Below are 142,309 nucleotides of genomic sequence, written 5' to 3'. Positions count from 1 at the left end.
CTGGAACATGGAAACTCAAAAGCATTTTCATGAATCCCTGCCTCGTACCGTGAGCGAACATCTAGATTGTGAGAATAGAAACAGGCCAGGAGACTATTGCCTTTTTTCTTCTTCTTATTTGCGGGAAGTGGGCTTTCTGCTTCGTCCTGTCCATGTCTCGTTTTTTTATCCTCCTGCATCGACAGAAACCATACCACTTACCAGGAAAGGAGGCAGCAGCGTAGGAATGTTGGTGGTAGCTTCGGAGATGACAAGAAAAAGGCAAATACTAGTCTTTGCATTGCAAATATTGCATAGTTGGTGGGCGCTCGCCGGCGTTTAGCTACAATCGCTTTCTTCTGCAGAGGCCCACGGACTTAGAATTGTGATTTCCTCACCAACGTGCTTGGTTGCTTTCTTGCGGGTCAAATTGTCACACGAATCTTCATATGCTCCCTGCTAAAAACAAAATTTATTCTGATACATGCTCAAGGTTTTCGCCTATGCCCGTATGGTTGCTTAGTCAAGCAAATGTGGGGCATGGGCGCATGGATGACCCTAGTGCCTGGTGATTTTTCTCCACAAAACAGATACAATTTGATCTATATAAAAAAAAAATTAGGTTTCTCCAAGAAAATATTGACTAAGGTGTTCGAAGTAACCACATTGGAGCTTACATTATTTGGAACCACCACTTATTTTGTTTTCTTCAGAAACACCACCTTTAGGGCATGCGTTTGCGCATAGCCCGAGTGGTCAGTTCAACGGCTCTAGTTAGTCGCAAAACTGACATGCCTGGCCTACTTGACAGCAAGTGTCTACCGTCAGCTCCCATTAGACGCGTACTTATTCAAAACCACCACAGATGGAGACGTCTTGTTATTCAGAACGACTAATTTACTACGTAAAACATTTTGCAAAGAACCACCGTTTTTGACACAGGGCGTTGCACGAAACCTAAATAACGAGCTTAGGTGTGTTAACAAAAGAAGTGGACAACTAATATGTCCAAAATGTACTGACTTTTTTTATCACTTGGCTCTAATGAATAAAAATGTTTTACTAACGACATTTTCGGCAGGAAACCAAGCTTCGTCTCTGGGCGTGTACAATGGAGTGACGTGAGACTTTTCTTAGCGATGCCACCACATAGGATAAAATTTGACGTGAAAGAGAGAGTAATGAAGAAAAATCACAAGCCTTCTCTTAATTAAGAGATGATCTCTTCACGATAATGATAAGGCGAATTTCGCGTTGTACTAGATTTCGCCTTTTCTTAGCATTTATTTAGTTAATTTTATTCAGCTAAGCATTAATTCTAAGATATAACACTAAAACATACTCCATTGTACAACATGTTTTGTTGTCTTTTCTAACTGACATGGCACAGCTAAGATAAGACAGTTTTATCAATCTTTGTACAAGCCCTAATGTGCGGTAACAGAAAATTATGAAAAAATGAAACAAATTACGAAAATATATACAATGAAAGTGGGCCATAACTGCTAAAAGGAGTCGCCTTGGGTAGGTCTGGTGCCTTACGGAAGGCCCATCTTTTTCTCTCTCAGATTGTAGCCACCTAAGGCCTTGTTTGGTGTTATTGTATTTTTTAGTCACTAGTGTTTTGGTGTTTGAGAGGTTTGGGTGTTCACTCAAAACCCTCAAAACGTAAAACACTAGTGGTTTTTAAAAAAACACTAGTGCGAGAAGTGTTTTAATTTGGTACAAAAATGGACTGTCTTGTGGCTGAAAACTAGGGTCCCCTCTAAACTCTTCCTACCAGGACAACCATTTGGGTTTTCTATTATTTTTCAATTTGAAGTGAATAATGCCTGGAAAACACCCAAAACTTTAGTACCAAACAAGGGCCAAGTGTGTGAGGCCCTCATGGCAAGGGACTTCTAGCCATGTTCAGTAGGCCAGGTTTGTCAGATTTGCAATCAAAGCTGTTGAATCGATCATTTGGGTTTTATGCAATGCATCGTTTAGAAGTGGTGGTTTCTTTGTAAAATGTAAAATGTTAAAGTTTTGAATAACAACGTCGCCTGACAGGACAAACGGCAAGTGCAAGCGGGTGGACCAAGCATGTTGGTTTTGCGGTTTGATTGAGTCGCTGAATCAACCATTTGTGCTATGTACAACAGTCCGGCCAAGTGCTGCATAATTTCTTGCAAAAATATAAGAAAATGGTGGGGTTCCGACTAAAGTAAGCCCGCTTTAAGCAATTTACTAAAAAATATTCAAACCTCCACATGTTTTGGCAGAAATATTTGCGGGAAAGAAAATGACAATGTTCTTGAATGGATATATAACAGCTAGTAGAACATGAATCCTTTATTGTTTTTGTGCCAAAGTAGATTTTTTGAAAAAAATGTTCTTATGAAGAAAATTAGGGGTCACCAAAAATTTTCCCGCTTTTCTGTTTGCTATGCAAAATCGCTTTAAAATAAAATTGTAATAATCTTGTTTGTCCAAGAGGTTTTTATGTTTGATTTTTTTTTGGTTAACATTTTTTTTCTGTTTCTCTTGTCACAACAGGTTATGAAATTAGTTTGACCCCACATGGTTCAACAGTTCAGAACTAAGCTTAAGAAGTAAGAACCAAACAAGTTGGTTTACTTATGTAAAAAGCCAAGCTGGTTTTACTTTCTGCGGTATAAATTGTCAACCACAAGTTCAATTCTTTTTTCTCTTCTTACAATCTCGCTTTCAAGATAGTACTAATAAATAGGCAAATACTCATCTCGTTGAGGTGAGTTTTAAGGTGGGAAACATCGTCGAAAAGAGAAGGTTTGGTTGAACTAGCACTAGTTGCTAAAAAAGCGCCATTGATTTGTTAATCGGACACACATTATACACAAGCAACGTTGTTTTTTACACATCTAAAAAAAAAGCAGGAACCATTCATACGAACAAATACATAATAATTAAATACGAAAACAAGAATTCGCACTTGACCTCTAAGTACTTTATTCGGTCTGCTAATCCAATAATTTTGGTATAGCACAGCTGCATCCTCGTGGAAACGGCTGCGTTTAGCCGCAGGCTAGAGGAAACCAAGCGAAGGAGCGTCCCAAACACGAAATAAGAACGCTAGCGTCACTTGCTTTGGAAAAAACATATATTCTTGAAAGCGATGGAAATGAAAAATACTAATCGGGTAGTTCTAGTTGATGATCGACCATGTAATGCTCATTTTTTGGTAATCGTGAGAAGAGAAGCAGAGACGAAATGGTTTACTATCACTCTGAATATAGAAACTCTACTTTTTTTTTCCTTCGCCGTTTGATATATGCCCCTAATTGTTTTAATATCGCTTCATTTGCACGCTATCAAATTAGCCAAGAGTTTAATGCCTGAACTAATTTCTCATAGATAGATGGAAGTGAATCAGTGTAGATGCCGCCTTCAACCGGAGACACGGGTACACATTGCTCCAGTATTAGGGATTGTAGATGCCGTGAATAAAATGTTACTCTCTCCGTTTCATAATTCTTGTTGAAATATTACATGTATCTAGACGCTTTTTAGAAATAAATATATTCATTTTTTGACAAATTTGAGACAAGAATTATGAAACGTAGAGAGTACTGGAGTTGAGTGTCCAAAGTAAACCACATCAACATATAGGTGAGGGGGAACTAGGTCGGTCTTTTCTGAAAACATAAGTTGACAAATTTTGAGGTTGATCATATAGGACAATACCTAGAGGCTAGTGATAGTTAAGTATGATCTGATACTAATAAAAGCATGAAATTTGCCTCGCCAGAAAACATATAATTGTCCGGATCCGTTCAACACTAGTCCCTCCATCTTGTTCCTAGTACGATACGGAGTACTTCGTAAAACTATGTATGGCATATTGGCATAGCCACCTCCAACAACCTTTGGCGTCCTTTTGTTTTCTTCTTGTTGGTTGTCTACAAAAACTATATGCACTTGCCCAATGGTATCATGGAAAAAAGATTATTGTGTAAGATGGTAATGTCCCTTTCTAATTACATTGGATTCTCTTATGTCCAAGGAGTAAAGGTGTGTGATCGTGTCTAGTGTGTGTGCTGTTCTGGATTTATTGGTTTACCTACCAAAGTGTGAAGGTGGCTTGTCCTACTTCTATATGTGTATTTCAGATAGTTTATGTGTTACTTCTTCCGTCCCATACTAAGTGACTCAACAAATTTGCCTGAATATGGATCTATCTATACCCAAAAAACATCTAGCCATAAGCTAAAATTCGAGGTTGGGATATACATGTGTTGACGAGAGTTGTAGTTTGGCTCTAAACATTTCTATTAGTTATAGGGAAAACGGCATGTGGTACTCGCTTTTCTTCCAATGGAAGTAGCTTATTTGACCGGGAATTTGGTCTCGTACTCGAAACGGCCACACGACACTGATCTGGGCATCTGGCTTTGCCTCTGGGCCTTCCGGTGAACCAATTTCCGCCCCACTGGCGGCATCTCCACTCGAGCGGCGACGCCAAGTCGCCAACCTTTCCCGCCTCTTGTGTAGGCTGCTCCTGTGTGTCCACGTTGCTCTCCAGACTCCAGTCAAATAAGACTTTCCTTCGCCGTTTTATGACATCTCGTAAGAGAATTTCTGACGTCCAGCACGCAGTATGCAATTATCACGTGATAGTGCCATTGGTGCGCAGGATTACTTTTTTAAAAGAGAACGCATGCATATACTACAGTCATTTCTGAATATAAAATTAAAGTGTGATCAAATTTATAAAAGTTGTCCGGTAGCAACTATTACCGCCTTTCTTTATCTAAAAACTAGTAACTCTGTTCCTAAATATTTTTATATTAGAAAGTCATATAATTTATGTTAGAAAATTATAGTACTAAAAAATATCATGATGAATTTAATAAAACTAACTCAAAGTCGTAGATATTGGTTGGTCAAAGTTTAGTATAAAATTGGACAAAACTAGAACCTCTTACATTTAGAAATGAGGGAGTAATTGCTAACCACACAAGAAGAAGCATTCACATAAAGACGAAACTTTGGTAATTGGACCAGTAATAGACTTGGAAACCGTGTTTTATAATTTCCCCACCTTGTTGGTTAGATCCCACACAAAATGCTACCCTTTATTTGTATTAGTTTACCAAAGATCGTACGAGAGATGTTGATTTCTGTCTTTAGCTTGAGGAAGTAGTGAAACACCTTAACGATGCAATTTAGCAATTTTTTTGTCAAGTGATTAGTAAATTTGAATCGTTATTCACTTCATAATATGCCATAATTAGCATACATACATCAAAACACATAACAAGGAACTACATTTTTAATTGCATGTTTTACGTCAAAACTTCACAACGAAAAATATGTTCTCATTTCTTATACAATAGAAATATGCACATCATGTTGTATTACGAGTACACGTGTTAATTAATAGACAAACGCATAATTCATACACTCATTCTTTTTCAGGTGTTGAGTCCCCTCATGTATTTATATAGAGCTATTCTACAGTACCCTGAAGTTATTTTGGACCGTTTATTTTCTTTGATCTAATGGTACAGATCAGTTAGTACTCCTTGATACTCCAAATTAGACGCATGGAGTATCAGCTCCACAGAAGATGGAGTATTGAAAATCAGGGGTAAAGACGTAAGGAAAAAAGACGTCGGCAGTTTGCTCATCCCCTTCTCCGAAGTACTGGGAGGATGGCGGCGGAGGCATGGACACGGGATGAGAAGGCAGCAGCCGCAGCGCGCTGCACGACGGCAGCGGCACGGGCTGGCGGCCGCCGCGGGCTAGGAAAGCGACGCAATCTGCGAGTCTGCGACAAATTCAAAGGCTTCGATATGGAATTTTTCGAGGTCCACCTAGGATAGTAGCTCCTGTGGGCTTCCGACTCAGGCACGATGGATCTAGGACCCGGGGTCGCCATCGGCGTGAAGAACTCCTCTGGCTTGACGGCTTGACCAAGGGACGAACTTGGTGAAAGTGATAATTGCCACCTGCATGAACAACCGAGTCTTTTGAATTCAAGCATATAGAAATGAATCAGAACCAAGCATGAACTATAAAATTATCGGTTAGCCGGATTCAATGGCATCATGTTTAGTTCGTAGCTGCATTAATCGGCAAAATTCTTCAGAAGCAAAATGATGCATGGTCTTCAGAACATCGGCAGCGCGGGCCGAGAGGACGGCGGTGGTGGCGGACAGCGGCGGCGCGTGCGGGTAATACGGCAGTCTCGGCGCGCTAGGAGGGCGGCACCGACGGCGGCGGCGGCTGGAATCGGGGAACAAGGAGAGAGACGAACGAACTCTGATTTTTTTTTAATAATGTGGAAATTGTGAAAAGTCAAAAATGCCCTCAGCTAATACTCCGTTCTGTCTCTATGGAGTTTTGGGTACCGAAGAATCTGCCTTATATTACTAATTACCTTTTGCAACATAAATTATTTGGAAGGAAGTTGTACACACTATATATGATTGCTCGCATAATCTAAATAAGTACTCCATCGGATAATGTGAGAAGGCATATTTATTGTGAAAAACTTATGATAATATGAGAAGGCATATTTATTGTGAAAAAATTATGATAATATGAGAAGGCATATCTACTTTTTAATTATCATAAGTTTTTTAAATATATTTGGGACTTTTTATACAAGTTTTTGCACAAATATAAATGGTACTAAGGACATGCTCTGGTTTTCACGGGCATCCAATTTTCTCAGCCTATCAGCAATGTGAGTCATCCATTTACTTGTTGTGACATGCTCTGGTTTTCACTGGCAGCTACTCCCCAAGAAAAACCAGAGGTCTCTGGTTGGTTGAATGACCGAGTTGGCCCTAGAGTGTTTTAAAAGCTACTACTTTCATTTCTAAATATTTTCTCCGTCCCAAATTAAGTAACGTGAACTTGTATAAGACGGAGGGAATATAACAAGTTCTAGCTTTGTCATAAGTCAAACTTCTTCAACTTTGACCAATTTAGAAAAATGTAAAAATCATTTATGACTCTAAATTAGTTTTATCAAATCAGTTGTGATATATATTTTCGTAATATATTTATTTGACATTCCGAATATTGATATTTTTTACAAATCTTGATCAAACTTAATTTTTTTTTTACTTAGAACGAACTTCTTACGTTTAGGCACTTGAGCGAAAACCTGCTGTCCAATTGGACGGGGAACAACAACGGGGGAAGGAAAGAAACCGAAGCTGAGAACCCGAGGGCCAACCGGCCAAGAACCAACGTCAACTCGGAAACCGATACCGAGAAGAGAACAACGAGTTCGCCGATTTGTCCCGCACACGCGAATCGCCCACAGGCCACAGCAATCACCACCTCTATAAATTGCCTGCATCAACTCTAACCCTGAGAAGAAGAGCGAGTCGAGAATTTACGCTCCTTGATCTCTTCTTCTCGGGGAATTCCCCACCCCAGCCGTACTAATGGAGGCCGCCCAGACCGTCGTCCTTGCCTCGGTTCCGGCCAGCACCGCCGGCGTGCCGCAGCATAAAATCCTCGACCTGAAGGTGATGTCGGCCGATCCGGCTGTTCAGGCGCCGGCGAGGAAGACCAAGAAGAAGCTGTCCGCCGGCGGCGGCGGGTACGTCCTCGAGGACGTGCCGCACCTCAAGGACTACCTCCCTCACCTCCCCAGCTACCCCAATCCCCTGCAGAACCACCCCGCCTACTCCGTCGTCAAGTAAGAATTTCTGTCTCGATTAATCGATTTCGCTTCTAATTCTGATTTTTTTTAATCTGCGGTTCTGATCGTGTGATGGCTGATCAGGCAGTACTTCGTGAATCCGGGGGACACGGTGTCGAAGAAGATCGTGGTGCACGAGAGCAGCGCGCGGGGCACGCACTTCCGGCGCGCCGGGCCGCGGCAGCGCGTCTACTTCCAGCCGGGCGAGGTGGTCGCGGCCATCGTGACCTGCGGCGGGCTCTGCCCGGGGCTCAACACCGTCATCCGCGAGCTCGTCTGCGGCCTCCACGACATGTACGGCGTGGGCAGCGTCGTGGGCATCGAGGGCGGCTACAAGGGCTTCTACGCCCGCAACACGGTGGAGCTCACGCCGCGGTCCGTGAACGGCATCCACAAGCGCGGCGGCACCGTGCTGCGCGCCTCGCGGGGCGGCCAGGACACGGCGAAAGTCGTGGACAGCATCCAGGACCGCGGCATCAACCAGGTGTACATCATCGGCGGCGACGGCACCCAGAAGGGCGCCGCGCAAGTCCACGAGGAGGTCCAGCGCCGCGGCCTCAAGTGCGCCGTGGTCGGCGTGCCCAAGACCATCGACAACGACATCGCCGTCATCGACAAGTCCTTCGGCTTCGACACCGCCGTGGAGGAAGCGCAGCGCGCCATCGATGCCGCTCACGTCGAGGCCGAGAGCGCCGAGAACGGCATCGGCGTCGTCAAGCTCATGGGCCGCAACAGCGGCTTCATCGCAATGCACGCCACGCTCGCCAGCCGTGACGTCGACTGCTGCCTCATCCCGGAGTCCCCCTTCTACCTCGAAGGCAAGGACGGACTCCTTGAGTTCTGCGAGAAGCGGCTGCGGGAGAACGGCCACATGGTCATCGTCGTCGCCGAGGGCGCCGGCCAGGACCTCATCGCCAAGGGCATGCACCGTGCCGACACCCACGACGCGTCCGGCAACAGGCACCTCCTGGACGTCGGCCTCTGGCTCTCGCAGAAGATCAAGGAGCACTTCAAGAAGAAGACCAACTTACCCATCACCCTCAAGTACATCGACCCGACCTACATGATCCGCGCCGTGCCGTCAAACGCCTCCGACAACGTCTACTGCACGCTGCTCGCGCACAGCGCCGTCCACGGAGCCATGGCCGGCTACACCGGCTTCATCGTCGCGCCAGTCAACGGCAGGCATGCCTATATCCCCTTCTATGTAAGTTGAACACACTGAAATTTCAACACGTAATTTTGTATGGATGAGACGAAATGCTCCTTTTATTTTGCTGATCACGATCTTTGAAATTGCAGAGGATCACCGAGAAGCAGAACAAGGTGGTGATCACCGACCGGATGTGGGCGAGGGTGCTCTGCTCGACCAATCAGCCATGCTTCCTGTCTCACGAGGATGTTGAGAAGGCGAGGCAGGACGAGGAGGAGCCGCACGTCCCGCTCATCGAGGGCGAGAACTCGCTAGTCAGGACCTCGCCCATGTCAATGTGCAACGGCCATGGCCACTTCTGAGATGGCACAGGCTGAGGTGGAAGAGGGTTCACATAGTTCTGATGTAATTGAAGATGTTCTGTAGAATTTTTTTGGCTCATTCTTTCTCTGAATAGCTACAATATGGAGAAGTTTCTCAAATAGGAGAAAATACATGTATGTTCTTGTGTGCTTCAAAATAAGCTTTCCCTAGTTTGCATATCTTTCCTTGTAATTATAGAGCAAACATAGATGTTCTTGTAATGTAGTAATTGTTTTTTAGGAAATTTTGATGGAATTTCCACCTTAAGAAGCTAGCAAAGCATGCTGGAGGAACAATTAGGCTATTAGAAATATCTCAAATCTTTATATCTCATTTTTCTAAAAATGATGTTTAAAATTTTGCTTCCTTTCATTTTAGCACAACACATTACATACATAGTTATAGAGGCCTTCACTTCTTTTCCATCGAGGAAATCAAAGGTCGGAGAGCACAAGCAGAAGCAGCCCAGAACGTCCGGACAAGAATAATAGTAATCTGGGCACATTGCTTAGGTTATGGCAATTGTTGGATACTGGTAGATAGATAGAGAACTATTGATTAAACAAGGGCAGTGGCGCTCTTCATTTTCTTTTTTGTGTGTAAATTCAGCATATTGAACTAATCAAGGGTGCTGGAGTAGGTTGTCAAGGTGATCACTACATTTTTTTTACAAACATCTCAGAGGACATATCAAATTCAGTTATGCTATTTCAACATGTAGAACATTTCAAAACCAGCCCCAGTAGGAATTTATACCATCTTCGTGCAAAATTCTTGAAAGAAAAAGGTCCGAACAGGACTTGACCCTGTCCACTATTGGAATCATTGGAGCACTGGGCAGAGCGTTACAACTTACAACCCTTAAATACTCCTTCCGATCCATATTAATTGTCTCAAATTTGTCCAAATATGAATGTATCTATGTCTAAAAAGTATCTAGATACGTATAATATTTCGATAATTAATATGGATCGGAGGAAGTATGAAATTATGTCCTTGGCGCAGAAGATTATTGTTTGTTTACTTCAGTAAACTCAAGGGTTTAAGCTAGGTCCTCCGAAAGATGAAATCGTATCGAAGAAAAGACAAGGTCAATTTTTTTTAAGGAAAAACAGTAGGTTAAAAACCTGCTGCAAATTTTATTACTCTGTATCTATATAGACGTTTTTTAGGAATATATACATTAATGTTTGGACAAATTTGATTCACTTATTATGGGACGGAGGAAGTATCTGTAATAGTCCTCCCTAGTTTGCAAAATTTTCCTTGTAATCATCTGTTTTACATAGTAGATCAAATGTCGCTGTTGTTGTATCTATTTTGAAATTTTTGATGAAACGCTCGAGATACTACGGGAAAGCAGAGGAGGAGAAGGCGTTGTCCTCTGATGGCGTTTGTGAGTTTGTGCCCCTCGAGGCCTCGACACAGAACAAGAATCGGGGAATTTGGGCTTTGTTTTTATGATTTGGTCTGAAGCCCAAACGATGATTCTGAAGGAGAAAAGATTTGGGGCCAAATCAGACATGGGCCTGTACTGGATTCTTGCTCTGTGAGTGCCCAACAGCTAAAGGCCAGGCTCGTGGCCGAAAACGTGGCCTATGTGAATCCGTCTCCCATACTCCCGTTACCTTCTCGTATGCCCTCTCCTTCCGGGTCATCTCTCCAACTCTTGGGCGAGCGCGCGGTGCGCCAATGGAGACTTGGACTAGGGCTTCGCTTTCCCTCTCCTCCCCATCTCCGCGGCATGCTCAATTCGGCTTGAAAGGTTCTCTTGTCTTCCTCGCTGAATCTGTTATACTCCTATTTAGTTAATTTGATACCTAGCGTGCTTGTCGGTGCGGAGAATAAGGGTTTGTTCTTCGTCCACGGGGAATGGATCGAGCCGATTACGACGGTGGCACCACACCACGTTGCAGTGGTTAAATGCGTGGAGAAATGTTGGATTAGTTAGCATTTGGCACCAACAACTTCAGTGGCGCGGGACTTATTTTCATAGCATCAGCGTGCACTTTTATTACAGGATTGCTGGCCACGTTAGACTCTGGTGCTATTTTTTTTAAGTCTATATGCTTTGTTTGTGTGTGGGCTTCAATCATGTCTCTTTTGGTCACTTTACCATCATAATTGATGTGACCGTAAGCAGGATTTTCCATGTTAGCATCCATGTATGTTTAGCTGAAACTTGAAATTAACTCTGAACCTGGGTCAAAAAATTTAGCTCTGAATTCGTGAAAACAACCATGAGCACACCATTTTTCAAGTCTATTTTTCATTAGAAGAAACAACTCTGAAGGGTTTATTCTCTGTCCCTTGAAACTTACCGAGCCGATTGCAACCATCCAACAACACCACATTGCATAGCTAAAATCAGTGGAGAAATGCTGGCTTATTTGGCATTTGCACAAACAAGTTCAGTGCTATGGTGACTTTCGATCAATATTTGGGGAAGGTTGCAAATTGTTCAAAATTGCTTTTGCTGCGTTAGCGTTTTGACCACTTTTTGCTATGGGGCTTTTTCACGGTCCATCATTGTCGCAGCTTCATCCCCTAGGGCTTTGACTATGTACGCTCCTCCCCAATATCAAGACAGGCATGATAAACACTTTTCACAACGCCATCCATATTACATTGCTTTTCCTAATTATCAACAGTGTGACCTTGCTGTTGAGACCGACCCGATTCCTTTGGTTCTATACATAGAAATCGTGTCTAATACTCCCACCAAAAGACCGCACGATTCTGTCCACTTACGAGTTATCATGAACAAACCTACAATAAGCCTTTTCTAATAGGTTAAGCGAAACAAGGACATTTGTTCCAGCTGAAAACTTGTCCACCAGTTTACCTTCTTCCTAATCTGGGCGCAACCGCTTGGAGATGGTAGCACAGGGGTTCTTCAGCCTATTTGGGTGGCGCACCGATCTTCTACTTGAGGGCGTGTGATGTTCTCTTGTTGTTGTTTTTGTTTTTATGATCATTTATGACTTGTACGTTGAATGATTGTTACTTTAAAAAAACTGATCTTCTACCCTGCGACCTGCGTACCTGCCATTTGGTTCACGGCAACCTGACAGTCCTTTTCCAGCACCACATGCTGGAATCCTCTTTCATTTGCTAGCAGTAAACCATCCCTTCCGGTCAGAGTCTCGGCCATTGCTGGATCATAGATGCCTTCATACTTCCTACAGCAGGTCCCAACAGAAACACCTTCAGCATTCCTAGCTACTTTGATGCAAAGGATCGATGCAGTTGGTCAATCCATGGGATTGTGGTTAATTAGGGATGAACTTGCAAGCAAGCATGCATGATGTGCATGCTAACACTGACAAGCATGCAAGCAATGTTAATTATCCAGACAAAAACTCGATTTGTCTTTTATTCCAAAGTTTCAACAACTAGTAAGGGTGGGTGTCACACATGACGATGCATCATGCATTACACTTTATTTGTCTCAGCTGCTACATCGATTGATCCATCGACTGAACCAACGGTGATCCATCTATCTAATACAAGAGCCCTCATATCTTATCAGTTGCTGCCGGTACCGAATGGCTCAGCGGCGGTGGTGGTGCAGTACGGTGGGAGGTACACATTGCACATCGCCGGTAGGGTCTGAGCTATCTGCTGGGGCAGGAAGTAACCCTGTCCACACTTCTGTTCCTCCTGAGGCCGGAATCCGAACCGGCGCGAAGTGATCTGCCCCTTCTGTTGTTGGTGCTGCTGCTGCTGCTGCTGCCTGATGATAGCATCCACGACCTCCCAGATGGCCTGGCACCGAGACTGCACGTTGATTTGGGCAGCTGCTGGCAGCACTGTTGATGCATCACCTGGCAGCTGCTCTGCTGCAACATATGCGACGATCGTAGGAACGGTGCCATCTCTGCCGGGCTGCACTGCTGCAGGAAGAATTCCCTGCACGATTCCAGTTGCTGCTGTGGGAACGGGTACTGCTGTGTCGGCTGCTGACATGGTTGTTCTTGTGGCTCCTTCAAAATTATCTGCGCAGTGGTGGTGGTCGCCACGGCGGCGAGGAGGGCGAGGATGAGAAAGGTCTTCATGGTGGATTGGTGTTTGGGTACTGCTTGGCACGGTAGCTTTGATGTTGTGTTTGTGTTTTGTGAATGATGATTGATGGAAGAGGATATTCATGGTGCAGCCCTATTTATAGCCGCCATGGCATCATCTTTTCGATAGATATACTTGCATTTTCTTTCTTCAAAAGTAAAGTGCTTGGATGTTTATCAAACTGATCACATTTGGTATGTTGTGCTAGGTAGAACTAAATACAAGTTTAATTGATCATCAAAGTGGATGCTTATCAAACTGATCATGCTTGGTATGTTGTGTTAGGTAGCACTAGATACAAGTTTAATCTTGGATTGATCATCAAAGTTGCTTTGAAGTCTGTAGATATCTCTATAGACTGTCAAGGGAAGAAGCTTGGTGCTTACTTGATCCCTATGACTCATCTTTTATTCACTTTACATGTCAAACACTGATCAAAGATTGCATCCTTTTCGTGGAACTAAATTTGTAGTGTTGCAAGTTGTTAAGCATGAACCAACAGATTAGCATAGACTAGAAGGAGCTAAGTTTGCAATCTTGTGTGAGCTGCTAAGGTATATCAGATTAGGAAAGATTATTATGTGAAGGATTTTTCTGGAGTCTCAACTTCATTTTCTTTTTCTGAACTAACTTTGTATTCCTTTAATAATAACAATAACAAGATGATGAGCATGAATTAGTACGTCAATGAAATGACTCATCAAATTCCCTTTACGCGTCAAAAGATTGTAATATCGCACAAGTTCTTAACGCCTATCAGATTGATAATGCCAAAAGATTGTAATATCGTACAAGTTCATAACACATATCAGATTGGTAAAGCCAAAAGATTGTAATATCGTACAAGTTATTAACCCATATCAGATTGGTAAGGCTTTTACACAACTAAACTAATTTGTTCTACGTCTGAAGGTTTCTTCTGGGTCCCATGATCTATCTGTATTGTGATGCAAGTTAATCAGATAGATCTCCTGATTTCTTAAACTGCTCCATTAGGATGGAAAGAGTAGGTGGAGCTAGCTGACTGAGTGGTTGTAGTAGCCATTGGAGATGGACCAGCGTGGACCCTGCCCCTAGCACAAGTTAGGAACAGAGTTACTACTGTTCAAGTGTAGTAGCGCATAGTACCCAGCACAATAGATCCTGATCTGATTTAATCAATGAGATAAGGATCTTAATTAGGAAGTTAAAGATAGACGTACAAACAGTTAGGAAGATAAAGTTAGAGGGAAGAGTAGTTACTCCCTCCGTCGCATAATTCTTGTCGAAATATTACATGTATCTAGATGCTTTTTAGGAATAGATACATCCATTTTTGGGCAAATTTGAGACAAGAATTATGGAACAGAGGGAGTACCTTCCAATTAAAGATTGTTAGATTAGTTTCTTAGGCATCGTGCCCAGTCTTTTGTATGATAGAGATACCATGTGCTGAATTATAATTAAGCAATGATGAAACCTCTCTTATGATGCTACATATTAGGCCTTGCCGAGGGATAGACGAGGGCAAGTGCCCTATCCGCGGTCTTCAAACCTTCAAGTGTTCTTATTCACAATATATTTCCTGCCGTGAAAAGAAAATCGGTTGCTAACTTTGTCACTACTATTGGTCTGTACAAGGTTGGTCGATCACCATCAAATCATGGCTTGCTTATACTAATATTTGTTCCATGATCTTCCTTGATTCCTGGTGCACCAGATGTCACGACAGATGAACCGATGATGCCTGGTGGCGGGGGCGGTGCCGACTGAAAGCAGCGTGGCACGGAGGTAGTAACTCTGAACCTGGGTCAACTTTCTTAGATCTGAATTACTGAAGTCATATATATTATCTAGACACAGCGTGACATTTTAATTAGAAGAAACAAACATGAGGACGCCATGGCTGTTCTTGTATATGTTTAGCATATATTAAAAGTTGAAATTATCGAGCCGATTGCAACCATCCCACCACACCACATTGCATAGATAATCAGTGGAGAAATGCTAGCTTAACTAGCATTTGCACAAACAAGTTCTGTGCTATGGTTACTTCCGATCCAATATTTGGGGAAGTGCAGAAATTGTTCAAAACTGCATTTGCCCCATTAGCGTTTTCATGAATGCTGTCGAAGCTTGACTCTGGTTTTCCGGTCAAAAAAGCTTGACTCTGGTGTTAGAAAATTTCGATGTCTATTTGCTTCATTGCTTGTGGGATTCAAGCACGATTTTCCATGTTAATATTAATGAATATTGAGTTGAAACTTAAAAAATAATTCTTAACCTTGTTAAAGAAAATCAACATTGAAGTAATGAAGTCATATACTCATATCTATTATCTACACACAGAATCCACATTTTTCTCTATAGAATCATTAGAAAACTCAACAAATACTAGCATACATGGCATTTTTAACTAGAAGAAAGAAGCATGATCACACCCCATGGAGGCCAGGCCTCGAACGCAAGGGGTTGGCTGCATGTGCACTTGCGCCTCTAGCCAACTGGGTGACATTCTACAATCAAATATATGGCCTATAAACCAGCTTCGTATACTTTCATGAAAATCATTTCAGAGCTCATCTTATGGTGATAAGATTTACGTATGACAGAAGTAGATTAGAAATGTGAACACAACCATTCAGTGGCGGAGCCACCGCCTGGCCACCCTGGGCCATTGCCCAGGCTCAGTACGCTAGCATACAATAACAAATATGTTGATCCGTGAGTGATTCAAAACTGTTTTGGGGGCAAATTTCAGCCGGGGTGGGCGCATGAAGAACTTGCCCAGGCTCTTTAAGCTGGCCGGCTCCCCCAATTCGACCAGTGTTTTGGTATCACATTTAAAAGGTGACAAAAGAGGTTTTAACAACAGTAGATTTCAATTTCATTGTTAGTTAAACCATCGTTTGATTCATTTTAAATGGTACCATATTCAGACTTCACAGGACATCAGCTTGCAGGGCATTGCAGATTACTAAAAGTAGCCAATATTTGGAATAGCATAATCAAATGCCTTGTCTTCAGTTTCCAAATATAAGTTACTAAAATCTCATGTTTTTTTGTGCTCACATGGTGATCTCTTTGACAATTCATGCAGGTTCTGATTTGTGTGTCAGCATACAGTGAAATAGTTCTTGATTGAGGTCCCAAAATAGGGTTGACAAATCTGGCACTCCCTCCTTCCAAATATATAAGGCCAACACACAATTTTATGCTCCCTCCATCCCATATTAAGTGACTCAAATTTGTCTAAATATGAATGTATCTATATACTAAAATACGTCTAGGTACATGTAATATTTTGGCACTTAATATGGGACGGAGGGAGTACCAAACTTTGACCAATTGTTAGATAAAGTTATACCATTAAAAATATTTTTCAATGTGAATCCAATGGTATCACTTTTGCATTGCACTAACCTCATACTACTAGTCTAATAGCTAATCATTGTTGGCATAGAATTCCACGTCGGCCTTATATATTTGAAGGAGAGAGTAAACAACTAACTAGTTTGGAAGTGTGGTGTGGTCTAGTCAGTGGTTTGCAGCCAAATCAGGCAATCACCTTCAACTGAAAGGTTAGTAAAGTACTCCCTCATTCCCAAATTAAATGTAGTTTTAGGATTTTTTATCTTTCCCAGAAAAAATGTTGTATTAGGCAGTCGAGGCCAACCAGCCCTTAACGCTAATTAAGACTACAAAGAAAAAGGCCTTCCGACTGCATGCAGTGGCTCAGAGTCCTGCATGCAGGAGCGTTCACACCTCTGCATGCCAACCGAGGCGACCTTTTGCCTTCCACCTACCGATATTTCTCCTTGGTAAACGTCCAGCAGCCACCGAATAAATCTCCTTGGTATTAGAGATAGAACTAAGACGACGTTTAAATTGAAACGGAGGGAGTACTGAAATCATGCGGTCAAAGATAAGGAGGCATCTAAATAATAGGAGAATATTATTGATAAAGATGTCATAATCAGCTCAGTCTTGCTGAACTACAAGGAATGTAAATAAAACAGCATAGATAATATGCGCACAATTTGCTATTTTCAGGCCCGAGTTAAGTTCTGCATCCCAGTTACCACTTACCAGGTAGAAATAAGCTGTTGCAGTCACATGAAAATGTCAATCTTATTCAGCAGCACAAGTATCGATCATGTTGCCCTATCCTTGAATAGAATAGACATAAACAAGCAAACAAACCTTTCACGAGCTTGACGTATTATCCTTTTAATAGGGAAATTAACGCCAATTATTAGTCAAATCTGACGAACAGTCATACCGTTTATACTATAGGAGGCAGAAAGCTACTTCAGGGTAAACCAAGAGTGATCTACATTGAACTCCCATATCATGCTGATCTGATGGTATTGTACAAATAGTTACATTAACAGTAAAATGGCTAAAGGTGATACAAGTGTAGGGGACATATTGTTTGGAGAGGTTTTTGCGTCGGAAGTACTGCAATGAGGATAATGACAAGCAATATGATCATATTGTTGTTCATGTTTGTCTTTACGTGCCTGTTATGGCTTGCCTGAGCATCAAGGGATTTTGACCTGATCGATTAATTGTGATTTTCGAACTACATGGGTCCTGTTCCTTGATTTGCAAACCCAAATTGCTATCGTTGCCTCTCTTTTTTTCTGCAGATTGTTGCTACAGTTTTGTTTGATTGGCATGCCTTGACATATGTGTACAGCTTTATGGTTGAGATCAATTAATAAAGTGAATATGAACTGTCACAAAATTTGTGTCCTATGTCATGGACGTGGACCCTGCCCCTAGGGCAAGAACGGAGTTACAACTGTTCAAGTGTACTATAGCGCATGGTACTCAGCACAATACATCCTGATCTGATTTAATCAAATCAAGAGATAAGGATCTTATTTAGGAAGTTAAAGATAGAGGTAGAAACAGTTAGAGGGAAGAGTAGTTTCCTTCCAATTAAAGATTGTTATGGATTAGTTCTTAGGCTTCATGCCCAGTCTTTTGTATACTCCCTTATTCCTTAATATAAGGCATATTAAGTTTCATTAAGATAAGGCTTTGATCACAAATTACTATGTTACGATATGGTTTATATGACATGAAATTAGTATCGCTAGATTCGTTATCAAAAGTACTTCATAATTGTTGTGGATTCATATCTGATTAATTCTTGGTCAAACCTAACAAAACTTAATATGACTTATATTAAGGAATGGAGGGAGTAATGGAGACACCATGTACTGATTTATAAGTTATAACTAAGCAATGACGAAACCTCTCTTACCATGCTACATATTAAGCCTTGCCGGCGGGCAGACGAGGGCAAGTGCCCTATCCATAATTTGTCCGATTCTTTGCAGGAACTACCTGTAATAAGGAACATGCAAAATGGATCTGCTTATCATAAAGAGATTCGTTGTTCCTCACCCTGCTTCACCTTAATTGTTATTTGAACAAAAAGATCACAATAAACTTTTGGTAAAAATTCTGTCTTGGTCGCAGTGGGGATTGCGGTCTTCAGACCTTCTTCAAGTGTTCTTCACAATATATTTCCTGCCGTGAAACGAAAACCGGTTGCTAACTCTGTTACTACTATTGGTCGGGTACAAGGTTTGCTGATCAACCTTCAAATCATGGTTTGCTTATACTAATATTGCTTTCATGATCAATTCCTTGATTCCTGGTGCACTATATGTCATGACTTATAAACACATGATGTGTGGTGGCGGTGGCGATGCTGACTGAAAACAGCGTGGCACGGTGCGATGTTGACATCCCGTGGAAATTCTTTCTTTGCAAGGCAGGCATGCTACTGCACCATGTTCCCTCACCCTTTGCAGCATATCATGCATGCCGTACCGTCCTTGATCTCTTCTCTTAAATGTGCTTAATTAGTAACCCTGCTATGTATTAGATACCTAGAAAACTTAAGAATGAAGATAGCTTTCCATCGGAGATTACTGCAGAGAACAGGTCTGGGGCTTAAGATCTGTCTGGAAAAAACTAGATGTAAATATGGAGAGATGATGTGAGGCCTGATTTGTTTCTTTGCGTTTATGATTTGATGAATCAGCGATGGCTACACCTGACCTGGAAGAGAAAGGGACTAGCCTGGAGCCATCGGGAGAGAGCACTTCAGTCTCACCGGGAGCATGTTAGTCCTCTAGCTCTGCCACACATGGACGGACTGGGCTCGCCGACGCATGACACGGCGGTTTACTCTTTAATTTCCTATACATAATTCAGAGTGATTTGCTCCTTGATAGCGACGGCCATGGACTCTCTTCCGGAGCTCCCAACGGCTGCAAAACCTTGTGAGCTTGTCGGGTGACAACTACATCTGCCGGTGCAGTTTCAGTAGTACTACACCTCACAAGATCTACAGTTGGAGTGGTGGATTCTTGTGGCTTTAATTTCCTGTTTCTTTGGACTCTTATGCTTGAGACTCGATTTGCTGGTTGTTGCTTTCTTGTGGAGGTCACCGATGGGCACTAAAATGGCTAGTCAGGAATGAGGATACAGTTTCTGGTAGCTAAAGAAAACCGGTTTTTGTGTGACAGCTCCTTTAACCTGCCCAGAGTGTCAGAGTAGACATTTGAGATTGCTTGATTGTGTTTAGCTGAACTTGCCTTATAATTTGCTTTGAGAAAACGGGCACAAAAACAGGAGATATCTGGGATTATCATAATCCACTGCAATAACAAATGCAGTTTTAAGTACGGTGAAATTCCATTATGAGATTTCTTTGTGAAAGGCTAGGTTAAATTCCATTATGGGATTTCTTTGGGAAAGAATAGCCATCGAGTAGTTTGTCATGATATTTAATTGCTTAGAGTTCATATGTTGTTTGTTTAGAATATCTGTGCTTATATTTTGCTAGTATTTTTTTATATTCCAATCCAGAAAAAATAAAGCGGGAAGAAACACCAGTGGTACTCCCTCTATTCGGGATTAGAAAACCTTTATCCATAATTTAGAAGTTCAAGATTAGAAGGTCCCTCTCCAAATGTCCCTTTTAGCTCTGTCCACTATTTATTTATTTTTACTCCAAAATGGATTTCCTTGAATTCGATAATTTTGCCTCACAGGTGTTTTGCTTTGGTACCTGAGTTTTATCTTGGTACCTGTTTTTTCAACATTAAATACATTCATCTTTTTTTACCACTACATGCTTTGGTGGCCATTTTTCAAAAGTGATCCTGTAAATCTGAGTGGGTTGAGTTAACACGACTGTTATTCTAATGTTTTCCTACTATCTGCCTGATGTTGCCATTTCCTTATTCTGTCCGGCTTTTCGTGTGTCTGTATCCTCTGCCACGCTGTATTTCTTTACGGAGAGATCAGCCATCAGCGTTGTCTTTCGCACTTTTTTTTAACACAAAAACCAGATATATTATGAAGCACGTCTTACGATGTGATGGCGCGATGCTATAGATCGATGTTGATTGTGCATGGTCTTTACACCTACTGACCTGGGTTGTGAATTAAGTAGGTTTCTGAGCACAAGACCTAACTGAATTGATGGTTAACGTCATGGGTGTGTACTACAAGTCTACAACCATGATTTTTGCTTATAGTGCCATTTGAGCTATACTTTTTGCACATGATGGATCTACGACTTAGGCATAGAGGTAGTAGTTAATTGTGTGCGTAGAAACGTTACTACTACCTAAAAATTCAGCTAGACAAAGTGGTTATAGCACGGTCTCGGATGTTGTGTTTGAAATGTGGAGGTCGTATTCGAGACAGTTTAACCATTTTGAACAAACAATATGGGCTATATTTTATTTTAAATGCCTGAAAAGGAAATCTTGTCATGTATGAGTTTTGATGAATGATGACAACTTGGTTGAGGTATTAATGAACTACATGAAATGTTTCAGGTTTTAGTTTCTCGGAACAATTGGTTTAACCAGCGGTAGTGACCCCTCAAAATTGAAGAGTAGATATGGGTTTTAAGCACGTAGGATAATGAAGATTAAGGATGCTTCCTAAACTTACCGAAGCTTTGTCTTCATTTGATTATATGACAAGTCGAACTATTAAGGGGGATTTGAAGTGTGAAGCTGGTCAGGGCGAAACCATGTTTTTCATGTTCATCGTAGGTGAAAAGCAATTTTTATGTGTGTTAAGAATGAAGCATTTCATGTTTCTTAAGGTCTTTAAAAACCAAGTCTTCAACCAGAGTTCAACTGTGTTTGAAAATTTATTTGCCGCGTTGTGACTTGACCACGTGGACTATCCGTTTTGACTCAGTTGAAAAACCTGAGACAAAGGAGTCTCAAAGGTTGCTTTTTCAACGGCTAGCCCCACGAGGTCTCGACTACATAAGTCGACCCAGCCCCGATGTGATCCGGTGGTGATTACCTGGAAAACGTTTTGAAGAAAACCTTAGAGCTGAACTGATCGTGAAGAATTATAGAATTCCTATCCTAGTCGAGCACTTGAAGCTTGTTGTTCTTAGTGATTGGTATCACCTTCTTATCTAATCACCCAGGACGCAATCCTGGGCATGAGGAGTAAAAATTCACTTTTTTTTCATTTTTTCTTACAAATTGGATTTGTTTCTTACATTTATCTATGAGAAAAATCGTGGGTTCAGAATTCCTACCAATTTGAATGTCCTAAATGATACGAGGTAGCGTAAAGAGAGGGATTCGAACCATCGCTACAAAAAAAAAATGTACAACGGACCGCGACTTTAGTTCACTCAGCCATCTCTCTCCGTTCCAAATTCTTGGTGATTGGCATCACCTAGACGGTTAGAAATCAGTGTTGAAGAGCAATCGAAACTTGTGATTTGTCAACAACCAGTCTGTGAAGGTTCGGAGATCACCTCAAGATCTAGCATGAGTAACTGGGCGAGATTTTGGTCTTAACATAGGAGGATTGGGTGAACTTGTGTGTACGTGAGTCTTGCGTGACTCGGCCCCCTCAACGGAGACCTATGATCGTGCCAACGATCTGAACTTCGGGAGACAAATTGCCGTGTCTTCGTCTCTCCAGTGAACTCGTTCCTCTGCATAGCTTGTCCCAAAACTCTTCTGCTAATTGCTTCCGAACTTGTCTATTTTACTTCTTTACTTTCCTGTGTTTTGTGTTCTTCATTCCGCCGCTATTCTGAACATATGTTAAAACTTGCGAAGAACTTAACTTGTTAAGAGAAGACTTCGGACTGGAAAGCTTCGGTCTTCAGTCTTCATAATTTTGAAGAATCTTAAAACTGGGCATCGACAACACTAGGGAGAGGTGTGATGAGGACATCCCTACTTCTTTATCATCAACTCCAATTGATGATGTTGCTGCACAAGACAAGGCCAATGAAGTTAGACTTGGGCCAATAACAAGAGCACGTGCGACGCTACTTGAACAACAGGTGAACTCACTCTTAATTGAATCTGATGTTTTAATTGATGAGAGCTTTATACTACCTAAGTCTATGCATTTATGTATGATCAGATTTGAAGATGTTTCAAGCCTTGCACGTGGAGGAGGAGAGTTGCAGCAAGATCCATTCCCGTTGATTTCCAATATAAAGAAGAGCGCGAGGGAGGAGAGGGAGGCCGGCGCACCACATGAAGAGGAGGAAATAAAACAGCAATAGAAGTTGTCGTGGCTGATGCTAGGACAAGTCCTACGACACGTCAAACATGTCTAAGGCATCAGCGCACGTCGAGGAGCATGTGACACACATAGGGCTGCCTACGACATGGTTTATTTGCCTAAGTGTGAGTTGGGCCTGCGTGCTCATAGTTTGGGCTGAACCCAACATTTTGGGTCAGTTTGTATCAAGTTTGGGTTGAACCAAGTTCGAGTCCGAGTCCAATTAGGTTGCTGGACGTCCACCCTCCTATATAAGTTGAGGGGCGCCCACGATTAGGGTTAGACCACGTTTAGATTATTCAGAACCTTTTGTTGAAGTGCTACAAGCATTCATCTAAAATTATATTCCTCTTTGATTCGATCAGGAATTTATCTTCACCACTTTGTTGCGATCTGGTGTTTTGCTACTGAAGATTCGAGTGTTATCTATTGTTCCATTGGGAATTGGTAGATTGCAGAACCGCTTCGTGGTCGACGGCTACGTGCGCAAGCGTGTGGTGTTGCGAATATCAAATAGGGTTGAGAATTGTTGCATTGGCAGCAATGGACCAGCCAGAGATTCGTTAGCGTCTCGCGAGTTATCATCCATCCACAATGAGCTCAACGAGAAGATCGGGCCACCCTTTATCATCTTGGTATCAGATTTCCAGCGTTTACTCAGTGAGCGAATTCCATCCCATAGATTAGTTTTGTTTTTTGTCCTATACAGAAAAAGCCAAAAAAATATTAGGTTTAGATTTTTGCCAGAGCCTAGATGCATTGGTTCATCTAGTTCTTGTGCTGGTCGTAGTCCTTTCTTTGCGTAACTTTACCTTCCTATCGTTGGACGGTTAGGTTTGTTTCCGGGGAGTTCTTGTTCTAGTCGGTGTCGGCGAGATCTTTTTTTTGTTTCGGCCGCGTCAAGTTTCAGTTTGAGTCCTTTTCTATCATATAAGAGTAGGAACGATATACCCTGGTTTGTCGTGTGATAATCTCTCCCTTGGTATTCGCTTCATTACATTCGTGCACGTTCTGCCCCTACAAGTTGGTACGCTATACTAATTCACTTTGGAACGGTAAGATACATTGTTTCTTTCAGTTTTGAGTGAGTTGAGAGTTTTCCACATATATTTTTCCTTTTTGTGCTCTAATCATGTCGACCGAGGATGGTGCAAGTGATGTTTTGCAGAAGAAGGCTGCTACTGAGGTGGTGCATTGGCACGAATATGAAGCCCTCCGTGATCACTTGAAGTTCAAGATAAATCAGGCGGTTGAACCCATATCCTCAGATTTGCAGCAAGTGGAGATGAAGGTTGATGAGGCCATTAACACGGCTCAAACGACACAAGGTCACGTGACCACCATGCAGCGCTCTCTCGCTGATTTGACGCAAGCGGTGACTGATTTGCGCATGCTCGTTGAGCGCCAACAACAGCAAGATCAGCACCATGATGATGAAGATGCTAGCGTTAATGATGGTGGTGCAGGTCATAATGTGCGTGGCCCGCAGCAAAATCAGGATCGGCGTCACAATGCGCCGATGGGCTTTGGCCATGGAGGTGGCCGTGGTGATGGAGGTCGTGGGCATGGCCATGGTGATGGAGGTCGTGGGAATGGCCGTGTTGGTGCCTTCCCTATGGGTCATGCACGCCGTGAGTTTGATCATGATGATGGACAGCACGCTCATCGTGATGATGATAGGCTGGGCAAACCGAAGTTTTCTATTCCCAAGTTTGAGGGCTCTACTAATGTTGAAGAATATCTTATTTGGGAGCTGAAGATTGAGAAATTATGGCATTTGCATGAGTACATCGAGGACAGAAAAATCATATTAGCTTCTTCGAAGTTTGATGGATATGCTTTGCGTTGGTGGGATAACATTGTGCGTACTAGGCAGGAAGAAGGTGATCCCCCAATCATCACGTGGAGAACTATGAAGGAAGTGATGCGGGAACGTTTTATTCCTCGCAACTATATGCGTTCTCTCTATGATAAGTTGCAGAATTTGAGGCAAGGCACTATGTCTGTGGATGATTATTTTCAGGAGATGGAGTTGATTATGCAGCGTGCTAGAGTTCGTGAGCAACCAGAACAGACCATGCAGCAGTTTCTTTCTGGTTTGACATACAATATCAAGTGTATCGTTCGGCATCACCAATATTATGACATGACCGAGTTGCTGCATCATGCACGGGAGGCTGAACTTCAGTTAACCGAAGAGGCGAAGTTTGCTGCTCGTTCCACTTCGGCTCGTGGTCGTTTCACGCCACGCCAATCGGGTGGGCCGCCTACACCAAGTCCTTCTTCGGGTGTTCGTGGTACTTCTTCAAGCAAGCCCGAATCTGCTGTTATCAACGCCAAGAAACCAGCACAACCTTCTGCTAGTGCTGCCGGTTCCACCATGTCTACAGCAAGGAACAGATATATGAATTGTCATACATGTGGTGGCAAGGGTCACTTCAAGCGCGACTGTCCCAATAAGAAGGTTATGTTGGTGAATGAGGATCTGGAGTATGAGACCGGTGATGATGCTGATCCTGAATCTGAACCTTTGGAGGATGAAGATGCTTATGATGAAGTTGTTGTTGATGCCTACGCGACACACTTTCCTACTATTGTGTGTTCGCAAAGGGTGCTGAATGTCACGCCTAGTCCTGAGAATCAGCGCTGCAATTTGTTCCAAACGAAGACTATCGTTGGTCCTAGCAAGGCATGCAAGGTGATCATCGATGGTGGTAGTTGTCGGAACTTGGCTAATAAGGAGCTATGTGCAAAACTGAAATTGAAATATTTGCCGCACCCCAATCCATATTATATCCAATGGTTGAGTGATAGTGGGGAGATGAAGATCAGCCATATGGTGCGTGTGGACTTTCAGATTGGACCATACAAAGACACCGTTGAGTGTGATGTGGTTCCCATGACCGTGTGTCACTTGTTGCTGGGTCGTCCATGGCAATTTGATAGGAACGTTCATCACGAGGGAAGAGCCAACACATATCATTTGCATTGGCGTGGCAAGGATGTTACTTTGAGACCCATGACACCGCAGCAAATTGTAAATGAATCACGGCAGAAAGTTGAAGTAAATTTTGAGAATGAGCGTGAGAGATTAGATAGGCAAGCGACTCCACTTTCGGTGAGCGAGAGGCACAAGCCAAATTTGAGTGGTAAACAGAACGGTGAGGAAGAGAATTCCTTAGTAATGCTAGCCACCAAATCTGATTTGAGAGAGTTCAGTGAGGATCCTACTTTGACGCCTTTTGTGCTTATGTGCAAAGGTGTTTTGCTTTCTACTAACGACATGATCCTGCTGCCTACTGGTGTTTCTCATGTTTTACAAGATTTCGACGATGTGTTCCCGGATGAGGTACCCGCTGGTTTGCCACCCTTGCGTGGTATAGAACATCAATCGATTTGATATCCAGTGCGTCGCTGCCCAATCGAGCCCCCTACCGCACCAACCCTGAGAAAACGAAAGAAATTCAAAAACAAGTACAAGGGCTTCTCGACAAAGGTTATATTTGCGTAAGTTTAAGTCCATGTGATGTTCCTATTATTTTAGTTCTTAAGAAAGATGGTACATGGCGCATGTGCGTAGATTGTAGAGCTATAAATAACATCACTATTCGATATCTTCATCCCATTCCACGTTTGGAAGATATGCTAGATGAATTGAGTGGTGCTGTTGTTTTCTCTAAAATTGATTTGCGTAGTGGTTATCATCAAATTAGAATGAAAGAAGGGGATGAATGGAAGACAGCCTTTAAAACAAAATTCGGGTTATATGAGTGGTTAGTCATGTCTTTTGGGTTAACTAATGCACGTAGTACTTTCATGCACTTGATGAACCATGTTTTAAGGCACTTCATAGTAAAATTTGTGGTTGTGTACTTTGATGATATATTAATTTACAGCCGCAATGAATCTGAACATTGTGATCATATTCGACAAGTTTTGCAAGTGTTGCGTCATGCTAAGCTTTATGGTAATCTTGATAAGTGCACATTTTGCAAAGATAAGGTCATATTTCTGGGATATGTTGTTTCTAAACATGGAGTTGAGGTAGATGATTCTAAAATTGAAGCTATTAAAAATTGGCCTACTCCAATGAATGTTAGTCAAGTACGAAGTTTTCACGGTCTTGCTGGTTTTTATAGGCGTTTTGTGAAAGATTTCAGTACTATTGCTGCACCTTTAAATGAGTTAACTAAAAAAGGTGTTGAGTTTGTTTGGGGCCCAGCCCAAGATAATGCTTTTGCTGAACTAAAACGTCGTTTGACTGCTGCGCCTTTGCTTGTACTTCCTGATTTCACTAAACAATTTGAGATTGCGTGTGATGCTAGTGAAATTGGTATTGGAGGTGTGTTGATGCAAGAGGGTAGACCGATTGCTTATTTTTCTGAAAAATTGAATGGTGCACAATTGAACTATCCTGTTTATGATAAAGAATTGTATGCTCTTGTTCGTGTTCTTAAGGTTTGGCAACATTATTTGTGGCCAAAGGAATTTATCATACATTCTGATCACGATTAAATATTTGAAAGCTCAATCCAATTTACATAGACGTCATGCTAAGTGGGTTGAATTTATTGAGTCTTTCCCGTACATTATTAAGCATAAGAAGGGTAAAGATAATGTGGTGGTTGACGCTCTATCTAGGAAAAATATGTTATTGACACTTTTGGATGTTAAAGTTCCTGGTTTAGAGAGTTTGCCTGATTTATATGCTGCTGATCGTGACTTTGCCGCACCATATTCTCTTTGTACAGCAGGGAAAGCATGGGAAAAATATCACATACATGATGGTTTCTTGTTTAGAGCTAACAAACTATGTGTTCCAGAATCGTCCGTGCGTTTGCTATTGTTGCAGGAATCCCATGCGGGCGGTTTGATGGGTCACTTTGGACGTGAGAAGACGTTGTTTATGCTCGCTGATCATTTTTATTGGCCTAAGATGAGGCGTGATGTGGATAGGTTTGTGAAACGATGTCTCACTTGCAATAAGTCGAAGTCCAAGCTGAAACCTCATGGTTTGTATACTCCTCTTCCTGCTCCTACTACTCCTTGGGAAGATATAAGCATGGATTTTGTGTTAAGATTGCCTAGGACTAGAAGAGGACATGATTCAATCTTTGTGGTAGTAGATCATTTTTCCAAGATGGCACATTTTATTGCTTGCCACAAGAGCGACGATGCATCGCATATTGCTAATCTGCTTTTCAGAGACATTGTACGCTTACATGGAGTACCAAAGACGATTGTTTCTGATCATGATGTGAAGTTTATGAGCTATTTCTGGAAGACACTTTGGGGCAAGCTCGGGACAAAGTTATTGTTCAGTACAACTTGTCATCCCCAAACAGATGGTCAAACGGAGGTGGTGAATCACACACTATCAATGTTGTTGCGATCCATGATCAAGAAGAACCTGCGTGAGTGGAAAGATTGTTTGCCGCATGTGGAGTTTGCATATAATAGGGCGGTACACTCAACAACGCAGCTCCATCCCTTAGAGGTGGTCTATGGTTTTAAACCCATTACACTCCTTGATTTGCTGCCTCTACCCATGCAAGAGCGCGTCAACATGGAGGCATCCAAGAGAGCAGATTTTGTGAGGAAGATACATGAGAAGACAAAAGAAGCAATTGAGAAGAACGGCAAGTACACCGCTGACAGTGTGAACAAGAAGCGCAAGGAGGTGTTGTTTCAGCCCGGCGACATGGTTTGGGTACACTTTCACAAGGACAGATTTCCGGAGCGTCGTAAGTCCAAGTTGCAACCACATGGTGCTGGACCATATAAAGTGCTTGCCAAGATTAATAACAATGCATACAAGATTGATCTTCCAACCGATGAGTTTGGCGTTAGTAATACATTCAATGTTGCTGATTTGACGCCGTATGCTGGAGAAGACCTTGCTGCGTCGGGGTCGACGCCTTTTCAAGGGGGGGAGGATGATGAGGACATCCCTTGTTTTTTATCATCAACTCCAATTGATGATGTTACTGTACAAGACAGGCCCAATGAAGTTAGACTTGGACTAATAACAAGAGCACGTGCGAAGCTACTTGAACAACAGGTGAACTCACTCTTAATTGAATCTGATGTTTTAATTGATGAGAGCTTTATACTACCTAAGTCTATGCATTTATGTATGATCAAATTAGATTTGAAGATGTTTCAAGCCTTGCACGTGGAGGAGGAGAGTTGCAGCAAGATCCATTCCCGTTGATTTCCAATATCAAGAAGAGCGCGAGGGAGGAGAGGGAGGCCGGCGCACCACATGAAGAGGAGGAAATAAAACAGCAATAGAAGTTGTCGTGGCTGATGCTAGGACAAGTCCTACGACACGTCAAACATGTCTAAGGCATCAGCGCACGTCGAGGAGCATGTGACACACATAGAGCTGCCTACGACATGGTTTATTTGCCTAAGTGTGAGTTGGGCCTGCGTGCTCATAGTTTGGGCTGAACCCAACATTTTGGGTCAGTTTGTATCAAGTTTGGGTTGAACCAAGTTCGAGTCCGAGTCCAATTAGGTTGCTGGACGTCCACCCTCCTATATAAGTTGAGGGGCGCCCACGATTAGGGTTAGACCACGTTTAGATTATTCAGAACCTTTCGTTGAACTGCTACAAGCATTCATCTGAAATTATATTCCTCTTTGATTCGATCAGGAATTTATCTTCACCACTTTGTTGCGATCTGGTGTTTTGCTACTGAAGATTCAAGTGTTATCTATTGTTCCATTGGGAATTGGTAGATTGCAGAACCGCTTCGTGGTCGACGGCTACGTGCGCAAGCGTGTGGTGTTGCGAATATCAAATAGGGTTGAGAATTGTTGCATTGGCAGCAATGGACCAGCCAGAGATTCGTCAGCGTCTCGCGAGTTATCATCCATCCACAACGAGCTCAACGAGAAGATCGGACCACCCCTTATCAAGGTGCCTACGAGGAGAGGAGGCTCGCAACCACCGCTCCTTTTTTATCCTGCATAGACTTTCTCAAGTTTACGGACGCAAAATGAATCCCGCGTACGTCCTTGCTTTTACTATGTTTCTTTTAGTCAAAATTTTAAACTAACAGATCTGAAGGCTTAGAAGCATGACTTAACGGAATCTCGCTTGAGGGCCTATTTGGTTTGTAGGATTTTGAAATCAAAAGAATAGGAAAAATAGAGTATCGAGAGGTCATGCACACTTCAATCCTTAAGAATTTTAAATGAGGTCCAACCTAATGTGTAGAATCCTTAAAGCATCTTCAGCTGTGGCCCTTAAAACATGGCACTACTTGTTGTTTAGGGGCTTCTCCCTAAATTTTTCAGCCCCTGCTTCAACTCAATCTTCAGCAATAGCCCCTAAATATCAGACCCTATTTAGTTTTGCTATTACACTGACTAGTGGGACCCACATGTCAGTGGGTCATTTTTTTCCTCATTACATCTGCTTCCTTCGGTCTCCTCGTTTTTTCCCCACAATAGCACCTGCATCTCTCAGAGGAGATGGGGCGTCACCGGCGGGGGGAGGCGAGGCGCGTCGCCATGTTGCCGGGGCCGCATGTCGGCTAGGGATGGCGCGGCAGGGGCGCGGGGCGAGATGGGCGTGCGGCGGCACGGCGAAGCAGCAACGCGATCGAAGCGGCAACGACCGAGGGTGGGGCCGCGAGATGAGGCGGGGAGGAAGGTGGGAGGAGACGACGAGGTGCAGCCGAGCAGCGCGGGGCATGGTGGGCGACGCCCGCGAGGTGCAGTCGGGCGGCGCGGGGGCAGCGGCCCCGAGCGCGGAGCATGGGATGTAGACGGGCAGTAGGCGGCGGCGCCGCTGGAGATCGAGGACGGCGACAGCGTTGGGGTCAAGGGAGGCGGCGGGGCAGCTGGAGGTCAAGGGCGGCCGCGCTGTGCCGGGGCGAGGGCGGTGGCGCGATGCCGGGAGGCGGCGCAGGGAGCAGGGCTGAGGCCAGCGTGTGCTGCGGGGAGGTGGGCCAGCCGGAGGCGGCGCTGGTCAACCGGCGAGGTGAATCAACGGTGGCAGAGGAGCATGGTCGAACGGGGATGCGGTGCTGCGGCGCGACGGCCGAGGGCGATGGCGGCGTTGTAGGCTGCCGACGAGGGGAGGCGATGGGGAGCAGTGGGAGGAGGGTTGTCGGGAGGAAGAAATGCGTGGGAAGAGAAAGAGAGAGAGGTGACGTGGCACGGGATAGGAGCCCCTGGAAATGGGGGCTTGAGGGGGTATTCCAGTGGCCTTCCTATTTCAGAGGCGTAAGTAAAGGCCTTGCCGAAGATGTTTTTTTGGCCTCGGTTCCTAAAAACGGGATAGGGGTCTTATTTAGGAGTCTTGCTAAAGATGCTTTTAGGAATTAGGTCAATTTGGAACCAATGCTTAGAAATCTAGCCCCTCAATTCCTATGAAACGAATGCTACACGTAAAATAAAATCTTAATATTTGAAATCCTGTAAAATTCTTTTAAGATTCCTGCAAACCGAATGAATCATGAATCCTACTTGAGCCGGGTAGCCGTGGGGCATATGGCGGTGCTCATTGGTCTTAGGATGGGCCTCGATCGGTGGGTTTAAAAGCTTGTTACAGAGCGTGCATTGTTGGGTTTGTCCAAAAATCAATCACATGAAGACGCACACGATCGGAAATTTATTTGGTCAAAGGCACGTGTCGTGCCTCCTTTTCTTTATTTCTCTTAACTCCACGTTACAAGCTTGATACAATTAGCACCGTGTACATGTATATTTATACATGGACGTGGCTAGCAAACCAACCACCCGAACCAAGTCCGACTAGGATTCTGATATTGGCCTGCTCCAACTCTAAGTAGTACTTAGATCAACTTCAGTCTAACTAACAAGGACTCGGACAATCTAAACCGACTAGGAAAGATTAGTTCTAACGTGGACGACGAAAACTTTTAGGAACCGGGAGATCACAGGATCTAGGCTAGTCTAGGCTGCTTGGAAATGTGCCCCGATCACGTACCCAGAAGTGTTAAAGTGTAGATGTACGACCTCCTTACGATGCGGTCCAGCTCGCACTCCGCCGAGCTTGACCTTTGACCCAATGCGCGCATCGATCATCATGATCGGTCCAGTCCATTCAAGGACGCGCGCTGTTGCCGGTCTTGCTCTTCCACGAGTCCATAGCCACGAGGCCCTTGAACTACGTGGGCAGCTCCTAATCCACTAGAGCATGCCGGGATTCTTGGAAGCAGTGTGATTAAACCAAACTATGCAAAGCTGGGGCGTCCAATTGGAAGTGCAAAGTGGCTGGTCTCATGTGCGTAAACAGTGAAGTTAAACATTGTTAACTTGTTTTCGTGTCCGGACGTCGAGTACGTGTTCTAACCACCATGAGTACGTGTCGCTGTCACCAATTTAGTCTTCCCCACTGCTTGTTGATATCGAGGTTGCCGGTAGATCACACTACAACGAGATCTAACAAAGTCGTCACGTTCGTTTCTTTATATATATACTCTCATCTTTGATTCTTCTTTTTGGTCACAAAGTGAATTCGATGTTGAAACGTTTTTCTGTGCGTTGCCTACTTGCTAGCTTAAGTAGTTTTTTTCCCTCAAAAAAGTGTACTTCTTTCATCTTTTCAATTTCTTCATGCATGGTTTGGAACTCAAATTACGCATAGATTCTTCCTGCAGTTTCTTCAAAATATTGAACTGCTTTGCATAATATCCATGCAAAATTTATTGACGTCCCAGCATTCTAAATTAACCCACTTGTTGTATTTTTTTTTCTAAAACAAGATATAGTTTTATTGATTAGAAAAACTATAAATCCATGGAAACCATTGATTTGTCTGTCATCCGTCGCATTTTAAGTTTCAAAACTACATAATGCAAGCCTGCACATGATGGACTAATTAACCTGATATATTTAAATAGTAGCATAAACTGTCCACCTGAAGAAGTCAGGATCTAAATCGTTGCACAAACCACGACCGAGTCACAGTCACATCAAGTTAGGCTAGAGACCCTACATCGTCTATCAATCGATGAGAAAGAAGACCATAAACCTAAAAATATGAGTCACGAGAACCATTAACTCTTGGTCATGACTAGGGGCGGGGCTGGATTTAGGTGAAAGGGGGCAAAAAAAGATAAAGAGAAGGACTTTGAGGTTGGAGTGGGCAAGCTGAGTAGCTACTAATATTTTCCCATTTTCCCATTTTTCTTCATAGACGATATTCCTTGTTCTTCATCCCTTGAACTATTCTGCGGCAATGCCGTCTTTTCCCTGCCAAGACACACAAGCCTAACAAAGAAAATAAAGAAACTACACTAGACATTATCCACAGTTTTCCCCTTATCACGACGCTAGCGCTAGATCAGTTGTCGCGTGGGAGTTGTCGGAGATCGAAACAACGAACAAGACACGGGCCGCAACTAGGTTTTTTCTGCAGCTCATATTACTATCTCATAGCCAAGTATTTCTCTAGCAATTTTTCCTGTATGTCTCCAAACTCTTACATAATCTAGCCGAATTGAAAACAGCACTGTCAGACGACCTCCCCCAACCATCGACCAAGGTTGGAATAAAAATTACAGGGTAGCCCCATCCATGAATTGGACAATTTCGGTAGGATTCCTTTTTAAGTTTAGTCATTCAATGACAATAAATAATACCACTACATATCAATGGCATTGTAACTCAACTTTATCGGATTCTTAGCATAGGCAGGCACTGCAAGAAAATGGACCTTTAGCCACTTTAGCTACCAGGGTTTTCGGTTCCTAGATACTCCCTCCATCTCAATTTTCATCGAGTATTATTTACCAACTGTCATCAATATATATGACTGTTTCTTGGTCAGTGCCGGTGATATCACGCCTTACCTCTGCTGCTGTTCGATAACCAAGAATTTAGACCTCATTTCTGTCAAACAATGAGAGGTTAGACCTCATAAAATTTGTCTCCTCTCTTCCATACACCTTTCTTCTTAAGTTTCGGCAAAGTTAACGTTTCAGTGGAACATTCAAAGAGCGCTGTAACTAAATGCATTTTCTTTGGTTTCCTAGAGAATTAGACAGTCATGACGTTTTGTTCTTAATTTTTCCAGAATTTGTGTGTTCCAAAGAGGCCTGCGATGTTAAAGTTAAAACATTTTCGTCAAAAAAATAAAGTTAAAACATGCATCTAGCTTAATTCCTAGGTCACCGGATAACACATACATGCATCTAATTGAGCATGCACACCTCCTGCATGGACCGTAGTAATCTGCTCCCATTTGCAAGTTACCCTACTTTTCTTTTGCTCTTTGGGAATTAATGACCAATGAGTACAGTTGTCTTGACAATGAAGAGTCCAGTGTCAACTGAATCTGACAACCTTATCCACCGGAAATCCTCAACTGCGCAGTTCACATAGGACAGGGTCGCTGTCTGGTAGGAAGCAACAACAACGACAATCCTATCCTGATTATCTAAGCTACCGATACACCATAACACACATGTCGAAAAGTAATGCAAATTGCATATAAGGTATCCTAAATTCTTCACTCAAATTTGCTCAAATATAGATGTATCTATTCTTAAAAAACGTCTAGATACATGTAATATTTTGACAACGATTTAGGATCGGAGGGAGTAGCATACATTTATAAAATAATGGTTGGTATATGAAGATATTTTGGAGATATGCTTTGGACGAGCTAGTCAAAGTGGGTGCCCAGCCTATTGCTTGCTAAGCAAGTACTGGATCACTGGCATGTATATCTCCTCAGGGCAATTGCTGCTCTTGTGATCTTTATGATTGGTTAACCAGAAAATACTTGTTCCTGTGCTTGACCCTACCATGATGCTGTCGTCTCCGTTATCCGATCGATGCTTTAATGTGAATGTAAAGTATATCTGTGGGTTCACTAAATCACGAAGGCCGCTGACAAGAATAATCAGAACATAAACAGGTGATTAATCAGCAAATTCAGATGAGACCTCAATGACATGCAGTTACAAGAGATCCAGTCGCTTTATCTGGTCAAAGCGAACAAGACAGCCTTTGAAATCAAGTCTATTAGAGCTGTGATATGCGCTAGATGTGATCTATTGTAGCTTTTAGAGTCAAACAAGCAAATCTTCGATGGTATAATACCCACAAACTCGTATTTCGCTCCAAGCTGTGTAGTCCTTTGCGCAAAGGCTAGTGTCTTGATGTTTCTTTCGAATATAGTACTCCATAGATAATCTCGAGGCACAATGATCCAGTGAGGAATGAATAATCACACCAACAGGACACCGAATATTTGTTCATGAGGTTCACCGTTGCCGCGGGCTACATTCTTGGGGCTCTAACTACAAGCGGCTAAGCACTGATGATACCTCTAAGATACCGTATCGTCTCCCTAACATTATACCGACAGTTACTTCGGTTGCCCTGTGGACCTATATATCTACACGCTAGACACGAATTGATCAATGTCCTCCACCATGCCGGAGACAACAGATCTGACCAGCATAGCGCTACAAGAATATATAGACTCTTCGATCTCCTTTAGTAGGGAATACATTGAGCTGTTTCAGACTTTGGACCGTAACTTTAACAACACTCTATCCTACTTTTTATTTTCTTGGTTGAGTTTTTGGTTGCGGTATCCAGCTTACTTGCAAAGTCAACCGTGGATGTAACATCTTAAGGAAGTCATATGTGCAGTCCACATTGTAGATAGATTCTACAAGAAAAAAATTCCGTACCAGGTCTCCCTCAACTTCATCCAGCAAAATCCAAAAGATCAGACTACACGATAAGAAGAACTTAGTGTCCCGAGTAGAAATTAGGCATTTGCCTTGTTTTACCGGTCCCTTTCAGTGTTGCCGTTTCTCCACGGAGTTGTGAGTGGCGTGGAGAAGAGATTTGATTGGAGTAATTATTATCCAAACCATGCACTTTATTGGCTCAGTTATTAGTTAATTATATCTGTTTCATAAAGGATAATTTTCATGGAAACGATCTACGAATCATATGGAGGCGCCATTTGCATTTTGTTGTAGCCAAAACTTGATTCATGAAAACAATCTACGAATCATATGGATTCAGTGCAGTGCTGCTCTTGACTTTACCGTCATTGTCACGTGGGACCGGCCCCACCTGCCAGTGACTGTAAAGTTACGGATGTACGTCACCGAAGCTAGCATCCATCTTCCAAATATTGCCACCGTATACCAACTCCATCAGCTCAATCGCCGTCGTCCGTCTGATCAGTGATCAATCTCCTACGTGACTGCCACTCTATATGAGAGTTCTTACGGTAACCGATGAAGTACCGTCATGATCTAGCACTACATTTTTAAGGGTAATTTAGACATTTTTATTTGTAATCTAGGGTTACCCTTTGACTTTTGTCCATCATCTCCGATCGACCGGGCGTGTCCTTGCACCATAACGCACACCGCCGGCAGCGGCGGATCAAGCGCACGAAGCCGCCGTCTTCCCAATCGAGAGGATGAACTGACTCCTTCAAATATCGCAATTTATCCTCCAAGGCAAAAGCCACTAGTCCAGCATGCAGTTAATTAGATGTGAGTTGCCTTGTTCATTTGGTCAGATTCCCAAACAAGATTAGTTTAATGGCAATTGGGAGATGGGAGTAAGCGTTTGCGTCTGCGCATGCATGGTGAATGTGATATTCGGCTATTCGCGATGATCATCACCATATACGAGATATACAGCCTAAGGTATAGAGTAGGAAGTTAGGAACATTAGTTAAGAGGAAACAATGAGCGTATTAGAGATTCATGGTGGATCGGCGGCTTGGAGCTGAGACATGAGTGCGGCATGAGTTGCATCTTGATGATCAAATTGTCAAGCTCAATCGCGCTCTGTCCCTGCCGACGCGGTAGCCTCCATCTCCGTCGATCGCCCGCCCGAATTGACTCTTCAAATTAGGATTTGTAGGCAGAAACTAAACCGATGGGAAGAAAGGACGCAGTATGCTTGTCTATTGAACAACGTAATTACAATTTTACCCTTCACCCATGGTACTTCCTGACTTTTTAGGATGGTACTCCATAACGTTGGTGTGTTGGAGAATAAACGGTCATCAACCATAATTTGATGGTACTTCAAATTGACAGTTGGTACTTCAACTGTCATCAACCATCAGATCGGGATGAATAAACGGTTTATATTTATTCCCGGAGTACTGTAAAAGAGCTCCTCTCTATATGTCGCGCAACAAGTGGATAACTTCGACACGGCGGAGGATAGCCATATGGACACCTATAGAAAAGGCATATTATATACTTGGCCGCTATTTGAAGTTCAAAACAAAAACAAAAAATGTGTGGTTGCGGTTTCAGAAGCTAAACAAAATTCACCTAAATAAGAAGCTAAACCAGACCTCGTCGTTGTCTTGGCCGGGTCGATCTCTCGGCGGCCGAAGTTAGATTGGTAGTCGATGAGTACTGCAGCTGCTTATAACTGGCTAGCGAAAGAAAGGAAAAGGTCGTTAAGCACTTCCACCGGTCCTAATTTCAGATCCACGACTCGTCCATCCGTATGTACTGGCAGTTTCCAGGATTGCCTCGCCTTTTCGGGAGCAGCAGCTGTAGCGGTAGGCCCTTCGACCTCGCAGTTCGTCTCCCTTCGCCCTGTTTGGCCTCTCGGGAGGATGCATCGGCCTGTGAGCACGAAAGCAAGCCTGGTATTCCATCAATTCTCGATCGGATCGTCGACTCTTTCCTCTCCCGTGCATCCTGATGATGCGTATGGCCCTACTCCTTTATTTCCCTCCCAGAAACCCCATGACTTTCTGGGTCTAAAGTACTGTAGTGCCCCTGCTACTGTTGCAACTTGAAACTGGCAGCTGTCCGTGTGCCTGTGAGAAAAGTGCAGGCTGAAATCGTAACTGTGCTTTTCCTCTGCGACATATGGGAGCATTTTTTTTTAGAATGCAAAGCTACATCGTCGTTTAAAAAAGAGGCGGCCAAAAGGCCGATACAACACCGGCTAGCGGCAGCAACACCAAAAAGGCCACAAAATAGAAGAACTCTTTATCTCGCTACAAGCAACCCACTCGCCATATGGGAGCATTTAGAACCTCTTTGATTGAAGATGTTTTTCAGAAATTATTTGGAGGGGTAATGTAATTGAGATATCAATTCGATTCAGCTTGGCTCGTTTATCAGCAACAGAAACGAACAATCGAACGCTCGTTAAGCTTGCAAGTTACGAGTGTCCATGCCTAACAGTACAGGAGTAAACTTCACCTTTGAAACATGTAATCGTTCTGAACAAAAGTAAACCCATTTATTCGAGATTTTCTTCTAAAATAAGCATACAGCTGAAAAAACGTGCCCTTCTATCATGGAATTGGAGCATCACTTAGCAGATCCCTTGTATAGTCCCGGTCCATAATTTTAAGTACTTTGATGAAAAAAGTGGTCTGATAAAATCAATAAAACAGCTCGGCTCGAATGACATTTTATGGGCCATCGTATATCGGCCTTCCTGTACGATATATCTACGGCTCCGCGGCCCATCTATGAGGTGAACCCTTCATTTTCGCTGCCTTCTCCACCGCCTCCTCCACCGCCCAATCCTCCCAAATTGGCTGCCGCCGACCACCAGATCCAGCAACCCCATGGCCCAATGTACCCGAAGAAATCGTCAATCGTGGCGGGGCGAGGCCGAGGAGCCAGAGCCGGGCAAACAAGAGGAGCTCCACCGTCATGTTTGGTCGGAGGGTGCGCGGAAAAACGGCGCCTTCGCCCGGGCCCACTAGGCCGGCCTCCAGGAGTGATGCGAGGAAGTCCTCTCTGCCCACGGCCTGGAACCGTAAACATCACGGACCGCCTCCCACCGGGCATCCCCGCCCTCCAACGAGTAGGCGAGGGTGCTTCGGAGGGTGAAGCGACTGTCAGGGGTGACGGCTGCCGCCAACTCAAAGCGCCTCTGCGAAACGAAGGCGCGGGGTGGCGCACAAAGGTCCATCTCCACCCCTACATCGAAGTGAGCTCCTCCGACAACGAGTGAGGCAGAGAGCTCGCCAGCGCCGGTGAGCTCCACCTTTTGTAGAAATCATTTTATTAGGGATCGCACAATGCATGAACTACTCCTGTGTGTGATGAACTACTTTATATATGCTATTTGTCATCTTCGCGCTCAAATTCTCGCGCGAACATGCTTCTTTAAATTTATAGTACGCGTTTTTATGATATGTATTCCGTCGATGCAAGACCATAACGTAAAAACATGCCAACCAGGACCTGTGGGTGGTCCTAGCCTAGCGAAGTCCTTAAATGAGTTACTCCCGGGTGGTTAATAAAGAATTTTACTCCACTTGCTGTCTCTGCGAATCCAGCATCTCTGGATATTTCCTCCCATATCCCCCACCTGTACTCAAAGAATGGGGTTAAAGAAGAAAGATGAATCTAGGAGCTCTGAGAATAAAAAAGGAGCTCCCTCTATGGACGACGATGGAAACATCACATCAAAACGAACTCCCCATCATTCCCTTTTTTAAGGGAAAAATTTCATGGTCCAAACATGGGAGTACAGGCTTGTAAAACGTAGCAACGTCGTAGAATAGCTTAACACCTCTTGCATGATGTCAGGCTGTTAAATTTGAAAGGACAACGAGGGTAGGCACGGATGAAACAAGGTTGATGGCTCAACTGTGGGGGCAAAAAACTACTCAATTTTGTAACCCATGGTTAATTTTCTAACCCATCTCATTCAAGCATGCAACCCATGGTTAATCTTGTACTGACACGACACCAGGCACCATTCATCATCGCACGCGCAACAGTGACACGTCATAATAAATACCATAGGTAGGAAATCGACGTCGCCGCAAGGGGCCAGCAGGATCCGACAGCTCCCTGTGCCAGAAGCACACCAGCTTCAATACCTCCTAACCACCCTCACGTACCCACAAAGTTGATCAAATCAAATCAAATCAAATCAAGAGTTCTAGATCCACAGATCACAAGTCCCGACGACTGGCCCATCAATTCCAATCAGAGGATCGATCGTCAACCGGAACTCGGAGGATCACAAGTTTCTTGAGACGGCAGTCGATAGATAATGATCACAAGTAGCTCGAAAAAGGGGGAAACAGAGGTATCACCACAAGCTTAATTTAGGAACAAGGAGTTTATTATGAAAGCAGCTTTCTTAGTACTGAAAATAGTAGTGCTACAATTAAGATACATGCTTTTCATAAGCTCGATCAATAGGAAAGGCAAAATACAGTGGAATAACAAATATGTCGTGGATCTTAATTGAGACGCTGAATCATCGGCAGCAGTGATGGATTGCGACAAACGCGCGACTAACAATAAGTAAATAGTAACATCAACTTGAAGACGTTCTGGAATCACAGAAATTAGACGCCGGTGCAGAGTGCTGTCACCTTGTTCGTCACCACCTCCGCGTGCATGCTTCATCTCTACACGCCCAAGGCCCCAAACTCCGAAAGCCCGTACACACAATACTTACATGTAACACAACCATGCTCTCATCTCTTCTGCCTCGTCCATGTCACACTGACATGCTCTGATTCTCAAAACCAAAATGAAATGAACCACCTCTTTCCTGACCTCCCTCCCCTCAGAATAATAAAACAGAGTTCGCAACACTATTTACAACAAGTGAAAGAAAGTAGTTTTGGGGGATCATTTCCTTTTGCCCTCCTCCTGGCTTCAACTTGACTAGTATGGAGTAGTAGGGAAACCATGGGTACTATTCACAAGAACCACCGCTGTTAACAATCTTCACAAAATTATCACTTGGCCAGTGACTGACCTGATGCAAATTTAAGTACCTGACCACGTTTTGTCATCGTGGCTGCTCAATTGATGAGATCGGAGACCCAACCGACGTCAGGAGCTGCCGCGGCCAGAACATCTTCCATGGTGTCGTTACAGACGGTGGCTTCTTTGCTGAGCCTCTCGAACACCTTGGCGCGGAGGGCTCTCCCCGACTCCACCCTCTCCACGGGCGGCTCCTCCTCCACGATGAGGCCGAGGTCGATGGGCTCCACGGTCACGGTGGCGCCGGACGGGGTGTTCACCGTCACCAGGGAAGAAGGCCTGGTCGGGGTGGACGGCAGGCTGTAGATCCCCGCCGCCGGGGATTTGGGGGACCCGAAAGCGGACGAGTAGCCGGCGGCGGCCAGGAAAGAGCCAGCGGACCTCGGGGAGCTCTGGGGGGCCCCGAGACGCAGCTGCCGGAGTGAGGCGAGCACGTCGTTCGGGGACATTGGCGGGGAATAAGAGTCGGAGGGCGGCGACCTGGGCGGCGAGAGCAGCGTGCTGGTGGGTGAGGAGGATAGCTGCACGAGGTGGCTCTTGCCGCTGCCGTTGCCGCCAAGGTAGCAGCTCTCGAACGCCTGGCGCCGGAGCGGCGAGCCGTCGTAGGAGTCGGCGAGCGCAGGCGACGAGGAGCTGACGGCGGCGGCCCTGGGGCTGCAGGGCGGGGAGCGGAGCTGTTCGGGGGTGTGGGCGAAGAAGCAGACGCGGCGGCGGCAGGCGGTGCCGTCCTTGCAGGGCTGCGTGCGGTAGCGGGCCGGGTGGAGCCAGCACTCGAACACCCCGTGGGCGTGCTCGCAGGCGTCCCCGCGCTTGCACGCGCCGCCCTTGCGGAAGTCCGGGCACGCCGCGCCCGAGTAGCAGTACCGCCGCGGGTCACGGCGGCGGGCTTTCTCCCCCGGGTGCGCGAACGGGCAGTCCGTCCAGTCGTGGCTCCGCCCGCGCGTGCACCGCCGCACCTTGAACTCGTACATGCGGAACTCGTCGCACGCGTACGCGTCCGCCGATGCCACGGCGTCCTCTTCTTCGTCCTGGGCGTCTCCCGACGGCTCGTTCCACGGCAGGTAATGCCGCAAGGCGGACAGAGCGTAGTACGGCGCCGCCACGCCGTCCGCCGCGCAGCCACCGTCTCCCGAGGACGGAGCCGTGCGCTGCCACGGCGGCGCGTGCGCGGATCCCTCTCCCATCATCATCATGGCTAGGCTAGCTAGAGCTGCTGCTCACCGTTGGCCCCTCTCGGCTCTCGCGTCGCCTTCTTCAGTTTCTCTTTCTCGATCGGACGGTGTCGTCGTCAACTCTGGGAGGAGGGACTGTTGCGGTTGCTCTTGCTCAACCGTGGGCGGGGAAGAGGAAGCGAAGCGTGGATCTGGTTTATATAAACCGATCAGGTTGCAGCCGGGGTTAAACTTAACCATGGTCTGTCTCGGTGGCCTTGCTTTGCCGGCAGGCAGGCAGCTGCTCGGGGAAGCAGGGCTGACACGTGGGGTCGGCTATTTCTGTGGGACCAGGTGCTTGTGCGACGTGGAGCTAAGCCGGATAGGCGAGGGAACGCGTGGAGCGAGGGAACAGGGCCGTGCCGGGACAAGCGCATGGGCGCACGGCGAGGTGGAAGCTGGGGTGCGCCGGCTCCAGGACACGTCGTGGCTCCCGGCCTCCCGGGGATGGGCTGGGATGGGGGCCCCCAAGCGAATAGTAATATTCGCCGCTGCGACCTGCAGCGTGGAGCCACGAGCAGTAGTAGATCCTTGTGTAATGGCAACGCAGAATCCAGATTCTAATCCGAACCACCACCAGATATATATGCAATAGCGTACTGTCGTTTCTTCAAGCTTTTACTTTGTCGTGACTTTTCAGTGCCCCGTTTTTCTTAGCATACCAGTTCAGTTTCCACTTACTACTACTACTACCTGGGATGCTTTAAAAGGAAATGCTTGTTTTAAAAGAACCCGTTTATACTGCGTGCAGAATCCTATTTTTGGTTTCGGATTTCATTGGATATATAGGAGACACCTATCCAGAGAAGCATGCAGGCACCTAAACGTCCACTTCAAGCTAGCACTCAAAAATGATGCACACTGGATCCATATATATCCAACGTGACATTGATTTATGTAAGACGGAAAAAAAAACGAACATAGGATTAGCTTGTCGACCTTATCCCTTCAAAAAGGATAAAGATCTTGAATATCTATCGAGATATCTTGAAGTTACCATTTCCGGCGTATGCATCCCTATCTGCTGCAGAATGATTCAAAGGCAGAGAGAGGATCGAGAGGTAAACGTGAAAGTAAACTAGACTGAGAGTAGCTAGCTTGACGTACGTTTAATTTGCAAGGCTTAAAATGACTCACTTCTGTCGTCAAGCTGATGCACACCGGAAATTAACAACAAGACAAACCCCACAAACGAGAGCATGTACTTCTAGAATCTTCTCCATACCTAGGATTAACTATTTATGACACGCATGAGTGAGTCGCCAACTTGAGATACATGACGGCGCGCTGGAATTGTTGTTTTTCTTCTCCGAGAAAAATAAAGCGTCCACAACTGACCCGTCCAGTCGCTCAGGTGAATCACGCCTCCTGTCTGCCAGGATCATGGCAGCATGCGTCGCCATAAATTGCGGCTACACGTATGTCCGGTCTCAGAGGAGTATACCGCTTCTGGATCGATAAGCATCCTAGCTTCCAGATCATTTCTTCGTTTACACGCAACATCGAGAGCTATCATGTCACGACCTTCCTGGACGTGGAGCAGCGTCGTGAAGTGCGCACGCAAGGGAAGCTGAAGGCTAAGGAGCAGAGATTGGCGCGTGTTCAATGGGCCGTCAGTGGCAGATGAAACCCAAGACTTGCCGGTCCATCTCGCAGGAACCGTATACTGCTGCTACTTAAGCGTTACTGTGCACCGGAGAAGGGTATCGATTCTGTAATAGTTTAAACGCTGAACTCCTTTTCCCCATCTTCTTCTTCCCCAAGGATCTTTGATTTAAGGAAATTGTATCTCGGCGTGACGCTGGGAACTGTATCCACTATATCCTGAGTAATTGAGTGAGGAGCGTCACATGTGGTATCAGAGCTTCGTGATTCCTGATCTCTAAAAAAATTCTGCCGAATTTTCTCACTTGACGGAGGCGGCTGCGTTTCTGAAGGTCGGCGGCAGCGAATCGGGTGTTGAGGCGCTGGTGGTTGGGGTCTCTCGTAAAATCCCACCAGCGTGTTTCACTTGCGGTGGCGGAGGGTGCTCCCGATGTCTCGGGTAACCACGGCGGCGTAGGGGACGGGTTTGTTTGGGTACAGATCAGGTGGCAGCGAGCGGTTGGTCACAGTTTCTCCGTGATTGGTGAAATCCCGGCTTGGCAACTCGATCCATGTACCAACGGCGGCGTTTCTCTTCGGCGGCGGCAGGCACATCCTGATTGGTGTTTTGGCTGAGCTAGATGTCCAGATGGAGGTGATTCAGTCCGAGCTGAAGGGTCTGAAGGTCCAGGCGACAGAAAGCAACACCACAATCAAGACGATCAACGAAACACTTCAGGGATTGGGTTTGTGGATGCCAAAGGTGGATGTCTCCATTAAATCCCTACAGGAATCCATTGCTGCTGTTGGTGCTCGGGTGGCGGTGTTGGAGGCCGAGCAGCAGCCAACTGAAGGGGGCGCGGCTCGTACTGAAGGTGCAGGTGCCACGATTCCATTTGCAGGCGCAACTTCTGGCAGTCCAACAGCACAGGCCCAGGGGCCGGCAAACGGCGTCAACAATTTGCAAATTCTCCTGTGCACTTTGATATGGGTGAGAATTCTCAGCATTGCTATGATGGCAGTCCTCGTGGTGGTTCTCCTTCTGGTAGGATTCCTAAGTCCAATTTCCCCAAGTTTGATGGTGACAACCCAGGGTGGTGGAAGGCAGTGGCAGAAAAATACTTTGCAATGTATGATGTGCCGCATGATACTTGGGCGACATTCGCCACGATGCACTTTTGGGGCAATGCTGCACTGTGGTTGCAAACTTATGAGTCAATGCATGAGGTCGACAGTTGGGAGGAATTGGTGGTGGCAGTGAACTGTAAGTTTGGGAAGGATAAGTACCATCATTACTTGGATCAGTTGGAGCGCATCCAGCAACATGGCACAATGGATGAATTTTATCATGCCTTTGAGGAACTGATGCACCGAGTGTTGATGCATAATAAAAACTATGATGAGGCGTTCTTTGTGACCAAATTTCTGAAAGGGCTCCGACAAGACATTCAGACAGCCATCCGATTGCACAAGCCGCGGACTGTCGATGCTGCTCTGTCTCTAGCTCAAACCCAGGAGGACATGCTCGAGGAGGCACGCCAGTTATCCAGTGCTAAGTACAAGCATGATTACAAACCACCATTCCGAACATTTGGGCACCAGAAGAGCATCATGGGCGCTGCGCCCGGTGCAAAATTAGCGGCTGATGACAAACTGAAATTGGAACAGAAACTTGAGGCCTTGAAGACCATGCGTCGTGAGAAGGGATTATGCTTCAAATGTGGGGAGAAATACCACCGTGGCTACAAATGTACACCTACTCTGCAAGTTCAACTTATGGAGGAGCTTTTGTGTTTGTTGCAACACACGGATGACACGGCACAGGATTCCGATACAGATCATGCACCGTCTGACAGTGAGCCTGAAGAAGGTCTCATGCATGTTTCTCAGTGCGCGACTGCTGGTACTACACGCCGCAAGACTATGCTTCTGCATGGCATCATCAATGGGCGGAAAATTTTGGTGTTGATTGACTTTGGTAGCTCTAGCAATTTCATCGGTGCTCGCGTTGTCGAGTCGCTACAACTGATCACACGTCCTGTTCATGTCGCTAAGGTAACTGTCGCAAATGGTGGTCATTTGTTGTGTGAGGCTATCGTTCCTCACGCGGTCTAGACATGTCAAGGTCATACATTCACTGATGACCTGCGTGTTCTGAACTTGGACTGCTATGACATTATCTTGGGCATGGACTGGCTCGAGGATTGCAGGGATATGTGGGTGAATTGGCAAAAGAAAACAATGTGTTTCAAATACCAAGGCAAGCGCATTACATTGCGTGGTATCAAGGACAATGTGTCTTCATTTGCGCAGATCTCAGCACTCGAATTGAATGCCATGATCAGCAAAGGCGAGCTTGCTCAGTTAGTGCAGCTCTGTCCTGTTGCAGCGGCAGGACCATTCGTTGACAGTGTGCCTGCACCAATTCAAGCTCTGATTGATGAATTTCAGGCCTGTTTCCAGACGCCTACTGAACTTCCACCACAACGAGCGTACGACCACCGAATTCCTCTGATCCCTGGTACTAAGCCTGTCGCAGTAAAGCCATATCGCTATTCTCCACAACAGCTATTCTCCACAACAGAAGGATGAGATTGAGAAGCAAGTGCGTAACATGTTGGAACAGGGCATTATTCGTCAGAGCCATAGTCCGTTTGCCTCCCCGGTGTTATTGGTGCGCAAGAAAGATGGGACTTGGCGTTTTTGTGTCGACTACAGGCACCTTAATGCTGTCACGGTGAAGGAAAATTTTCCAATGCCCATTGGTGATGAACTGTTGGATGAGCATACCGGAGCGCAGTTCTTCACTAAATTGGACCTGCGCTCGGGTTACCACCAAATCCGATTAGCTCCAAAGGACGAATCAAAGACTGCATTTCGCACGCACCATGGACACTTTGAATTTACGGTTATGCCCTTTGGTCTCACCTCGGCGCCGGCCACATTTCAGTCAGCAATGAATCTGGTGTTCGCCTCCAAGCTACGCAAGTCTGTTTTGGTCTTTGTGGATGACATTCTGGTGTACAGCGGAAGCTTGAGAGATCATTGTGATCATTTGCGCAAGGTATTTCACTTGTTGCAACAGCATCGTTTCTATGTTAAACGAAGCAAATGCTCATTTGCGCAGCGCTCCTTGGAGTATCTTGGTCATATCATTAGTGGTGACGGTGTGTCCACCGACCCTGCCAAGATCAGTGCGGTGCAAGAGTTGCCTATCCCTGCCAATGTCAAACAATTGAGAGGATTCCTGGGGCTGGCTGGTTACTACCGCAAGTTCATTCGCAATTATGGTTTTGATCAGTTGGCTGTTGACTCAATCGCTCAAGAAGAATGTGCTTTATGTTTGGACCTCTTATGAACATGCAGCATTTCAGTCGCTGAAGCAAGCCTTGGTACAGGCGCCTGTGTTGGTGTTGCCCGATTTTTCAAAGCAATTTGTGTTGGAGACAGATGCTTCAGATGGTGGCGCTGGCGCTGTTCTCATGCAGGACAATCATCCTTTGGCATTCATGAGTAAGGCACTCGACGTCAAGAACAGAGCCATGTCGACATATGACAAAGAATGCTTGGCCATATTAATGGCAATTGACAAATGGAAGTCCTATTTGCAGGCCGGCGAGTTTCTGATTTACACACATCAGAAGAATCTTTGTCAATTGGGTGATCACAAGGCCAATACGCCAATGCAGCAAAAGGCCTTCTTTAAGTTGTTGGGGTTTCAGTATCGTATTGTGTACAAGAAAGGCACTGAGAACTCGGCTGCTGATGCTTTATCTCGTCGTGCTCATCCTGCTGAACTGTCTAGCCTGTCAAATGTGCAGCCTCGTTGGCTTGAAATTATCATCGAGGGCTATCACAAGGATGCCCCAGCTCAACAGCTATTAACTGAGATGGCTCTCCAAGGGACAAATGATCATGGATTTTCTTTGCATCAAGGTGTTATTCGCCAGCATGGGAAAATTTGGCTGGGCAGTAATAAGGATGCTCATCGTGCCATTCTACTTGCCTTTCATAGCAGTGCGATTGGCGGCCACTCAGGTGTGTTAGCTACTTACCAACGGGTGAAGGATCTGTTCATTTGGCCAGGGCTCAAGCAAGACGTCGCCTCGTTTGTTCAACAGTGCAAGGTTTGTCAACAAACAAAAGGAGAGCACATCAAAACACCAGGTCTGCGGCAGCCCCTGCCCATTCCACCTCAGGCATGGCATACCATTAGTACGGACTTCATTGAGGAACTGCCAACCTCTCAACGGTATGACACTATTCTGGTGGTGGTCGATAAGTTCTCTAAGTATGCTCATTTCTTGCCACTTCGTCGTCCATTCACTGCTCTATCGGTGGCTCAAACTTTCATCGACCACGTGTATGACCTCCATGGACTGCCACGGGCTATCATCTCTGACCGCGATAAGGTCTTCACCAGTAAGTTGTGGCAACAATTATTTAAATTGGCGGATACCACACTGAATTTGAGCTCTTCGTATCACCCCCAAACTGATGGGAAAACCGAGCGTGTCAATCAATGTCTGGAGACATACCTTCGCTGCTTTGTTCATGCCAATCCAAAACGCTGGGCTTCTTAGTTACCGCAAGCAGAATTTTGGTATAACATGTCTTTCCATTCTGCATTGGGGCGTTCGCCGTTTGAAGTGCTCTATGGCTCTAAACCTCGCCATTTTGGCATCCAACCCCCTACTGATTCTGGCACCTCCAGAACTCCAACAATGGCTCCAGGAACGAGCTGCCATGCAACAACTTATTCAGCAACACCTGGAACGTGCTCAGCATCGTATGAAGCGACAAGCAGACAAGAAGCGGTCTGACAGAACTTTCAATGTTGGGGATTGGGTTTTCCTTCGTCTCCAGCCGTATATTCAGCAATCGGTGGCGCAACGTTCATCGCAGAAGTTGTCGTTTCGCTTCTTTGGTCCTTATCAGATTATCAAGCGTGTGGGGAAGGTCTCTTACAAGCTGTAGGTACCAGCATCCAGTAAAATACACCTTGTGGTGCATGTATCCCAACTGAAGCCTGCTGTTGGCTCTCTTCCGGCGGCGTCTCCTGATCTGCCCGTGCTTTCACTTGAGGACGTGGCGGCCTGCATTCCGCATGCACTGGTGGCTGAGCGTTTGGTGCGGCGAGGTAAGAAGCTGATTCCACAGGTGCGTGTTCAGTGGACAGGTTTGCCTGCTGATTACTCTACATGGGAGGGCTTGCATGCTCTGCATCATCAATTTCTTGAAGCGCCAGCATGGGAGCATGCTGTGTCTTTAGGAGGGGGTATTGTCACGACCTTCCTAGACATGGAGGCAGCGTCGTGAAGTGCGCAAGCAAGAGGCTAAGAAGGAGAAGAGATTGGCGCGTCTTCAATGGGCCGTCAATGTGCAGATGAAGCCCAAGACTTGCCGGGCCATCTCGCAGGAGCCGAAGACTGCTGCCACTTAAGCGTTACTGTGCACCGGAAAAGGGTATAATTCTGTAATAGCTTAAACGCTGAACTCTTTTTCTCCATCTTCTTCTCCAGGATCCTTCGATCCGAGAAAACTGTATCTCGAGAAATTGTATCCACTGTATCCTGACTATATCCGGGTAATCCAGCGAGGAGCGTCACATATCACGAGTCACGACAGTACGGCTGTAGTACGGAGTATGAGTTTAGTTTTAACACCTGCCTGGCCAAACCATGTACATGCCAGTTACCAATCGCTGTTACCAATCGCTGCCAGTTAATAAATGCAAGAATTAACCTGGATCGACCGTACGTACACGTACATAGCGTGGCAAAGGTCGACCGACCGGACCCGGCGGACCGGGGCACGGGACCGAATAATAATAAACCGTGTGTGTCACGCGACCGGGTCTCGGGCCGACCCGCGAGAGCTGCATGGGGCTAGCTGACACGTGGCCACGGGTGTCGTCTTGTCCGTACGTGCAGGCCGGCCGGGTGCAGTGCACCACACGGCTCTGGCCTCGGTGCAGCGTGCGGACGTGCAATGAACCCGCCAGAGCGCGCTCATTCATGCACCCGTATGGATCCGTCCGACTCGATCAGCGATAGGCTCAGGCCCCTCGCTCCTCTGTCTCGTGTCCCAGCGTCTCACTGCCCTATGCGTCGGGAACTCGGAATTCTGCCTCCATCCGTCGTAGTACCGTGGTCCGTGGCTGCATTATTTGATGGAGAGACGTCGATCTAGTACAGTGAATGTAGCGAGAAACGCTTTTCATATGATTTGGTAGCCCCCAATTGAAGGAGGTGGCATCATGCATGCATGCATGCATCCAGACAAAATGGTACTCTAGCGTGTAATTTCGTAGCCAACAGAAACAGTTCGAATTGTGCCAACTCTTAAAGTACTCTTAACTCTTAACTATGCGTTCTATTTTTAAGGTTGCTCCCTGAGCTTTGATTCCATAGAAGTTTATGGAACTATGCCCTCTTTTGCATATTTTGGATTTTATAAAGATGCAGCCTTTATTTTAATTGGAAAAGAATTTCTTTTAGAACAAGGAAAATAAGATTTTTAGCTCGATCTTTTAATTTTGGGCGAAGCTTCTCTCCTGCACCCGCCCAGCGCCTCTCGGCCCCGCTCGACCCAACGTGGCCCAACTCAGAGTCTCAGCCGGCCTCCCCTATTATGGCACCTGAGCGCAGCCCAGTTATCTCCGCTTCCTCTTTTCTACTCGTATTTTTTCTCCTCATCTTGTTGGGCAAGTGGGCATCTCCCTCCAGGCCTAGCCAGCCCAGCCGCACCACCCGAGCGCATCGCGCAGCCCCAGTTGTCGATCACGCTCTAGAACCTCTGTTCCCTTCTTTTTTTCCTTTTTCTTTTGTTTTGTTTAAGAATTAGCAGGTGGCCCGCGCAGATTTGCGCACCTAATTTGTATAATGAAATAAAAAAAATTATGGTTTTGTTTCCTAACAGATTCATTAATTTTGTAGGCATTTTAGATCCATTGCACTTGGAATTGTTCAATGATTTTTTGAAATATTTGATTTTTTTTACATACCAAAATATATAGTTTTCAGGGCTTAGATGAGATTAAATTCAGAACACAACATATTGTAGATTAGACAGTTACATGTTTTAGTAAGAGAATTTTATTTTATTAGCATCATGTGCCATATAAAAGTGTTGAGCTTCTAGATGCAACATACGTGTGTGTTTTTGTTGCCTTTTAAATATTTTTGGAAAATATTTTTGTTCTACATATTCAAAAGTTTCATTTTAGACATCGATTGTAAACTTCAGATTTTTATTCTTAATTTTTTGTATGGATGATGCAATAAGCATTGATGTTTATTTGGCCCAATTGTTTGCATCTCCCTTTATTTTGTCATATTGCTTCTTGTGCTAATGTTGCTTCCGAAGGCCGATCCAAAGAGAAGTTCGATTTCAGGTGTCCGGTTTGCGGTCTTGGTTGTGGAGTTGGTTGCGCCTATGGTACATTGGCTCCCGGCTGTGGTTTTTAGGCGCCATGCTGGTGATGATGGAGATCATGCCCGTGCTTTGGAGATGGAGATCAAAGGCACACGAAGAGAAGGCCATATCATGTCACATTATTTATGCATGTGATGTTTATCCCTTTTATGCATCTTATTTTGCTTAGTTGACGGTAGCATTATAAGATGATCCCTCATTGTTAATATCAAGATAATAATGTGTTCTCCCTTAGTATGCACCGTTGCAAAAGTTCGTCGTTTTGAAGCACCACGTGATGATCGGGTGTTATAAACTCTACGTTCGCATACAACGGGTGTAAGCCAGTTTTACACATGCAGGAATACTTTGGTTAACTTGACGAGCCTAGCATGTACAGACATGGCCTCGGAACACAAGGAACCGAAAGGTTAAACATGAGTCATATGAATGATGTGATCAACATGCTGATGTTTACCATTGAAGCTACTCCATCTCACGTGATGATCGGACTTGGTGTAGTGGATTTGGATCATGTGTCACTAAACAACCCGAGGGATGTTGATTTTAGTGGGAGTTCATTAGTAATTTGATTAGCTTGAACTTATTATCATGAACTTAGTCTAATTGCCTTTGCAAATATGCTGTAGATCAATGGCTCGTACTACGTTCAATATGAATACTCTCCTAGAGAAAGATAAACTGAAGTCCAATGGAAGTAACTTTACGGACTGGTTCCGGAATGTGAGGATTATCCTCGAAGCTGCCAAAAAGGCTTATGTTTTTGATGCAGCGCTTGGTGCAAAACCCGCAGCAACTGAGTCTGCTGACGTTAGGAACGTTTGGCTGACTCAATCTGAGGACCACAATGTAGTTAGATGCGGCCTCTTGCTTGGTATGGAACCTGAGCTCCAAAAGCAATTTGAGCACCACTCGGCATATGCTATGATTGGGGAACTGAATACTTTATTTCAGACCCAAGCCCGTGCGGAGAGGTATGATGCCTCCGAAAGGTTCTTTAACTGCAAGATGGAGGAGAACAGCTCCGTTAGCGAGCACGTGCTCAGAATGTCTGGGTACGCCGACCGCCTGAGACAACTGGGAATTGAGATTCCTAATGAATTAGGCATTGACCGGGTTCTTCAGTCACTACCACCTAGCTATAAAAGTTTTGTGGTGAACTACAACATGCAAGGGATGGATAGGACACTTCCTCAGCTCCTCGCGATGTTAAAAACTGCGGAGGTGGAAATCAAAAAGAAGCATCAAGTGTTGATGGTCAATAAGACCACCAGTTTCAAGAAGGCAAAGGATAAGAAGGGAAATTTCAAGAAAGGTGGCAAAACTGTTGCCACTCCCGCGAAGAAGCCCAAATCTGGACCTAAGCCGGATACTGAGTGCTTCTACTGCAAGGGGACTGGCCACTGGAAGCGTAACTGCCCCAAGTACTTGGCAGATAAGAAGGCTGGCAACGTCAAAGGTATATTTGATATACATGTTATTGATGTGTACCTTACTAGTACTCGTAGTAGCACCTGGGTATTTGATACTGGTTCAGTTGCTCACATTTGTAACTCGAAACAGGAGCTACAGAATAAACGAAGACTAGCAAGAGATGAGGTGACTATGCTCGTCGGAAATGGATCAAAAGTTGATGTGATCGCCGTCGGCACGCTCCCTCTACATTTATCTTCGAGATTAGTTTTAAACCTTAGTAATTGTTATTTGGTGCCTGCGTTGAGCATGAACATTATATCAGGATCTTGTTTAATGCAAGACGGTTATTCATTTAAATCAGAGAATAATGGTTGTTCGATTTATATGAGTAATATCTTTTATGGTCATGCACCACTTGTGAATGGTTTATTTCTATTAAGTCTCGATAGTAGTGACACACATATTCATAATGTTAATGCCAAAAGGTGCAAAGTGGGTAATGATAGTTCAACATATTTGTGGCACTGCCGTCTAGGTCATATTGGTATAAAACGCATGAAGAAACTCCATTCTGATGGACTACTTGAATCACTTGATTTTGAATCATTTGATACATGTGAACCATGCCTCATGGGTAAGATGACTAGAACCCCGTTTTCAGGCATAATGGAACGGGCCAGTGACTTGTTGGAGATCATACATACTGATGTGTGCGGACCAATGAGTGTTACAACGTGCGGTGGATATCGTTACTTCCTAACCTTCACAGATGACTTGAGTAGATATGGGTATATTTACTTAATGAAAAACAAGTCTGAGACATTTGAAAAATTCAAGGAATTTCAGAATGAAGTGGAGAATCATCGTAACAAGAAAATTAAATTTCTACGATCGGATCGTGGAGGTGAATATTTGAGTTACGAGTTTGGCACGCATTTAAGACAATGTGGAATTGTTTCACAACTTACGCCGCCTGGAACACCACAACGCAATGGTGTGTCCGAACGTCGTAATCGTACTTTATTGGATATGGTACGGTCTATGATGTCTCTTACTGATTTGCCACTGTCGTTTTGGGGTTATGCATTAGAGACAGCCGCATTCACTTTAAATATGGCACCATCTAAATCCGTTGAAACGACACCGTATGAATTATGGTTTGGCAAGAAACCTAAGCTGTCCTTTCTTAAAGTTTGGGGATGCGAAGCTTATGTAAAAAGGCTACAACCTGATAAGCTCGAACCCAAGTCGAAAAAATGCGTCTTCATAGGATACCCTAAAGAAACAATTGGGTACACCTTCTATCACAGATCCGAAGGAAAAGTGTTTGTCGCTAAGAACGGGTCCTTTCTAGAGAAGGAGTTTCTCTCGAAAGAAGTGAGTGGGAGGAAGGTAGAGCTCGATGAGGTTATTGAACCTTCTCTCGAATTTGAGTGTAGCGCAGCACCAGAAACTGTTCCCATGCATCCTGCATCAGCTAGAGAGGAAGCTAATGATAATGATCATGAAGTTTTGAATGAGACAACTACTGAACTTCGCAGGTCGACGAGAACACATAATACTCCTGAGTGGTACAATGTTCGTGTCATGAATGTCATGTTGTTGGACAACGATGAACCTGCGAATTATGAGGAAGCGATGATGAGCCCAGACTCCGAAAAATGGTTAGAAGCCATGAAATCCGAAATGGGATCCATGTATGAAAACCAAGTATGGACTTTGGTAGACTTACCGAATGACCGAAAGGCCGTTGAGAACAAATGGATTTTCAAGAAGAAAACAGATGCTGATGGAAATGTTACCATCTATAAAGCTCGACTTGTCGCAAAAGGTTTTCGACAAATTCAAGGAGTTGACTACGATGAGACTTTCTCACCCGTAGCGATGCTAAAGTCTGTTCGGATTATGTTAGCAATTGCTGCATTTTTCGATTACGAAATCTGGCAGATGGATGTCAAAACCGCGTTCCTTAATGGTCACATTGAGGAAGAGTTATACATGGTTCAGCCCAAAGGTTTTGTCAATCCTAAGGATGCTAATAAGGTATGCAAACTTCAGCGTTCCATTTATGGGCTGAAGCAAGCATCTCGGAGTTGGAATCTCCGTTTTGATAAGGTGATCAAAGGGTTTGGATTTGTCCAAACTCACGGAGAAGCTTGTATTTACAAGAAAGTGAGTGGGAGCTCTGTAGCATTTCTAATACTGTATGTGGATGACATATTGCTGATTGGGAATGATATAGAACTTCTTAAAAGTGTTAAAGGCTATTTGAATAAAAGTTTTTCAATGAAAGACCTTGGTGAAGCAGCTTACATATTAGGCATCAAGATTTATAGAGATAGATCAAGACGCCTGATAGGACTTACACAAAGTACATACCTTGACAAAGTTTTGAAAAGGTTCAAAATGGATCAAGCAAAGAAAGGGTTCTTGCCCATGTTGCAAGGTAAGATATTGAGTAAGATTCAGTGTCCAGCTTCGGCAGAAGATAGAGAAAAGATGAATAGTATCCCCTATGCCTCAGCCATAGGCTCTATTATGTATGCCATGCTGTGTACTAGACCAGACGTGTGTCATGCTGTTAGTTTGACTAGCAGGTACCAAAGTGATCCAGGAGTGGAACACTGGACAGCAGTTAAGAATATCCTTAAATACCTAAAAAGGACTAAAGAAATGTTTCTCGTTTATGGAGGTGACGAACAGCTCGTCGTAAAGGGTTACGTCGATGCTAGTTTTGACACTGATCCGGATGACTCTAAGTCTCAATCCGGATACGTATTTATTTTGAATGGTGGTGCAGTTAGCTGGAGGAGTTCCAAGCAGAGCGTTGTGGCAGCATCAACAACTGAAGCGGAATATGTGGCTGCTTCAGAAGCGGCATAGGAAGGAGTTCATATCTGAACTTGGTGTGGTTCCGAGTGCGTTGGATCCCATGGACATCTATTGTGACAACACTGGTGCCATAGCCAACGCCAAGGAGCCGAGGTCTCACAAGAATTCCAAGCATATTAAACGCCGGTTTCACACTATTCGTGAATATGTCAAGGATGGTGACATAAAGATTTGCAAAGTACATACAGATCTGAATGTCGCAGACCCGTTGACTAAACCTCTTCCACGAGCAAAACATGATCAACACCAAGATTCCATGGATGTTAGATTTATTACAATGTAAACTAGATTATTGAGTCTAGTGCAAGTGGGATACTGTTGGAAATATGCCCTAGAGGCAATAATAAATTTGTTAATATCATATTTCATTGTTCTTGATAAATGTTTATTGCCCATGCTATAATTGTATTGATTGGAAACTCAAATACATGTGTGGATAAATAAACAAATACCGTGTCACTAATACGCATCTACTAGATTAGCTCGTTGATTAAAGATGGTTAAGGTTTCCTAACCATAGACATGTGTTGTCATTTAATAACGAGATCATATCATTAGGAGAATGATGTGATGGACAGACCCAAACCTAAACATAGCTTTTGATCGTGTCACTTAAGTTTAAGTTGCTTATGTTTTATTATGTCAAGTATTATTTCTTTAGACCATGAGATCATGCCACTCCCTAGTACCGGAAGAATACTTTGTGGGCATCAACCGTCATCTCGTAACTGGGTGATCATAAAGGTGTTTTTCAGGTATCCCAGAAGGTGCTTGTTGGGTTGTATGGATCAAAACTGGGATTTGTCACTCCTTGTGACGGAGAGATATCTCTGGGCCCTCTCGGTAATATAACATCCTAATGAGCTTGCAAGCATGCGACTAATGTGTTTAGTTGCGGGGGTATTATATTACGGAACGAGTAAAGAGAACTTGCCGGTAACGAGATTAAACTAGGTATGGCGATACCGACGATCAAATCTCGGGCAAGTAATATATCGCGAGACAAAGAGAATTGGATACTGGATTAATTGAATCCTCGACATAGTGGTTCAACCGATGAGATCTTCGTGGAATATGTGGGAACTATTATGGACATCCAGGTCCCGCTATTGGTTATTGATATTTGATCATGTCCACATGTTCTCGAACCCGTAGGGTCACACACTTAACGTTTCATGTTGCTTGGGTTAGATGAGATAAATGATGATGATATCGAATTATGATTCGGAGTCTTGGATGGGATCCTAGACGCAACGAGGAGCTCCGGAATGTTCCGGAGATAAAGATTTATATATGGAAAGTTGTTTTCAGGGTTCTGGAAAGTTTGGAATATTTCCCGGTTTTGACCGGGAAGCTTCTAGAAGGTTCCGGAGGGATCCGGAGGGTTCCACCTTGAGGCCCACCTATCCCTGGGCTAAATGGGCCTGTGAGGGAGCACCCTGGCCTTAATGGGCCGAGGGGCTAGCCCACAGGGCCCATGCGGCCAGGAGGAGAGTCCTGGCCGCATGAGAGTCCTGGCCACGGGATAGTCCTGGCCGGCCACGCCTCCTCTACCCCTATATAAATAGAAAGGGGGGCAAGGGAGAGAGACGCCCCAAGCTTTCAGTTGGATCTCTCTCCCCTGAGCCCTCCTCTCCTCCTCTTCTCACGCGCACGGCGTAGCCCTGCCTGTGAGAATATTCACCATAGTCACCACGCCGTCGTGCTGCCGGGATCTCGTCTACCTCTCCCTCTCGCTTGCTGGATCGAGGAAGGAGGAGACAACGTGAAGCTGAACGTGTGGATACCAAGGAGGTGCTGTCCGTTCGGCACTGAGATTGATCTCATTGAAAGTTCCACTACACCAACAACGATCTCGTGATCGTAACGCTTAGCGGTCTATGAGGGTATGGTGTTCATGATCCCTCTCGTTACATACATCTAGTATATATATTCTTGGGTTTTCTTCCGCACTTCTCGTAGGAAATTTTTTGTTTCCTATGCAACGAACCTAACAGTTAACGCATGCATGGGTTCGGCAACAGTCCATCTGTGTATGTATGGAAGCCGAAAGTGCTTGCTAGCCATGTTTTTTCATTCGATACACATAGCATCTATACCACGTTGTTTCCTTTTCTATTTCATTTTTCAAAATCTATCCCCTCCCCACATCAAGTCGTTTACTGAACATCTCATATGAGCTATATTTGATGCATGCCAAGACGTCACCCGACAGTTGGAGCAGCTGGTTCTAGTTTGATTTATTTGCTCGAGTCTTAAGGTCTAGACATATGATAAATTTGCATCATTTCCAATCTCTTTTTTTTCTCCGCAGTTTATCTATGTCATTGTTTAATTTGGTACCTTGATTCAAAATGTGGGTTTATTTACTTTGCACTTTGGTTCATGGCTACAACCCAAAGGCCACATATCGGCGTCTCATGGAGTCGGCCCCGATACGGCGATATGATTGGCTATGGCTAAGACGTATTTTGCCTCAATCCAGCAAGTTTCCTATTTTCAAAACAAAAAATAATTGTCTCCATGACTCAATTGATTCAGTTCTCTCATTCATTTATCACCTAGCGTTGCAGCGCCAGCGGCGCCTTCGTCTCCACATAGAGTTGTCTCCATAGTTTGGTCGCCACCGTGTGCTACTGCTTGTCGGTGCTTCGCCACCGCCTGACAGATCCCGCCTCCTGGCCTCCCTCGTTGTTGGCTGTAGCCGCCCGTTGCGGAAGTTGATGTGGATTGAATTCCGGCAACATGTGCGGAAGTTGAGGGATTGAATTCTAGCGAGTTGCTGGTCAGTGGTATCTTAGTTTTGGGTCGTACAAATATTGGCTGGTCTGTCACGCAAATGGATATTACACTAATGCCTTCAAAAAGATATTTGGAGTGTGGGGGCGGCATGCGAAATCTGATGTGGATTAATTAAATTCCTGCAATACACCAAGTCTTAAGTTCTAGCCAACAAGATCGCTAATGAGTAGTGAAATTTTTAAACAACTAGACTACAACCTTGTTGTTAAGCGGTTCAAGCCATGAGTTCTCGTAAAGGGGCCTTGCATCCATGAATTTTTAGACAACTAGACTACAACCTTGTTATTAAGCGAATCAAAATTAGCATTTATATTTCCGTAACGTGCATCTATATTTCCGTACGTAACTTGGTGTCGATGGAGCTTGCCGTGTTCGAGCCTTTCTTTATCTTTAGCTACTATTTAATTCACAGTTCTGTTAGTCCACGTACGTCACTTTGCATAGAATTACAATTCCTGCCACCGCCTCCAGTCGCACCATTTCGATCTTGTTCCTCCACGCCCTACCTCCTCTTCCCCCCGCGTCCACCTCCCCATCCTAGGCAGCGCCGCCACTGCCTCCAGACGCCGCGGTCGCTGCCTCCTCTCCCCTCTTCTGGCCGCCTCATCTCCCCCTTTGATCTCCGCCTCAATTGCTGCCGGCAATAGTAGGAACAGCCAATGGCGCTCCAACCCGCCGCCGCCACATGCCTCCTGCTTCGCCAAACCTCCTCAAGAAGTGCCGTGAAGGGCTCCCATCCTCCGACGCCGGCGCTCCAGCAGAAGGTCTGATCCTCGGGCTCGTGATCTTCTTATGATCTGGTCGGTTTGTCGGGCCTCGGATCATTGTCCCTGCTGGAAGCTGGGCAGTTCGACCTTGCCAACCGTTCTTACCCCAGCATCGCGGGCAGCGGAAGCCGGGGATGCAGACTCCGCACTGTTCGCAGTGCCGCTCCCAAGAGTCCAAGACGAAGCCCGTTCCCCACTGACCTGCATGTCTTTCCCTCAGGTTTGCTGTGAATCAGGAATCTGCTCTGTTTTTTTCCTTTCCAGAAATCCATGATGTGTGCTTCGATTTTTTATTCCCGGCAACCCATGCTTGTGCTCCGAAATATTCAGTTATGATTATGCCTTTTTTTGTGATCCCAAATATACATGTGGTAGGTTCCGGCTGCGCGAGGGGCGGCGACGGCGGCAATGGCTGCGTCAGCCAGAGCTCTCAAGGTCGGACCGCCAAGGCAGGCCTGACGGTGAGCACCTCATCTTAATTTGCTGCCATATTCGTATGTGAAGCTGTGAAGAATCCAATTTTTGATCAATTGATAGAGCTCTGAATTTTGATATATCCTCGGTATAGATGCGTTTGTCTAATGTATGTGCTGTTCATTTGCGTCCTCCAATTATGTGTTGCTACTGTTTGTAATCGGCCTTCCGATTTTGTTGGTTCAAGTAGTTCTGTTTGATTGAGTTCCTGATGCTGTGCGAAATGAGTAGAGATTTATCATGCACCAGTTGCGCTACGTCTAAATGTTTCCAATGATCAAAGTTAGTTCGTTCTACTTAGGCCCTGTTTGTTTGGGCTTCTGCTTCAGTTTTTGGTGCTTTTAGCATTCTCAAAAGCACTTCTTCTGTTTACACATGAAGCTGAGAAGCATCTCCGGACGTGCTTTTGGTGCTTCTAGCTGAGAATGTTAAAAGCACCAAAAGCTGAAGCAGAATCCCAAACAAACAGGGCTTAATATGGTTTTTTTGCGGGCTCGCGATTTCTGCTGTCCACAATTTAAAAAAGGAAAATTGGTTGCAGTTGGCAATGGAGGAACAGTTGGTGATGTCGTTCTTGAGTGCTCTGGGCCGATCTAGGATTTCAGTAGCTTGCAGCATCACACGGTATGGTTGTTAATATCAAGATGGAGCCTTCTCCTTGAGGAAGAGAATTCTGCAGAATTCATGCTTCCTGTGTCCTTATTTTAAGCTTGTTTATTACTTTGTGATTTGCAGAAAGCTGGCCGAGGAGGCCATGGACTTCCTAAGAATCAGATAGGAACAAGGGGTTCTGACAAGGTCACCACATGTATATGTACATGTGCATAATACATTCATTGAGCCCCTTTTTCAGAATGTGTAACCTTCTGTTCTTGTGTCTGACAGGTTGCACAAGTACCAGTTGGCACAGTGATTCATCTAGGCAGCACTGGATTGCACAGGCACTTAGCGGAATAAAAGACGAGACCACCTGGTATTCTTTGTTAATGATATGAAAGAAATATTATTGAATTTTAACAACCTGATCCTTCAAGGTTGTCTTTGCTTACACTTACGATTCATTTTTTACGTCACATCAGATTAAATGTTTAATAAAGAATTCTCAGCTGGGCGTTCGATTTGTATTTTTGGTGTTTGCAGTAGTTCAGTGATAAAGTTAGGTTGGTCCTCTTGGTGGCATCATCTTCATGACCTGTTGTTTGCTGGCACCGACTGTGCAGATTTCAAAGAAAGGAAGCTCTCTATGGAGCAAAGGGCAGATGAAAAGATTTTGGAGGGATGAGACTTGAGATGTGAAGCACTAAGATAAAGAGGTGAGCTTCACCTATACTGCTATACAGTGTGCTTTTGATGGTTTACATGGATAGTACCAATATTGAAGATGTACAAGAAGTTCCCAGCTTTCCATAGAAATTTTCTATTCACAATTTGGTGTGATGGTTTACCTTCAGTGGCCAGTTTAGTTTTAGGTTTTTTATGATCAAATTACCTTTAGAAATACATCTTTCTCTGCACACTGACTTTGCAGGACACTTTAGACCCTGTTAGGGGTCTAATTAGATTATATCAATCTCTTTTGAGTAAGAAGCGCCACCATGTTCTGATTACTGTGCACATCATGTTAGAATCAAGAAACATAGGGTCTCTATGTTTAATGGGTTCTGGTACCACAGCATTGTAATTTGGAATTCAAGATGGACATATAAGCTTATGGACATAGTCCCTCTTGCACTATGGTTGATATCAAAATGCTTATGTCTTCCTACGTAGCTTCTGCTTGTTCACTGGAGTCCTTTCACAAGATTGCTCATCTCCTTTCACTAATCATTTCATTTTCTGGTTTTTGCCATGTGTTCTGCAGTTTAAATCTAAGATGAAGCCTACATCTTCGACTAAAATTTCTGGATCAAACATAGAGAAGGATGTTGTTGAGTGGTAGCACTAAATCACTGACATTTCAAATAAGTTAGTCCTACCACCGAGCCTGATAAATATAAAGATCTAAAACCATGTCCATGTATACTACTGTTGGTATTTCAAAATTAACAAGCACAGCATGCATGGGTGGTGAATAATAACCTGCAAAAAACAAAACTTCTAATATTTTGCAGTTTTTGATTTTGTGGAATGACATTGGCTGCTATTGCAATTCAGGGAATTGAAGAGAAGGTGTTGAAATCCTTGTGGCAACTCCTGGCCGCTTGATGGATCTGCTTCAGGCCTAGACTATCACTGCAAATGGTGAATTACTTGGCTCCTGATCAAGCTAATCGAATGCTCGATACTGGGTTTGAACCATCGATAGCTAAAGCTGTTGAGCAGATGGATATGCCCTCTTGTGGTGTGAGATGGATGGTGTTGTTTACGACGGACATGCAACAATCAGATTTAGATTAAAGAATTCTAAAAACATATGCATATGTAGTTCATTCATGGTTTGACTAACTCGCTCGTGTATAACTCACATGATAGGACACAAGAAGGTTTTCTTTTCAAAGCTAAGACTCCATAACCAATATAATCATTTGCATGTTTCCTTCTCTTTTTTGTCTTCTGCTAGCTGTTACGGTAGGTACGACTATGTTCAAATTGGTTCAACTTGCAATTTCAAAATGGTAAAACTAATGGCAAAAAAACAGTGTGACACTCCCATTAATGGTAGTGAAAACAATATAGGTGTTTGGATATCATCCTCAGCGTCAAGGAACCGAAAAGAAATATTAGTGTTTGCCATGCCCTGATTAGAAGTTTGTTGTCCCGTTGAAATATAATCAGATTATAGAGATTACACATATGGTCATGACATGAGACAAACATACTTGTCGAGCCGGAGCCAAAGCACCAGGAAAATGGAAAATGAAATTTTTGTTACATGAATTATGGTCCCAGCTGTAGCAATATAATTAATCGAAGACCCGGCGGCCGAACTTTATTAAGATTGGAAGTAGAGTACAGAGACAGGCCAAGCCTGAAGTATAGGAAGGAGCACCACACCAACAGCAACAAAAACTACAGGGAGGCAACGACTACAGAGGAAGCATACAACAGCAACAGCAGCAAATCTAAAACTGCACAATGCAGCCAGCAGATCTCCAGGCCTGAAGATCTTCAAGGATAAGCTGGAAGATTTTGTCCACCGAATTCACCTCCTGCTGGAAGATGATATGGCAATATATTGAGAGACACCTAATAACATTTTGATTTTTTATTGTTTGTAATTTCTCTTCGTATTGAACAAGAATGGCTAGAAGTAACCCCTTTTTATTGTTATTTATGTAATACAGTATAAATCAAGTTTACTTCTTGTGCTCTTAATTTGTTTGTCAACATTTTTCTTCATTCGTGATATTTGTTTTCATCACCCTGTTGCACATAAAGCCGTGGCAGTGACGGGAAAGTAGAGGAACCGTTGGATTAAGATCTAGATGGCATTCCCACAGTCTCCTTTCCCACATGATGTCATCAGAAAAAAAATTACATATGTATTCTCTTTAGATCGCAAATGACGTTGTCAATCCGTACCAATGCACGGGCACTCAAAAATCAATCCGTAGCAACGCATGGGCACTCCACTAATGACACATAGAGTTGGAGATCAACACCAGCATATATTTTCCATTCATGCACCTTCTGCTCACTTGGCGTGCTCAGGCTCTGCGGCTGAGTGCATTGAGATTCGCGTCGACGAAACTAAGGCTCCCGTCCGTTGACGAAGCACACGTCCATGGTCCGCGCACGCCGATCGGCCACCACAGCGTGGCCTAGCATCCATCTTGGCGCCGAGCTTCCTGCCTTCTCGTGTCTGATCAGAAGGGGTTTTGTGTGGTGGTGTTTTGCAAGACTTTGTGCCGCCTTGCATGATGTACCAGGACAAGAATTCAGGATCTTTTGCAAGAATTTAATACAATGAAATTTTATGCCAATCTTTGACCAACAATTGTAGAAATACAATATAGTGCATGTATATAAATTTATATCATTGGAAAATATTTCTCAATACGAATCCAATAATATTATTTTTGCACCACAATAATCTCATATTATTAATGTAATTTTCGGTCAAAGTTTGGTATAAAATTCTGCGTAGGCCTTACATACATGGATGGACGGAGGGTGTAGTAGAATTAGATGCATTTTTTTACTCGTAATAAAACAAATGGGCACGTCTCGTGCACGTGCAGCTAGTCACGAGGACAGATGGCTTGGTTGATTTCTGAGTAAATATCACAAAACCATAATTTCTGATGAACACTCCACCTTGTTGACTTTATACCACTTACACGGTTTCTTGGATAAAATTGTGTCGCAGAACCCGCAATCCCGCCTAACAGCATTACTGACATTGGGGCCCACATGTCGACCTCAGACATGAAAACTGGCTTAGCTAGTTTGCTCTGGTTCGGTTTTCTCCCGTTTTTCTGCCGGTTCAGACGGGTTTGGGCCTGCTCTGTTATTCCTTCTGTCCCACACCCTCGCCCATGCCACGCGGAATCACGACGAGAACGGCTCGTCGTCATGGTGCCCGACCAGGTTGGCGCTCGGCGCTCGCGGAGAGTCGTTCCATGAGCAGACGACAACAGCGGCAGAGGAGGAGGAACAACAGCAGCTGTACCGCATGCCGGTCGTCTGCGAGTTCTGCTCGCTGCCCCACGGCGCCGGTCGACGATTATTATTACACCATGCAGGTCTCCATGACCTCGTCAGGCTGTTGCAGCCTTGCAGGGCAGATGCCATGGGCAGCCCAGCCCTCTGTCCATCGACATGCCTCGCAACGAGGAGCTGCCCGATTAGTTTGCCAGTTCGGGCCGACAGATAACGTGAAGCTGAAGGAGTTCCGCAGGTGGGTTTTGTGATTTGACAACGAAATTATGGGTTTTGCGATACGGATTTTGCGATACAGGTTTTGCGATACGGGTTTGTCAAAAAAATACGGGTTATGGGATAAAAAAGGAAAAGATACGGTTCGTCCAACTAGGGGTTTTCCTTATGATATTTGCTACGCACAAGACCTTTCTCCCGCATATATTCACACACGTACATACCGGCACCTGGACACGCGGACCCGTCGGCACCGGCCGGCTACGATCACTTGCCGTCGGCCTCCTTCTTGCTTTCTTTTCGGACTCTGGCAGCAATCATGGCCTCCTCGTGCTCCGCCGCCTCGAGCAGGAAGCTCCCGCCCTGGTCGTCCACGGCGACCTGCAGCGGCTGCGAGCCGAGCCCGTCTGCAACGGCCAGCATGATGCGGCGCATCTCGTCGCGGAACTCCGCGTGGTCTACGGCGCCGCTGTGGTCGGCGTCGAACTGCTCGAAGACGGAGTCGTAGAGCGCGGCGACCTCGGAGGGGACCGGGGGCGGTTCCGTGGACCCGAACCCTCCGCCGTCCAGGAGGCGGAAGGACTCGAGCGCCCGGCGGAGCTCGGCGCGGGACAGCACGCCGTCGCCGTTGGTGTCCAGCGCCGCGAAGCGGGCGTCCACGCTGCGGGAGAAGGCGGCCTCGTCCGCCACGAAGGACCGCACCGTCGACCCGTCCAGCACCACCACGCTCATGTCGTCGCTTGCTCGCCGGTGTGGTCTTGCGCGGCTTCTTGAGCTGCGGTTGAGACTACTCGCCGGATCTGGTTGTGGTGGATGATTCTGTGCGATGGGCGGCTGAGGCCTGAGGCACTGATGAGCGCTGCAGGTGGATTTGGCCTCTGCTTCCCTTTGGAAATGTGTCTTGATGTGGGGTCTTGCTTCGGGATATTTTACTTTGTGTGTGCGCGTGGCGAGATGACACGTGCTCCAACGTGCACCCTCGATGCTTTGTGAGGTGTCAACTGCAATCTCGTCCACGCGGCTCAACAATTCTGCCCGCTTCAATTTATTCCAGATTACTGAATGCAAGTACAGCGCGCGTGTCTCGTGATACCTCTGTTTCAAATTAGCTGTCTATCGAACTTTCTAAACGACTTTCTAAATTTTGATCAAATTTATGGAAAAAAAAATAAACATGTATGGTGTCAAAGCAAGGTGCAAGGAAAATATATTTCACAATGGATCTAATGATGTTCATTTGCCATCGTAGATTTGATAATTTTTCCTTATATACAAGTTTGACCGTCAACGAAAGTTATGCGCCATAGCATCATGGGAGTAACTAACACACAAATTAATTAGAACATATCAAATAGTAAATGTGCATGTAAAATTCATTGGATTACAAAAAAGGTCCGCTAATTGTGCAAAACATCTTTCCATTATATAAGGGGCAAACTAGTATGCGGAGATCCACCAGGATAGAAGATGCCAGAAGTTTCCGACATCCATTTTTGCATGGTCCGAAGGTTTTTCTTTTCTTCTTTTTCCCACCTTTTATTTTCCAACTTTACTTTTTTCAACTTTATTATTTATTTATGATTTCGAGCTTTCAATTTTTGAACTTTTCATTTTTACCTTTTATTTTTTATTTCTAAAAAAGTAAGAAAGGAAAAAAAACTCATAATCAACAAGCCGGGAGATGTCTAGGCGGCAACGTGTGGAGATGGTTGCAGCGCAATGCGGGAATGGAGGAGGAGGAAACAGGGGAGGGGATGGGGTGGACGAAGAGGAACGGTCGGGGAGGATAAGGTAGATGTGGAGAGATAGGGGAAATCAGGAGGTTCTTATGCCGCGCGATCACCCTCGGGAGAGGTTTCTCAATATTATAAACTAAATAAAAGTACATGACGAATTAATCACAAAAAATAGAAAAGTGCGAAAATCTATAAAAAGAAACATCTCATCGTTCATCCCATGCATGTTCTCCCCGCAACGAAATATTAGCAATGGATCTTCCAAATCTACTTGACAATAAGATCATTGAATATAGATCGGATGATCGTACTGCATCTTAAATCATACCACCCGCTTCTACCTTTCCAAGACAGCGCGACCACATGCCCTGTCATCCTCAAGCTTTTCTCCCTCCCTGCCAAAGCCCTAGATCGATCTCAATCTTCCTCTGCCTTCGCCTTGCCCCAACCAACAGGAGCCGAGTGGCAATATGTGGTTGCTCCCGCGAGGCAGCCGATCTAGACCGGATGTGAGCTGTATGTCAAAGTTGTGAATCTCGTGGGACAAGACCTCGGGCTCTCGGCAATCTTAAAGTTAAACATGCAAGCACGGCTTGGTGCAAAAGTGCATGCTAAGTGGCAATATGTGGCTGCTCCCACGGGGCAGACGACCTATAGACTAGAGGTGAACTAGGTTGAAATTGTGAATCTCGTGGGGCTCTCGGCAATCTTAAAGTTAAACGTGCAACTTTTATAGGGACACTGTTGTGTATTGATAATTTTTTTACATTTTACACGCTGTGAAAAATAGATCTATTTTAAAAGAAAAAAAGAACTAGATGGGCCGGAAGGTCAAGGGACTGGGCTGGGCTGCGGGGCCTGCGCGCTGCTGGCTGCGCTCGCGCGAGCGCTGTCGTCGCGCGGGAGTTGCGCGCGGCTAGCGCGGGAGCGGGGCGCCGCTGCAATCGGAATCGGCCAGCGGGCGACGCCGCCGCTGCGTAGCAGTTTCCCTATGTTAGGCAATTAGCGGCCCCAACTTGATCCGACGCGGTCAATCTTCCCCGTGCTCGCGAATTCCACTCCGGTGAGCGCGGCGGTGGCCGGCCGCCTCGCGATTTCCTAGTCGCCATCATCCATGCTTTTTTGCCTGTGCTTCGGGGAGTGCGTGCGCTAGTTGTCCCCATAAGTCCAAACCCCAAGACTAAAAGGGATTCTACCCGAAGGAAGCGGAAAAACCTCGAAGCAGCCTCCGTCTGTCTCCTCATCCTCAAAACCCCCTCTCGGCCTCTCCTTCTTCATCGCCGACTGCTTGCTCAGCTGCTCCTGTGCGAGAGAACAGGAGTCCCTGCGGAGAGAGGCTCAAATCCCCATGCCGCTCGTGCGCGGCATGGAGGAGATGGATTTGGGTGACATTGTGCTCTCCTGGTCCATCCACGACATCGTCGACGACGACCTTTACAAAGGGAAGGTAATCAATCAACCCCTCGCGCGCCGCTCGGTTGTCCGCGGCGCCTACGAGCGGGTACCAACTTAAGCATCCGATTTCTCTCTCTTTTTCCGATCCGTGTGTGTATGTCAGTATGTGCGATCTGCCAACTGGGTGAACTGTATGTATATGTGTGCATGAGCGCAGCGCTTTCAGTTTGCCTAGGTTAATTTTCTGATTGGTGCTTTGGTCTTATCTAACGATCGACGAGTCTTTGCTTACGGTGTTTGGTGATCGACGTTGGTCGTTTGGACCACTGGGTTGTGGGCATTGCGAAAGATGGTGCTAGGGTGGGCGGAATCCAGTGCAATTGCGTAGGGCACTTTTACGGTACAATTTACTTGTGCTACGAGAGAGTAGTATTAATTCAGATCAAACATGGTATTATAGATTTTTTTCCGCCGGGCTTTACATATCTGTAGATTCGTTGATCTTCTCACAAGAAGCTAATTAGGTAATTAATATATTATATTCCTAAAAACGGTATCGGTAATTAATATATTAGGCGTGAGACTCTACCATCACGGAGATCTGTTATGTATATAAGAAAATATTCACATGCTTTCTTAAAAAAAGCTAAATGCGTGTGCGTTGCTATGGATAAAACATTTAGACTGCCTCTGAATTAAAAAAACTTTTATATATTGATGGCCCTCTCTAGTAATTTTATCCTAGCTTTGATGGATGGAAAACATCATCCGTATGATTTCACGATAGAGGCAAAAGAGGCGATGGACCGCCGCCACCAATTGCCTCTTTTATAAGAGTAAAGATATCGTGACACATTTCATTGTGTTTATATTTTCTTCATACCAACTTTTGCTTAAAACATTGTATAGACCACCGAGCAGAAAAAATATATTGATGAAACACATGACTACATATGTAAATTAAAAGGAACAAAAAGAGTCACGAAAGGCGTACAAACAGATCTTTTCAAGACAATTTCATCGCTACCAAAGATCGATGCAATGATGGTTTGTTCTTAAGTACTAGTAGTAACTTAACAAACCAATTGTTCTATCGTCTAGCCACAATTAGTCCACGTTTGCTAATCACCACAAAAACTAGGTCACGTGACACTAGTTAGAAATACCACCACATCTTTTCCTGAATAAGTTTTCTTCTCCGCAAATGATTTTGGAATCTTTGGATACGTGGGATTTGCCAGGCACGACCTTCCTCTTTTGCCCTTTGAACAAATAATACTACTCTCCTTGCCTCCTAGTATTGATGAATCTAGGCCTTTGGATTTGCTTGATGGATTGGCTCACATTGGCTAGTCCCTGCCATAAAAATCCTCATTGCGTATGGCTTTGATTGATTGGGGCCAGCTAACTGCTATGCATGATTTCAATATCCATTATCGTCGGCACTAATGATGCGTTAAATTTTCTTTGCCATGCTGCACGATTCTTCAATTTCTGGCATGTTTAAGTAGCCTTTAGTAGCATGATCTAGCCTGTGGATTGTTTCAGAAAACTGCGGATACTACGAAATTAAGTTCTAGATACAATTGGGAGATGTCAGTCACGCTGCCTAATGTAAAGCTATGTATTGTGAATTTGCGATGTCATTTTAGTTGTATTAATTTATTCAGGAGTTGATAAATAGAAGTCTGGTTGCCAAGAGCTTAAGCCCTGTATTTGCTAGGCTTGCCTGGTTTTGTAAAAGATGGAATTTATCACATATTTGATCTGCTAGCATCAATTATATGACACTGATGTGTTCATGTTACTGCAATCAAGATTTTGCTGCTAGCTTTAATCACAAAACTGTTCTTCATGTAGGTTGAGACTATTCCTTGCAACTTCATGTCACTTGATCACTATCTTGAGTCATATCGTGCACCTCTGATTGAAGAAACAAGGTCAGATCTATGCTCATGCCTTGACCTCATAGTGGAAGCACCCTCTTTGACAATACTTTCAATGGAGGAAACAGGGAAACCAGGAGTGTACTTTATGGATGTGGATTTTTGGGATAATGGGGCGTATTCTTCTACTTGGGCTCCTGCTGTGAGGAACGGCGGCATACTTATTTTGTCGAGCATGAAACCTGAAGCTGTGGAGGACTTCAACCGCTACGGTGTGACGTATCACTTAGCAATCGTTACTGACTTCTATACAGATGATGATGAGGAGGAGGATGAGTGCCTGAAGGGTCTCAAAATTAAGGTTGCAAAGGATATTGGTTTGGAAGAAGACTTACATAAACTCAGATATGCAATATCTCTCAGTCATATCATAACAAACATGTGGATATGGAAAGCGCTTAGCTTTGACAAGCACATGGAAAACAATTTCACAGCAATCAAATCTCTCTTAGCTCCCACAAATTCGGTAATATGACATTATGACCTCCACAAGTACCTTTTTTGTTTTACTTAATTTGATTACCTTGAGTATCTAACTTCTTTGAGCTTCTTTTTGTTGGCTCTGTTGTAGGGCGGTGATGTCTGTGGTATGTGCGTGACACAGGATGTGGAATATTTGTCTTCTTTTACAGAGCAACTACTGTCTATAAATCTTAATAGGTCGCAAATGGATGCTATTGGATCTGTCATCGCAGCTTTACGGTGCAGGCATAGGAACCTCAGGAAGCTTATATGGGGTCCACCAGGTACTGGAAAGACCGAGACTGCCAGTGCTCTACTCTGGGCATTGGCTTCTTTGAAATGCAGAACTCTAACATGCGCTCCCACAAATATTGCTGTGATTCGAGTTTGCACTAGTTTCCTTCAAAACTTGAAGAATTTCAACAATACCATTGATGATAATGGTCTACCATTTTCTCTTGGAGATGTCTTGCTGTTTGGGAACAAGTATAACATGGACATACCTGGGGATCTTTAGAAAGTTTTCTTGGATTTTCGTGTCAAAGAACTTGTTGGGTGCTTTTCAAATAAATCTGGATGGAGGTGCAATCTCTCTTCAATGATATCTTTTTTTGAAGACTGTGGTTCTCAGTATGATATGCTATTTCAGGATGATGCAAGTAGTGATCCTGTGTGCTCTATGGACTCCCTAAAGAAGCAATTTAATGTGACAGCAGCAGCTCTTAAAAGATGCATAATGAATTTGTGGATTCACCTCCCTGGAAGGTGCTTTTCACACGATAGTATCACCAATATATCTGCATTGTTTAATATGCTAAAAAAATTTGACACCCTTCTTTGTGATGTTGATATGATCTACAAGAGTTTAAAAAGGGGCCTAAGTGATCTCTCAACCGAAAACTCAGTTTTTCTGCAGCCTATATCTTTTATTAGGAATGAACTGGATGGAACAGGGTCCACATGCCTTAAATTGCTGCAGGATCTCCAGCACTCGCTCAATTTACCCATTGGAGTAGACAAAAATTGGGTCCAGCGCTACTGCATGCGTAATGCTATGCTTTTTTTCTGTACGACCTCTAGTTCTTACCGATTGCATCATATGGAGATTGAACCCCTTGATGTGCTAATTGTTGATGAGGCTGCCCAAGTGCGAGAGTGTGAATTGGTGATCCCATTACGTTTGCGTTGGTTGAAACATCTTGTTTTGCTAGGAGATGACTGCCAGCTGAGCACAATGGTAAAAAGCCAAGTAGGTGTTCTCTTATTCTCTTTTTTCCACGCACTTCAATTTCTTAGTCAATGGTTCATGTATCCGCAATATAGATTTCTGTGCTGAAATGCTACAACTATGTTTTTTTCATGAAAATATGCGAAGTCTACTTCTTACTTATTGTTCCGTTTGTATTTTCTGTGTCCATACTCTTAGGCCCTATTCGGTTTGGAGGATTTACAAAACATGGGAATAGGAAAAGTGTAGGAATAAGATGCCCAAACCATCCAAATCCTTTGGAAAGCAAAACCTCAGGATTTCTGAATAACTAGCATTCGGTTGCACCATTTTGTAACATAGGAAAGGTACAGGAATACACTAGCCGTTAGCACACAATTAATTGACTCAACTAGCCGTTAGCTTTCAACTAGTACTAGTACGTGTATAAATAGCCTCACTGGTTCTCTTCAGTTCTTCCTTTTTCCAGCTGCTCCTCGCACACTATGCTCTGTTTTATTCTCTTCAATCTCAGCTTTGCTCTTGGACAAGCCAACACAACAAGGCATAGCTGGCTGGAGAAATAAGGTCGGTACATGTCCAGCTTCTGCAAAAAAAAACTTATTTTCTCCCAAGCAAAAGTAATGATTTTCTTTACTCTCTTCTATTGATTTTTCAGCATCATTTGCACAACATCATTTCACAACATGTACTCAAGCTACCACCGTAGATCAGCAACTGATGATGAGTTCATTAATTTTGTTCTCCCTACTTTAGAAGAGTCATCACCATCATCTTCTAGTAGGAGACCAATGCACACATCAAAGCTTACAGGTGCTTGTCGTGTTCATGAGATCCTGACTGGACATGAAAGCTTATGCAAAAGGAACTTTCGCATGGAGGTTTCCATTTTTCTTGCACTAGTCAATAAGTTGTGTGAGAAAAAATATCTAGCTGATACAACATATGTTTCAGTAGAAGAACAAGTTGCTATATTTTTGTATGCAGTAGCAAAAAATGCAACCAATGAAACACTTCAAGATTGGTTTCAACATAGCCCAGATACAATACATCGACATTTCAAAAGAGTTCTTGAAGCAATCACAAATCTCACACCTATCTACATACGTCCACCTTCTCTACACCCGCATTCAATAATGAGGAAACCAAAATTTTACCCCTTCTTCAAGGTACGACTACATCTTGAATTGTTTTGGTTTAACATTGGAATAAAATAGTTTTAAATATCTAACTTTGACTTGTCTTGTGTGCAGAATTGTATTGGTGCTGTAGATGGTACTCATATCCCTATGAAACTTCCATTGGATCAACAAGAACCATACAGAAATAGGAAGCAAACAATCTCACAGAATGCGATGGTTGCTTGTGATTTTGATTTGAAGTTTGTACATATAAATCCTGGTTGGGAGGGATCAGCTTCGGATGCAAGAGTTCTACAAGATGCACTTAACCATGGTTTTGAAGTTCTTGATGGCAAATTTTATCTAGTAGATGCTGGTTATGCAAATACACCTCAATTTCTTGCTCCCTATCGTAGTACTAGGTATCACTTAAATGAACAAGGAAGAGCACGTCAAAAGCCACAGAATCACAAGGAACTATTCAATCTCCGACATGCTCAACTTCGGAATCATATTGAGAGAATTATTGGCATATGGAAAATGAGATTTCCTATACTGAAAGTTGCTTCGCATTTCCCAAAAGAAAAACAGATTGACATATCTGTGGCTTGTGCAGTTCTACATAACTTCATACGCATACACAATTTAGATATGACTTGGCCTAGTGATGCTACCATGGATATTGATCCTGACCAGATTGTTGATGTACCAAATGGAGACCATAGCTATCATGCTGACATCCATGCATTCAACAACTCCAGGCTTGCGGGACATCAAATGCGAGATACCATAGCACAACAAATGTGGGAGCAGTATGTATCACATAGAAATTCAAGATAAAAATAGTGAGAAGGCTCCCAAGTTGTATTACCACTGATGTAACTTGGAATATTAAAGTTCTAATCCATAATATAGTAGTCTTAATATATTTTTCCTTGTTCCTTACCATGGCTGCAACAGAGATAAGCTTATACAAAATATTACCATTGATGTTAGTTGGACCTCTCAGCCTACCAAAATATACTAACCACCAAATGGCCAAAATATATGCTAACCACCACATGACACCATCAGATATGCAGGTTCTACTACTGACCTCACGGCATACCAAAATATACTAACCACCAAATGACCAAACTATATGCTAATCACCACATGACACAATGAGATGCAGGTTCTAGCACTGATAATTTGTGTTGCTACGTGTAATCTCCCTTTTAATCCAAGCCAACCGTAGTTCATCACTAGAAAATGATAAGAAAACTTCCCTGTGATCTTTTGCTTGGAAGATATCTGACGCCAACAAAATGTCACTCACTTGTAGACCATCTAACCCTTCAAGAGTTATAATACACTTGTTAATGCTGTAGGGATCGTCTGCTTTCTTCTCCTCAATAGAAGCTTTCTTCTCCTCGATAGCTGCAAATCGGTCTATTTCTTTCTGCTTCAGCTTTAGGTATCTCTCATGAAATCCCTCGGGAGGTTCAGCAGTACTTCTCTTTTGTTTTTTTGCACGTTTGCTGCTAGGCTTCTCAGTACGTGCTTGTGCAGAGCTTGGTGTGGATTTCATTTGTTGAAAAGGTGTTGATGAACGCTGGGCAGCATCCGCAATGAAATCCTCGGTCTCTTCCTCAATAGAAAAATGCATACCATATTCTCCGGCACCTTGTAAAGTAGGTGATGGAGACTGATAAGCATCAGGCTGTTCATCAACAGAAATCACCACATTATTTGCCCTGCTTGCATAATAGTCCATACCACGACGAGTCCTTCCTTCAGCATGACGGCCTACATATATGTTCAATAAAAATTAGATTGGCATCAAGAAAAACATGACTAAAGCATGCTGAAAAAACACAAAGCTATAAGGATATTTCGCTAACCGTCGTAGAGTGGAACCAATTCATCATAGTATGGGAAAGACTTGTCTCGCCATTGGAGCGCATCCTTGCTGTTCTTGCGAGCAGCAAATGTGGCCCAAATATCTGCTGGTGCATCTACCATCATTCTCACGCTATCCCATCCAAAACCACTTTCAGCTAACAAGTCTTTTACACTTCGATAATCTTTTTTTAAATCCTGCTCCTTTTGCTTGACTTGGTTAACAGTGAATGACACAACAAACTTGGTATTCAATTGAGAAGTAATACTTGTCCATGCTTCCTTACTCCATGCATTTTGGTTTCGAAAACCAGGCACATCATGATCTTTCAAGAGTTGAATAAGAAATAGCTTCATTTGGTGACTCCATTTAGCTCTAGGACAAGGCCTTACGGTACCTAAAGCAGGTAGAAACTTGCTCAATTTCAACTATATTAGTCCTTCTAAGGAAGTAGGAGAACACGCTAATCCAATTTATTTAAAACTGGAGCAATACCTATATATTATGCGCTTCGTCTGTAGTACCAAATTACTAATGCAAGAAATTTAACCCTTCAAGAGTAATACCTATTTGTTGAGAAGGCTGAGAAATCACACGATCAGCTTCAAAATCGCTTAGTCCCTGCGATGGTGAACGATGGCCTTGTTGCTCATAGCTCCGGTGATTACCATTCTGTAATAAGACAACAGTATTATTGCAACCAAAATAATCACCACAACTGATTGCTAATATTCTTCATCTGCACCTAAGCATCACACATTGGTGCTGCAGATTAATTACTGCTACGTAGGAGCACGTTAGTACACTGGCCAGATTAATCTCATTCAGTCATTCAGAGATGACTAGGACACACAGTAGATGGAGATTGATTGGTTCCGGCTTGAGAAAGATTACTTGGTGTACTGGTTCTACCTTCGGAATTGTCATCTGGTTGTATTTAACATCTCCTAATTATTGTCCAAAGCCAACTAATCATCTGGTTGTATTTGACAAAGAAAAACTCTGCTATTAATCTCCTAAGGGGACTGAAACCACAAAATTGATGAATCAGATCGACTGATCTCTGAACACCTGACATACCTGCAAAGAGGAACAAATGGCCATGCTGTAGGGACGACCTGGAGCAGCCGGAGAAGACGAGATGGCCGAGCCTCGCCGTAGTGACGCGGGCGGAGAAGACGAGATGGGCGAGGGGAGAAACCAGCAGACGGGATCTGGTGGCTATCGTCGGTCGCTGCTCCCCTTCTAGACGAGGCAGAGTGCCTCCCTTTTTTTCCCCTTTTATTTGCCCTCACGAAAGATCCAGATATATTACTTTTGCTGCGAGAGTTGGCGCGAGAGTAGCGCGCGCGGGGCACTTCGCGCAGTCGTTCCGCGCCAGGAATTTTTACATGCGGTCGGACTTCATGTTGAGATTCCGCTGGAAACAGGCTCAGGAATCGGTTTTCCTAAGGAACTCGGTATCACCGATCCTGTGAACCGAATGCCACATACAGGAAAATATCCTCTGGTTCAGAATCCCATAAGAATCCCACAGATTTCCTGCAAACCGAAGGAGGCCTTAATAATTCTTATATTTATTTTTCTGTCTAGATATGCAAAGAAGCTGGATTCGGAATAAGTCTTTTCGAGAGATTGGTTATGCTGAATATCGAAAAGCATTTGTTGAATGTGCAGTATCGCATGAATCCTTCTATCAGCTCGTTTCCAGTTTCTCAGTTTTATGAGAGCAAGATTCTAGATGGTCCAAATGTCTTGTCTCCTTCATATAGTAAGAAATACACAAGCCTCCCTTATGGCAGCTACGCTTTTGTAAGTGTCACTGATGGAAAGGAGGACAAAGAGGGCACTGAAAGCAGTAGGACAAACATGGCTGAAGTTGCTGTTGTTTTGCATCTAATCCAAACCATCTTCAATTGTATGTGTACACTGAACCTACAGTTACTTTTAACTTTTCAAATTCTACCTTGAGCTCTCCGCTATTCCTTAATTTGATTTTCTATATGAAGCTAGGCTGACTGGACCCATTTAGTAATATTCTATCTTCTGAGTGGAAGTAGGTAGTTTTAAGTCAATTATTGGCTGATACGTAATCAATTGATGTTTGCTCTAGAAATTTCCTCACTAGTCTTATGAAAAGATCGATCCCTAAATATCAGTAACATACCAGCTTATTCATTTTTGTAGCCTGGAGGGTGTCAGGTCAAGGGTTCAGTATTGGTGTGGTCTCTCCATATAGTTGTCAAGTTGATGTAATTAAAGATAGACTCGGCAACAAAGACAATACATGTGATGGCTTTCATGTGGGGGTCAAGTCCATTGATGGTTTCCAGGGTGAAGAGGATGATATAATCATAATATCAACGGTTAGGTCCAATGGGAGAGGAGATCTTGGATTTCTTGCTGATAACCGGAGAACATCTTTTGCTCTTACTAGAGCAAGGTGCACATCAGTAAATTGTTTTGTATTTGTTGGAAGTATGTCAGACTAGTAATAATATTAATCATATGGATGCTTTATTTATGTAGGCACTGCCTTTGGATTGTTGGTAATGCTACTACATTATATAAAAGTGGGACTGTGTGGAAAAACCTCGTTGATGATGCATTAAAACGTAAATGCATTTTCAATGCAAGTAATGACGCAACCATGTGTAAGTTGATCTCGCACGTAAAGCATGAACTTGGTGAAGTTGACGATCTTCTATATGCTGATTCAGCAGTTTTCAGTAATACTAGATGGAAGGTAAGTACAGAACTGATGCTTAGTCAGTTTAACATTGATCATGATTTCATCAGTTCCCCCCACTTGTCATAAGGTTGCTTGGTTAATTATGTGGGCCGCCATGAAAATTACATATATGTATATATGTGTGATGAGACTCAGGTTTATTGTCAGCGACTTAATTATTAACTTAATGTGTTTTGGAGTATGTGTTTTTTGTGTGTGGCTATATTTGTCGGAAAACTTTCATGTGTGGTCATGAACTAGTTAAACGTGGCTCTTTACTTTCTGGGATCATGCTTATGGTTTATTTGTATCTGCTAGGCTGTTTACTCTGTAATTTGGTATTACGATGGACTGGAAATAGACTCTAGCCATAGATGATGAAGACAAAATACACTTTTTTTCTTTCTCCCATGATATGCTTTTCCTGGGCTAAGGATAAGATAGGGTAAACTTGAGTGTACAGTAATTTGAATAGGTGATAGTACATACTGTCTGATGAACATTCTACCTATCTTAAAAGATACAGTTACTTTGATTTTTCTTGGATACATTTCTACTCAAGTCCAATGTTATGTATTTCTCTGATTTGACAGGTCGTTTTTAGCGACGGATTTAGAAAATCTCTGATCAAACTGAAATCACCGCAGCTCAAGAGGGAAGTACTCCAGAAACTTGTCAAACTTGGTATTGGTTGGAGGGCCACAGTTAAGAACTTTGATATGTCTAACACTTTCCAGCTTGCAAAAGTATACAAAATCAGAGATTGTTATATCATTTGGAATACTGACTTGGAGAAAAGAGAACGAAGGTATTTCCAGATACTAAGAATTTGGGACCTATTGCCCCACAAACATGTTGCGAGAACTGTTCAACGTCTAGAAAACCTGTTTTCCTTGTACACAGATGATTACCTGGATCACTGCAGAAGAGTGCAGATAGATGGGTATGTTGTTAACTTTTGCTGGGTTTTACCCTAGTATTTGTTAAGAGTAGTATATATCTTGTATATGGTTTTAGGCCCATAGTATAGCAAGCCCATGAAGCCCTGTAATCCTAGGGTTGATATACCCCTGTTTGCAATATGGATTTTTTTTTGGCCATTTCTCCTATCTGCTAACAGTATTCTGGTTCCTTTTATTTTTTTTACTTTTGATGCATACAATTGAACTGCTGGTAAAATATTCAAGTTTGCAGATGATCAAAATGTTGATATTTATTCTTATTTTCTCCCATCTTTTCGTTGTGGATAACAGGAAACTGGAAGTCCCTATGATTTAGAATCTGGAGCATGATATTGTTCGCTACAAGCACCGCACAGTTGATGCCCAAGAAGACCATGATCTCACGGATACAGCGTGTCTTGTGGATAATTTTAAAGTTAGTGAAAGCTTCTTGCTGATGAAATTCTACTCCTTATCATCTGGAGTGGCAAAACATTTGCTTACAGCTGCTGATGGGTCTGAAATTGATGTTCCCTTTGAACTGACTGATGAAGAGGAGATGATAATCCGATTCCCTGACACGAGTTTCACACTTGGGAGATCAGGCACTGGGAAAACCACTGTATTGACAATGAAACTACTTCGAAGAGAACAGATGTCAAAGATTGCATCCCCAGGGCTTTGCAGACTTAAGAGGTAAATCTGTTGAATTCGGAGCCCGTGTGATAGTTCCACACATGTTTCCAATTCGTGAAATTATTTTCAACATATCTATTTGAAAGTGGAGAGCAAAAACGTGCACCTTCAATGCATTTCTAACCTCATGCTCTTTAAATGTCCTTTTGTCTTTCATCGAAACAAAATTTACCTTTTACATGTTCTTTCAAAGGGTATAATGTATTTTAGCCATAGGAGTGCATTTTATTCTGGAGATATCCTTTTCAGCACTATACACTGCAAGCCGTTCTGTTAAATTTGTATTTGATTATTTATTATCAGTCATATCAACATCATTTCTCATATTAATTGCAAGTTATTTAAACCATTACAGATTTGTTAGTGGTGATGCCCCTGATCAGGCTAGCACCCATCATATGGATGATATCATTGATGATATAGAACAATTTGCAGAAATCCCGACAATTTTAGTGATCTACCCGGCGAGCACTATCCCCTTGCTATAACATAGAACAAGTTCTTGATGATGCTTGATGGTACATGCCAGACATCGTTTTTTGATATTTTTTATGGTGAACCCAAGTCTAGCACCGAGAGAGGGTATTCAAAATCTCGTGCATTGCAAACTTTTATTGAACTAAAGGAAGTTACTTATGAGAAATTCTCTGCTGTCTACTGGCCTCATTTTAATGCAAAACTGACCAAGAAACTTGATGAATCCACTGTATTTACTGAAATAATTTCTCATATAAAGGGCGGATACACAGCATGCAGGCCTATTACTGGCAAACTTGAAAGACTTGAGTATGTGATGCTCTCAGATAAAAGATTTTCGTCCCTGAACAGTGACATGAGAGAAAGGATTTATGATGGTTTCCTTGATTATGAGAGCATGAAGTGCACTGCCAGAGAATTCGATTTGTCTGATTTTGTCAATAGTCTTCACAGGAGTCTGATATCTGAGGGCTACAATGGCGATATGGTGGACTTTGTTTATGTAGATGAGGTGCAGGATCTGACCATGACACAAATAGCACTTCTCAAGTATGTCTGCAAGAATTTTGAGGAGGGCTTCCATTTTGCCGGTGACACCGCACAAACTATAGCTAGGGGGATTGATTTCAGATTTGAAGATATCCGTTCACTTTTTTATACCACATTCCTTTCAGAAACTGAAGCATGTAATCGAGGAAATAAACATGGAAAACAACGCCATGTTCCAACTTGCTCAAAATTTTCGCACCCATTGTGGGATTCTTCGTATGGCCCAAAGTATCATTGACCTTCTGTACTTCTTTTTTCCATCGAGTGCTGACAAGCTTAATCCAGAGACTGGACTTGTATATGGAGAACCTCCTGTGCTACTGGAGACTGGTAACGATAAAAATGCGATAGTGAATATTTTTGGGGAAAACGAAAGTATACATGGTAATCTGCATGGGTTTGGGGCTGAGCAAGTCATAGTAGTTCGTGATGATGCTACCAAACAACAAATTGTTGATATTGTTGGTAAACAGGCTCTTGTGTTGACTATTGTTGAATGCAAAGGCCTTGAATTCCAGGTATGGGCCTACCTGTTTGCTTCTTTATATTCATTTTGTAATATATTTGATTTGCAGAATGTGTTTATTCAACAGTAGGTACTTACTTGTTTTAGAAAAGTATTGTGCAGGATGTGCTGCTGTACAATCTTTCAGTTCGTCGCCTTTAAGAAACAAATGGAGAGTTGTCTATGGCTATATGAAAAATAAAGATATTTTATCATCACCTGAGGAGATCTCTCATCCGGATTTTGACAGAAACAAGCATTATCTTCTCTGTTCAGAGCTGAAGCAACTCTACGTTGCGATCACGCGAACTAGGCAAAGACTCTGGATATGTGAGAATACCAATGATTACTGTCTGTCAATGTTTGACTACTGGAAAAAGTTATGTCTTGTAGAAGTTAGATCACTTGATTCTTCCTTCATTGAATCAATGAAGACAGGAAGCAGCACAGATGATTGGAGTTGACGGGGCACCAAGGTTAGTGACATACACTTTTTTTGGTGTGGAAATCTCAGTAACAGTTATATTCATTATGTTGAAATATAACGCACGCTGGGCTTTACCCATCAGGTTAGATTGATCTGTTGAAACGTATGGGTTTATTTTGTTGACAATTGATCTGTGCACACATGCTCTCTTTTTTCTGGTAATGATGCATACCTACTTGAAGTGTATGAGCTTCTCTTCTGTAACTGTTATTCGATTCTTTTAGTTATTCAATGAGGGGCAATTCGAGATGGCTACCATGTGCTTCGAAACGGCTGGTGATGCACACAGAGAGAATTGGTCAAGAGCTGCTGGACTTATGGCAACTGCTGAAAGTGTCATGTCTAAGGATTTGGAGCTGGGCCAGGCTTCATTGCAAAAAGCATCAGAGATTTATGAATGCATTGGCATGCATGACAAGGCTGCTACTTGCTATATCAAGTTAGGCGACTACAAAAGAGCAGGTGTGTCGACTCCATAATTTTTGAGTTGTATAATTACTTCAGCAGTTCCAGAATCCAGTAACGTTGAACAATGGGAAGTTTCTCGTAAGAGAATTGCCCTAGAAGTGAAGATCTTCAGAGTTGAATACCTTACCTCGCATTGTCGACAAGATCAAAGCTGAAGCTTTCCTATGGTTTCAACTCTTAAGTTGCGGCGACCGGGTTAAAAGTCTTGCTGCCGCAGCTGCATTAGTTTAGAGCGTTGTGTTGAAACCTAGATGCTAAATTTCAGCTTTCATATGGACAGTCATACATTCCATCCAACTCTTATCTTACTAAACGTTGTTTCCTTGCATTGCCACAGGAATGCTCTATATGCAGAATTGCGGTACTTCAAGGCTTGAGGATGCTGGTGACAGTTTCGCTATGACTAAATGCTGGTCAGACGCAGCTGAAGCATACTTTAAAGCTAAATGTTATACCAAGTGTTTCTCCATTTGCTGGAAAAGAAAACTATTCAATCTGGGGTTCCAATTCCTACAACAGTTGTGGGGGCAAACTTCGAGTGATGAGTCGAACGTCTGTGTACTTTACTCACCAGCTGCATATGGTCTGATTGTTGATTCCCTTGGTGCACATCTCAGGCCAACAAATAAGAAACTGACCCATGGGCATCTTGGGAGAATGGCCATACTTCTTCTACACGTAGTACCTTGGGGCGACATGCTTACTTCAAGACTTATGCAGTACCTGGACATCGAATCTGAGTGGGCAAAAAATTTTCAGCCTTTGGATATATTTATTCACAATCCTTATTTTCTTGAACACATAGAAAGTCATCAGTGCAAAGGCCTGGAGCTTTCCCTCCTTTGTGACAAAGAAATAGGAAGTCAGTATCCCAATAGCCTTGATGGCAGATACTCGTTGCTCTTGAACTTTAAGCTTGCTCTTGAGTCCACCTTCAAGTTTACCTTGAACGAACTGGAGAGCAGAACCAGATTACATATCCCCAATGTGCTATGTGGATCTCATTGAGTGTCTTGGTTACTTTGCTTCATCATGCTTTGCACTGTATGGTTGTATGGTCTCCACAGAATCAATTTTTCTCAAGATGACACAGTGCAAAAATGGCTGTCGTTTCCTTCATATATGTTTTGATGCTTCTCCAGATCCGGGTATGGAGAAATTGGCATTATCAGTAGGGCGGTTCATATTTGAATCGATCAGGGATCTGTTGACAAAGAAACATATGATTCAAGAGTGGGTCCATAAGACTTCAACTACTACAGACAGTCCAATCCTTTTGAGATTAGTTGTCACACTTTATGTTGTGACATTAACACTTAACGTGGGGGATTGCTATGAGGTCACACGTTTCCTTCAGATGCACCGAGTTTTCAAGGATTTGCCTTTGAAGTTCTCCCAAAATATTCTAGGCGCTTTGCAAATAAGGTCTCGGAAAATGAGCAAATTCAGAAGACTGTTTGCTGATGCACTTTTAGTAATTGGAGAACGCATGACAGTGGTGGCTTCACCCGTAGCCTATCCAATATTTCCAGGCGTAAATGCTCTCGTAATCAGCAGTTTTGGGATGAAAATTTTCCAACTTGTTGATGAAACATCAATCATTCCAAATGCTTCCGGTGAAGAAGAAAAAAGACTTGTGCAACTTAGAGAAAATATTGTTTAGAAAGGTACACAAGAATGTTCTGCTGACGTTCGAAGAGAACCGTGCTGGTAACAGAAGATGCGGTGTTCAATTTTGGGAGATGTTTGAGGCGTTTCAAGTCAACAAGCAAGCCCAGGTGTGTAGATAGTGTGTAACTGCTCTTTCTTTTTGGTCTGATGAATTCACAATCCATGTTTAACAAACCAATTTCTGCAGAAAGATGCAAGGGCTATTGTTCTATTCCTCAAAACTGTGCTTTCCTGGGTGGTGCAAAGAGGACCTCCGATAAAGATAGATGTGCATTTGTTACTGGAGGTCAGGCGCATGTGCGATCAGTTCGACAAACGGTGTGATGATAGGTATGCATGCATTAGAATGTCAGCAGTTCGTAGACGTTATTAGTCAATATAAATGCAATTACTCCAGTTTGATTGAACAAATCATAGTACGACCTTGTACTAATATCGTCCTTTTGGTGCATGATTTCTATCTTTTCGGGAAATAGAACTTTAATGTAGAACTGTTCACCTGAGTTTTTGGCAGCTTGGCTGTTGCGACCCATAATTTCTGCTCCCGTCTGAGTGTGTGAACTGTTTGTCATCGCAGTGCGGAGAACAGAACTTGTGTGACTGCCAAGGACCTCTATTCAACCTGGAAAGATGGCGAGAAGAAAGTGAAGAAGATCATCAGCTTTCTGCGTTCTGAAAAGGCATCCATAGTAGAAGAGAGAAGGGATGAGGCTGCAAAAATTGTCCAGTCAAGAAATGACGGATATTCAGACAATGAATCGGAGACAGGAGCTGGTAATGCGGCCAAGGAAGATGCAGATGCACCCACGGGTTTGTCGGCCTCAGAAAACATAGCACAGAAGCAGAAAAACAATAAGAAATCAAAGAAATGTAGGCGTCATGCAGCAAGTGAGCTGCGCCCGCGGGCTAGTCGGCTGCAGAAAACATAGCACAGAAGCAGAAAAACCAGAAGTCAAAGAAATGTAGGCGCCATGACTGCAAGTGAGCTGCTGTAGGCTGTAGTATGCAGCCCGTGCATTAGTTTCGCTTTTGTGTACAGTTTGCTGTAAAAACCAACAGCTGTATTGCTGGGTTGCAGACTTAAAGTGTTACTTGCTGATCATTCAGTTAATTTTGTTGCGGACTATAGAATTGGTTTGCTTTTGTTTATCTCTTAGGGTTGATGTGCCACTCATTTAGAGACTCAACGAACGTCTTGGCTCGATGGAGCAACATATACTCTCATCAAAACAATTGAGCTACTACGCTCCTGTCAATTGGGGAGAAGAGAGCAGCAGTTGAATAAGTTGGCTAGCGTAAAACAAATAAGATAGTTTTTGTTTGGGCACCAGCAGAATTCAGTGCATTCAACTAAATGGAGCATGCTATAAAATACATTCATTGTCATCATGAAAGCTGCTACCGTTAGCCAACCAAACTTGAATAATCACCTTACAAATGGTTCTTTCTGCCCTACCCCTGGCGTGACTCGCTCTTCAGAGCACGCTTCATTGCCGCTCGTCATAAGCAGCACGGTCGACGAACCTCTGATCACAAACATGCACCGGCCTCCTAGTAGCAGTACACAAGTAAGCATTGGAATTGGCTGATGGTTGCCTTTCTTCTTCTATACAAATTGATCACTTCCATGGTTGTTTCTATTAGGTTGGTTGTGATTTGGTTTCTATTATGAGGGAGGAGGCCATGATTTCAATGAGTTTGGATAGCTTGTACAACAAAAAGGGAGCTTCCAACGGTCCAGCTTGTGTGAGTATCATTACCGCAATTTGCGTACTCGTTGGATGTGGCGTATGAGAACCGATCCCCTCCGATCCTGGCGTGGTTTGGATCTGCAGTTCTCTCATGTTGAGCTCGGCATCTTCTTTGCCTCTACCAACATGGTAGTCAGCAATGGTGCCTCCGTCCTGTTCTGGGAGGACCGTTGGGTGGATGGCAACGCTATTTTTGAGCTGGCTCTGGACCTCCACCTTCTCGTCCCTAGACTCCTTCTGAAGAAACGCACGGTCCGTGAGGCCTTCTCAGATAGGCGTTGGATCCATCATATCTAGGGTGCTCTTGGACCGATGGCCCTTTGGCAATATATCCAGATTTGGAGAAGGATCCGCGACATTCGTCTCTTGGACTCGGTTGATGTCCTTTCCTGGAGATGGACGACTTATGACCAGTACTCTTCCAAGTCGTGCTACAAGTCGCTATTTCAGGGTGGGATTACCTCTGAGATCTGGAAGCTGAACTAGAAATCTTGGACCCCACCACGGCTGAAATTTTTTATTTGGTTGACCTGCCAGGACCGTTGCTGGACTGCCGAGAGGCGGGCACGTCACGGCTTGACCCACGCGCCACGTTGCTTGTTGTGTGACCAAACCTTGGAGTCCATGAACCACCTTCTTGTGGACCACCCGTTCTCCCGCATCCTATGGCATGAGGTCCTTTCGTGGGTCCGTTCCACCTGCGTCCCGCCAACCGCCGCGAATATTTCTCAGCTTGGTGGCAGGAGTCCATCCGCCCCTCCGCCCCCCCCCCCCTCCGTTCGGAAGGGCATTGCGTCTCTGGTCATGCTTACAGCATGGCTAATCTGGAGGCACCGCAACGCCGCTGTCTTCGATAATGCAGCCCCCAACCTCGCCTCTCTCCTTGACCTGATCAAGACTGATGCTAAGAGTTGGACGAGTGCGGGAGCTATAGGCCTCGGTGCGATACTGCCGACAAACCCTAGTTAGGCGCGTCGTGTTGTATTTCGGGTGTGGCCATTTGTGGCCCTGTACATAAACTTCCTTTCTATCAATGCATTGAGACGCAATGCTTTTGCGTTTCCTCGAAAAAAAAGGAGTAAATTTCACAAAACCACTACTCTAGGGGCTAGTGTTTCACGGAGCTACTACTTCAGGGTTCGCATCAGTTTGCCACTACTCCAAGGGTAATTTCACTTTACCCAAACCTGGCCAACAGTAAAACTGACATATTGGAGCCACATGTAAGGTCTTCACCATTTTCAAAGACCCCCTGGCCTTTTTTTTATGCCCTGACCCTCGTCTTCTTCCCTCAGAGTTAAGCAGCACCAGCAGCAGCAGCCTGCACACACGGCCCGGTCCGGCGGGCGGCGCGGCAGTGCGAGCGGGCGAGAGCGCGAGGACCTTTTGACATGTCATGCAGCTAGCATTGGCACATCTAGGACCTTTCGATTGCTTCGTGTTGGTGAGGGTGGATTTGAGTTTGTGGAGTGCACAAAGAGAAACATGCAGAATTATCATCATGACATGAGAAGTACTTTCAAGGATTCAGATGCTCAAATGTTCATTGACAACCTTATGAAGAGGAAGCAATTTAACCTAGGGTTCTTCTTTGAGTATGTTCTTGATGATAAAAACCGGTTCACACATGTGTTTTGGGCTTATGCTCTTTTTAGGAAGAATTATACTTTCTTTGGAGAGATGGTGTCTTTCGACTCTACTTATAGAACCACCACATGGCATCTGTTTTTTATGGTGCCGCCTTGATTATTAATGAGAAGGTAGAGTTAGGGATGCAAACAGGATCCCGCAAAAGTCCCGATTCTAGTGCAATTTTCAAATCTCCTATTCAAATTTTGAGCAAAACTTTGAATAGAAGATTTGAAAAATGAACTAGAAGCAGGACTTTCGTGGGATCCCGTTTGCATCCCTAGGTAGAGTCATATAAATGGGTGTTTGAACATTCTTGAAAGCAATGGATGGGGTTGCACCAAGGCTCATTGTAACCGACGAAGACCAAGGTCGCAGCGTCGGGTGGGGAACATGAGCGTTTTTTCTTTCTCGTTTTTAGGTTTGAATTGTTTTTTCCAAAAGTGGGATTTGGGCGGGCGGTTTTTTTGTAAACTTGCGTTTAAGTTATGGGTGGGATTCCCACCTCTCATCTAGGCCTCAGTCGCAGATCTAATGGCTAAGGATGAAAGAAAGTTTACAAATTTGCATCGAATATGAGTTTTCACATCCTAGTTCACCTTTTTAGAAATCTATGGGGTATTACAGTTGAGAAAAAAGCATGCCCTTGGTCCTGAGACTCTGACTCTGGAGCTGGATTAAGCATTGCACTGCACAGCGCAACTCAACCCCGAACTACACGGTGTCACCCCAACTATCTACCCCCATGATGGGTACCAACCACGTGTCCCGCGCTACTCTCTCTCTCCTCGCTTCTTAATCTTGATTACCAGATGATCATGGGTCCCAGCAGTACCCGCTCGTCAGAAGCCCACGCTCCTTCTCTCTCGTACTCTCTCTCCGCGAGGCCGTCCTTCCGCCTCCCGCAGGGATCCAGTGCCCCTGTCCTGGCCGCCGCCACAGCCCCCGCAGGCCTTCGAGTCGACCTCCCCAGCCGGCGCCGGTCGCTGTCCCCGGCTCCGCCAACGCGCCGGCTGCCGTCCCTGGCTCCGCCTCCGCCCCGGACCGCGCGTGCGTGCCTCGCCGCCGCCCCTGTAGGACGCCGCCCCCTCACCGTCTCCCCAGCCCCGCCCTTGTCTGCCGCCTCCCCAGCCCCGCCTGTGTCCGCCGCCGCGGCCTGGGACGTGGAAGCCCCCACGCGCCGTGGAGGTGACGGAGATTTGTTTTCGATTCATTTTTTCTCCTTGTCTGAGGTTTGAGGATTGACCAAGTACAACTTGATTTTCGAAGATCGACGTGGACATTGAATTTGTACTTGATTTGAGGTTTTTGAGGATCGAATTTGTACTTGTTGGTATCGTGATTTTGTCCTGGTACATGATGTACCGCGCTTTAATTCCTTTTTTCTATGTTATATCCATGAGGTATTGTGTTTTGATGACTGTTCGTACTGTGATTTTGTCTTGGTACATGATGTACTCCGCTTTGATTCTTTTTTTCCATATTAGATGATTGGTACCATGTTTCGATGATTGTTTGTATGTTTGTACTGTGATTTAATACACGATGTACTGTTATGAATTGATGTACAAAGTCTTCATATGAGCAAGTACTTAGATTAGTTCTTCTTTGTTCTATCTCCATTGAAAATTGAGGAGGTACTTATCATGTAATGTGATGTAATTTATCGTTCATGAGGTACTTATTAATTGTATGAGTTCAAAACTATCATGTACCTTGATGTATCTGTCATGTATCTTCATGTACTTGTCATATACCTTAATATATCTGTCATGTGCATGAGGTACCTAAAAAACTGTTAAAATGCATGTGATGTACCATACGATGTACTTGTATCATAAGTTCATGTACACGAGATATTTATAAACTGATACGGCACAGTTCATATAATCTAATGTACTAAATATGTACTTAAAAACAGTTCACGTACCACAATATACTTAAAAGTGGGGAGAGAGAAAGAAAGAAAGAGAAAAGAAAAAGTTGTCAGGTGGTAACACTGTTAATACTGCACTCTAGTTTAAAGTGTCAGAAATTAACCGAGAGAAAAAAAAAGAGAAGGCTAAACATGTGGCTGCTAGGGGTGCAAATTCTTAGGGTGACACACGAAGACATAACAGTACACGGGGTACTAAATCACAGTACAAACAGTGACCCAAACATGGCCACCGCGTTAACAACTCAACTCCTTCTGAACGGCTGTAAAACCGCGCTCTCTAGGGCTCTAGGCCGACTCCGCCGGCGCACAGCCCCCTCCGGCTGCCCTTCACTCCCGTGTATCCGCGTGCTCCCCCCTTCTCCCAACACCCACCCCCGCCCACCCCCTGCACCCCCCCCCCCCCCCCCATCTCCCCCCGTCGGCGACCTCCCTGCGCCGCTGCGGTATTGGCGTGGCTACCACCCCCTCGCTGTACCGCCGGCCCGACGTTCCTGAGATCCTGCCGTCCAGCCGGTCCGACTTCCAGTTCACCTAGGTCGCCGGAGCAGCGCCTGGCCCGACGGCCTCGACCGTTGGCCCACCTCCCTCAAGGTTCCCCGGCGGTCGCCGCTCCCTTTTGGTCCCCGACCATTTATTCATTTGCTGATGTACGACCTAACTTTCTGTATCTCATCACTTATTTGTAAAATTTGTATTTAAAGATGGATGCCGCAGCTCTTCAATATGAGAACCAGAAGCTGGTGCAACAATTGGAGGCACAGAAGTCTGAAATGCATATATTGGAAGGCAAGTTCAAGGAGTTGAGGAATGAGCAATCTTCTTACGACAATACTCTGATTCATCTGAATAAGACGTGGAATCAGGTTCATTTCTCTGGGTCTTATGTAAACTATGTTCTATGGTTCTTTACTGGCTCGTCACTTTATTATTGAATTATGTTCATTGTAGCTGATTGATGATTTAGTCCTGCTTGGGGTTCGGGTTGGTGTGGATTTGGACAATTTGCAAGCGCTTGATCATGAAGAGTTATCAGAAGGTTGCTGGAAAATTTGTTTAATATTGCTTTCTGAGATTTGCCTTTTTTGTTCCTCTGGCGATGTTGTCTTAGCTGATTTGTGTGTTGTTCTTCGTTTCTCAGAATCTCTTGAGTCGTGTCCTTCCGAGGAGATATTTCTCTGCATGCTCTTGAAGTCCAAGAATTATAGAAATAATGATGACAGTAGCATGCTGAAATTCGTTGAAGAAGCTCTTGCTTTGCGCCACCGGGCAACTGCTGCTCTCATGAGGTCCCTGCAAGAGGGTATTGCTGCACAGCACGCTAGAAGCGAATCCTTGTCATTAGCTTTAAATGGACGAAAGCCAAATGAAGGTAGACTCAAGTAATGTTGCCCCCCTTTCCTCCCAATTTTTGATACCACAAGTTAATTAATTAGTTTGGTAATTACCTAACTGCTTGAACCATATTTATTCAATCTAGATGTTATCGTTGCCCTTCAAAACCATAACGATCACTTAAAGGAGGTGGTCGCTAATGTCCATGAAGCTATTTCTATCGTCAATGGGAAGCACAAAAAGTATCTGGATGAGATCGAGGCTTTGAAGAACAGCTACCCAAAAGAACTAGAGAAAATCAAGCGTCTTTCAGGTGTTAAAAATTTGTCACTCCTTCCCTCATTTTTTTGTAGCAAAAACAGTATGGAATACCCCTACTGCAGCATTTTCACTATATAAGGATGGGATCTGCACAGGTGAATATGTACAGGGTTATGTTGGATGAAAACTTAGAAAGAGCCAGTCTTTCATTTGTTTCTAGAAAATAGCCAATCTTGCATTCCTTCTTTCTGGCTAGGTTTGGCCCTATATCTGACTCTTTCCCTCATTTGGCGCTTATTTCCTTAGCATTCTGTTGTATCTGCATTTGTAAGCATTCACAGTTATCATCTTTTCTTTCTCATGTACATGCACTATACACAATGTATCTGGATTAATTTTAAGCATACCAATCTGAGTTTTTCTTGCAATAAACCAGCTTTGAATTCCTTACAAGATTGACCCTCCATCATACTTTACATATTTATTGTGGAAATAATATATGGCACTGTTTGTAGGGTTGCAAGTGGGATGGGCTGGTCCCGCCCGCATTGCTACTGTGAGGTTATTGGGGATGTTTATTTCTGTCCGCATCCGGTGGGATGCGATCCCGCAGGGATATGTCGGCTTGGCTTTCTCAGCCCACTTATACTGCATAATCCCGTCAACACATATATCAATATTTTCAGATAGAATATGCACAGGTTAGACAAATATGATTGCACGGACATTTTTTATTTATTTGAGGAGCACAGGCCCCTAATTTAATTAATGAAACCAAAATTACAAGATCAAGAGGTTCATGTTTCAGGTTCAACAGGAATCAAAATGCAGGAATATACCAAATGGTTCCATTGCATAGGCAGAGAAAAAGCTGAGCTCCAATCTCCATCTTCTCTTGACTTCAGCTTTCTGAAGTCCCGCCAAATAGTTGATCCAATATACTCCCTCTGTTCCTAAATACTTGTCGCTGTTTTAGTGCAAGTTTGCATAAATGAGCATAAATGAGCATAAATGAGAACCATACATCAGTAGCATAAATCAGGAGGGAGTACATCAGTAGCATAAATGAGGACCATACATCAGTAGCATAAATGAGAACCATACATCAGTAGCATAAATGAGAACCATACATCAATAGCATAAATGAGAATCATAATCAATCAATAGCATAATGAGCACAACACAAACAACAGCAAAATCGCTCATAATTTATCGCTGACTAATTTGCTTTAGGTGGCCACAAATGAGAACCATACATCAATAGCACAAACGATGACCATAATGACGTTTCTTGCCATCCAATTTGCATTTGGTTTTCAGATTACGGACATGCACGGGGAAGACAACTAATCATTTGCCTAGCACAACACAGAGAACCAAAGGCATAGGTCCATTATGGTTCTTAACATCGAGAACCAAAAGCATCGACTTCTCTTGATTACTTGTAGACTTGCAAGTGTTGTTCCTAGCCCTCTTCTCTTCTTCCAGCAAAGAAAGCTACACATTGATAATATCCAAATTGAGCAATATGAGATTGAAATCAGCCATATATAGTATCCTAATTCCTATGAACATGAAACACGGCCAAATAAATGCATTATAGTCTCTTAACAGAAAAATTTACAGCCAACCTAACACAACCAACCATGGAGATGGCGCCGGCGGAGGTGCTATTGGCGCCACTGGTGGGGGTAAGCTGCACGAGGGCGCTGTCGCTGGGGAAGAAATTGAGGGATAAGGAAGAGTGTTGGACCTTGATGTGGCTCGCGACGGCGGTGGCGGACGGCAAGGTCATGGGAGAACAAATTAGCGGGCAGAGATCTAAATGAAAGCACCCAACTAGGCAACCATGCAAGGAAATAAAAGCACATACCTTGTAGGTCGCTGGCTAAGATGCAGGGATACGGCACATACCTGCCAAATCGGAGCAGGATACGGCGCAAAACAGGGATATGCAGCTATACGGGTGGGATACACGTAACCCCGATTGCCCTCCTTTTTCGAATTAAAAAAAGAAATAAAAAGAAAGACGTTTGGATACGCACGGGGTACTTCACCTGACCTGTTACTACTCGATCCACAGCCCACTAGAAAGCCTACCCGACGTGGTGATTCTCAATCATGACTCTTGCCGTCACCTCCCAGTTTCAGATCGCGATCGCGAACCTCGGCGCATCGCGAAGCTCTCCGCGCCGGCGGCAGTACCTCACCTGTATGATCGACCTCAGTTTTCTCATCCTGTATAATATTGTATTCCTGGTGTTTATTTTTTAATTTGTTATGTGTATACTCGCTGTATCCTCGTAACTGCATTTTTAGAAATTGTCGTTCCCTGTATTCCTGTATCCGTATCCGTATTCCCGTACCATGTAACATAGGTCGACGGCGGTGACCTGCCGTTGAACGTGCCGGCAGCCCCGCTGAAAGCTCCGCTCGGCCCCGTTCGATGCTACGGTTTGCTGCGTACAGGGAGAAATAGGTGGGAGGAGAGGGTTGGCGGTCCTGGCAGCGCCGCGGAGCGGGCGAGGAGGAGGGGGCTGGTGGTCCTGTTGGCGCCGCCAAGCAGGTGGAGGAGAGGTAGGGGAGTGGCGGCTGCTAGCGGGCCGGGAAGGAGACGAGCACATGTGGGATATACGAGATCCCACAGGATGATTTCTTTTGCTCGCAGTTAAGCCCATGTGAGATTACGGGTCTCCCGCAAAAGGTTAGTGGGCTTTTTGTTAGCGGACAGGCTGCGGGACGAACGGCAGGCTTGTCCCACTTGCACCCCTAACTGTTTGTGCTAAAATTGGGCTGCCAATAAAATTGGAAGAAATGAACTACGATGTTACAGATCCTTGCCAAATAGAAAAGTTGAATGTATACCGTTTCTTGGTCAATGCTATATGTTTTGAGCTATTAAAACTTGTGAAACCATAGCTAAACCAAATCACACCATATCTATCGCAGGCGAGCTGGAGAAAACCATGGAAGATCTCGAGGAAAGTCGACCGAAGTTGGTTGTTCTCCAGTTGCAGAGGCATGGAGGTTCACTAATGAACATATCTGGCCCTAATGCCACGAATGGTGCTACTTTGACAGCTAAATCTTCAGACAAAAGCATGGGCTGGCCAGACCTCAAAGATGCTGTTGATGAGGCTAAGGTACTTTTAACCAGACCAATTTCTATTCTTCTTTGCATGTATGCTCGTTATATGCCTTATCTGCTCAGATATTATGTTGTAACTTGTAACTGCTAATTTGTGCGATGGATGGCAGACCCTTGCAACGAACCGTCTATTTGAACTGCATGAGACTCAAGAGGATAATCTAATACTGTCTAGGCAGTTAGAAGATCTTCAGGTTGGCACTTGGCAGCTTCTTTTGTAGTGGAGGCTTGAAATATCTGATGCAGTTGTAAGTTGGATCCTGGTTTTCTTATTTCTTTAATTTGCATTTCCATGCTATCTGTGCAGGGTCAATTAAAAGACGATAACTACATTTTCACATCAAAACCATATACAATTCTTAGTGACCAGTTACGTCATCTGAATACTGAAATAGAACGATACAGGGGATTAGTGGAAGTATTACAGGTACAATGCTTTTCCTCTATTGTGCTGTTTTGCAATGCTATTGTTTCTTGATCAGCTTTTCCTAACTTTGATTTTAGAACGACAAGAACCAGTTTATGCAAAGGGAGAAAGAAATGTGTGCGAAAGGAGAATCTGTCGACAGTATTAGACAATCTATTACCACTCATGAGGCCAGAATTGAAGAACTGGAACATCAGATTCTGAAATCAATAGCTGAAAAGAATGAGATTGAGATCAAGGTTGAGGAAACCTTGCAAGATTCAGGTAAGGGACCTGACTTGGTAGCTTGTTAAATTGGGATCTGTGGTTCACCTCTTACCGCAGAGTGTAATATACTTTATTCCCAATCTTAATTCTTTTGTGTAGGTAAAAAAGACTTCAAGGATGAGATTCATGTCATGGCTGCAGCACTCTCCAAAGAGATGGAAATGATGGAGAACCAATTGAATAGATCAAAGGATGCAGCTTCTGAAGCACATGCATTACGTGAGGAAGCTAAATCTTTAAGAACTTTGTTAGTTAAAAAGGTATGTCATTGATCTGGGCAACCACCCATCTCGCTTTGTGTTTTTACACTGGTTCTCAAATGTGCATCTGTTTCAGTGTTTCGGAATATTCTCAGGCTGCATTTGTTTTTGTGGTAGACTTTGATAATCCATTTTTTCCCACCAGCTTTTGCCTATTTTACCTTTTTTTCCTTTTCCGTGACTATTTTTCCGAGGTAGTTTATGAATTAAGTTCAACGCTGCACAGTTCAGAAACCGCAAACTGAGCCTTAGTCATGTCCGTGAATGTCACTGTAAAATACCCTGTCGAGTATTTCCACATCCTGCAATGAAAAATAAATTATTTATGTTTCTTCCTTGTGATTCTTGTAGTCATTTCTTGATTTCAGATCATGGGATATTTTCTTCATTCATTTAGATTAAATTCAAGGAGGACGTACCTGAATCAGTCCATTCTTACTGCGTCATGAACCTAGGTTCATGATGGTTGATAAAACACTGTCCGAGGGAGGGGTTGAAATGCGATGACTTGATAACACATGGCATTGTTTGAAGGGGTATAATTGTAGTAGTAGAACTAGATAGCTGAGCAAGAGAGCAAGGAGCTGGAATTTAGGGATTAGGAACTATCCCTATGAAAACAAAGCCACGACTTAAATAGCCGGCTGCAAGAATTAACTCAACGTCTAATGTAAAAACTGTTTAAGGGTACTGCAGTTTTTTTTCCATTGGTGTATCTCTTGCCCATTGTACTATATATTTGCCCCTTGGGCTAGGCAATTTCAAGACATGGTACCAGTGCAAAACCTAGGGTTTTGCTCTCAACCACTGCTGCGGCTGTTTGGTGTTTGTCCGTCGATGCCTCAAGTTCTTTCACTGCGCTGCCATCCCCATGTCCTTGGTCGTCTTTGTCATGTGCCGGCTCATGTTTTTCTGGACATGACACCACTTTGTTTTGGAGTCTCATTTGTGGAACCTAGCTGCAGCAGCCAAGGCCGCCACCAGTCGAGCTTTCTCTCTGTTTAGCCGTCCAGACACTTGTCACCGTCCTATTGGGCCGTTGCTGCTCAAGAGAACGAAGCAAATGCCAATTTGGTCAGTGGCACCACTGTGCCTTGTTCGCCACGCTTCTCATCTGTATGCAGCTGCTCCCTGGACTTTGCATCTTGTTGACCTCCCATCGCCTCTTCTGCTTGATCATGAGCGTTGTGGCCCAGGAAGGTCTAATCTGCTGCCAATACCCGGCCTTGTTCACCAGGGCTGTGTGGTGTTCCATTGGGGTTATTTTGGTCACCACCTCCTCACATGGCTTTCGTCTCCGGCAAGTTCTTGGAGTTTGACAGCTGCTCCAGCAACTTTTTAGAGCTGCCTTGCACCAAGCTTACTCTCTGCTCTTCATCACGACCATTTGCAGCAGTCGCCGCCACCCCTCAGTTTGTCAAGAAATCCTAGCATCTCTTTTGCATATCGGACTGTTGGCTGCTCCTGTTTGTGGTAAGGCATAAGTTGCTATTTTAGCTATTGGTTTTCACATGTGGACTGGGCTGGGCCATGAAGATACATCTTGGGCTGGAGTGTGGACAAAAAAACTGCTGTTTAAGGAAACGATATGCTTTCTACCTGCGGTTTGACCGATGGGTCTTATGCTTGCTAGATGCTGCTTGTATCTACGACTGTGCAAGTTTATCTTATTTTATTCTAAAGCATACTTAGAGAAAAGTAATTGTCAAATGTCAATGAGGTGCATCTGAGACGAAAATGGCAAGCGAAAAGGTATACAGTGATGCCGTCATGCATACTTCAATTAGGTGTTTATCCGTTAATTGCTACACCTTCAAAAAAATTCACAAGTTGTTTCAGTACAGCATATCTTCTGAATTAGACCTCTCTATGTGCTACGTTCTCTTCTGGAGAAAATGTGAATCGCTAACCATGCCTCTTATCACAATTGAAACATCTGATGGAAGTTTCATAAATTTTCAGACCGATGAACAGAAGGAGATATCTGATAGATACAACACACAAGTCATTGAGATCAAGTCCCTCAAAGCATTGGTATGGTTTCATGAAAATCTCTCTTTTTTATTGTGCTGACAGCCTGAGACATTTTTGCTTTCTTTGTGAAGGCTTTACTTTTCCCTCCAGCAGTGTTCTCTCAGATTGGTTGTAACTATTATCAAGTTGTGACATGAATAATTATATCTAATTTGCTGTCAGAGGCATAGACGGTAGACCCTCCCCTTAGCCTAATAAAGGAGTGACTTGGAAAGCAAGTAGCTTGGGCCTTTAGCCAATTGGAAATATGGAAAGATAGGATTAGTTACCTTAGAGATGAGATATGATCTGTTACAAGGCCATTCTCCAAAATGTTGAAATTCAAGATTACAGTCTCTCTCCCATGCCCCCCTCTTAACTGCATGCATTCATTCTATTGGTTTCCACTTCAACATTAATTCCCTTGCATGCGTTGAGCCAGTTTTGCCTTGTTACTCGTGTTTTGCTCTGATATCAGCATTTCATCTTGGTACCGGTGTTTTTCAACATTAAATGGACATTTATTTTCTTTCACTTTTTCACTATGCCTTTCAAGAGGGTCCTTGTACCCGCACGGAGGAAGTATCTCTTTGAATAGCGATGCCTTGTACCCCATATCATCTATCAATCAATGAGAATAACAAGATCAGATCTAATCCCCAATCCCTCCCGTCTAACCCTCATCCCCGGTGTCATGGCCGGCCTAACCTCGCTCCTTGGACTCTTACCCCCATTGCCACATTGTTCTGTCCTCAGATCCTTGCAGCATTATAGAGGTGAATAGTTTGATAGGTTAGATATAACCTGTTTTATGATGATCTTGATTCTATTTTATGAAAATATGTTACTCCCTCTGACCCATAATAGGGTGTATTGATTAACAATTTAGCGCGTTATCAAACATTCAGCTTGCAGCTAGCTAACTGAATGTAGTCATTCTCCAATGGCCCACCTTGTCATATTTAGTCAGATTGGTATGCAATGTAAAATCAATCCCGAGCCGTGTATTTTGCTAGTCACAGGGATATTTAGAAAATAAGGGTGAAACCATGTATTCAGTGTTGTATATGTTTCAACGTTTTTCTTGCTTAGCCATCAACGAGGGAACGAAATATTTTAGCAACAGATTTGGGCAAATAAACAGTTGGTAGTGAGGATGTAAGAGGTTACAGGTTTGTCATTCATGTTTTCTCAATGAAATTCCAACAGATTGAGACACTGGACCAGGAAAAACAGGAGTTGGAATTTATCGTGGATATGTATGCGAAAGAATCTTCTGACTCGAGGTATGACCTGATTGTTATTGTATCATCTATGTTAATATCTGATCATTACGACTTATGCTGTTCCCTTAAATGATCAGCAATTTTATTGTTTCCCTAGCCATCAGATTCTTGGAAATTCTATATGATGTTTGAAATGTTTTTCTGCTTAATTTGGATTTACAGTCTGCCACATCTGGGGAACAAGAGCACACAGTTGATACATTATACCTTCATGATTGTTAAATGCAATCATCAGTGCATTTCTCTTTTTGAATAAACATATATCTTTCCATAGGTCCTTTTTTGGCGATTGAAGTCCATCTATACTCCAATTCTCAATTTTAGTTTCAGTTGTGTGGCTATCGATTTCAGCTACATACTGTTACCTATGAATTTGTTTTACCAGGTCACATCTATCAAGTTGTTAAAAGAACATGTGATGACAGTGTTGATTTCGATGCAGTGTGATGGGCTGACACTATCTGACATAGACTACTATATTATGTTTGTAAATGGTGAAAGAAAAAAATATTGTTCAGATCATTGAAAAACAAGATGTTCGAAAGATAGGGGAAAAAATCATATAAGCTAAAAATTCAAAATAAAAAACATAGATTGGTTGCTTCTTTGTATTCCTCCATTACCAAATGCTCATTGATTCACCCTTGCAAAATACACATAAAAATCAAAGCTTTCATGTATTTGACATGCATATATTTTTGCTTCACGTGTTAGATTCTTACTTGACACTATCCTGCATCTAGGACAATTGCAGATATCAAGGAATCAGAAAGCCGAGCTCACAAGCAGGCTGAATACTTGAGAACTAGTCTAGAGGAGCATAGTCTCGAGCTTCGTGTAAAAGCAGCAAATGAAGCTGAAACTGCATGCCAGCGAAGGCTTTCAATTGCTGAAGCAGAACTAGAAGAGTTGAGGACCAAGGTAGATGCATGTGAAAGGTCAGCTATCTGCTCTTGGTGTCAATTTGATGTCTATATTATGCCAGAACAATTGGTGACTGTTCCTTCTACTCACTCCCTCTCCTCGAACTCTGAAGCCACTTACTTACAACCCCTTCAGACGCATTGCATTTGATCAAAACGTCAATAGAGCATCCGAACATGTATATAGTGCCCGTATGCCCAACTTCTGTGTAAAAAAAATTCTGAAATAAATGCATATTCGAATTGCACAAACATGCCCCATCGGTTTTTGTGGCCGGAAACTGGTGAAAGCCAGGTCTGGCCAGTGTCCAGTTGAACCTCTGAAACGGCTTCCACTTCCTACAACAGCTATTAATACTAAGATAATGTGCTTCATTTTGTGTGTATAGTTGGACAACTAGGTTGAAATTGAGGGACTGTAATTTGATATATTTGAATAATCATGATTCTATCAAGTATTATCCAACGGTTCCAATGACCGGATAGAGTTATAGATGAGCATTTATATTTTCCTAGTGCAGTTTTTGTGACAACTGGCAGTATATGTTGTGTTTGTGACCAGTGGATTCTATATTGTTCAATGTGACTACCTAATGCTTTCGCCTATTGTCCTTTATAATCTGTTTTTCCAGAGATGTTCTGGAACTGAACGAGGCAATAAGAATTAAAGAAGCTGAAGGAGATGCTTATATTTCTGAAATTGAGGTTAGCTAATTTTTAGTTTTCTTTTCAGCTGTTTTTTGTTTTGTGTGTGTATGCGTGAGCCCCATGTAAAAGCACGGCACTGTCACTGCAGACAATTGGTCAAGCATATGAAGACATGCAAACACAAAACCAACATCTTCTTCAACAGGTTGCTGATAGAGATGATTTTAACATCAAGGTGCGTATTGAATTCTTTTTGATGCATCATTGTGTGTGTGTGTGTGTGCTGCTTCCCTTATCTGGTGGTGCAGCACTGCGTTATACTCTCTCCTTTTCTCTATACATGGCATATTAGGTTTTGTTAAGACAACACTTTGACCAATAATTCCTTCATTAATATGTGATTCAGATGATGCGAAACTACAATTATCTGCAAGTACTTTTGAAGATGAATCTAGTGATAAAATTTCATGTCATAAAAACACCATGTTAGCAATATAATTCTTGGTTAAAGCCTTGTCTTAACGAAAAAGTACACTGCGTATTCATATGACACGAACCAATGTTACATGCTCTATGTGCACAAGCATGGGTGACTGTCCAAGGTTGCTGGGCTAGGTGGCATGATGTATTCGTGTGTTCCCAATTTTTATCTATCGGTCTATCCCAACTCTATTTGTTTGTCAGCCATTTACTCCGCCATTTGCTGTTTGTTACATGCTGATTCATGTGGTATGGCCTTTTTTTCTGCACACCTGCAGTGCCTAGACAATGATCTGTGGAGTGGTAGTCTGGCACATGACCTTGACTTGTTGCCGTGATAGTAGTCTGTTGCATTGCCAGAAGTTATTTCTTTGTTTTTCCTATTAATTCCCATCAATAACTTTAATCTCATCTCACAGTTGGTGTCAGACAGTGTGAAAACAAAGCAAGCCTCTGCATCTCTTCTCTCTGAAAAGCATTTGTTACAGAAGCAACTCCTTCAAGTTAACAGCTCTCTGGAGTCTTATGAGCAAAAAGTTGCCCGTGGTGAAGAGCAGGTTATCTATGACTCATGTCCTATGTCTTATTTAAATATTTCAATTTGATAAGTCCAGTCACCGAGTTTAGTGTGTGCCAACAGTATTTTAAACTCTCAAGTGTGTGTTTTACCACTTGCATATGACCTCGTACTGAGAAATACTTATATTTGAATAATTGTCACAGATGAAGGCCTATGTTGAACAAGCCGTAAGAACTTCTTCAGAGAACAGGCATCATGTAATTAACATTGAAAGGACTATGCTGGAGGTATCCGATGCAGAGAAGGAGCTCAAGTGGCTTCGGTCTAGTATTGGATCCTCTGAGAAAGAATATGAGCTAAATCAGAAGAGGATAGCTGAGCTAAGAATGGAGCTAGAGCGTGAGAGGTTAGGGTGCTGATGTTACTTTTTGCTTCCAGAGTCGTGTTATGTTGTCACCAGGTGCTCATTTACATTCTTTGGTATATCAGAAGCGAGAGGATGAAACTTGAGGAAGAATACGAAGAGGTTAAAAATGAAGTCATGGAGCTGACCTCTGAGAACGAAGAGACTACCATTCAGAAACTCCAGGACGAAATAAAAGAATGCAAGGCTATTCTCAAGTGTGGCGTGTGCTTTGACCGGCCGAAAGAGGTATACTACCCATTGAATTGCACAGCTTATTTTTAACGACTTGGATGTGTGCACCAGTGCAGGACCCAATGTGGTAGAAGCTCAGATCTCCATTTTATTTCATACCCATATCAGCAAAGTTCCAGTTTCTCCTTGTTCTACTCTTAAATGTGGTTATTCACATACTGCTGCTGATCATTTTCTGTTGCTCTATTGGCAAGGTTGTGATCACCAAATGCTTCCACCTATTCTGCTCGCCATGTATCCAGAGGAACCTTGAGCTACGGCACAGGAAATGCCCAGGCTGTGGCACCCCATTTGGACAAAATGACGTGCGGGAGGTGAAGATCTGATGAAACCCTGGGCCATCTCGGCTTGAATGACATGGCAGCCTGCGCTGCATGCTTGTCTCTTGTAATTATATAGTTTTTTCCTTTTCTTTTTGGCAAACCCGAAGAAGCAGTAGGTTTCGAAGAAGGAAATTCTTAACAGCTTACGTTAATGTACCAAGGACGGAATAAGATATTTCTCGTTGACTCTTGTATGTGGTTCAGGCAGGACCTCTTTTTGCAAGGAGGTCTGAAGTACCGAGGATATAATCATGTTATTTACAGTACGGTGGCTGGCTACTGCCATCACGCGCGCGGTGGACCCCATTCAGCTGTCAAGATTGAACTCACCGGTGACATGCCATCAGTCTATTTAGCATGTGTTTGGATAATTTGGCAAGTGGACAATTGACGTCTTTCTCAATGGTATGTCAAACGTCTACCTAAATTATCAACCATGGCATTATTGCCGGGCCAGGTATATACGGGAACATTCCCAACCATTGGATATGCTCTGAGATCATATTCAACGGTTCCAAATGCCGGTATATACCTGGCCCGGTAAAAAAGAGTTCGGACAATCTAAACAACAGACGTGCCCAGCATTGTGCTAGCGTATGACGCGTTTGGAGATTCGGGTGCGGGCCATCGAACCGCAGCAGCGCGTCCGCCCGTTGGCCTGGCCCTCCCGATCCCATCCGCAGTGGCAAAGGGCGTGAGGAGCGGCGGCGGCAAAGGGGCGTGCGGGGCGGCGGCTTCTTCCTCGCCTCCGGGTCCGCCCGTTGGCCCTCCCGATCCCATCCGCAGCAGTAAAGGGCGCGAGGGGCGGCGGCGGCCACCGTGAAGGGCGCGCCGGGCTGTGGAGGTGGCAAGGCGCGGCCGCACGAGGGGTGAGAGGACCGGCGGCGGCGGCTTCTTCCTCGCTTACGGCGTCGCCTCTGTTGGTGGTGGCAGGCGCAATAGCGGCGGCTGCGGGGGGGGCGTCGCCCGGGCCGCGTCGCTGCTCGCTGGCGAGCACCACGGTGAGATGCTCGACCCGAGGCTCCGGGAAAGGGAAGGTGGCCGGGAAGGAGGTGAAGCTGCATGCGGTTGCCATGGCTGCTTTGTGCTTGCAGGAGGAGGGCACACTCTGGCCAAACATGTTTGACGTCGTCATGGCGCTCAGCTTCCTCACCGGAGCCGGAGAAGACGACGACAAGCAACAACAAGTAGCCTCAAGAAGACGACGCCTTATTTGATTTGATTTGCGTCGGAGGGTCGCAGCGGCGGGGTGGCGCTTAATTGCTGAGGAGGGTCGCGGCGGCGGAGTGGGGCTGGCTGCGACTTTGGAGCAGCGCACTAGCAGTTCGTTGAAACAACGGCGGTGGAGCAGGCGTGGCCGCTAGGTGCGGGAGAGAAGTTTCGCGTGGCTGCATGGTGCGTCGAGCAGGTGCAGCAGCAGGGGACGGCGGAGCAGGTCCTGACATGGAGGATATGGTTGTCGGCCTCGATGGCGACGCGGAAGTGGATGAGATCGCCGAACACGAAGACTAAGCTGCTACTCTTGTTTCTCGTCGCCAGCTTCTTCTCCTTGGCATTTCACGGCGGCGACTCGTGAAAAATGGGCAATCAAACTGTGTGACGACCTAATCTGGTAAACGAGTAATTGCAACCGGATAAACAAGATATATTAACCTGATAGACGAGTTACTATAATCTGGTAAATGAGTGATTGTAACCTGGTAAACAAGATATATTAACCTGGTAGACGAGTTACTATAATCTGGTAGACGAGCGTTATTAACCTAGTAAACGATTGACTATAACTTGCTAAAGAAGCGATATTAACCTGGTAAACGATTGTCTATAACCTGATAAATTAGCGATATTTAACCCGGTAAACTTGTGACCTTAATCTGATAAACGAGTTATATTAACCTGGTAAACGTGTTATATTAACATGGCAAACGAGTGGCTAGAACCTGGTAAACTAGTGACTATAACCTGGGAAACGAGTTATATTAATGGTAAATGAGTGGTTATAACCTGATAAACGAGTGAGTATAACCTAGTAGTAGAAAGTGATATAGTGAAGAGTTAAAGCAAGTAAACGCAGATCATAAAAGTACATCCAAGTCACCTAACGCGAACGCCGCACGCTAGTGCAAGGATGCGCACATCGCCATCTAGTAGCGTCCAAAACATGAAGCGCAAGCTGGGCAAATGCGCGGGACGTGCGAGCGCCGCACAAGTAGGTTTTTGTGCGCGGGTCTCTGTAGCATATTTATTTTTAGACGCTGCAAAAAATATGTCTAATTTTAGAAGGAAAAAATCTAAAGCGAACTAGACTTAGCCATGTTTGATATGGAGCCATCGAAAGCGTCGGGTGCCGATGGATTTACGGCTGGTTTTTTACAGTGACATTGGAGCTTGGTTCAGGATGATGTCAGGGCTGCAGTTCTGGCTTTTTTACAAGGTGATCACATGCCAGAGGTGATGAACCGGACTATCGTTGTGTTAATTCCAAAGGTAAAAAATCCTCAGAATATTACACAGTATCGACCTATTTCGCTATGCAACGTCATTTATAAGTTGTGTTCGAAAGTGTTGGCTAATCGTTTACGTGAAGTGCTGGATGAAATCATTTCGGAAGAGCAAAGTGCGTTTGTTCCGGGGAGGTTAATCACAGACAATATTCTGACTGCATATGAGTGTATTCACTCGATGATGAAAGAAGAAAGGCAGGCAGTGTTGGTGTGCCGTTAAGATTGATATGATTAAGGCTTATGATCGTGTGGAGTGGGCTTACTTGCAAGGTGTTATGCAGAAATTGGGTTTTGCAGAGCAGTGGGTCTCGTTGATTATGAGATGTGTGAGCACTGTGAGTTTTCAAGTTAAGGTTAATGGCGAGTGGCTGCCTTCTTTTCGGCCCTCGGTGGGCATTCGTCAGTGAGATTCAATTTCGCCTTATCTTTTTCTCCTTTGTGGCGAGGGTTTGTCTTCTATGCTGAGATCCTATGTGGATGGATTGATCGAGGAATTCATGTCAGCTTCGCGGCTCCTTGGATTTAACATCTGTTATTTGCAGATGATTGCCTTGTCTTTTTGCGAGCTGATGTTAGATGTGCAGCACGGCTTAAAACAATTCTTGAGATATATAGCACTGGCTCAGGACAAAGTGCAAACAAGCAGAAAAGTTCTGTCTTTTTCAGTCGCAATTATGGTGAGCAAATTAGGCAGTCCGTGAGGGGGACCTTGCAGATTCAGAGGGAGGCACTTTCCGAGAAATATTTGGGACTCCCTACTGCTGCTGGCCGTATCACGGAGCAGAATTTTGAACATATTGTTGAGCGCACGAGATCCAGGGTTCAGGGGTGGAGTGAGAAGAAGCTCTCCTGTGCCGGGAAGGAAGTTTTACTGAAGTCAGTGGTCCAAGCACTGCCAACCTATTCTATGAGTTGTTTTAAACTCACAAAAGGTTTGTGCAAGAAAGTTACAACAATCATGTCAAAGTACTGGTGGTCTGGATTACTTGATAGGAGAGGTATACATTGGCAGTCTTGGGAAAGAATGTCCATGCCAAAATGTTCCGGTGGTTTTGGTTTTCGTGACCTTGAGCTGTTCAATAATGCTATGCTAGCCAAGCAGGTTTGGCGACTTTTGGAACGCCCAGAAAGTTTATGTGCCCGTGTTCTTCTGGGGAGATATAATAAGGGGGGAGATGTTTTGACAGCGTCGTGTTCCTCAGGGCGCGTCGACTACTTGGAAAGCTATAATGAAAGGCCGTGATGTTCTGAAACGAGGATTGATTCGGCGTATCGGTGATGGTCGGACTTCAGAGATTTGGCATGACAGATGGATTGATGGTGTTGCTACCATGAAGCCGCTTGGGCGGATGTCAGATGAGCCAGTTCAATTTGTTTCTGATTTGTTGGTGGAGAATTCCACGCAATGGGATGCTGAGAAGATTAGTCGGGTGTTTTTCCCGCTGGATGCTATGGCTATTATGAGCGTGCCGAGGCCTCGATCATTGCAGCCTGATTTCTGGGCTTGAGCGTGGGATAAGACTGGGTTTTTCTCGGTTAGGTCGGCCTATAAGGAACTCGTGAACCTGCAAGGAAACTCAGTGTTTGAGTCGGGGTCTTCGTCTGATGATGAAAGTACCTGGAAAGCTCTCTGGAAACTGAAAGTTATGCCAAAGATTCGTGTTTTCTGGTGGAGGGTGGTGAAGAACTTGCTCCCTGCTGGTGGAGAGCTGCATCGTCGCCACATTGCAGTTTTGAGTAACTGCCCGTTATGTGGGATGAGTGATGAGTCACTGCTTCATGCTTTGACTATCTGTGAACATGCCAAACAATTCTGGCGGGCGGCGGAAGAGACCTTTGAGTTTCGCTTACCACGGCTGCACCCGATGACGTGGTCGAAGGATATCCTTGATAATGCAATTGTGCCAAGACGGGATGCGGCGATCTCCGTTACAGTCATGTGGGCGATTTGGAATAGCCGGAATGCCTACTCTCATGGTGAAGTGAAGTATCAACCGATGCGATCAATGGAATTGGTGGCGGAGCTCATTAACTCGCTTCAGATTCCCCTTGAAGAGACCCAGCCGGTGGTGCAGGATGTGCCGAAGTGGTCCAGACCGTCGGCCGGATGGATCAAGTTGAACACTAAGTGGTCCAGACCGTCGCAGGTACAGGCGTGGTTGCACGTGACGCTAATGGAGAATTCATGCACGCTGAATGCCAGAGGTATGATTTTATAGCTGATCCAGCTGTGGCTGAACTACTTGCTCGCCGCGATGCTATGAGTCTGGCCAAGGTGAAGGGATGGCAGCGCATTGTGTTAGAAACTGATTGCCAGGTGATTGTGAATGCTTGGGATCGAGTTGGTACAGATAGGTCCGTGTGTGGCCACATTGTTAGGGAGATGAAGTCTTGGGTCTCTGTTTTCCAGGGTCTTAGTTTGTGTTTTGCTAGGAGAATTTGTAATAAGGCTGCACATTCGTGTGCTCGTACGGCCCTCTCTTTAGATAACTCTCTTGCTCTCTTTACTGAAATCCCTAGGTTTCTGATTGAGCCTGTTCAATCGGATTTTTTATCGTCGATGGAATAATAAGCTATGGGCGATGTTCTAAAAAAAATAACATGCTTCTAAGGCTGAACTGCGATGCATTTCATCGGGATGCCAACATATTGCTGGGCCAATGCACTGCGGAGAGAGCCGGTGGCGCTGGGCCAACGTGCTGCTGGGCCGCATGGGCGAGCGTGCACGTAGCGCGTGACGGGGGAAGGGGCGCCGTACGGTAAGTCTCGTGGGCACGTCGGCTCAGTAGTTCGCTCCAAAAGAGTTTGCCCTAAATTAACCACATCCAACTCTCTCTCTCTCTCTCCATTCTATCATGAGAACTATGTATTCAATAATATTAATGTAAAGGTAAACAAATTGTAGAACGCAAATGACACAAATATCTTGAATGAGAAAGTTCAAATATTTCAAATGACATAGGACTAAAATAAGCATAAATCAACATTAAACATTTGAGATTGTTGCTCATCATGGATCCAATGCATCATATAACTCCTAGAAAACAAAAACACAACAATTAGCACCAGGATCATGCGCACAAGGACAACACACAACTTAGCCTTTACCTACTGTTTTCCATGAAGAACAAGTGACAATGCCATCGATCCCAATTTCTATCCCAAATGTATAAGGCTTTATTTCCATCCCAATTTTCATGAGGCACCGGAGAAATGACCGGGGAAGAGAATGTGGCACTGGAGAGAAGCACGGGAGAGAAAGAAAATTACTTTTTTGCTTTTTCTTTCTGACCAAATTGATAACAAGGCATGTGTCTACTGACGATGTATGGCTTGCCAAATCAATGTTAAATTTGACTTGCATTTGACATGTCGTGAACAAACCGACGGAGAGCATCCTTTTTTTTATTACGAAAGCAGCAATGCTGCATTCATTTCTTAAGAGAAAGATAGAAAGGTACAGAGTGTCTCAAAGAGAAAAACTGAATAAAAACTACTGTACATAGAACTGGTAGTAAAAGAAGTAACAAAAGAAAGAAGCGAGCCCAAATTCTGGCGGCAGAACCGCATGAGACCAGAGATCAACAATCATGTGAACGAGGCAGCTCCTTTGAAACCAGCCACGACTCAACCCAAGCCAAATGGCAAAGCTCGGAGATCGTCCTCTGGCAAGCCAAATGAACCAGCATCCGAACATGACGAAGTTGTTTAGCTTATGACCCAAGCCATGTGGTCAGATCAATCGGACTAGGAGGGCCGATGGAAGCGAGCTGAATCCGACCCAGGCGAGAGAGATCGGCCAGAATTCAGCCAGAAATAGCATCAATATGACAAGCCTCATGGGATTACTTTTCGTTGTCTGCAACGGAATCGGACAAATGTAGTATTTGACAAGTGGGGTCGAATTCAATACACCCCCTCCCCAAACTCAGAAAGGTAGGATAGTCTTTTCACGTTTCCTTTTTTCTTCCTATTCTTTCCTTCGTCCTGCATCTTTTCTATCTTGCGAGGCTGCACAAAAACTTTTTCGACGATCCCTCCGTTGAGAATGTTTGAAATTGTGTCTTCTACAATGCTGTGAAATTTCATCTCAATCCAACGGTGAAATCTCCGGCTAATACCAAAATACCGAGTATTGTTCGGATTTCTTGCGGCCCTACGTGATAGCACGATGTTCACATGTTTCCCGCTGATTTAAACAGTCTTTCAACGATCTCGTTGGTGAGATTGTGCGTAATTTTATGTACTATCACAATGTGAAACTTCATTGCGATCCAACGGTGGAATCACCGGAAAATTTCAAAATACCTGGTGTTGTTTGGATTTCTCGCGACCCTGCGGGACAGCACAAACATCCGACTTGTTCGCATGTTTCTCGATTCCTAGAGAAGTGTTTCGCCGATCCCTTCGGTGGGACTATGCGTAATTTTGTCTACTACTATAATGTGAAATTGCATCGCGATCCAACGGTGGAATCTCCGGAAAGCTTTGAAACACCGAGTGCTGTTTCGAATTCTCGCGGCCGTGCGGGATAGCATGAACATCCGACTTGTTCGCCTGTTTCCCGCTGGCTCAAGAAATATTTCGTCCATCCCTTCGGTGAGATAGGGTGGAATTGTGTCTACTATTATCGCGTGAAATTTCATGGCGATACAACGGTGCAATCTTCGGAAAAATTGAAAACACCGAGTGTTGTTCGGAGCCATACGAAAATGATAGAAGAAAATATTATTTAATGTCCATCGTGCCCTTTTTTATGAAGGGGTACGGATTAATCTGGACCGTCCTTGTGTTTTTCTTTAGAGGAGGGGGTTGTATTGAATCAGAAGTGTTGACAAATATCTTTGAAGATGCACTAAGTTCCTGCTGGCTTCCTGGCCAATCCGATCACACCAAGAAAGGCCTTCTTTGCTGTTCCTGGATAGCACGTCCAGTCCCCGCTCTTAAGTTCCTCAAGTTCTTCACCGAATATCCATCCGAGCACGTTTGATTCGGTCACCAACCCGTTAGTTACTTGCGACCACTAACTACATGGGCACTAGGCAACATCTACCAATCCCTTCATTTAGAAGAAACCCTTGATGATCCGTTCGAGCAATTTTTTATTTTAGATAATGATTTTTAAATTTCCTGCCATCGAAACAAAATGGTTCAACCAAATACACAAGGCCATGTAGACAAGGATTCAAAACTAGATCATGCCTCAGCCACCAATCGAAGTTGGCCAACCTATAAAAATAGTGAGCGACTAGGACAAGGACAAGGACAAGGGTACCCTTCGCAGGGAGAGCGTGGATGTGGTCAGGAGCGCTCTTTGGCACGTGACACTCTCTCGTGAGGTGTGTTTGGTTGCCTTGATGCAAATAACTTGCATCACATGAGGGATCCTGCAGTTGGGATCCAGGTTGAGGGGTTGCATGCATGAGGTGCAGCCCGATGTTTGAATTGTTTTGCTTGACGGAGGAGAGGAAGAAGCTGAGGTCGGATATGGCCGGATGCTCCTCTGTGACCAGCGAGCCCTGCTCACCGGAGAAACTCCGTTCGGGAGCCCTCCAAGGCCAACTCTGGTGCAGATGGCGGCGTCCGAGGTGGTGGAGGGAGGGGCAGCAGCAGTGGGGAGAAGAAGCGGCGGTGGAGCCTGCACCAAAGAAATGGCCTATCCTTTTGTTTTTTGGGTGTAGGATCAGGAGATGTTTTGCATCTCGCATGTAACATGTGGATGCGGTCAAGGGCAACCAAACAATTCCATTTTTGCATTTTGGATGCATAGGCAGCCAACCAAACAGGCCCGCGAGAGTCTCCAAGTTTTTTATTCGTAGTTCTAGTATTCAAAATGCAATATTTTTTTAACTGAATGTCTATATAGTGATATGTTTTCATCGTTGGTTTCCTCTTGACGAGAATATTAATATGTTTGGATGATAACAAATTCAACCATTTTTGTCCTATAATGATTGCTTTTGTAGTCATAGTTTTACTCATAAAAGTCCTGCATAAGGCAAAACAACTGCATGGCACATGTCAAAAAATTGTTAGACAAGAGACATGACAGGTGACACAAGGAAAGACAATATACGATACATGATGTATGATAAAAAAAACACTAGATATGGCAATTATAAGAAGTTAGACAAGACACCACGTAACATAAGATAGGACAATTACGATGCACATGAAACGTTTGCATTCATCGCCATCCGTTTTCCTGCCAAGCGAGTGCCTCTTCCGCCGTTCATCTACTTCGATTCCTCGCCACCGCCTACACTTCTTCCACCATAGACCAACAGCAATCTATCATCTTCTCCCAGCCGTTTATTGCAAAAGAAACTGCACCCAAAATTCATAGCAAGCTCTAGACGCATCTTCAACAACCCCCGGTTTTAGGGAGCGCTTTGGCCTTCTACATGTATTAATCCCGATTTTCTTCCTTCTTCAAGTAATCTCCATGACCTTCTGAACGGACACATTGTATTCTATTTACTGCTAAGCTTGCGCCCACCGCACTCCAATAAATTGGTTGCTGAGACTGAGACGAACAATCATCATCGTGGAAACCTTGATCATGGCTCTTTGGGAGCGCCATTGCCCGTTGTCTGCATCCCCTTCCAGTTCCTCTCCCATTGACATAGTTCCAGATCAACAATCCCAATGATGCCCCCTTTAAGAGCATAATGCGGGTTCGGCATGATTTCTTCAGCAAGGCGGAGTTCATTGTGCATAGTGGTGCACAAACACACTTCTAGGAGGATGAATGTCTAGGAGAGAAAGATCCAATGACACCGGTATCAACAAAATAACTTGGGTGCACACTTTCACCTCCCTTTGCACCATCTGTTTGTATTAGACCCTGGATCTCACATCTCACTTATTAGGTTCCATATTGTATTAGTCAAAGTTAACGTCATAGACCTACTAGTCATCAATAACAAGCCCAACATAACATCTACAAGAATGAAAGTGCGAGCATGATACCGACATGATAACCGTAATTATAGAAATAATCAAAGTCCTCGAAGTAAACATAACATAATAACATAAGTAAGAGAGGGATTGGAGGTTCAAAAGCTGGTGCTTGCCTTGCTGTTCAACTTACTGTTACTGTCAGTGGGTTATCTTTTGGCATGTATAAAATACAAACATGGTCACTGAATTTGTCCCAAATTTGTTCTGAAAAATACACACACGCTCACAAGGAGATACTGGATAAGTGTAAAATACACACACGGTCACTGAATTTGTCTAGAAACTCAATTTAGTCAGTCTGTTATGGAAATCGAGACTTGCGGTACTTAAACTCGAAGAAATGTCCCACGTACGGTCACTGTGTCCGCACTATATTTGTACATCGCCCTAGTCAGCTCGGTGCAGGACTTTTGCGCTTTGGTCCCTATGCTATTGTATCCAAACATTCCCCTCCTTGTTTATTGCCCTCACCACGCTCGTTGCCCCCAAGATCTGTCTCCCTAGTGGCTCGCGTTCGACCGGATCGTCGTCGATCTCATCGACTACTTCAACTCCACGGACGAGAACCTCTACTCAAAGAAGGTGAGCACGACTGTCTGGCGCCACCCATGTGCTGTCTCACCACCGAACCCCACTCCCTCTTGCGAAGGGGACCTGGGCATCTGCCAGTGGAGGAAGACATCGGTGACCACCGTGGTGCCGACGCCATGGAGCTCAGCTCGACAACGACCCGGTGCTCGCAACGCATCTCACGGTGGGCAGCAGTGAGAGACCCAGCTAGGCGAGCGCGTTGGTGAGGAGAGACGTCCCACACAATCCAACAGACCATCCATGGTGACCCCAACGGGGTTGACAGTGACATTCCTGGCCAACGCAAGGCACATGGCAGTGGCTATGAACACCACCCAGGGGTAGGATGCACATGGTGGCGGCGGAGACCAGCTAGCTTCAGTACCGACAGTGGCAAGCGCAACTTCAACAACACCGACAGCGCTGGGCAGTGGCTTTGGCTTGGTGGTCACCAAGGGCACGCGCGTTGACGGTTTGGGATCCCCATCGGCGTCGAGATCACCATGTTTCGTGACCACCTACGACGAGCGCATACACGACAAGCTAATCGACGCCGGCTTTGACTGCTTCCCCGAGGGTGGTGCATGCGAGAGTCCTCGCTATTCATGGAGCTCGAGGTATGCAACCCCTTGCACCGGCAGTGCCTGCTGCTTCCCCAAAATCACTGATGACCTAGACGTTGCGGCGGAGCAATTTTGTTGGGTGGTGAATTTTGTGGGGAGGAGACTTTGTGCTTTGTGGGGCGGCCAAAACACAAAATGCCCCGCTGAGCTGGCAAGGAAATTATATGTGAGAAATTTCGTTAAGTTTAAGTATCCTAAGTCTCGTCTTCCGTAAAATTGGTTGTGTGCATCATTTGATGCAGAGGCCGGGGACGTTCCCCTTTTCGGAAAAAAGTCTCGGCTTCCGTAAAGAGTGACTAAATTGGGTTTTCGGGACAAGTTCAGCGACCAAGTGTATTTCAGACTTTCCTAAATTTACCATTCATCATGAGAGCACAGACCAATTCCCTTTGCTTCATCGCTGCCTATTTAATTCACCAGCCGTTCATGCCACCACTTTTGTCCCTCTCCTTCGAAATGACGTCCGTTGGGGCTAAAAGAAATGACTATCATTTTCCGTTTTGTCGCTTGTTACTGTTTTATTCCTTGGTGCCGTGCGATCTATAGCGTTTATATATACTCTTTCCGTTCAACAAAGGATGTCTCAACTTGGACTAAATTTAAATGTATCTATACACTAAGTCATATCTAGATACATTCAAATTTTGACAAATTTGAAACGTCCGACGGAGGAAGTATAACGCCCAACCAACCTTCATCTACAATATATATCGTCACGGCGGCTATAGCCATCGACTGGAGATCGAATCAGTGCCTGTTTTGTTAGCACGGCGCTAGCACGTGCACTGGGGATGCAAGGGACACATGATCCATGAGTCATAACTGAGCGTGCAAGAGGACAAATCATAGCAGCAGCCATGGTTGCTCGCCAAGGGAGCATGCAAGGTAAACCAACACCAACCCCCAACCCCAACCCGGGCCCCCCCTTCCATCCCCATCAAATCTCCCTTTCCTTATTAATAAGTTTCTTGTTTCACTACGATCTCACTTCATGCAATCTTCTGCCTGTCGTGTTCTGCAACACGATTGCGTTCCCCAATTTACAATCTTTGCAGGTGTACCAATTTTGCTTGCATCATCCTGCGAAGCAAATGCAAATCTCCCTTGGGAGCTGGCATCTCCGTGCTTCCAGATGGCTCCTCTGTTCGATCTCGCGAACCTTATCCTCCTCGCCATCTACCTCCTGAGCTTGGCGATTGCTGCTTGCACAAGACAATTCACTGTCATCAGGCCAAGGGACCTGCCATTGTTGTGCGCTCTAGCTTCCCCTTGCTCCGCGCTTCTTGGCGTCGCGTGCTTCTGCTTGGGAGCATGGAGCTCCTCCATCCAGAAAGCAGAGCTCTTGGTAAGAGGCATAGTATGGTTCTCCGTCTCTGTTTCCCTGATACTTCGTCCGACGAGATTCTCCGGAGCCCTGGCGATGGCGTGGTGGGCCGTGGATGCGGTTCTGATCACGTTCTACAGCGTGGAGAAGCTTGTGATGGGGAGAACTTTGGGAGATCTTGACGTGGTATCATGGGCTGTGAGCTTCCTGCTCCTCTTGTGCGCGATCAGAGTTTGCAGAGGCCGCCGCCTTGGTAATAATAATACCGCTGCCGCCGGCGAAGAGTCCGAGCCGCTGCTGCAGGCGGCTGGAGCCGGGGAGAGACCGGCAACGGCGTTCGGCGAGGCCGGATTCTTGAGCCGTCTTCTCTTCACGTGGATGGACTCGTTGCTGCGCTTGGGGTACTCCAAGCCGCTGGACCTCGGCGACATCCCGCCGCTGGACGCGGACGACGCGGCGTCCGAAGCTTGCCGGGCGTTCCTCGCCGAGTGGCATCGGCGGAGAGATCAGTCTTCTCCTTCGCAGCAGAAGACGAGCAGCAGCAGCCTTGTGTTCTTGGTCCTGGGTGAGTGCCACAAGAAGGAGCTCCTCTTCACGGCGCTCTACACGCTGCTCCGCACCCTCTCCTTCGCCGCGTCGCCGGTAATGCTCTACTGCTTCGTGTCCTACTCAGCCGACGCTCCGAACAGAGATCTCGGCGCCGGGGCCGCGCTCATTGCCGGCCTGGTGGCCATGAAGCTGGTGGAGTCGCTGTCGCAGCGGCACTGGTTCTTCGGGTCCCGGCGGCTGGGCATGCGCATGCGGTCGGCGCTCATGGCCGCCGTGTTCGCCAAGCAGCTGCGGCTGTCCAGCGAGTCCCGGCGGCGGCACTCGGCCGGCGAGATCGCCAACTACATGGCCGTGGACGCGTACCGGCTCGGTGAGTTCCCGTTCTGGCTGCACCTGGCGTGGAGCATGCCGGTCCAGCTCGTCCTCGCCATCGGGATCCTGTTTTGGACCGTGGGGCTCGGCGCGCTCCCGGGGCTGGCACCCGTGGCCGTCTGCGGCGTGCTCAACGTTCCCTTCGCCAAGATGCTGCAGCGGTACCAGTCGATGTTCATGCAGGCGCAGGACGAGCGGCAGCGGGCCACGGCCGAGGTGCTCGGCGCCATGAAGGTGGTCAAGCTGCAGTCGTGGGAGGAGAGATTCAGAACGGCCGTGCAGCAGCTCCGGGATGTCGAGGTCCGGTGGCTCGCGGAGACGCAGGTGAAGAAGGCCTACGGCAGCGCGCTGTACTGGGTGTCGCCGACGGTCATTTCGGCAGTGATCCTGGCCGGCACGGCCGCGCTCGGGACCGCGCCGCTGGACGCCGGCGTGGTGTTCACGATCCTGGCAACCATGCGCGTCGTCTCGGAGCCCATGAGGATGCTCCCCGAGGTGCTGTCCGTGTTGATCCAGGTCAAGGTGTCGCTAGACCGCATCGGCAAGTTCCTCGCCGAGGACGAGTTCCAAGAGGACTCCGTCGACAGGATGCCGCCGGCCTCCGCCGTCATGAGCCTTGCAGTGCGCAACGGCGTCTTCAGCTGGGAGCCAAACAAGGATGCCGTGGCCGCGACTCTGAGAGACATCAACATCACCGCAACCCGCGGCCAGAAGATCGCCGTCTGTGGCCCTGTCGGCTCCGGCAAATCTTCGCTGCTCTGCGCGACGCTCGGCGAGATCCCAAGAACCTCCGGATCAGTACGTTAATTTGCTCAAGATGTTACTCCAGTAGCAAAGGAGCCACGAACCGGACCTGATATTTTTCTACCCAATTTGGGTTTCTTCAGGTGGCCGTGTCCGGCACGGTGGCCTACGTGTCGCAGACGTCGTGGATCCAGAGCGGCACGGTGCGAGACAACATACTCTTCGGGAAGCCGATGAGGCAGGAGGAGTACGAGAGGGCGATCAAGTGCTGCGCGCTGGACAAGGACATGGAGAATTTCCCACACGGCGACCTGACGGAGATCGGGCAGAGGGGTTTGAACATGAGTGGTGGGCAGAAGCAGAGGATCCAGCTCGCCAGGGCCGTCTACAACGACGCCGACGTCTACCTCCTGGACGACCCTTTCAGCGCCGTCGACGCGCATACCGCTGCAACGCTCTTCAATGTCAGGCTCAAGCATTCTTCCTTCTTATATTCTGAGTGCCATGGGGTCGCGATAATTCCTATGGGGAAATGACAGCGGTTTTCTCCATATCTGTTGCAGGACTGTGTCATGGCGGCGCTGGAGGAGAAGACGGTCATTCTTGTGACGCACCAAGTTGAGTTCCTCTCCAAAGTTGACAACATTCTGGTAGGTTTGGTGCCTGCACTGCACAGTACTACTATCTGAAGTAAAAAAAAACAGAGAGATCTTAAGTAAAATTTTATTCCTAAGGTCATGGAAAAGGGGGAGATAACCCAGGAGGGAACTTATGAGGAGCTTCTACAGTCCGGCACGGCGTTTGAACAGCTTGTCAATGCTCACAAGGACTCAAAATCAACACTGGACACCCAAGGTCACGGCAACGTGCCAAAAGAATTAGCCATGGTTAAGCACGATCAAATACCGATGATACAGCAGAGAAGCGAAGGGGAAATCTCCACCGGTAACCTGCCGTCGGTTCAGCTGACCCAAGAGGAGAAGAGGGAGATGGGAGAAGCAGGACTGAGGCCTTACAAGGACTACGTTCAGGTGTCCAAGGGCTGGTTCCTCCTTGTCCTGATAATACTCGCGCAGTGTGCGTTCGTCGCCCTGCAATGCCTGGCAACATACTGGCTTGCAGTGTCGGTTCAGAGCCACCGGTTCGGCGTCGCGGTTGTCGTCGGTGTTTACGCTCTGATGGCAACTGTCAGCTGCTTGTTTGCTTATGTGAGGAGCCTCCTTGCTGCTCACTTTGGCCTCAAAGCGTCCAAGGAGTTCTTCTCCGGGTTCATGGATTCCGTGTTTAGGGCTCCCATGCTGTTCTTTGATTCCACCCCGACTGGGCGGATCATGACCCGGGTATTGTCTACTTTCCACATATGACCAACATCTTTCAGTTAGTTTTGTGACATTCTTTAGATTTTTCCAGTCTGAATTTACGCGCCGTGAATTTATACAGGCTTCATCAGATTTGTGCATCTTAGACTTCGACATCCCATTTACTATGACCTTTGTGATCTCCGGCACGATCGAAGTGGCGGCAACTGTAGTGATAATGATCGTCGTGACATGGCAAGTTGTACTGGTTGCTCTTCCTGTTGTGTTTGCTGTGCTGTATATTCAGGTGAGGTGCCAGTGAGCATCATATCTGCACTCCTCAAGCCTCAACTCATGTTCATGTGCAATAGCGATGTGAACAAATAATGATGTTGTTTTGCAGAGGTACTACATTGCCTCGGCCAGGGAGTTGGTAAGGATCAATGGAACCACCAAGGCCCCTGTCATGAACTATGCAGCTGAATCAATGCTTGGAGTGATCACCATTAGGGCCTTTTCAGCGACAAATAGGTTCATTCAGACAAATCTTCAGCTCATCGACACAGATGCGACGCTGTTCTTCTACACAAATGCAGCGCTAGAATGGGTGCTTCTGCGTGTCGAGGCGCTGCAAATCTTGGTTATTGTCACATCATCCATTCTTCTTGTTATGCTACCGGAGGGAGCAGTTGCTCCAGGTACATTACCCAGGGTGGAACTAACACCTCATTGATGCAATACTAGTATGCAGAAACATTGGTATCTGAGATTATGTTGTTGGTAATTTCTTTCCTTGGCATTCTTGCAGGATTTCTTGGCTTATGCCTCTCGTATGCATTGACGCTCTCTTCTGCGCAAGTGTTCTTGACACGATTCTACTCAAACCTGGAGAATTCCATAATATCAGTGGAGAGAATCAAACAGTTCATGCATCTTCCTTCCGAGCCTCCTGCGGTTATCAGTGACAAAAGGCCTCCTCCTTCATGGCCATCTGAAGGAAGGATAGATTTGGAGAATTTGAGAGTAAGAAACTGAATGTTAAAACAGCAATCAAACGGTCATCCTGGTATGCTCAAGTGCTGCCGTGTCCATGTTTTCCAGGTCAAGTACCGTCCAAATTCGCCTACCGTGTTGCGTGGGATCACCTGCACATTTGCGGCGGGGAACAAGATCGGAGTTGTTGGAAGGACCGGGAGCGGGAAGACCACTCTCCTGAGCGCATTGTTCCGCCTCCTCGACCCGTCCGACGGGCGGATTCTCATCGACGGTCTTGACATTTGCACCATAGGACTCAAGGACTTGAGGATGAAGCTCAGCATCATTCCTCAGGAGCCAACCCTTTTCAGGGGCAGTGTGAGGAGCAACGTCGATCCCCTGGGCGTGTACACCGATGAGGATATCTGGGAGGTGCAACAACAAAAAAAGGATCTAACCACAGATTAGTAGTCACACATTTGTTAATCCTTATCCTGAATTCCTGATACACTAGTCGATTGCAGGCTTTGGATAAATGCCAGCTGAAGAAGACGATCAGTGGCCTTCCTGCACTTCTTGAATCACCAGGTAAGAGTGTGAGACCAAACAACGTGCAGATGAACTGACGAAGATAGTCTGTCAGAAATGTGATTGGGTGTTGTCTTTGCATCTTCAGTGAGCGATGACGGCGACAACTGGAGCGCCGGCCAGCGGCAGCTCTTCTGCCTCGCGCGTGTCCTCCTCCGGAGGAACAGGATCCTGGTCCTCGACGAGGCGACGGCGTCCATCGACTCGGCCACCGACGCCGTCCTGCAAAGGGTCATCAAGCAAGAGTTTTCAGGCTGCACGGTGATCACCATAGCGCACAGGGTTCCCACTGTCACGGATAGTGATATGGTCATGGTTCTCTCCTACGGTAAGGACTCTTGGTTATGCTTCTGATAAATGATCTTGGGCTAAATTGCATCAAGATATAGCTGCTTTTTGGCAAAAAAAAAAAGATATAGCTACTTGATTGAATTATTTGGCTCTTTTTCGCTGCAGGAAAACTTGCAGAGTACGATAGGCCATCAAGGCTCATGGAAAATGAGGACTCCGCCTTCTGTAAGCTCGTCGCCGAGTACTGGTCCAACTACAAGTGAATTTGCGATTTGTCAGGTTAACCAAATGCCGGCGAGTTCGTCAGCTTCTCTTCGCTAAGAAAGAAAGGAATTTATATCGAGCGAACCCCGCTGTTTAGTCTTCCGGAGTGTGCTGAAAGAACGGAATTTATATTGAGCGAACGTTCGTTGTTTAGTCTTCCGGAGTGTGCTGGCTATTCGATTGAGATGACTACGCCTGAAATCGCGCCACATGTCTTGCAGGGTGACAACTTTAGTTATGTGGCGCAGTGTCGGATCTAGGTTTTTGAGACATGATGGTCCAATGTATAAATTTTTATCTCAATATAAATTATAACCAGCAAATTTTACCTCAAACATACCAGTAGTATTGAATTTGGGAAGAGAAAAAAAGGCATTGGAACAATTTTGCGATAATTTCAATTCGATCAATGAGCAAATCTTAATTCGATTCAATGAAAGACCGAGAAAAATGTCGCCGGCTCCGTGTAAGCTTCTGCCTCGTCGCATGCTCACGGTGACAGAAGCGTATGTTTGCCGTCCGCTGGCAGTCAACGATGATGATGACGAGAAATACGATGCAATGTTACCTGCTCATGCTCGTCTGCTCGGCAAAAATACGATACGATGCCAACTGCTCGTGATCGATCGCTAGGCTCCTACAAGACCCGATCCGATGTGGTGACGCATACACTACACAATAGAAAGGAAACGAGAACTGGCCGGAAAAATGAGCTATTAGCTCGGGCTGATTTTTCTTTTTTGGTGGGTTTAAGATACACTAGTGTATATGTATACGGGCTGTATTTCTAGGGTGGTCCATGGACCACCCTGGCCACCCTATGGATCTGCCGGTGATGTGGCATGGCCACTTTAGTTTTGTAGGGTGGCATTTTTGGTCTATGAGGGTGGCAGCTTTAGTTTTGTGTGGGTGCCAACTTTATCTCGTCGCGTCAGAATACTAGGGAGCGAAAGTTTAATCTCATGTGGTGGCAACTTTAGTTCTATGATCGTGGCTAATTTAGGGTGCGTTTGGTTTAGCTTTACTTTTTTTCTTTCAAAAAGCTGCTTTACTTTTCATGATGTGGAAAAACACAAAAACCTGTTTGGTCCAGATTTGCTTTTTTTCTTTTTTCTTCTCCGCAACACCTCTTCCCCAATCCCTGTACACAGAAGCACCCCCTCAATTTCCTGGCCGATGGCGCCTCCCCAGCCCACCGCGACACCGATCCCCTGTCGTCCACTCCTCGCCCCGCTGTCTGTCGGCACCCACACCAGGTTCCCAAATCCCCAACCGAAACGGTGGCCTCGGAGGAGCCCAAGCTGCTCGGAGGGGCGTCGGAGTGGGGTGGGTCAGGGACCTGCGTCAGAGCGGGATGGTGGGCGACCTGCGTCGGAGTGGGCTTGTGGCAGTGCGGCAAGGACGGTCTAGAACGGATCAGGGAAGGCGGGGTGAAAGGCGTGCGGGAGGGGAGCGCCGCCGAAGGGGAACGCCGCTGTTGGGGCGCTGCCGGCTAGAGTTGGTGCTTAGTTGGTCAATGCAGAAGGACGAGGCGGCTCTGCGTTCTATCTCTCGGTCGGGTAGAGCAGAAAGACGAAACATTTTCCACTTAAGTGATGGCGGCGTGGTAAAAAAACATCAACTTGGCAAATCAAAAGCAACCGAAAATACACTTAGACCTATTTTGAAAATTGCACTAATAAAATCAATCTGTTTTTTTCTTTGAGAAATACCCCGTTGGTTAGCTTTTTTGTTTTTTGAAAGCAAAACAGAAAAACAACCTAACCGCAGCCTTAATTTGCAAGGGCGACAACTTTAGTTCGGACGGCAACTTAAACCCCGTCCTCCCCTCGGAGAGAACAAAAAGGAAATTCCTCGCCGCCGTCGCTTGGTGGCCTCCTCCCCGCATTGCCTTCGCCCCGCAACGTCGTTGACGGACGTGCCAGCAGGAGATCCTCCTCCGCAACTCTCCCCGCAGACCTAGATCGAGCCAACCCCGTCTGCTCCGCCTCTTTCCCCTCCCCCTGCCGATGACGATGGCGCCGCTCTCCTCCGGCACCGCGTATTACGACCTTTCCGAAGGGGTCTGCAGCGGTGGCGGGATCCGAAGGGGATGGCAGCGGCGGCGGGACTGTGGAGGTCGCGCACGAAAAAGGCCGAACTCGAGCGCGTCAGGCGAGCCATCTAATGCCAGGTACCCACCAAATTCTATGTAATTTGCCATTGACGGTGCCTAGAAACAGAATAATCGTTTTGCATAATAGAGTGCACACAGAACATGAGCATTTGTTCATGATCTGATCCCCATCGTCTTCCTCCCCATCCCCTCACCACGACGGTGCGGCATGAACAGTCCTCAACCTGGCTGGGATCGATTCTGCTGCGCCTGAGGTTCAACGCGTTCCCTTTACACATGTTCAATTTTTATGGGATTGTGGCCTGAAAGTGAATTGTTGCGGCAACGTAGGTTTGGTTCCTATGCTTATTTAGAAATCCGATTGCTTCAGTCAGGATTAATTAACTGGATAAGTTCACTCTAGGGTAGTTCGGATTTATTAATCTGATGCCCACTAGAGTTAAAGTCTGATACAAATAAAAAGTCATATTGAGAATGCTAGGGTTCGAATTAATCAAATGAAAGAATTGCTGTTATAGCCAAGCCCTGGCTAACTACAAATCTGATAATTGTGTTGAATACTTCTAGGACCGTTTGTAAATTTCTGACGGAGTCATGTTTTATGGTTAATTCTCCTGCAGCTTTTGGGAATAACTGCAGAGGATAACTGGAGTTTGATTTATCTTCGATATATAATTATTACCTTGGCTAGATGTCACTAGATACTGTTTAATCTTGGTCAAAATCAAATCCCACATGATGAGAACCATGGCACACGCTGAGAAAGCTATCGGAAGATTACAGGTGGGTCACATAAAATCCTAATCTAATGAACAGTTAACATGAGAAGAATCAATCTCATCTTTTATCTCCATGATTTTTTCACTATGCTGGAATTGGACCCTGACGTGGGTATGACCCACTGGGGCTCATCCTAGGTATACCCCCAATCCTCCCTAAATTTTTGGTTTACATATCAAAGACCATTTAATCAAGTGGTATTTTCTTTTGGTGCTGCCTCCCTGCCACAAAAAACTAAACCTGATTTTATCTAATTTCAAGATATTGGTTTTGGGAATTCTATTCATGGACATATGATATACTGGGGTAGCAGAGAGCAGGCTTTGAGCAAGGTCACTCTGCCCCCAATAGAGAGAGCCCCCCCTTTTCATCCTGCCAACTTGTTCTCCATTTTCTCCTCTAACATGCCCCAATCCCCCACTTTTATTTTGTACACACTCACAGGCATCCCCAGATATTTAATAGGCCAGGTACCAACTTGGCAGTTGAACATCTCAACATAATCTCTTGCTTTCTCATCATCCTGCATGATCATCATCATCTCACTTTTCTGGAAGTTGTAATTACATGTGTATGGCTATGGTTCTTTGTTGGTTTTTAATTAGTGCTTACCTAATTTGTTTGTGGCAACTGGCAAGCAGATATTGACACAGTCGTCCACTAACCATAAAATGGATGATGAAAGTGGTGACAGACTTGTAGCGGCTGAAGAGGAAGCCACGACAACTACAGTTCCTTTAAGGGTATGTCATTCTATTTTCCATGTGTACTTCAATTCCTTTATAAGCTGCTATTTGTTATGCTTTGCTCAAGTTGATTGCCTGGTTACGTAGGCTTTTTAACTTACATTGTTTTCTTGTTGTATCCTTACATATGACCGAGAATGAATGGAAGGGGTGTAAGTGTAGTTGTATGAATAATCTACATAAATATTGTTTAAATTGAACCACCTATCTATCTTACTTTTATATATACTAATCTTATTTTTATCTAAAATTATTGGTCGGAAGTGCTTACATATATCAATTGAGAACTCGGAAAAATATGTTCACATGGAGGGTCGAAAGGTATTTTTAGAGACCTCAATTACTTGTTTTATGATGAAGTGGGATGGTGGAAGGCAGGAGTAAGGAGCGGAGTTTGAGGTGGACCCATCAGAAAGATCACGCCAATGGAAAGTAAATATGGTTTTCAAAAAATTTGGACAATGACACGGTTACAACACATCCACACCCGCTAGTTATTTGTTTGTTAAGCTTCATTATCTATGACTAACTAGCAGAATACTTAATTCAGGTATTTTTACCAATTAATATCAAAGAATCACATGGGTACCTAGCAAATATCAATGGCCACAAAGGCGTATACAGGGCCAGTTCTTTTCGGCTTCAGCTTCTCTAAAAACAGCTTTAGCTTCTCTACCCCTAGAAACTGTGGTGGAGGGAAGCCGCTGAGAAAATGTAGTCCAGTTCTTTTCGGCTGCTGCAATTGTAGCTTATTATCTGAGTTTTTTGTCTAAAAAGTCTGTAATACCCTTGGTCCAAAATCAGTCTTGGCTATCTAATAAATGAGTTATTTCATTCTAGTAAAACAATATATCATATATGGTCATATGAGTTATTTCATACTAACAATATATTGGTTTTTGGATAAGAGAATTAATAATTGGTATGTTCAAAGAAGACATGTTCAGTTTTTTGTTAGTACTTTGTAAAAAATCTATCTATCAAGTATCAGTATATACTCAAACAATCTATGCTGAAAAGTACGGGGGTCGTTCATTTTATGCTTTGAGCTCACATCATGAGTTCATAACTCAGGGGACAGAACAGTCAAGAGTACAAGTTTCAGAATAAAAAAAAAATTCAGAACAGAATATCAGGAACCGGATCGGAGCTTCCTGGACCACGGCTCCTTTCCCTTGCAGGCGCTCGCATCTTCCTTGTCGTCGTTGCCGGCCGCGTGTTCCTCCCAGAAGAACTCCTCCACGTTGAGCTCCCCATGGAGGCATAGCATGAGTTGGCCCTTGGCCGAGCAGCAACAGGGGCAGCGGAGGCTTCATGAGGCGGAGGCTCGAACCAGCAGCACGGACGGCGGCAGGGTACAGGAGGAGGCCGGCGGCCCGAGAGAAGCAGACGGAGGACGTGGCGGCGCCCTGGCCGGAGCAGCCGTGCGGGAGCCCAAGATCCAAGGCCGCGGGCGCCACGAGAAAGCAGGGCGAGGCGGCGGCCGTTATCCAGGAGAAGGCGGCGGCGTCATGGCTTTGTGAGGGAGCGACGGCACGGCAGGGATTTGTGGGGCGGCGCGGCGGCGGCGGCTTTGGGGTGGAACCCTAATCGCACTGCAGGAGAGGAGATTGGAGGAGGAATCGCGAGGGATTTACAGGAGAAAAGAAGGACGAACCGGTACGTATTGCGGTGGCATTTTGACTGTAAATAGAGTGTCCTTTTGGGGCAAAGAAATGTGGGATTTTTCAGAAGCTCGGGAAGCTACACTGGACCAGCTTTTTCTCATATGAAGGATTTCGGGTGTTGGGCTTCTCCTAGAAACGGCTTGTAATCGAGTTCTTTTCGGCTTGAGCTGATGTGGACCTAGAAGTTGGTTTAGAAGCTGAAAAGAACTGGCCCACAGGTCCACAACTCATTTGGTGTAATGGATCGCAATGACCTCCATACCACTTCTAGGTCATAGATAACAAAGCTTCTGAAATAACGCCTTTGGGGGCATTGATATTTGCTAGGTACCAATGTGATTCTTTGATATTAATTGATAAAAATACCTGAATTAAGTATTCTCCTAGTTATAGTCATAGATAACAAAGCTTAAACAAACAAATGACTGGCGGGTGTGGATGTGTTGTAACCATGTCATTGTCCAAATATTCCAGAACCATATTTACATCCCTTGGCGTGATCTTTGTGATGGGTCCACCTCAAACCCCGTTCCGTTCTCATGCTTTCCACCATTCCGCTTCATCACATAACAGGTAATTGAGGTCTCTAGTAATACCTTTCTATCCGCCCGTGTGAGCATATGTTTCTGAGTTCTTAAATGGTATATGTAAGCACTTACGAGTTACGACCTATAATTTTACATAAAAAAGGTTGGTGGTTCAATTTAAACAATGGTTATGTATATTATTCAAACAACTACACTTGCATCCCCTTTCATCCATTCTTGGGCATCTGTAAGGAAATGGGCCTCTATCGGTGTTGCTCGATCCTTGATTAAGATACATTTATCTAAGACTGAGATGATTATTGTTTGATGTCAACTGTACGAAAGAGATAGAGAACTTCAAGGTCAATCTGGCAGAATAGTTGGCCATGGTCGGTATATACTATACAAATAGTTGTTCAGTGGATACGAAATATGCGTGCATGGAAGCCATTCAAGCTACCCCAAAAATATAGATCAAGGAGCAATAATTTTTTTATTTAGTTAGTATAATTGTGGCTTTTACATGGCACTAGATGTTGATATTGCTTAAAATTGATGCCGGTATTATATAAATATAATGCTTACAATTGGTTTCACTTACCTCTTGCTAAACAGGGATGTGAAACCTAATGCCATTGCTCCTAAAAGAATGCCAATTTAGTGCCTGTTTGGACGAGGTACCATATGTTTGTTACTGCCACTTGTTTGTGCTGTAGCTTTAGCTGATATGTGACTTTAGCTAACATATGGTCTCAGCTATTGCTTGAAGCTGTGGTGTGCTATATTCAATCTATTTCATTTACATGAACAATGCAATTGCATGTTGCCTTTGTGTAGAACTCTAGATTCAGTCTATTTTCTTTCCAGAAACTATGCTTGGGGTATCATCTATAGTAGAAAGACGTGTATTAGGACGACCTGCGTATATTTCTTGACTGACAAAACTTAGCATCATTACATGTTTCTATCGGTTTACGATTGAGATATAGCGGTTGATGATTGAGATGCAGTGCTTCATATTTGAGCTCGAGGCTCAGGGTGGATTGAGGCTGCAGAGACACACAAATATCCCGATGTGAATATGTCGGTTGCATCGTTTTCAGAATGTTTCTCTACCATAATTTTATTTTCCCAAGCTAACATGTGGTCTTCTTGTGAGATAAATAAATGTTTTCTTCTAAACTGTGATGTTAAATTTGAACATGTTTTTGGGGCTTCAACTTTTTTGGAGAGAGAGTAGGGCTTCAACTTTTAACTTGCACTTCTACTGATCTTTTACAGGTTCGACCTGGTCATTAGTTAAAATTGCAGTAGGGAAACAAGCTCTCCTTTATTCTCCAGTATATAAGTGAATCCAGTCACTAATGATATTAATTAAAGAAGGTGGTATTGTAGTTGAAATTAAGCTTAAGGAACTACAAACAAAATCAGCTGAAGTAAGGAGAGTGGAGTATTGTACCTGCCTACCTAGATGTCAAGGAAGACCCACTATGGTAATGTACCTACAAACCTTCTGTTCTTTGTAGAATGTGTATCTAAAATTTCTACACAAATGAACAAACTGCACAACACCGTGATCCTGTTCTAGATCTGCAACCTTGTTTCCGATGGCAAGTATCTTTTATGCGTTCTTTTGACCTGGAGGAACTGAGTCACTGAGCACGGTAACATCTATGCTCAACTCCAGGTTAGTCGTAAAGATTTTCTTTGTTTCACTTTTTATCACTATTATATCATTTATTTGGTTCCATGTACTTGTAAGAGGAATTTGTTCACTTTTTAGCTCGTAATTCTTTTTTATAGCAACACCAGGAGGGGAGGACCCTACCTAACTCAGTAAAATAACCCCAAAACAATGGGGATGAGAATACATTCAGAGACTACAGAACAGATTTGAGGCAGCACAGAATTAAAAATTTAGCTAATATTTAGTATTAATTAGTATATTAGTATATATATAGGTAATTTTGTATGCCAGCTTCTTAGCATTTTGTGCAATTAATTAATACTTTTTATAACCGTGTATCTAGTGAGTAGTATATGTTCTGATCAACCTTTGTCTAGAGTCATTACATTCTCTGTAGAAACGATTTTTGCACATCATTCTATAGCCAAAGGGTTTGTATATTTGGCCATAGTTATTAACTCACTAACACAATTTAGTATAATGATGCAGCATTCCACATTTTGATCTGCTGATGATTGAGAAAAATGGTTAATGATTGGGATGTAGTGATTAATACCAGAGCTCAAGATTTTATGGTAGGGGATCGGGTAGAGGTATGGCACAGTTTTTTTAATTTGTATATATTTGAGAAATTTTAATAATACCATAAGTTTCTTTCCTCGAGTTACTATGTCTTTTCTCCTTCTCAATCGCTTGTGAGAGTTGTGTGCGTTGATTAATTGAACAATACGCATACTTCTCCCAAATTGCCATCTCACTATGTGTTTTGTAATAAGAAAAATTTCTGCCCAACATAGTATATATGTAAGAACTTCATTATTGCTTAAGGATAGAGGGCTTAATTTATTATATTTCAAGTGGTTAGAGGAAAGTTTCTAGTGACGAATACTTCCTGTAATTAGTTTTCCTATAGTGCAATCATATAAGATTGAACAAGACTTCTCATTGCAATTTGTGGTTCATCACATCCAAGCAGGGGTAAGGATATTTTTTGACGGTGAACACTTGCTTGTTATTTTGGGAGATACCAGTTCAGAATTTGTACCTCTGTCCGACTACATGTAAGGTTGGAGCTTTGAGTCCTACGTATCTCTGTCCACAACAGGCGTTTTGGTTCTCAGGCTGCTTCCTCTCCAATTGATGTTAGGAGAAAACCTCGATCATTTTACTTGATGTATGATGCAGTATGACAGTGATCTGAACGGTAATTGTTGTTGCATTTTTAGGTTGCCTTTACTTGTTCACGATGTGTGCCTATTATTAATTCGGAGGTGTAATGACCAATGAGTATTTCGTACTGTGGGCATTCTTCTGCTAGTGATAAAAAAATAGAGTTTAGCCAATCTTTTTGGTCGTCTCCTTTCCGATTTACCATGGATCCTTATTTCTGCTGTGTCAGACTACTCCTGTATAACATATACTATTGTGCTAACTACAGAAAACGAACCGAACAAAGAACCGCCCTGTCCACATCTCCAGCACAGATTACCCTCTGCTCGACTTCGCTGATGTAGATTATAGGCTATCCAAAACAAAACAAAACAAAACAAAACAAAACAAAAACTTCCATTCTCGGGGTATATACGCAGTACGCGAGTTCAATCAAAACTCGCACGCCTACAGTTCTCTGAGATCCCGGATCGAGCGAGGCGCTTTGCCAGCATCAGAAGTCAAGCGAGATCCGGGTCTTGATGGGCTTCAGCTTCACCCCCATGCTCTCGGGAGACAGCAGCTCCGGCGATATGCGACACGGGCTCAACGGGCCGCGCGGGCTGCCGTTGCTCACCACCTGATACGACGGCGGCCTGCGAAGCCCGTACCCCATGAGGAAGTACTCCATCGGCATCAGCATCGCCTGCGGCTGCTCCTCGGTCACAAGGGAGCCGCAGCCCTGAACCTCGACTAGCGCGCAGTATCTCCGGTCCAATTTCGTTGTTATATGGATGGCATCCTCGTGGAACTGCGAGTTCTCTCCCACGAATATCAGCGTCCGGCATCGGAGCTTCCTCAGCGCCTCGGTTAAGTCATGCCTCCTGGAGGTGGGTTCAGTGCAAGGCCAAAGTCTGAATGAGCTTATTATAGATGAAATAGTACTCAATTTGATTAGAGAAAAGGGGACGAAACTATCTTTACGTACTTGTTCATTGAGTGGAGAAATCGCCAGACATTCTCACCCTGCCTCTCACCAAGCAACTGCATAAACAGAACCGGTCAGCTCCGGCCCCGAGTTTGCGTGTCGGTAAACACGACAAAATCTGAAAGAGGTCAACAAGATGCATACAGTTCTGCAGGCCTGCACGATGTATGATTCAGGGCACTGAGCGCTGCCACGCATTTCCTGCACATTACCATACAACCATACCAGTTAATAAGATTAGGACGAATTGCAGAAAGCTGTAAGATATGAGTTGCAGAAGAAGACAGAGCTGAGGATTATGTGATCTGAAGCTACCTTGCTGAAGTACCTCTGAAGCAAGCACTCCTTGACCAAGCCTCGCGTGCCGTAGTAATAAAGCAAATTTAGCAACACCTGGTACGTACATGAAAAGTCATAATTAAGGCAGGACGAAAATGAGATCAGATTTTTACTAGTACAAAAAATGAAGGTACCTTATTGTACAGCCATTCACTCCATGATGGGGCTTTGCACAGAGGGGAAACCAGCATAAGCCCTACCACCCTTTCGTGATATTTCGTCTGTGAGAAAGTACAAGAATCCTTATCAGCACAGGAGGTCCATACAAAAATCCAAAAATTCTACATCTGATGCCCGACATGTCCCACAACTCATGGAGAAGCTTACCGCAAAAAGAGTGAGGACGTAGGCACCAGCTGTAACACCCAGGCACATTGCCGATCCTAAACTGCAAATGGAAAAATGACGTCTGAATTCAGATACCTCTAGCTGTAAATCAAGAACACGACGCACCTGGAACGATGTCACAGCACAGTACCTGAAGTAATCAAGCACATCCGCGACCTGATCGGCGAGGTCATCGACAGATGGCACCGGAACATCAGAGTGAACCGGAGCCGCTCCCAACTGCGAGGCCGGATCTCAACAATGTGTAAGCAACCATGAAGAAGATTGAAGAATTTACAGGTTGGAAGCAAAACAAACAGCACTGACCTCGTGGCCCTGGGGGTTGATGTGGTATATGCAGAAGTTATGGAGCAGCAGAGAAGCTGTTTCCGGGCAGAGGAACAGTCCTTGGAAGCAGGACATGTCTGTGGGAATTGAACAAGAAGAGTGGAAGATTAACATTTGCCACCAAGTAATTTCGTGAATTCCTCGGCAAATTATCTTCAAAGAAAGGACACACACGACGCAAGATGTAGTAGTCATTGTTAGTACTTACAGTTCAAGGCTACATCAGGGTATGTAACCAGCGCGGGCTTGTCTTGGTCACCGTACACCGCGACGGACACAGAGGAGCCCCATCTCGTTCTCACTTGATGCTCCTGGTGAATCGAAGAAATCATGTGATGTGGCTAGCAGAAGTTTGAGTTTTAAAAGTTTGACAGATTGTGGCCAAACATAGGGAGCCGAATGAATCGAAGCTGTGTTATGGTTGTGAAATAATCATAAGCGGTTGTGAACTAGGAAAAGCTTGACGATGGTTCAGGTATACAGACCTTGCGGGCGAAGGAGATCCGCTCGACATCCACGGACACGGACCCCGACCCGCTCGAGCTCGACTCCCCCATTACTCTCTCTCTCTCTCTCGCTTCCTCCTCCTCCTCCTCGTGGGCCTGGCTATCCTGCCTTTCTCGCGTGTATATGTATTGGCGGCAGCCTCCGAGCTCACCGACGAAGGGTCAAACTCACCGGGACCGAGAAGCCAAGGCGGACGGAGCGCGTGTTTTGGATTAATTAGTGTTAAACGCACTCGCTTTCTCCGTCGTGGACTTGTGCTGGAGAGTTTGGTAGGGGGTCCCACGGTATTTTCGGTTCGTTCGGCGGCCCCTCCGTACGTGGCGCTCCCTGCCCTGCAGCTCGCATCGGGGAAAAACGCGCGCACTTTTGAGTCCCCGATTTTGGGTTCGTTTCTTCCTTTCTCGTTTTGGTCGTTCTCTGCGGATGTTTTTTCCTCTAGAACCGGAATTCTCTCGCTTCTCATTATTTCCCTCCGGCGAGGCAAAACTTGAGGGGAAAAAAAGGAATTAAATTCAGATCACTATCAGAAAATTCACCGAGACAAACCCGATTCAGACCTTGGCCTCCTGTAATTGACGAAAGAACAAGGGTTTTTATTAATCCTGAATAAAAAAAGTAACCAAGTCTTTAAAGAACTCTCTGCCTTTTTCCACCCCCCCCCCCCCTCCTAAGAATTGGAATTTCTACCTAAATCTCTGCATAGTTCATCATGTAAAGTTCATATTGTTATGTTTTGGTCCCCTAATAAATCTTCCAATCTATTCTGGCCTTTTCCATATCTTTTTTCTGCCATGTGTCGATAATGTATTAGCTAAATCTGGCCCTTTGTGCCCAATCGATGTGCACAAACACGTGGACTGGTCGGGATGATACCTCGAGTATGACTTGTCATTGGGTTCACCTGAACGTTGTATCTTTTGAGACCATGTGTCCGAGGCTAACTATGTCTTGCTGGTGTAGACATAATATATATGCATTTTTTGAAAAGGTTCCTACACTATATATGGATGATGCATATCAGATAGCGCTCTACAAATTCTGGCTAGTGCTGGCAAAATAAAAGGGAGACTCCTTAGCATTATCCAGGAAATGCATGTCATCATGTCACTGTTAAGACGTAAAGAGTCATATATGTGCTTCTTCAGTGCTGCCACGGTGATCGGATTGGGTTTGATTGGTATATATGCACTGGATGTGCTATGGATAGAGTTCTTTGGCATGATCTTTGGCATGAACGCCTATGATTATTTGCTCCACATCAAAATGTAAGCAGATAAAAGGGTCAACAGGGGTACATACGTACCGTAGTACCAATGGTGTTAACTTTTTATTTCACCACACAAACTTCTCGATTATGTACTACTCCCTCCATTTCACAAAGAATGGCACGCACGTATTTCAAGATTTTGGTTTGACCAATAATTAGACTAATAATTTAAAACTTATGTGTTACAAAAATTATATCATTGGATTCGTATTTCCAAAACCTTTTCAACGATATAAAATTTGTAACATATAATCTACATACAATTAGTCTAATCGTTGGTCAAACTTCGATCTTGAAAAACGTGGGCGGCATTCTCCGTGAAATGGAGGGAGTATTCATAAACATGTTTGCCCATTCATACTGATTGCAAATGGGAAAGTATATGTGTCTTGGCTGATTTCTTGCGCTAGCTCGAAACAATAAATGAAGGAAACGGGAGCATTCATAAACATGTTTGCCCATTTTGAGACTGTCCTGCGAGTTACGAGCAGTTATTTCGTAGAGTACGTAGTACGTCCATAGGGGTATCGCGTTTTTATGCTTGTCGATGCTTATCCTACCGTCTTCAATGACCGCTTTCAAACAGAACGGAGCTGATTGTCAGAGAATGGAAAGATCGAAATGACCACGCAGTTGGGCTAGCTTTGATGCATGACTCGTGAATGTCGCAGAAGTTTCTTCCAAAAAAAAGTGTCGCACGAGTTTTTACTCAAACACAGTAGCACTAAAATTTGAGCACAAACTAGGTTGATAACTCCAAGATCGACTCACCGAGGATCGCCGCACTAGCTTACGGAATTCCAGGTTTGGCCACGCGAATTAAGTCCAACTCGAAGTAAAAAAGATATTTATTTCTCCTTGATGCACGGCTAAAGAATTGGCATGATTTGCGAAGATCGACCCTTTGAGGCTTTGACTATCCAGTTTGGCTGTCTCGCGTTGGACCGGAACAGAAAGCTAGCAGCCGGAGGTGATAACAGCCAAACAAACAGAACGCGTAGAAACGCGTGTAGCGGTACCCCGAACTTTCTGCCCCCAAATCGGGGCTCGGCTTAGCCAGCACCGTGTCTCACAATAAAAAAAAACAGAGGTAGTATCAGGGGTTCAGGCCTGCTTGGAATGAGTTACTTCCTCGTGTCTCAAATTTTTTTAAATGTGAATAAATATATTTTTAAAGAACGTCTACGTACATGTAGTATTTCGACAAGAATTATGAAACGGACGTAGTAGCCAGCAAAAGTGCAAAACCTTTCGCGGAACGAGTAGTGAGCTGACAGTACGTGAACAGCCACAGCAACTTTCCAGTTTCGGCCAAATGATCAAGAACCGTGTGCAAACGGCATCTAAGCTTCTAAAGCTGATGGATCGATTGAACCACCGGGTGTACGCTAATGCACTCCTAACCAATTCGTCTGTTGCCCTGGTACCTGGCGACAGTACCGGCACCCAAAAGTCTCTTGATGGTTGACGACCGATGGCTAAGCTTCAGCAAATCCGTTCATCCTTCTCTTGTTTCCCAAGCAAAAGGACTTGGGAGTTGGGACACTGTTAGGTCCAGGGGCAAATCGAAGCCAGTACAAGTTGACAATGGGGTTGGCATCTTCCGGCGATCAGAGAAGATCAGAATTTACACGCCGCCAACCGTGAAATTAATGCCATGAGCGATATTAGCAGTATTATTTTGTTTTGTCGGCAGTGGCGAGAGATACTTATGCATTCAGATTTATTTGGCCTGTCTGTACGTTGTCCTTTGTGTTCTGCAGGATTGTCAATATTGTTAGGCCCATGGCCAACAGGCCATGAAATGCTTGACGCTGACGTGCACAAGCTCGTGTTCCACGGTGTGTACATGCATGCATACAGTAATAGACTTTGTCACGCGGTCTACGTGCTATGCAGTTGCGGAAGCTATTCGTTCCTCGTGATCTTGCTCCGGCTTTGTGAACGCTGTTAACACAAAACGCCGGTTTTTGTGCTTCTTGGCGTAGACCTTTTTACTGGCATCGGTATTACTTCTCCGTTCCACGGAACAACTCGCTCCGTCCGGAAAAAAGTGACTTGGATTTGTATTACATAAAGGGATAGTTTGTTCTATAATATAACTCGTTTTTCTCTTGCCTCATGTCCTTGGTCCTGGACAACAATAGTACAAATCCATTTAGTACAAATTCAATATGAGTGGTCAACCACAAGAAATGAGGTATTTTGTAGAAAGGAGGAAATAGTATTACATAACTCAGGTGGTTGGTTTCTTATGATTGAACCAACCCACACAGGTTCAATTCTCCGAGTTGACATGGTTGCTCGCATTTCCTAAAATTTATTTCAAGACCCAACCGGCGTTCTATTTTCAGTGGGAGTGATATACCCATCAACTACGAGGCGCATGTGGTGACTTCGTCAATCTTAAGATGATGTGCCGAACCAATCTCTCGGAGGTGATCATAAGGGTAGAGTGTGTATACTTGCGTTCATTAGGGTGAATGTGTACGTGTTTGTGAGCGTCTGCGTGTGTGCTATGTTTCGTGGAGTTATATTACCGAAAAAACCACGGAGATATATTAGTTCTAATTAATTTTGTTATCGTACTACTCATAGTATTTTTCTAGTCAGCTATCACAAGTCAGTACCCTATATTTTTAGAGGACAGGTCCTGCTAGTACTAGCTGGTATAGCAAGGAAACTTGTACTCCTCTTTTTAGCTTTTTTTTTTCTTTGAGAGGTGCTCTTTTTTTAGCTGAACATTTCATCTGTAATCGATCGGGCCCATTAAACAGGCCCATCTGTGTTACTCACTTTGCTTAGAAACCATTTACGTGGTTTAACTTGGGCCTATAAGTAGTACCGTGTATTATATGGGCTGTCCACTATGGAATATAGGAAATAAGCCGGAGTGTTGTAGTGGGCTGTCCAATAGTCACAGACCCATCCGATTTATTTATTTTTCTTCCTTTGTAGTTCCAATAATTCATTGTGCTAAAAAAAACTTAGCGAAAATATTCACCTAAGTTTTTCCGTTGACACATCTATATTTTTATTTTTATTTGGGCAAAGACAACTATATTTGAACAAGGGAAATGTACACCAAGTCCCCGCAAAAAACCATTTGAACACGGGAAATTATCATCTTTTTTATGAAATATAAATACAAATTACCCATTTAGTGTTTTCTCGTGGATAATGACAGGTCGTGCCCACTTATCAGGCTATGTTTTCCTGCGCCATTCTTCCCGCACTTAAGGATACATGCATACACCTAGCTGGTTGCATTTGCAATTACATACCGAGCTAGCCGAAAATTCTATTTTACCGGGATCGGGACCTACCGGAGTTATATCGGCCGTTCCTCTTCTCGTCCGAGATCCATGCTTCTGCTTTCAGGTTCATGAATTTGTGTTGCGTATAGCTATCCAGACGTGGATCTAGGCTGCGTCAGCCGGAAGCGTGCGAAGGCAGGGAGCCATGCTGTTTTGGCCCGCCATGGGTCCCATGTGAGACGAGGGTTCTTTCTGTTTTTTTGGGGCAGAGGATTCTTTCTTCCTGGTTGGGAAAGGTAACTGCTGCTTCTTACTTTACACTAACACATTTTGTTTGTTGTACAAATTATTTGATGGTCCAAACGAACTCAGATTTTGGTAAAAAATTGAGGGTTTGGTTAGGATTGTGTTTTCCACCTACAGAAAAAGTTTCAAAAATTTCAGAGCAAGTTTGAAAGTCTGGAAATCAATGAGATTCGAATTTGGTTTAAATTAAGATAGGTGGTAAACTTTATATGGGCTCATCTTATACACATGTGAGCTGGAACAAAAAGTTTCAGAGCAAAACGACAAAGTTGAAAGTGATGTGTTTTACAAAGGTTTGAAATATAATTTAACGATTTGTCATGGAATTTGATGATTGAAACATTGGTGTCTCAATGAAATTTTCAGATTTTTTCAATGAAAGTTTCATTGAGACACCAATGTTTCAACATCGGCAATCCTTGCGACACCAATGTTCAATGAAAGTTTCATTGAGACAGGGGCGGACCCAGCCGGTGTTCGGGTGGGGCTTTCCCCAATAATTTTTAAAATTCCTTTTTTTACTAGTAGAAATAATTGGGAGAAATAGAAAAAAATAGAGACGCAGTGTATTAGCCCCACCCAATATTAAAATAGAGTATTTACCCCACCCAATGTTACAAAGTTGGGTCCGCCACTGCATTGAGACACCAATGTTTCAATCAGCAATCCTTGGGACACTATTGTTTAAATGAAAGTTTTATTGTTCCAATTTTTTTGAACTTTTCATTGAACAATAATGTTTCAATTGGCAAAAGTTGAACTTATTCCTACATGATTGAAATTGTATAAGAAAGTTTCATTGAGACACCAATGTTTCAACCAAATTTAAATCCTAGCGTTTTCCAGAATTTCAAAATTGCTCGAAAAAATTTCAACTTTTTCTGTAGGTGGAAAATACCATCTCAAATTTTCATCCAATTATAAGTCCGTTTGGACCGTCAAATAATTTGTACAACTACCAAAACTTGTTAGTGTTGTAAGAAGTCTTAGTAAGAAAAAATACCTTCCACCCTTTCTTTCCCCAACCAGGAACCACCACGTGTGTCCCACCTGGGTCCCGCGCCCGGCCAACCCACGTGAACCCCTTTTTGCCTTCATAGAACCCGTATGGAACCAGCGTGAATCTTGACGAAATTTTATGATGGATTTAACTTCAATAGGTCCCGGACCGGGTATAAAAATCTGTTTACTGAGCTAGCTGCTATTGATCGATCCATGCAATTACCTGCTGAGCTAGCCGCCACAAAGCTCCTTCCAGCTGCTCGTCCACGTACGCAAGGCTAATAGAGTGCGCCCGCTAAGCCTCCAAGCCCCTGCTCCACAAGCTTCGGCTCAGACACCTCCCGTCGACCTGCCCTGCCGTCATCGGCCCTCACCGTCTATGACTCTACAACAAACTTGAGTACCTGGACCGAATCCTGGCTCTAAACGTCGACACGGGGGAGATGGCCATGATTGAGTTCCTGCCAGGATCCGTGTCCAGAATGATGCTCATGAGTGAGTGAAAGATCCGTAGGATATCGATGTGGACGCGGGCGTCGTCGGCGGCCTCTTTCGAGTCGGCGCCGACGACGTGGAGCCAGCAGTGGTGATTTGTCGACGTGGCCATGGAGCCGGCGTGTGGTGGTTTGCAGGAAAACATTGGCTGACGAGTGAACCCGATTGTCATAAATTTGTGTAAAATAGGAGTAGATAAAATACCAGATGGGTTAATTTGTGTCAGAAATTTTCTTAAATGGGGTAAATTTATAGAAACTCTGTTAAATGGGGTGGATTGTGTGACAAAACTAAAACTAGTGGGTAAAAAAAGGAATTTACTCGCATTGTCGGGGGAATGATCCCGGGTAGGGTCATGACGACACACATTAGTCGAGATAACGGATTCAAAGCCGGCACAGGCAAGTACGCCGGCATCCTTAAGCCGCATTGCTAACAGGCCGGCATACCAAGGATATGCCAACATATCTATCTTATCTTATGTGGATGCGGGATAAACACAAGCAGTCTGATCTCGGCCAGCGCCGAGATGCGTCAACGGTCTTATCCTGAGCATATGGCGCAAAGTAAAGCATCGCCCACTTCATCAAAGGAAAGCAGTCGTTGCTCACGTCACGGTGCCAGACGGCTGCACAGTAAAGCACCGAAGAAGGACTGATGATGGAAGACGGCGCGTGGCTACAGTGTGCGTCGCCTGACGCCAGGAAAAGTAAAGTTGTTTTCTCCCCTGTCGTGCCACCCGGAGGGAACCGAGGGGCGTGCCCGGCGGGGCCCGTAGAAGATAAGGTTAGTCTTTGTCCACATGTCAATGTGACATTGGCGGCCCATAAATAGGAGCACCATCCCTCCCAGGAGAGGGATCCTTCACTTAGACATTTAGGGTTTTTCCCTTTTTCTTCCTCAAGAAACAGCTCAAGGAGCTTCGTTGTAATCACCGGTATCTCGGGAAATACCACAAAGCAGGAGTAGCAGTTTTACCTCAACAAGAGGGCTCCAAACCTGAGTAAACCGTGTGTGTTCTTGTGTTGTGCGTGGTTCTAATCACGTCCTCCCTCCTCCGGTTCCTCCTTCGTCCATCGGCCCCAACATAAGCCATCATATGGCATCTGCCGTGACACCACCACGACAGTTGGCACCCACCGTGGGGCTAGCAGCGGTGCTGGCTGGAGTTTCCATCCGGACGGGAAGCTTCCTCGTCAGTGGAGAGCACGTGGTCTCAGGTTTGGTCCAGAGATTCGGCTCTCTAGGCTTCGTCGACAACAACGTGGGCTACTTCAACAACGCGCCGCTTCCCTGCGCGGGCCGCTTCATCAACTTCGGCATGCATGAGGTTTATGTCGCCACTGACAATCCTTGCAGGTACCCCGAGCAGGTGGTGGTAGCCAAAGATCCCCCCACCGTCTGGACGGTTCGCGGCCGGCATGTCGACTGCCCCGCTGATCGTGTGGAGGTCATGGTGACGGCTCAAGGTGGCGATGCTAGCAAGGGCGCTATAGAGAGTGGCGCGCTCCCAAGCAAATCCGGCAGAACGGTGAAGTTCCCCCTGGAGAAGCTGGAGAACATCGCGGCTCAGGCCGGCACGTCCGCTATGCTGGCAAAGCCAACTCAACTCCAGGCCGCCATCGAACGGCTAACCGCACCGGTGGCATCGAACGCTAACCCGGCCCAGCTGCAGGCTGAGTTGGAGTTGGAGCGCCAGAAACTGCTGCAAGAAGTTGTCGACGTGGCTCGCGCTTGGTAAGAGCTTGATATTTCGCTCTGTGAGTATAATAAAGCTCATGGTCTCAATTCTACTGCATTGCCTAACCCTAGCCGAGTTGGGGAAGTGCGTAATCGTGACAGGATCTGAATGCCGAGATAGCTAGGGATGGCAGGGCAATACCCGCCGTGTCGGCAAGTTTTGCCTCAACACTGAAGCCAAAATACAGCACCCCTGTTAAGAATCTCAGAGCCGCCGAGGTTGCAGCCGAAGAGTTGCCGAATCTCACGGGAGAGGCGCTCCGACCGCAGCAGCTACGTGTGAAGGAGTTGCTCATCACGGCTAACGAGCAGAATGAGGCATACATGAGGTTGCACGGCAAACCCGGCGCATCTCAAATCATTCAATCGGCCGCGGGCGCTGATGGCCGGGTTGACAAGCAAGCGTCTTCGCCTGGTGGCAAGCGAGACAAGAGTGTCAACTCAGGCCGAAACAAGCGGCTAGAGCGTTATGATCAGGCCCTGGTCGAGAAGCAAATGGTCAGGAGAGTTGATGACGGCCAAAGTGGTCTGCGTCTCGGCAACAATCGTCGAGACCCACAAGAGCATCACTCGGCTGGTCATGGACACCAACCTCGGGGTCCGGCACCCAATATTGCTGCAGGTCAGCAGGGTGTCGGGCGCAACCCCCTGTATCGAGGTGAAAATCGCCGGCAGGACATGAAGGCTATCTCAGGTGAGAATGCAACAATTTGGCCCACTCAGAGCCCGAGTGGGGAACAAGCAAGTGTCGCCGCTGGATGCCCGACATCGACTCGACAGAATCTATTTGTCGGAGCTTCTGGAAGAACAAGGCCCTTCGGGACCGTGTTTCGCGCACCGGATCATGAGAGAGACACCAGCCCAGGATTTCTAGCTGCCCAGGGGTACGAGAACATATGACGGCAGTAAGAAGCCAGAAGATTGGTTGGAAGACTATGTCACAGTAGTGCATGTGGCAGGCGACAATCGTAGATGGGCTGTACGTTATGTACCCCAGATGCTGGTAGGACCAGCCAGGATCTGGCTGAACAACCTGCCGGAAGGCAGCATCAATTACTGGATAGACTTCGAAGAGGCTTTTGTTAGCAATTTCACTAGCACCTACAAGAGGTCTAACCACCCGCAGCAGCTGTCCATGTGCAACCAAAGGGACAATGAGACCGACCAGGATTACCTCACAAGATGGAACAACCTCCGCAATTCCTGTGAAGGGAGAGTGGAGTCGCAGGCCATAGAGTGGAACAACCAATGCTGCTGGATGATATCCGGGAAACATTTGCGAATCTGAGGAGATTCCGAATGAACTAAACCCGGCCAAATGCACATTCGGTGTGCCGGCAGGGAAGCTACTCGGTTTCCTGGTATCGAGCCGAGGTATAGAGACGAACCATGTGAAAATTGCCGCCATAGAGAGAACGAAACTGTCAAAATGTCTCAAAGATGTGCAGAAATTCACTGGATGCTTAGCATCATTAAGTCGTTTCGTTAGTCGGCTGGGTGAAAAGGCAATGCCCTTATATCAGCTGATGAAGAAAACCGACAAATTTGTGTGGACACAGCAAGCAGAAGTTGCATTCCAAGAACTGAAGAAGATGATTGCTACGGCGTCGATATTAGCCTCGCCAATGGCACAAGAGCCGATGTTGTTATATATAGCAGCAACAAACCGAATTGTCAGTGCCGTCATAGTGGTGGAGAGAGATGAAGACGGCAAGTCGGTGCAAAGGCCGGTATATTATCTGAGCGAGGTGTTATCCTCATCTAAACAGAATTATCCCCACTACCAGAAGATGGCGTACGGCGTTTATATGGCGGCAAAGAAGCTGAAGCATTATTTTGTTGCACATCAGATCCGAGTCATCTGTGAAGCACCCATCTCGGACATCATGAGCAACAAAGATGCAAGCGGCCGGATAGCTAAATGGGCTATTGAGTTAGCACCCTACACGCTGGAGTACGATAGACGAGATGCAGTGAAGTCTCAGGCGCTGGCGGATTTCCTGGTGGATTGGGCCGAGATGGAATATGAACCGCCACCACCTGAAACTAGCTACTGGAAGATGCATTTTGACGGCTCCAAAATGGAAAGTGGGCTTGGTACCGGCATAGTTCTCACTTCGCCCAAGCACGACCAACTTAAATATGTGTTGCAAATTCATTTTGTAGCATCCAACAATGTCGCCGAGTATGAGGCACTTGTTCACGGACTGAAGATGGGAAAAGAGATTGGAGTTCGCCGGATTCAATGCTTTGGCGATTCCGACTTAGTAGTCCAGCAAGCCTTTGGCAATTAGGATGCATTGGATGCCAAAATGGCGCTATACCGCTTTCATGTTCAGAAGATTAGTGGCCACTTCGAAGGGTGCGAATTTCATCATATACCGCGGGCGGAGAATGAAGCAGCTGACACTCTGTCGAAGCTCGGATCAACGCGACAGGCCATCCTGGCTGGTGTGGCATTGGAACATTTATGCAAGCCATCCATCAAGTCGTCACCCAAATCGGAGTCAATATTTATTCCGGCAAGCTCAGAAGCTGGCGTTACTCCAATGGACATTGACAACGGCAGTGGTTCTGGTAACACAGGGACTGAGCGCACTAACTCGGCTGATGCAATGGCGGTTGATCCAATGGAGATAGACGAACCAGTTTTTGTCACTCGTCCTGTGCCGGCTTGGTCGCAACCGATAATGTCCTACCTCAAGGATGGAAGTCTCCCGGAATAGGAAGTGTCAGCAAGGCAAATTCAGAGAAGGGCAAAGGCATACACTATCAATGGCGAGCTACATAAGAGAAGTGTCACTAACATCTTGCAACGTTGCGTTGAGCCGGAAGAAGGACAAGAAATACTCCGGGATATTCACCAGGGGGAGTGTGGTCATCATGCATCCTCAAGAACATTGGTGGGCAAGGTATTCCGCCACGGTTTCTACTGGCCGAGTGCGCTACAGGAAGCAGAAGACATGGTCAGGAAATGCAACGGTTGCCAGAGGTATGCGAGCAAAATTCATATGCCAGCATCAGAGCTCAAGACTATCCCAATCATTTGGCCGTTTGCTGTTTGGTGTTTGGATATGGTGGGACCCTTCAAGCGGGCGCGAGGAGGCATGACACATATCTTGGTCATGGTTGACAAGTTCACTAAGTGAAGCCGATACGGAAATGTGACGGCAAGACCGCGGTGTCATTTTTGAAAGACATCATCTTGAGGTACGGTTACTCGCACAACATCATCACGGATAACGGAACAAACTTCGCAAAGGAGCCTTTTGCGCGATTTTGCGCGCAAAAGAAAATCCGGCTGGATATCGCCTCCGTGGCACATCCTCAGTCCAACGGACAAGTTGAGAGAGCAAACGGCATGGTTCTAGCCGGCATAAAACCTCAGCTAATTGAGCCACTGGAACGTACTCTAGGATGCTGGCTAGATGAACTCCCAGCTGTGCTATGGAGTCTCAGGACAACTCCAAATCGCTCCACAGGCTATACGCCATTTTTCCTCGTAGACGGGGCGGAAGCTGTCTTACTAGCCGACATTGAACATGACTCTCTGCGAGTGACCATGTATACAGAAGCCGAGGTAAAAGAGGCCCGAAAAAATGATGTCGACCTGCTCGAAGAAGCACGGGAATTGGCTTTGTCTTGGTCGGCCATCTATCAACAACACCTAAGGCATTATCACAGCCGGAAGATAAACCCGTGGGTATTCCGGGAAGGAGATCTTGTGCTCCAGCTTGTGCAGCGTACAGCCGGCATGCATAAACGGTCGCCCCCATGGGAAGGACCATTCATTGTGAGCAAAGCGTTGTACAATGATTCCTACTATCTTATAGATGCGCAGGATCCCAACGCGAACAGGATGGACCGGTCTGGCGAGGAAACCAAGAGGCCATGGAATGTAGTTTTGCTTCGTCCGTTCTATACTTAAGAGATGAGTATTTGTATCGTTTTTTCCTTATGTTGAATATTTTGAAACAATGAATTTTCCGCCGGGTTCTTAAAAGGAACTCGGGGACTTCCATGCTATATGAGTGTTGTATTGCATTTATCTATTTGTATGTCGGCATGGCTTAATTGTGTAATCTTCTGTCGGTTTAGTAATGTGCCGATACTGAAAACCCCCTCTATGACTTAGCTGTTGTCCGCAACCCGGCTTCATGGCAAGCTAGAGTATGGGTACGAAATTACTGAACACATGAAAAACGATTGCGGAAACAAGAAAATGAGCGGGCCGAGATGCGCGTTATTTTCCCTAACCCGGCGTTTCCAAGCTAATTTTTCGAGTTTGATATTTTTTTGAAAGGTCTATTCGATGACTTCATGATTCATACGTCGAACACCGACAAGGCAGACAAAGAACCGATGTCATACAATTTTACCAACAGAAAAAATAAACTCGGGGACTCGGTTCGGAACTCAATAATTAAAAAGGCTTAAGCAAATTAAAAGTATTGTGAATCATAACCAAAAGTACTTCAAAGTATTTACATTTGTACCCGGCATCCTGGGGATCTAACAGCTTTCAACATTTGTTCCGACATAGCTAAGCTCAAACAGAAGGGTCGTTGTTGCCGGTACTCGGAGCGTCCATCGCAGTGGAAGTCGACTCGACCACGATCTCTTCGTCAACTTCCTCTTCATCTTCCTCAGCCGCCTCCTCGTCCGAGTCTGATATCGGACCCTCCACAAATTTATGCACGTCGGCATATTGGATGAAGGATTAGGCCCATTCTTGTCGCTTCGCGATCAGCTATGGGTCCGAGAGGAAGGGAGGGCCGACGCACATGGACTGCAGCACGTCGAGGTTAATGCCGTAGTACCAGAAAAGTACGAACGACAGAGCCTCGTCGGCGCCGACACGAGAGGCCGACTCCTGCCACTCGCTTAGCCGGTCCTCCACCCCTAGGAGACGCTTGGCTAGTTCCGGGATGCCACTCGGAGCTTCTTCTCCCGGCCACAGAGCTCGGAAGGCACGAATGCCAGCATTGAGCATATTGACCCCGAAAGATTTCAGAGGCTTGATGTGGCTCGAGATGCTGATGAGGTAGTCCTCCACATCATATTTTGAGGGCAATGCCTTGGCTGGATCCCTTCTTCCGTGAGCTCTGATCACGGCGGCCTGAGCAGTCTCGGTAGAATGTGGAAAAAATTCTGACAAAGACAAAGAGGAAGTAATGAATCTCGGCACCCTATTGTTGCTCTCGGCCAGACGATCAAAGGAAAAGATTTGGGTAAGGGCAACTTACTGGCTAGCATCCCGTCTATCTTGCCGATCCCGCTTGCACGCGCCTAGTAGATGTGCACTCTCGGTCTTCTCTTCTTCAACGTCGGCGACTCGGGCTACGGTTTCGGCGACAAGACCCTTGCATTTTTGGACTTCGCCTTCCAGGCGAATCTTCTCGTCGGCTTGAGTTGAGAAGGCTGAAGTAAGTTGAACTACCTCGGCCTTGTGTGCCTCAGCTTGCGCTTCCAGTTGCGCCCTCAGCCGGGCAACCTCGTCAGTGTTGTTCCTCCAGCCGAGTTTTCTCCCCTGTTTGAAAGACATTGTTTACAAGAGTCCAAGATTAAAATGGATGAAACCCGAGATAAGGACAAGGTCATACCCTGCACTTCCGCGACGCGCTTCAAGAGCTCCGACACCTGAGCGTCATCCCTAGCTGTGTACGAGAGCACATATCAGTCTTCACAGTACATAGATGTTTCGACATAGCTTTTATGACGATGGAAATTTACTCACTCTTGTTCTGCTGTTCGGCCACCAAAGCTTTGTGCTGCGCCGCCAGTTTCCAATGCGCTGCAAGCAGAACTTTAAAGGTGGCGGTGTGCTTGTTCATGCAACTCTGCAAGATGATGATCCACAGTTAATTCTAT

The 142,309-nt window shown here is 44.9% G+C and overlaps 8 protein-coding genes, 3 long non-coding RNA genes and 1 pseudogene across 34 annotated transcripts; 8 read left to right on the top strand and 4 right to left on the bottom strand.

The window, feature by feature from the left end:
* The first annotated feature begins 7,141 nt into the window (after window positions 1–7,141).
* LOC100844561 (ATP-dependent 6-phosphofructokinase 6) lies at window positions 7,142–9,486 on the top strand. The gene is made up of 3 exons (XM_003566408.4): window positions 7,142–7,660; window positions 7,748–8,870; window positions 8,966–9,486. The coding sequence occupies exons 1-3, from the start codon at window positions 7,404–7,406 to the stop codon at window positions 9,176–9,178; spliced, it is 1,593 nt and encodes a 530-aa protein (XP_003566456.1). The 5' UTR covers window positions 7,142–7,403; the 3' UTR covers window positions 9,179–9,486.
* A 1,300-nt stretch (window positions 9,487–10,786) lies between these two features.
* On the top strand, window positions 10,787–23,181 carry LOC104582727. 3 transcript variants are annotated; one of them, XR_002963912.1, is made up of 5 exons: window positions 10,787–10,944; window positions 14,944–15,014; window positions 16,324–16,804; window positions 17,520–19,187; window positions 19,288–23,181. It is a non-coding gene; the product is annotated as an uncharacterized LOC104582727 (long non-coding RNA). The 3 variants fall into 3 exon arrangements; XR_002963911.1 differs by having other exon boundaries at window positions 16,324–19,187; window positions 19,288–19,368; window positions 19,481–23,181; XR_730689.3 differs by having other exon boundaries at window positions 16,324–19,187.
* Window positions 12,532–13,296, bottom strand: LOC100829700 (avenin-3-like). Its single transcript, XM_010233318.3, is given in 2 exon segments — window positions 12,532–12,979; window positions 12,982–13,296. Coding segments are annotated over 2 exon segments (528 nt in total). The 5' UTR covers window positions 13,238–13,296; the 3' UTR covers window positions 12,532–12,707.
* Window positions 23,182–39,890: 16,709 nt separating the features above from the next.
* Window positions 39,891–42,323, bottom strand: LOC100829393 (zinc finger CCCH domain-containing protein 35). Its single transcript, XM_003568726.4, has one exon. It carries the CDS (start codon window positions 41,755–41,757, stop codon window positions 40,603–40,605), a length of 1,155 nt encoding a protein of 384 aa, XP_003568774.1. The 5' UTR covers window positions 41,758–42,323; the 3' UTR covers window positions 39,891–40,602.
* Window positions 42,324–44,008: 1,685 nt separating this feature from the next.
* LOC106866060 (transposon Tf2-1 polyprotein) lies at window positions 44,009–48,336 on the top strand. Its single transcript, XM_014898586.1, has 7 exons — window positions 44,009–44,334; window positions 44,382–45,414; window positions 45,475–45,897; window positions 45,944–46,423; window positions 46,487–46,640; window positions 46,726–47,486; window positions 48,094–48,336. The coding sequence occupies exons 1-7, from the start codon at window positions 44,009–44,011 to the stop codon at window positions 48,334–48,336; spliced, it is 3,420 nt and encodes a 1,139-aa protein (XP_014754072.1).
* A 9,989-nt stretch (window positions 48,337–58,325) lies between these two features.
* On the top strand, window positions 58,326–61,689 carry LOC104582726. 5 transcript variants are annotated; one of them, XR_002963724.1, is made up of 8 exons: window positions 58,326–58,893; window positions 59,049–59,134; window positions 59,689–59,771; window positions 59,883–59,945; window positions 60,033–60,181; window positions 60,288–60,460; window positions 61,009–61,112; window positions 61,302–61,689. It is a non-coding gene; the product is annotated as an uncharacterized LOC104582726 (long non-coding RNA). The 5 variants fall into 5 exon arrangements; XR_001406148.2 differs by having other exon boundaries at window positions 58,327–58,893; window positions 60,033–60,120; XR_730688.3 differs by having other exon boundaries at window positions 58,328–58,893; window positions 60,033–60,120; window positions 60,368–60,460.
* A 2,311-nt stretch (window positions 61,690–64,000) lies between these two features.
* Window positions 64,001–65,027, bottom strand: LOC100829094. Its single transcript, XM_003568725.4, has one exon. It carries the CDS (start codon window positions 64,695–64,697, stop codon window positions 64,233–64,235), a length of 465 nt encoding a protein of 154 aa, XP_003568773.1. The 5' UTR covers window positions 64,698–65,027; the 3' UTR covers window positions 64,001–64,232.
* A 2,040-nt stretch (window positions 65,028–67,067) lies between these two features.
* On the top strand, window positions 67,068–83,915 carry LOC100843042 (annotated as a pseudogene).
* A 4,070-nt stretch (window positions 83,916–87,985) lies between these two features.
* Window positions 87,986–100,391, top strand: LOC100828493 (E3 ubiquitin-protein ligase BRE1-like 2). Of its 4 annotated transcripts, XM_024459357.1 has the most exons (20): window positions 87,986–88,170; window positions 88,281–88,442; window positions 88,528–88,615; window positions 88,718–88,948; window positions 89,057–89,224; window positions 89,688–89,873; window positions 92,122–92,315; window positions 92,431–92,514; window positions 92,628–92,747; window positions 92,825–93,011; window positions 93,114–93,274; window positions 95,237–95,308; window positions 96,497–96,573; window positions 97,317–97,511; window positions 98,129–98,201; window positions 98,293–98,379; window positions 99,044–99,181; window positions 99,348–99,550; window positions 99,634–99,796; window positions 99,997–100,391. In XM_024459357.1, the coding sequence occupies exons 2-20, from the start codon at window positions 88,281–88,283 to the stop codon at window positions 100,126–100,128; spliced, it is 2,721 nt and encodes a 906-aa protein (XP_024315125.1). In that variant the 5' UTR covers window positions 87,986–88,170; the 3' UTR covers window positions 100,129–100,391. The 4 variants fall into 4 exon arrangements, with proteins under 4 accessions (XP_024315125.1, XP_003568771.1, XP_024315126.1 ...); XM_003568723.4 differs by lacking the exon at window positions 89,688–89,873 and having other exon boundaries at window positions 87,988–88,170; XM_024459358.1 differs by lacking the exons at window positions 87,986–88,170; window positions 88,281–88,442; window positions 88,528–88,615 and having other exon boundaries at window positions 88,816–88,958.
* An 11,146-nt stretch (window positions 100,392–111,537) lies between these two features.
* LOC100842739 (ABC transporter C family member 8) lies at window positions 111,538–117,525 on the top strand. 2 transcript variants are annotated; one of them, XM_010233317.3, is made up of 12 exons: window positions 111,538–111,670; window positions 111,841–113,828; window positions 113,918–114,238; window positions 114,338–114,424; window positions 114,509–115,114; window positions 115,215–115,379; window positions 115,476–115,770; window positions 115,881–116,095; window positions 116,174–116,479; window positions 116,572–116,635; window positions 116,724–116,963; window positions 117,092–117,525. In XM_010233317.3, the coding sequence occupies exons 1-12, from the start codon at window positions 111,643–111,645 to the stop codon at window positions 117,187–117,189; spliced, it is 4,413 nt and encodes a 1,470-aa protein (XP_010231619.3). In that variant the 5' UTR covers window positions 111,538–111,642; the 3' UTR covers window positions 117,190–117,525. The 2 variants fall into 2 exon arrangements, with proteins under 2 accessions (XP_010231619.3, XP_024315760.1); XM_024459992.1 differs by lacking the exon at window positions 111,538–111,670 and having other exon boundaries at window positions 111,744–113,828.
* Window positions 117,526–118,985: 1,460 nt separating this feature from the next.
* On the top strand, window positions 118,986–126,058 carry LOC104582725. Of its 14 annotated transcripts, none has more exons than XR_002963542.1 (6): window positions 118,986–119,363; window positions 120,728–120,829; window positions 123,642–123,703; window positions 124,308–124,713; window positions 125,203–125,306; window positions 125,690–126,011. It is a non-coding gene; the product is annotated as an uncharacterized LOC104582725 (long non-coding RNA). The 14 variants fall into 14 exon arrangements; XR_002963538.1 differs by adding exons at window positions 119,927–120,089; window positions 122,974–123,072 and having other exon boundaries at window positions 124,308–126,011; XR_002963540.1 differs by having other exon boundaries at window positions 125,203–126,011.
* A 15-nt stretch (window positions 126,059–126,073) lies between these two features.
* LOC100828191 (protein NDL2) lies at window positions 126,074–128,538 on the bottom strand. The gene is made up of 10 exons (XM_003568722.4): window positions 128,350–128,538; window positions 128,073–128,175; window positions 127,844–127,941; window positions 127,668–127,756; window positions 127,517–127,577; window positions 127,324–127,410; window positions 127,166–127,243; window positions 126,995–127,051; window positions 126,851–126,906; window positions 126,074–126,746 (listed from the first exon to the last, which is right to left on the bottom strand). Exons 1-10 carry the CDS (start codon window positions 128,419–128,421, stop codon window positions 126,377–126,379), a joined length of 1,071 nt encoding a protein of 356 aa, XP_003568770.1. The 5' UTR covers window positions 128,422–128,538; the 3' UTR covers window positions 126,074–126,376.
* Between the last annotated feature and the right edge of the window lie 13,771 nt (window positions 128,539–142,309).

Source organism: Brachypodium distachyon, chromosome 2, assembly GCF_000005505.3.
Source record: "Brachypodium distachyon strain Bd21 chromosome 2, Brachypodium_distachyon_v3.0, whole genome shotgun sequence".
NCBI classification, from domain to species: Eukaryota; Viridiplantae; Streptophyta; class Magnoliopsida; order Poales; family Poaceae; genus Brachypodium; species Brachypodium distachyon.
This window is presented reverse-complemented; position numbering and strand designations above follow the sequence as displayed.

Coding starts and splice junctions, on each gene's coding strand:
- LOC106866060 (XM_014898586.1), top strand. CDS start 44,009: ATGGAGGTGATTCAGTCCGAGCTGAAGGGTCTGAAGGTCCAGGCGACA. Junction 44,335..44,381: donor AACAATTTGCAAATTCTCCT/GTGCACTTTGAT, acceptor CTATGATGGCAG/TCCTCGTGGTGGTTCTCCTT. Junction 45,415..45,474: donor GTCCTGTTCATGTCGCTAAG/GTAACTGTCGCA, acceptor CACGCGGTCTAG/ACATGTCAAGGTCATACATT.
- LOC100828493 (XM_024459357.1), top strand. CDS start 88,281: ATGGATGCCGCAGCTCTTCAATATGAGAACCAGAAGCTGGTGCAACAA. Junction 92,316..92,430: donor ATGCTGTTGATGAGGCTAAG/GTACTTTTAACC, acceptor GATGGATGGCAG/ACCCTTGCAACGAACCGTCT. Junction 93,012..93,113: donor GGAAACCTTGCAAGATTCAG/GTAAGGGACCTG, acceptor TCTTTTGTGTAG/GTAAAAAAGACTTCAAGGAT.
- LOC100844561 (XM_003566408.4), top strand. CDS start 7,404: ATGGAGGCCGCCCAGACCGTCGTCCTTGCCTCGGTTCCGGCCAGCACC. Junction 7,661..7,747: donor CCCGCCTACTCCGTCGTCAA/GTAAGAATTTCT, acceptor ATGGCTGATCAG/GCAGTACTTCGTGAATCCGG. Junction 8,871..8,965: donor ATGCCTATATCCCCTTCTAT/GTAAGTTGAACA, acceptor TTGAAATTGCAG/AGGATCACCGAGAAGCAGAA.
- LOC100829393 (XM_003568726.4), bottom strand. CDS start 41,757: ATGATGATGATGGGAGAGGGATCCGCGCACGCGCCGCCGTGGCAGCGC.
- LOC100828191 (XM_003568722.4), bottom strand. CDS start 128,421: ATGGGGGAGTCGAGCTCGAGCGGGTCGGGGTCCGTGTCCGTGGATGTC. Junction 126,907..126,994: donor TCGTGCAGGCCTGCAGAACT/GTATGCATCTTG, acceptor CTGTTTATGCAG/TTGCTTGGTGAGAGGCAGGG. Junction 126,747..126,850: donor TTTCTCCACTCAATGAACAA/GTACGTAAAGAT, acceptor ACCCACCTCCAG/GAGGCATGACTTAACCGAGG.
- LOC100842739 (XM_024459992.1), top strand. CDS start 111,777: ATGCAATCTTCTGCCTGTCGTGTTCTGCAACACGATTGCGTTCCCCAA. Junction 116,096..116,173: donor TAGATTTGGAGAATTTGAGA/GTAAGAAACTGA, acceptor CATGTTTTCCAG/GTCAAGTACCGTCCAAATTC. Junction 116,964..117,091: donor GGTCATGGTTCTCTCCTACG/GTAAGGACTCTT, acceptor TTTTCGCTGCAG/GAAAACTTGCAGAGTACGAT.
- LOC100829094 (XM_003568725.4), bottom strand. CDS start 64,697: ATGAGCGTGGTGGTGCTGGACGGGTCGACGGTGCGGTCCTTCGTGGCG.